General features: G+C 43.6%; 1 protein-coding gene, 1 long non-coding RNA gene and 1 pseudogene across 2 annotated transcripts; 2 read left to right on the forward strand and 1 right to left on the reverse strand.

The window, feature by feature from the left end:
• Nucleotides 1-7348: 7348 nt before the first annotated feature.
• LOC105744133 (actin related protein 2/3 complex inhibitor) lies at nucleotides 7349-96665 on the reverse strand. The gene is made up of 10 exons (XM_058294692.2): nucleotides 96357-96665; nucleotides 95045-95120; nucleotides 92933-93065; nucleotides 88608-88814; nucleotides 88147-88310; nucleotides 79833-79924; nucleotides 78886-78997; nucleotides 62406-62477; nucleotides 13181-13288; nucleotides 7349-11592 (listed from the first exon to the last, which is right to left on the reverse strand). The coding sequence occupies exons 1-10, from the start codon at nucleotides 96446-96448 to the stop codon at nucleotides 11464-11466; spliced, it is 1185 nt and encodes a 394-aa protein (XP_058150675.1). The 5' UTR covers nucleotides 96449-96665; the 3' UTR covers nucleotides 7349-11463.
• Nucleotides 83299-87804, forward strand: LOC131278056 (uncharacterized). The gene is made up of 2 exons (XR_009185217.2): nucleotides 83299-83593; nucleotides 83694-87804. It is a non-coding gene; the product is annotated as an uncharacterized lncRNA (long non-coding RNA).
• Nucleotides 96666-104981: 8316 nt separating the features above from the next.
• On the forward strand, nucleotides 104982-105488 carry LOC101433522 (C-type lectin domain family 12 member B pseudogene; annotated as a pseudogene).
• Nucleotides 105489-144179: the final 38691 nt, after the last annotated feature.

The raw sequence follows: 144179 nt of genomic DNA on the forward strand, positions 1-144179 counted from the left end.
CAGAAGGGCCCAGGGAAATTCCACCGGCGTCCCTTGGCCTGGCGTGGGCCACCATTGTCCCCCACCCCCACCCCCAAAGGCCTCCTAATTGGGCTCCTCTCCTGGAATTATTTTTCTTCCCTCATCATCCATTCTCTGTCCGGAGCCAGGGTGCAAAACTCAAAACCACCACCTTCTCCCCACAGCAAGTACAGCCCACTCGAGGGCTTCCTGCCGTCCTCGGGATAAACACCAGCTCCCCCGCTCACCCCTCAGCTCTCCGTGACCTCCCCAGGCCCCGAGCTCCCGGCTCCTTGGGGATGCTGCACCTGCCAGCGCTCAGCCCGGCCTCCAGGCCTTTGCGTGTCTCCTGTCTCCACCCCCTTCCTCCGTGACAGACCACGATGAAATGAACTAGCTAAATTCCTTCATGAACCAACGCTCTTTCACCCCGGGAACGGCCACGTGTGGGGGCCCCTGTACTTGGTCTATCGCTGCTGCTGCTGCTGTAAGGACTTCGAGGCCTGAGAACATGGCCATCTCTCAGCCTTGTGAGGATGAGGGAGGGGGCGAGGTGGGATGGAGAGAGAATAAGCAGGGCCAAAGGCAAATGTCACAATAATAACGGCAGGACTCCGTGTGCTTCCTGTGGATTCTTTTTTCCTTTTAAACCCATATGATATTTTTAATTGAAGTATAACATGCTGTTGGGGATTGAATCATATCCCCCATAAAACACATGGTCAGCTAGGTCCCAAGCCCTGATCCTGTGGCTGTGGACTCATTTGTAACCAGGACCCTTGAAGATGTGAGTAGGTAGGGTGCGCGCAGGCTGACTGAGGGCGTGCGTTAATCCAACAGGGCTGAAGTTCTCAGGAGGAAAGGAAAGTGGACATGGAGAGAAACCATGGGGAGCAGCCAGAAGCCAGAAGTCGCTGGAACCTGGAAGAGAAAGGAGAAGGCACCATGTGCGTTGTCACGTGACGGAAAAGCCAAGGACCAAGGAGCGTGGGCAGCCAGCCCCAGAATGCCAGCGTCCAGGGAGAAAGCATCGCCTTGCCCAGCCTCCGCTCTGGTTTTCTCTTAGCCTCAAAAACCTCGAGCCGATAAATGCCTATTTGTTTCAGCAATTAGGAAACTCAAACATACCCTGAGAAAAAATGCAAAACCATAAGTGAGGAACCTAAGGAAGCTTCACAAAGTGAACACACAAGTAAAACCAGCATCCAGGTCAAGAAAATGGACATTCCAGCACCCCAGAAATCCCACTGTGCCTCTTTCAGGCTATACCCCTCCAAGAGGGCACCTGCTCCCCTGACCTCTAACACTATAGATTCATTTGGCCTTTTTTTCTTTTTAAGATTTATTTATCCCAGCCCACCCCGCCACCCCGGTTGTCTGCTCTCTGTGTCCATTTGCTGTGTGTTCTTCTGCGTCTGCTTGTCTTCTGTTTGGGCAGCACTGGGAACAGATCCCGGGACCTTCTGGAGTGGGAGAGGTGCTCAATCTCTTATACCACCTCAGCTCCCTGGTCTGCTGTGCCTTGTCTCTCCTCTTTGTCTCTCTTTGTTGCATCTTCTTGCTGCACCAGCTCTCTGCTCAGGCCAACTTGCTGCATGGGCGAGCACTCCTGTGTGGGCCAGCTCTCCACTGGAGCCAGCTTAACGTGCAGGCTATTAGAGGTTTGCAATAATTAACAAGCTGTAGCTCAGTTTCCCCTGATAAGCACTGGGGAAAGGATAACCCCATCCCCCATAAGCCTACATGTCCAAGGCATGACACTTCCCCACAGGTAAATAAAAAAACCACATAGAGATGGGAGTAAAGGGACATGGAAACCTTCCCTACCTACATATCGGAGAGAGATAAAATTCCTACAGAACAAAGGAACGTCTGATCCAGCAGCATTGCAAGAAACCATAACTCCCTAACCCACTATCTTCTAGTCACTATCAGGGAAGGTTTTCACCTCTAGGGCTTCCTATTGGCCCCTGCACTTCACCCTGGCTCTCAACCCCTCCCACCAACATCATTTCCCCGCCTAGGAAAGTTCTGTATAAATTCAAGCTCCCCCCTTCCAAGGCGGGGCTGAAGTCTGTTCTTCAGACCCCCTCCATTGGGAGAGCGTCTCAATAAATTCTTTGTCTACAGTCATATCAGTCTCTGTGTCCCAGGAAGCACCATATTTTCCTCTAACACAGGCCAACTTGCCTTCACCAGGAGGCCCTAGGAATTGAACCCTGGACCTCCCATATGGTAGACAGGAGCCCAATCCCTTGAGCCACAGCTGTTTCCCTGGCCTGTTTTTTTAAAGTTCAAATAAATGAAATTGTACAGTCTATGTTTTGTGCTTTATACCCAACATTATGCTTGTTAGATTTATCCAAGTGGTAGAGGGCAGCTGTCGTTTGTTCTTTCTCATGGCTGTGTAGTATTTCATTGTAGTATATTTATTTATGCATTGTTGTTAGACATTTTGGTCACTTCTGGGTTTTGGTGACTGTGCACGGTGCTGCTAACATTTTTCGTCCATGTCTTTGGTGGACAAGCACACTCACGTGGCATCGCTGAGTCATAACGTAAGCTATGCTACCTCCAGGGGACTCTGCCAGATGATTTCCCGGGTTTCCCACCAGTGTGTACAAGACCTCTGGATTAACTCTTAATCCTCAGAAGCCTCAGCATGCAATGTTGTGGACAGCCGCCCCGTCTTTCCCTCACTGAGGGGAGTCTCCCCACTGTGTGATCCTGGGCGGGGCCAGCCTCCCTCTGCTTTCTGTCCTGTCCCCGGCTTCACCAGTCACAGGCAGCTGTGATTGGAGTTAGCCTCTTCAGGGGAGGCCAATGGGATCTGTGGCCCTGAGAGTCCAGTGCTGACAGAGCCAGCGATGGCTGTGTTCCAACTGGGTTTTTTTCCCCCGCTGCCTGGCTAGTTTGGTTTCAGGCCTTCCCTTGAGTTTGTGAGAATTTCTCCATTGCCTTTTAGGAATTGCTATGTCTGGGTTGATTCTATTGTTTGCAACCAAGAACCCTAATGCAAGGGAACTGTTTTTATAAACCATTTCATAGATGAGGGAACAGAGGCACAGAGAGGTTTAAGTATGTTGCCCAAGGTTACACAGCTGGTGGAGTCAGGACTCAAACCAAGTTTCTACCCATTGCAGGGCTTGGCTGTCTGTATTGTAAAGTGCTTCCTTACACATCATGGAAGGCAGCCGAATGACTTGCCCAGAGCCAGTCAGCATCTGGTCAAGGAGCCAGGCCCTGACTCCCACGCCACAGTACTTGTCTTTAAGCCTAGTGTGTGGAGCTTTGTGCTTGTTGAAAGGGAAAGAGAAGAAACATTCATTCATTCATTCATTCATTAAACAATAATCCAATTTACTGACAGCTTAATATGGGTCAGGCACTGTGCTAGGCACCAGCAAAAAAAAAGTGACGGGAAAAAATAGAGCTGACATCGCATATGTCAGGTGATAGTGCCATGAGGGATAAAGTGGGGTCAGGGTTAGTAATGGAACAGAAGTGGCTCTTTCCGGAAAGCTGGACAGTGACGTTCTCTGCAGGTGACACGTGAGCAGAGACTGAATGAAGTCAGGGAGAAGTTCTGAAGACAGAGGCAGAAGGAACAGCAAGGGCACAGGCCAATGGTGGGAATGAGCTAGGCAAGCTAAGGAGCCACACGGCGGCCAGAGCGGCTGGATGGGGGGAAGGTGGAGGACGGTACAGGATGAGAGAGAGCCAAGCCAGGCCTTGTGTTTCATTCTGAGGTTGGTGGGATGCCTTTGGAGGGTTTTAAGTAAGGCAGTGTTGCGATCTGATGAATAACTTAGAAGGTCCACTCTGGCTGTGGAGTGATGAAATGGAGTAGGAGGAGGCAAGGGGGAGGCAGAGGGGCAGCTTAGGGGCTGGGGTGTGTCCCGGCAGGGGGACAGTGTGGTGAGATGTGGGCTCCAGGATGGCTTATTGTCAAAAAGGGTCTGGGCTTGGTGGGCAAGGAGCCCCCAGGGAGACGGCTTTGGCCTCGGCTAGAGGGAAGAAGGGGGCTGGGATGCCTGGAGCCCCTCTCAGGGCAGAGCTGGGGGCTGCAGACACAAAGGGGCCACCTGTGGGGCCACGGGGGTACCAGAGGCCACGTGGTGGCTGGGAGAGCTGTGTGGCTGGAAGAAAGGGGCTGGCCTGGAGTCTGTGGCTTCTCTGGGGCCGAGGAAGCCCTGTGAGCACCCACCAGGGGTGGGCTGGGCTGGGAATGGGGTGGTCTGCCAGGACCTGGTAAGAAAGGGTTGTCACCCCAAGCACTGGGCCCAGGGAGGGGCCTGACAGGGAGGCCACTTCTGGCTGCCAAGTGTGCCAGATGCAGGGAGTAATGCCAGGTGGTGGCTAGAGTTTGGACCCCAGCATTTCCTTCCAACCCTGTAATATCATTGGGCACTTTACACAGCTGACAGGCTGGCTGGCAGTTCCTGGGACCAAAGCAAGGGCCCACCTAGTGGAGAAGAGTTGGTAGAGGCTGGGAAACTCAGGAGGGGGAGTCTCACAGAAAACACCCGCCAAGGGCCAAGTCCAGCACCGGAACGGGGGCCGCCCCTTTGTGGACTGATGCTGAGAATAGGGTCCAGACACACCTCTCAGCCACATGAAAAAGTTCCAGAAAAGCTGGCTTAGTGGTTGGTGGTTCAACTCCGAGTTTGCCTCAGTCAGGTCCCTTCCCAGCCTGTAAGAGTTGCAACTTTTGGCCCAAGCGGCTCAGGCAGCAAGACTGACAAGGAGCGTGTGGCCTGCAGCCAGCCAGGAAGCTTCTCAGAGGGTTAGATGGGGTCAAGGGAAGAGCATCCAGGGTCAAGTGCTCAGGGTCAAGTCTCTGGTCACAAACAGATAATTGCTTATGGCAGCATCACCCACCAAAGCTGGAAGCAACCCGAGTGGCCATCAAATGAATAAACAAAATGTGGTACATGCGCACAACCAAGTGTTACATGGCTGTGAGAAAGGATGAAGTTATGAGACATGCTGCAGCATGGAAGATCCTCGAACACATGCTCAGTGGAATAAGTAAGGCACACAAAGCCAAAAATTGTATGACGTCACTTATACGAGATGACTGGAAATAGCAAATTCAAATAAAGCAGATTAGAGGTCCCCAGAGGAGGGGGAAGGGGAAGTGTGTTTGTAAAAATTTAAAAACCAAAAACCCCTCTACTCCCAGGCTGCCTAGGAAAGGGATCGTTTGCAGTGGTTCGTGCCTTGGGTTGTCTCTCAGCCTCCAGTTTCACTGCCAGCCCGTGAGGGTAGAGATGGGTGTGAGAAGGCACGGGGTGGAGGCACGCCGCCTCACCAGCAGCACCTGCCGACAGGGCCCTATCTCGGCTCACCCAGCCCTCAAAGGACTGAACTGCAGCTGCCCCGGGACGTGGCAACCTTGAGGGGTTCCCCGTGCAGGGTCCTGGTGGCAAAGCCAGCACATGACAGTTATGTCCCACCCCCCCCCAGCACCCACACTGATTGGCCACTGCCTGAGACAGGCACACTGCTAAACATTTTGAACATCACCTCAGTCTGGAGGGCCAATGGACCCGTCTTTGAAAATTCTAGCTGTACCTCCTTTGGGTCATGGGTTGCCGAGGGACACGCATCCATGCTGAGCAATGCAGAAGGCCACCTTCGGCTGGGCCTCCTGCAGTCAAGGCTGCGTGGGGGAAGTGACAGTGGCTCAAGTGACTGGACTTGCATCTACCACATGGGAGGTCCAGGGTTTGAGTCCCAGGGCCCCCTGGTGAAGGCAAGCTGGCCCAAGGGGAGAGCTGGTGCAGCAAGATGACACAACAGAGGAGAGACAGTAAGAGATGCAGCAGACCAGGGAGCTGACGTGGCACAAGAGATTGGGCACCTCTCCCCCCCTCTGGAAGGTCCCAGGATTGGTTTCTGGTGCCACCTAAAAAGAAGACAAGCAGACACAGAAGAAAACACAGCAAATGGACAGAGAGAGCAGACAATGGGGGGGGGGGGAGGGGAGTGAGAAATAAAAAAAATAAAAAAATAAAAAAAAAAGACTGCATGGGAGGGCACAGGTCACCTTTGTTCCTAAATGCTCTCTGGAGAGCAGAGCCAAACAAAAATTTAAGGTTTGCTCTTAAGAGGGTCCAAAGATGCCCCTTCTCATGGGCAATGTGGAATCCCTGTAGGACCCCTAACTCTCACTTAGGCCTGCTCCACCAGAGGCCCTCACTCCAGCCCCCCTTGACTCCTTCCACTGGGCCTGCTGGCTCCTCTCCCTTCTGACACCCCACCCACACTTCCCTGCCCCAACAGTCACAAGTTTGCTCTTCTGTCTTCAAACCCTTTCATCTTAAGGAAGCTTCACTAACTGTCGACCCCGTTTTCCCTACAGCTTTATCTAGTGGTGGTCCCTAGACATGGACTTGGGCCCTACTGTCCCATCATCCCCTTGCAGCCCCATTCCTTTGGAGCCCATCTTGCTTTTTACTGTCCTCAATTTTTCTTCCCACTTCTGCAAGGATTTGAGTACCAGATCCTGCCATCTCTTATTCCTATCACCATCAAACTTCTCCGAACCTACTGTGTCTACTTCCTCCATTCCCTTTCCTCCCCAACCTACTGCAAGATACTGACAACAGCAGCGAGTGTTCATTGAGCCCTTGAGAGTCTTTACAAAGGATCTCAGTCAATCCTCACAAGAGCTCCCCACGCAGAGGTTAACTGACTTTCCAAAGACCCTGTGGTATGTTGCAGAGCTGGATTTCTGACCCCCACTCTTACACAGGCACCCTGCAGTCTGGATCCTGCCCCCACCACTTAAAATCACCTCTTCAAAGTTCTCTGATTTCTCTGGCTCACTGCAGAGCTTAGCTGGGGAGCTGCATGTATTCTACGTATCCTCCTCCCCTATCCAAAGCCCTCCCTTGCCTTGAAGTGGCTCCACATTCTTTCCCTGCCTACAGGCTGTCCTCAACCCCTCCTCTCATCCCCTTCAACCATCCTCTCTGTAGGATCAACACTCTCATTTCCTCTCTTGCCCACTCACAGGTGGGCTCCCAGTGGACATCTCCCCCGCATCATTAGGCACCTCAAACCTAACGTGCCTACAAATGAACTCTTAATGGTTTCCCTCCCAAACCACGTAATCCTCTCTTGAATAATACCAAGACCAGTCCCCCAGTTACTTGGGCTCCTCCCCTCACCATCAGCTTTGCCTTCCTCCTCCCCTTCAGCCTCCACAGGCCTTTACCAGGTCCCTTCCCACTTCCTGTCCCCAAGGCCTATACCCAATGTGCCTGTGCTGTGTACAGAGCCCCGAAGAGCAGAAGCTGTGGGTTATTGAAAGAATGGGTTGTTGTTTGCCTTAACCATCTACTCATTCAACAGTTATTTATTGAGACATATCAGGTACAGTTCATAGGGGCTAGGATACAGCACTGAACAAATAACATTTCCTGACCTCAAGGAGCCTACATCCTAAAAGGGGGCAACAAACCACCATAAAAAAACACAAACAAATATACAGTATGTCAGAATGCTATAGAAAATGCCAAGGCAGAGTAAGGAGGACAAGGTGGGGGCTGCTATTTTCTATGGGATGGTTTGGTGACAGTAAGGTCCCTCCTTCTTGAAGATGATAGCATGAGTGCAGTGGGCTACGAGGTCAGCCACCAAGGCCAAACAGAACACAACCAACACTTTCAGGAAGCTACATCCTCAGTTTTGGTAATGAAAACCCAGGGACTTTTTAAAAAATCCTTTAACTTAGAAACACTAGTTGCTACCAGGGATGGGATCTGGGTAGCTGGGATGACAGGGTGGGGCCTAAGGTTGAACTACACGTCTTTATTTCCTAGTTAGAGGATTTGAGAGTTGAAAATCAGGATTTTTGCTAGGAAATGACACACCCCTCTGGGTCCTTCTCATACTTAAGTCTCAACCTTGGTTGTTGCTAGTTGGACTTGGACCTCACTCCTGATCTTTATTTCCATGCACCAATCACTGCTGCACCCTATTTGGAAAGCCAAAATGTACCACACTAATGAAAGAAGTTGTCAATGTGGGAGCAGTGGGGGGTGTGGGGTATATGGGAACCTCATATTTTTTAATGTAACATTTTGTGTGATCTATCTTTTTTAAAAAAAAAAAGAAAGAAAGAAAAGCCATGGATAGATGGTCTTAGTGAGGAAACCTAATACTAAAGACTGGTCCACAAGTTAAAGTTTAGCCAGCAGCCTAGTTTTAGCCCCTGGTTAAAGTGCTCCCAGGTTTCTACTTTCCTGATGAAGCTGGGACAAGAGGGTTTTGCTAGCTGGCTCCCAGGGGGTAGGGGGCCAGGGGACAGGCTTTCTGTGACTGGAGCCTAAATAAACAGGGACTTGAGGGAGCCGGGGTATCCTGACCTAACTCGCAATGTGACAAGCGTGGGGCCACGGCGAGGCTTAGAAGGAAGGTAGGCTGTTCAAAGATGGAGTCAGGTAGGGGTGGGAAATGCATGATTACTGTTCTTTAAATATTCCTTGTATCATGAAGTCATTGACCCCAGTCTCCACAAACTCAGGCTGCCAGACAGACCAGATTCCCCCAGCAATGTGAGCACTCTTGTCAGCCGCAGCAGACGGAGGAAGCTTCCTTCCCTCTCTCAACCTCCAGTGCCTAGAACTGAGCTTCAAAGGGCACTTAGAACTTGTGTAATGGGTGCATTTTAGAATTCAGCCAGTGGCAGTGAGGATCAAAAGCACAGTATTCTCTACCACCTTAGGAAATCCTCAGTTTAATCATCAGGGCCAAGGGCTTCCAAAGTAAATTCAAACCTAGTCCCTATTTTCAAAACTTAGATCTCTCAGCACCAAAATCTGTACTCTTCTCCCCAAAAGGCCAACAAAGATTTCTTCTTAACTCATTAAATAAGAGAGATTAAAACCTCAAGTGAATAATGAACAATTATTATGGTCTGTTCAAAAGGATAGGGTTTTCCAAATAAAAAAACCAGGCTAACATTCTGATGCCTTTTTAAGAGGCACGTGAGGGGTGTTGTCTGGATGCCCACTACTGATACCTGGAGAACCAGTCAACGGTTGCTGGTAATCATGGGCAATTTTCTGATAGGCAAAGCATTTGAAATCAGGACTATCCCAGGAAATCCAGGAGACATGGCAGCCGTGAAGTAATGCATGAAGCCACAAAACCACCTCAAGAAAGATGACGTGGTTCTAGCTTTGCGACTCTGGACACAGCACTTAACATCCTGGGCTTTGCTATCTCATCTCCCTCCAGCTCTTACACTCTATGTTGATAGTCACTAGACACTTCAAACACCAAGTCACCTCTTTGAGACTGTTTCCTTATCTATGAAAAAGAGAATGATAAAACTGGGAGAGACAATCTTGAGCAGTTAAAACAAATAATCTTTGGAGTCAGGCAGGCAAGCAAAATCTTAGCCCTGTGTGGCCTTAAGCAAGTTAGGTGACCTCTCTTGAGTCAGTCTTCCTTAATTTGCAAAATAGGGATGATGTCATTTGTAAGGATTAAATGAGATAATGTATGTGGAAGGATCTTGTTCATGCCACCTTACAGTAGGTTCAAAATAAACATTGGTTTCCCTCCTTTGTCCCTACCTCACATTCAGCAAATGAAAGTAAAAGGGATCTGAAACTTTCTGGGACTGTGCTAAAATGTCTGAAAAAAAAATTTAAATCCTCAAAAGAATGAGATCAGGGGTTCTGACATCATATGCCTTCACCTACATTTCCGTCTTTCAACATACGAGGCTGACCTGATCGACACTGCCCCTGCTCTAAAGTCGTCAGAGAGATCCTGGAAGACTGAGGACAAGACACTGTAGGCAGAAATAGGCACAGACCACAGGAAGCACTATTCAAAAGTGGGAAGATGTGGCCCTAGTATTGGTCCTGTTGGGCACTTTCTCAAACCCACACTGAGACAGCAGGCACGAGAGGGCCCTGGGCTGGGACGCTTTGCTGTGAAGGTGCGGTGGGCTCCCTAATCTCCAGGCAGCTCAACGCTGAACTTGAGACTTGGCCTAACTGGCAGGATGGAAGCAAGAGGCCTGAGTCCGAGGGGGCATTTTAGCTCTAAATTAATCACTTTAAGAAAGACTTGTATCACATGTAGATGTTTGCAGGTTTCCAAAGCTCTGGGAGAATCACTTGAGGGGAACAGGGTATACCCACAAGTAGAGCTGAGGGAGGAACCCTTTCCACACTAAGAAAAAGAAGCAGTACAGCTACCAGCCTCAGCCAGCATGCCTCCCATGTCCCCAGCCTTCCCCCTGCCAGGCCCAGAACGGCTCACCCCAGCTCAGGCTATCATGCAACAGAAGTGGGTGCAGATGGCTAGGAGTTTCTTGTAGGGAGGAGACCCATCGTTTGTAACACAACTGAGCCCTCCAAGTCCCCATGAGACTGTTTCTCAAACCAGAGGGATTCATAATTGGGATATGTTCCATATGCTGTCCGCTTTACCTTCTACAGTCATGACGGAGGGAATGCTGGAGAAAGGTCACGGTGTGTGTGCGCGCGCACGCTCTTCCCTACGAGCAGAAATGGGGTGCCATGCACCCATGTTTATGATTTGGATTGCATCCTGTACATAAACACCTGAGAGAACAGAGCTGGGTTTATGCCAGCAAGGGAAAACACATTTCGCAGAAGGTGGTAATCGGAGAACTTGCTTATACAAAAGGATTCTGGGTGTAACAATCCCAGTAGTCAGGGTGTCTGTGATTCTCAAAACCTTAGCCCTGGCTTGCCACTCAGCACCCCCTGCAATATGAAGTCATCTCCTTACGGCACCTAGCCAGCAAAAGGAAACGCATCAGTGCCTCGGAGGCACGTGGAGCTTAGGATGAAGACCGGTCAGAGAGTCGAGGCTGTGCTCAACCCTAGTGGTGGGTTCTCAGAAACAGGGGAGTCGTGCAATACTGTCACCAATTCCTGGGAGCAAGTGCACACAAGAGGAAAGGGTGCAAGCAGCTTGGGCACTCTAATGCCCCCTGAGGAAGCCAGAATGCCCATCTTTGTAGAGGCCATACACATCTGAGAATGGCATGGCTGCACACGTGAGAAGTAAGCACATCCTAGCAGTGTCAGCAAGTAATTCCTTCCCTACTCCATGCCGAACAGTTCCCTGCAAAGGGCTATGGTCCTGAGGCTTAACTTCTAATGCTCAAAAATGGATTCCAGGGGAGCAGGTATAACCCAAGTGGTTGAACACCTGCTTCCCACATACAAGGTCCCAGGTTCGATCCCCAAAATCCCTAAAAACCCAAACAAGCAAGCAAACAAACGAAAAAATAAAACAACCTGGTGTAGCTCAGTGGTTGAGCGCCAGCTTCCCATATATGAGGTCCAGGGTTCAATCCCCAACCCCAGTGCCTCAAAAGGAAAAAAAAAAAAAAGGTTTCCATTTCAGGATTTCCTTGGTTTTGCTTGTTTTAAGAAGTCCAGTTTAGGCCAATTCTAAACCTCAGACAAACTGGGACAGGTTGGGGACTTTGATGTTGAGATCGCCGATGTTGATGTTCCGAGGAATCTCAGGCAAGTTGATGTTTTTCACAGCAGACACAGCCCGGGCAGGGGCTGCTGACAGGCCACCCTGGGGAGAAATGAGAGGTAGGTATGTGACAAATTCTGTCATCTGCTTAATGCTTAAGGGAAACAAGCGAAGGTGACCCGGAAAAAGCCCAAACTAAGAGCACGCAATGCAAGTTTTGATTTATCTTCCTCATTCCTTAGAGGTAGCCAACAATGCAGTCTTTGGATTAAATGCGAATTATATGGGGATCCAACTCTGCTGAATCTGATGCATCCAGTAGTGCCTGGCACATGGTAGTGCTCAATAAATGCTGGCTGAAATCATTTGAGATGGCTTACCAAGTCATGTGAGTACTGGGGCACTTACTGGGTTATGAAACAAAGCAAAACCAGCCAAAGACACTTAAGGACCAGTGCGAAGACACAGGGAAATTCTTAAAAGGAAAAGGAATGTCACAGCTCTAGGGCTACTGCTTGCCAACTAATAATGTGAGATGGAAAAGAGCTGGCTTTGGAAATGTCATATGGCAACAAGATGGAAAGCCATGACACATGGAAGGAGGAGGGCGCCCTTGGACATGGAGGACGGGAAACGAGACACAGAGTAGAAGCGTCCTTGGTCAGTCTCTACCACCCACTTACTCTCAGTGTAAACAGAGAAGCAGAGAAGTTGATGAATCCCTCAAAATCACTTTCCCCTTTATTTACTACTTACAGGGGACTGAATCCAATTCTATTTCTCTCAGCAAGTCTCCATTTCTACTGGTTTCCAAACCCCTTGCCTCTGACTCACTATTCCTGGAAGTTTCCCAGCCTTCATTTCTAAAAGAACTATAGCTGCCACAATAGTTGTGGTCTGGAAAAGTTTCTTCAGCAGGACTGCCAGTCCTCATAGAATTTCTGGTTTTGCAAGATCACGTTCCATTACACAAAGCAATGAAATTCTTTAAGGCACTCAGATAAATGAAGAGGAAACCTGTTCTGCTGATTTTGCCACGTATGAAGGGGTATGCTCGGAAGCTCTGTCCCCAGTAAGGTTGAGGATGGGGATGGCACCCTTAGGGTGATGGGATGGAATTTACTGTGAGCACCTGTATCAAGCTAGAACCATGTGGGGGTGGGTTGGGGTATGTTATTTTCAAACCCAGCCCAAACTCTACTTTAGCTTTTTTTTAAGGCTACCTGGAAACAAGGAAATTGGCAACTCATGGTCTCTCTATTCTCATGAAATACCACGAGAAGTGGATGCTGGGACATCGGACTCACACAGCACATAAACTAGGCAACCACAATGGAATTGGAGAAGGGGATTTGGGATCTCTCCAGGGAAAGAGTGGCTTTGATAGGAGGAATTACAAACCACAAACACGGGTAACCCACCAAGCCAGAAGCTGTCTGCCTTCCCCTGCCATCTGATTTTTTCGGTCACACTTCTAGTCTGAAATTGGGGATTTCAAACTTCATTCCTACTTGTTTTATTTTTAGGGCTGACCCTCAACTCAATCAGTTTTGATTGATTCAAGGAAGAAAGAAGTATACAACATTTCCCAAGGTTCCATGGTGACATATACCAATACAGGTATTCATTCCCTCCCTCTGCCCAGCTCATTCTTTAACCAGCCAAGACAAGAGTATAACTGCTTACTCACTTCTGATTTCTCCAGCCTGTTTTGAGCTTCAATCTGAGCCACAATTTCATTCATGTTTGTTTCCAATACCATCCCACCCATCACCACCTCCTGAAGGATGTAGTGCACCTAAAGGGGAAGTAAAAATAATAAGGGTCAGAAGGGTAGTTAGTGTAGACTTTCCTGCAGCAGCAGAGTGGTCAACATGACACCAGGTCCTGTTCCACAACTCAGTTACCTAATCCCCTGGCCCATCCACCTCACAAGGGATTTCTACAATGTCTCGGGCACATCACAATGATGAAGCTCTTCATCAACGGCAGAGGTGCCAGGCTACACTCAAGCCAGAAAAGTGCTAAGAGCATAGGCTTTGAGGTCAGACAGAACTTGTGCATCAGCTTCCTCCAGGATTATGGTGAGTGCTGCATGAGATAAGATGTGGAAAGCACCTAGCATGGTGCCTGGCACACCATGGGTTGTAAATAACTGATGGTTTTCATTACTAATACGATTATCAGCAAGGCTGAGTGGTATTAACTAAGTCCAGCTATGACAAACAGCTGAAATGGAATGTCTCCCAGGCTCTGTAAAATAGATCCTCCAGGCTGAACTGCTAGAGAGAAGTGATTAGGGCACAACAGAACCCATTCTTCTGCACCTGTCCTCACCCCGTATCTTAAAGCTTAGATTAGGTGTGAGGCTCGCATTTGGGCATTCAGGTCCCATCCAGCTGGTTCTCTAAACAAAGCTGAATCCCAGTATAATTGACTGCTGTGATGGAGTCAAGCACACTCAACCACTGTAGCCCATGGTGGCAGAAAAGGCGCCAGGGAAAGCCCTCAGTTAGTCAAGTCACAGGTGCTCACTGGAGTCTGTAAGGGCTGGTACTTCATATTTCAAATCAAATCATATCATCCTGGGCTTCAAGGTGTGATCAAATTGGGAAGAAAACAAGTACCACCCTGTGTTGTTAACTAAGGGCCAAATTAGCCTAACAGTTCTAAATGTTAGAAAGGGAGAGTGGAAAGTGGCTGTGGCTCAACACAGAGTGTCTGCCTACCATATAGGAGGTCCAGGGTTCAAGCCCAGAGCCTCCTGACCCATGTGGTGAGCTGGCCCATGCTCAGTGCTGCCGCACACGTGCAAGGGTGTGTCCCCTGCGTAGGGGAGGCCCACGCGCAAGGAGTGTGCCCTGCAAGGAGAGTCGCCCCATGCAAAAAAAGCACAGCCAACCCAGGAGTAGCACCACACACATGGAGAGCTGACGCAGCAAGGTGACACAACAAAAGAGACACAGGTTCCCAGTGCTGCCTGACAAGAATGCAAGCGGACACAGGAGAAGTACAGACAGTGAATAGATACAGAGACCAGACCACAGGGGGAAGGGGAGAGAAATTTAAAAAAATAAATCTTAAAAAAAATAAAAATAAAAGGGAGAGTGCTGGCTGGAGAGAACAAGGATAGCTTCATAGAGAGTGGGATGACTGAAGCTAGGCTCTGATGCCACAGAAGCAAGGGAAGGATTTCAGGTGGAAGGTACTAAAGGAAGTAAATCAGCTGGTATTTAGACAGGATGAAAAGCACCTTGATCTGGCTGGAATGTTAAGTTTATGCAAGAAAGAGGCTAAAGATAAGGCCAAGAGGGAGTTTGGATCTAGAGTAGGGTTTCCAACTTGGGCACTACTGACATTTTGGGTCAGATAATTTTGGTGGGGGCTGCCCTGTGCATTAAAGAATGGTTAGTAACATCCCTGCTACCCACTAGATGCCAGTACCACCTTCCCAGTCGTGAAAATAATCGTGTCTCTAGACATTGTCAAATGACTTCAGGGAGGCAAAACTGCCCTGGTTGAGAACCTAGACTCTAGACTGGGAAGGACTTAAGGACCAACATACTCTGCAGGCAATTATGTCAGGAAGAAAGATATGTCTGTGTTTACACGTGTTTGTGCATGTGCATTTTTGGCACATGAAGTTCTCTGGCACTTCAGTTCTCCATATTTTGCCCTTTGTTTTAAATGGAGGGAATACTCTAAGATATGTAACTGGGGATACTTCTAGGGGAGAGAGTATAACAGAAGCAGGTGCCTTCCCTTACATATCCACACTGAGCCTTGTTAATGACATTTGTGCCTACATATACACTGTCATGAGGCACACCTGAATTTTAAACAATATGAATTCTTTCATTATGCATTTGCAAATGGAGAATTAATAGTGCAAATCTCCCATGCAGAAAATTTATACAATGTTAAATAAGACTGGTCTTAAAATTATTCCCTGGGGAACATCACTATTTATACTTCTCCATCAAGAACTGGGCCACTACATCAGTCCTTCCAGTATTTATTCCTTTTGTTTAACCAACCCCTTCTACATAGGGGAAGGTAGCACCTGTTGAGTGTCTACTATGTGCCAAAGAATTTATGGAACTTATTTTTAATCTTAAACATCCACCTGAGGTAGGTAATGCAGACTTCTTTTTATATATGAGTAAACTGACCCACAGAAAGGTCAATAAATTAACCCAAATGCAATGTATTAGCAGCAGAACTGAGCACTGAATTTGGGTCTACCTCATGCTTTCTCAGAATCCCAAACCGTATTTTCTATCCTATTCATCTCTTACTCCTAGAGTCTACATGGAATCTCTTTTTAAAACTGTGGATTAAAAAAACACAAAACTTTAACCATTTTTTAAGTGAACAATTTAGTGGCATTAATTGCATTTACAATATTGTGCTACCAGAACTGCTATCCAGTACCAAAACTTTTTCATCACCCAAAACAGAAACAGAAACTCTGTGCCCAATAAGCAGTAACTTAATTCTCCCCCAACCACCTGTTCCTGGGAACCTCTAATATATTTTCTGCCTCTATGACTTTGTCTATTCTAGTCTTTCATAAATGGTATCATACAATATTTGTCCTTTTGTGTCCAATCTATTTCATTTAGCATGCTTTCGAGGTTCATTCATGGTGTAGCATTTAGCGGACCTTCATTCCTTTTTATGGCTCAATAGTATTCTATCGTATGGATATACCGTACTTTATCTATTCATCGGTTATAGTCATTTGGATTTTTTCCAGCTTTTGGTGATTGTGAACAATGCTGCTATGTGCAGCATCGCTGCTATGGTGTGTAAGTGTCTGTTTAAGTCTGAATTCTTTTTTGTTGTTGTTGATACTGCGGGCCAGGGATTGAATCTGGGGCCTTGCGTGTGGGAAGCCGGTACTGAACTACTGAGTCCCACTGGCTTTCCTGAGTTGGTTTTTCATTTGTTTTGCTTGTTGTTTTTTCAGTTTTTTCAGGAGGTACTGGGAACTAAACCTGGGACCTCCCATGCGGGAAGTGGACGCTCAACCACTTGAGCCACATCCACCCCTGCTTAAATTCTTTCGAGTACATACATAGGAATGCTGCCATGAAGTAGTTAAGATTTCAATAAAATATTTTGCGAAATAAAAAAAGAAAACAATAAAACAGTTGTCTCTATGAAGCAAAAGCTCAAAGCAGAAATGCAAGAGCATATGGTAGAGGTAGGGAGACAACAAGATGAGATATAGAAGTAGAAGAAAACAGAAAGAAGTAGAAGGAAAAAACTCACAGATATGAAGGTGAAACTGGGAGGAGCACAAGGGCAAAGAGACTGCAAAAAACACAGTAAGGAACAAAGAGAGAAAGGTAAAAAGCAAGTAAAATGAAATGGAAATAGAAAATGAGAACTACAAAAGTTAGCACAGGAGATGCAACATATACATAAAAGAAAACTATGACAAAGGAATAGAACATATGTAAAGAGTCATAAAGATTATATAAAGATATAATTCAAGATGTTCCTGAAATAAAAGAGGACTTGAATCTACAGACTGAAATGCCACATTGTATCCCAGGGAAAACTAACCTATAATAGTGAGTGCCAAGATATACCTTTTAGGCAAGATTTCTGGATTTCTGCAACCAGGGAAAAAGAGCAAATAACTTAATATGAGGACAAAAATCCCTGCGCCCCCCCCAGATTGAAATTCAATGTTAGCAGAAAAAGAAGAAATACCTATAAAATTTTCAAGGAGAGAAATTGTGACCCAAGCATTTTATACCCAGCCAGTAACCAAGAATAACAGAATGAGGAATATTGTTAATATAGTTCCCAGATAACTTTCTCTTACATAATCTACAAAAGAAAAAACTCTGCCAGTAGGCATGACTGGAAAAAAATATAGCTAAAGGGCTGGTGGTGAGCACTGAATCTAATTAACTATAGGACTAAGACTAAAGTGGGATCAGGGAGACAAAAGAATATCTACATTACCATATGCCTTGATGATGTAGCTAACAAGAGAAAGGAGGAAGGTGGGAGGGACAATAACACTATTTCATCATCCTCAACAACTAAAAGCCAATGGATATCACTTAAAATAGATAACTTGAGTAAGCCAATGGATATCACTTAAAATAGATAACTCCAGTAATAAAAGATATGGCAATTATGACTTTCATTACGACCATTGTCCTCCAATGTCCAAGCCAACCATCATTTGCTGTAATAAATAAAAGCACTGTTCATTCAATACAGGATCAACAAGATATTTTCTGTTGACTACAGTTCCATGCCATTTTTCTTGCTTAAAACTTACTTATAAAATTCCCAATTACTCTAAAGTAGAGGCAGAACTTACTCTTTAAAGCAGTAAGTACAGAATCTTTCTGGAGTTTAGGATTCCCCCACTTCTTTAGTCTTCTACAATAATCTTACCCACGACTAATTCAACTTCATTTCTTTTTTAAAGTAACTTTCCTTTTGAAAGCATTTCGCATAGCTTTCATAGAAACAACTGTATCTGATTTAATTATATAATTAAAATAACCAGCATAACTGGCATAAATAAGTTTAAAAACATCACAACTGACCCTTGGTAAGCATATGGCTCAACTGATGTGAGTAAGCAAAGCATGGGCAACTAGGGATCAGTTTACCAGCTGCCCGTGTTAATCTGACAAGTCAGTTAAGATCTGTTCCACCGAATATAAAGTAGACCATTGAAAGACCGCTAAAATTTCTCTGAGTGGAGATAGAGGGGACTTAAAAAAATTAGAGGATGCCAAGCATGCGGGTGGGGAGAAGGCAGTCAGGACCCCAAGACTCAATACTAAACTTATGTAATATACTAAAGAACTAGAGATAAAGTCAGATCACAAGGAATGGATCTGCTAAAACAAAGAGGAGTTGATTGATGGGACTCACCTTGAGGATGACAGTAGAACAGGCAAATACCTCAGAGAATGCTAAGAGTTAAAGTACCAAACCAACAAAGAAGCTGCGGTGTGTGTGGGGGTGTGGGGATCTGAAATCTGAGTCATGTTGATGGTACTAAAAATAAGAGGAGAAGAAAACAAAGAAATAAAGGTCCTCGAGAGCCCTAAACTCATCCTAACAGTGTGCAATGAACAAATATGACCTGTCAATTAACAACTCACAGCTTTCTGTTAATTCAGCAACCATCTAAAATAATGACACTAGCAAAATTCATTCAGAAGTATTTTTTGACAAGTTTAAACGAAAGTGCTACTGATTTCTTAGATCTTGGCAAATCCAGGGTAATTTGACCTAGGAATAATCACAACCAGGATGTGTTTTATCTGAACATAAGGATTATCAAGGAAGCCCCAATAAACCAATAGGATATCTTAAGGTAAGGAGAAGGCAATGGAGAAAATACTTTAGCTCTTGAATCCAAAACCTCAACAGTTAAAATGCTGGGTGGAAAGTGATGTTTTCCAAGATCAAGATATAAAAAATCATAGCCACACTTCAGTGAGTAAAAGTTGGTGATTATAGTTCTATCTTATTTAAGTTTTTAAACTCTTCAAAATAGTCAACAGAAGGAAAGATTATCATAGTCAAAATGCCTATCCTCTGAAGACAAGCTAACTTGCTATGAAGGCTCTTTCCTCTCCTCCTCACATGCCTGGACGTTTGAATCCACTTATTTTTCTTTTTTAGGAAGGTGTCACATCATCTTTCTTCCACTGAAAGTAACTGCTTTTGTAACTGGACTTCTGGAAAGTCAATCTGGCCCCACGATTATTTTCTTTCAATGTAAGTTACTCCTTTTTTTTTTTAAAGATTTATTTATTTAATTAATTCCCCCCCCTCCCCTGGTTGTCTGTTCTTGGTGTCTATTTGCTGCGTCTTGTTGCTTTGTCCGCTTCTGTTGTCTTCAGCGGCACGGGAAGTGTGGGAGGCGCCATCCCTGGGCAGGCTGCTCTTTCTTTTCGCGCTGGGCGGCTTTCCTCACGGGTGCACTCCTGGCGCGTGGGGCTCCCCCACGCGGGGGACACCCTTGTGTGGCACGGCACTCCTTGCGCGCATCAGCACTATGCATGGCCAGCTCCACACGGGTCAAGGAGGCCCGGGGTTTGAACCGCGGACCTCCCATATGGTAGACGGACGCCTAACCACTGGGCCAAAGTCCGTTTTCCATAAGTTACTCCTTGAGACCTTCCCCATTTCATTTCCAAGAAGCAACATAATGTCCTGATCAGGACAGGGACTCAGAAGTTTGCACGCTGGGATCCCCCATGAAATTTCGTAAATTTAATGTGACCCAAGTTTACTAATAGATGAAATAGGAAGAACAAATCTGGTATACGCCAAGAATTAACAGTAGTTAAGTACAATTTTGGGACTCCTGGAAGGTGTGACTCCTGTTCTGAAGAGCTTGAATCAGAGGTTCTGAGACCAACAAAGATCTGCTCTGTAAAGATGCAAAGAAACAGGGAAGATAAGACTGGAAGGCATCAGAAGAGAGTTAAACGATGGTCTAACCTGCCAGGACTTCCTGATGGAAAGTATTCTTCCAAATTGAAACAGGGTTTGTAGTACTGCTGACTCTTGAGATTTGCTAATTCTAACCCTCACTGCCTTCTACCATTCTTCATACTGATCCTGTTAAACAGCTCTGTAGATACCACATGGCTTAGTTGTTTTCATTACTTCCAAGGAAGGCCTCCAGAGAGTAAATAGGAAAGAGATTCTTGACAGGATGGGGCTTACCTCATCTTCTAGTCTATGCTAAAGGGTGTGGTAGCTCTTAACAGGTCAAAGGGTGGGAGTAGACTCAGCACTGATAGAGAAGAGAAGATGATATGGGAGTGATTTTGGCCCACAGCCAGTTTCTAATTTCCATAATACCCATTTCAAGAAGAAATGCCGGGAAGCAGATGTGGCTCTACTGATAGAGAGTCCCTCTACCATATGGAGGGTCCAGGGTTCAACCCACAGGGCCTCCTGATCGGTGTGGTAAGCTGGCTCATGCACAGTGCTGCCATGTGCAAGGAGTGCTGTGCCATGCAGGGACACCCCTGCATAGGGGTGCCCCACGCACAAGAAGTGCGACCCGCAAGGAGAGCTGCCCCAAGAAAAAACGCAGCCCTCCCAGGAGTGATGCCACACACACAGAGAGCTGATGCAGCCAGATGACTCAGCAAAAATAGACACAGTTTCCCAGTGCTGCCAGATAATGCAAGTGGACTCAGAAGAATGCACAGCAAATGGACACAGAGAGCAGACAATGGGGGGAAGGGGAGAGAAATAAATAAAATAAATCTTTAAAAAAAAAAAAAAAGAAGAAATGAAAAGGGGAAGAGGGAATAAAAACCCCTTTCAGAGACCTAATACAGCCGCTGCCTTTCTTAATCACACTTTTATCTGAAAGTCCAATGTTTTATAGGTGTCCTAAGACATGCTAAGGACTATCTATCCCCATTTCCTTTATCTCTCTTATGTAAATATTAATATCTGGTAACTAGATTTGACAATTGTAGGCAGAGTGTCCGGTTAATGCAGTGAATGAATAACAGGGGGAACCCAAAGAAGTACCAGCTATACTAGGTTCCACTTTGACTTGCTATCCAGGAGACAGAGAATGCATGAAAGGGATATCATCACTAAGCTATTTTAATGGAAACCTGCAAAAGTTTACTACACTTCCGGGAAGATGGCAGATTAGAAAGACACAGGACTCTCTTCTCCAGAAAAATAGCTAGAAGACAGACTTAAACAGCCTAGAAAGAGATCTAGGGTTTAGGATACCAGGCAAAGGCTGGTCACTGCCCAGAGGAGTGAGAGACAAGGAGGAAAACCTTGACTACAGAACTATGAGTTGAAATCAGTGGTAGCTGCTGCTGGCACCCTCTCCACACTAAAGACACTTCAGAATTCTTGGGCCTCTGGGTGGCTACAGATAAAGGGGGCTCCAGAGATCTACTACCCCAGGAAAAGGAAGAGAGAGGAACACAGCCTAAGGCTTACTCAGCTTCTGATCCACATATTTGGTCTGCTGTGTCCCAGGAGCCCTTCCAGGCTGAGAGCCTTTGTATGCCTTGGGGGCAGGCAAGGGGCTAAAGATATACTACCCTCCCAATCTCCTTCTTTATTAACTGGAACTGACTGTTGAGGACTCAGAGAGAAGTGGAAATATTTCCTAGCCAGGAAATGGGAGGGGGCTGCCAGAGAAGGCAATAGAACTGTCTCCAAGAAAGTTTGAATTACAAGGCTCCTAGCCTCCACACAGAAAGCTCTATCACATTATCTGGTTGGTGTTGCAACAAATACACTTGGGCCAGGCATTGAACCGAGAGCTGCCAAAGAGCGCCATATGCTGGCAGACAAAAAAAGTGCATGTGAGAACATAAGTAGGAGAGGCTTTTCCAGCCTCTAAAGCCTTCCCCGAAGCCCTAGGAAGTAAGTCTACAACCAATTCTGAATCGAGTGCCCAGTTTTGAGCAATAAGCAGGGACAATCCTAACAATCCAGGTCGAGCAGTGGTAACAGTCACCTACTACTAAATCCATACAAAAGAGAAAGAAATCGAGAATCTGAGTAAACTACATCCTAATCAGAGGACTACACATCAGCAAAACATTACAAGCCATACTAAAAAAAACAGAAGACATGACCCAAGGAAAGGAATATATCAAAGCCCCAGAAGAGACACAGGATTTTTGAGAACTAAGAAGCGAGAGGCACACAAATTTCCAAAATCAAATTGAGTTGAAAGACAATATGGTTAAAGAGATAAACAACATTCAGAAGACACTGAACGACTGCAAAGACAACTCTGAAATCCTGAACAGAAAAGTAACAGAACTCATGGGAATGAAGACACAATAGGTGAGATAAAAAAATATGTTAGATCAGGGGACTTGAATCTCTGTACCGCCCACGTGCTGGCTGGGCCCTGAGCCTCAGAAGAGTTGCAACTCCTACTCTCTGGTTCGTTGGACTTACCTAGGTTGGCTAATAAGGAGGTGATGATGGTCAACCACCACATCAGGGAACCGAGAGAGTTTACAACTGCAAACAGAAGAATTGCATCCATCATCCATGTGGAATCTAAGCCCCCTCTTGATCTAAAGGTGGAGTGGATATCACCATGCCAGGGTCCACAAAACAGAGAAATAAAATATGGATTAGAGTGGACTTACTGATATTCTACTATAAAAATATTGTGACTAGTAATAGAAGAAATTGTAGTGCTGAGGTGGAGAAAGTGGCCACAGTAGTTGCTGAGGGCAGGGAGAGGGAAGAAGAGATGTGATGTGGGGACATTTTTGGGACTTGGAGTTGTCCTAAATGATATTGCAGGGTCAGATGCTGGACTTTATTTATCCTGCCATAACCCACTGAATGTACTGGGGGAGAGTGTGAACTACAGAGTAAACTATTATCCAAGTGGTGTAGCAGTGCTCCAAAATAGGTTCACCGAGTGTGATGAGTGTGCCACAATGAAGGGGAAGGTTGTTGGTGTGGGAGGAGTAAGGTGGGGAGGTGGGGGATATACAGGAACCTCTTACATTTTTTTAATGTAACATTTTTTGAGATGTATGTATCTTCAAAAAATACAATTTACAAAATGATGGGGGTGAGGATAGGCAGTGGGTTATATGGGAACCTCTTACATTTTTTAATGTAATGTTCCTTGTGACCTATTAACTTTAATTTTAAAAGTGTTAAATAAAAAAAATAAAACAAAAATTTTTTAAAAATCTGGAATAAAAATAATGAAAAAAATTTAAGGAAAAAAAAAACACATTAGAGGCATACAAGAGCAGACTAGAAATGACAGAAGAAAGAATAAGTGATACCAAAGACAGAACAGCTGAAATTGAAAAGAAAAAAGAATGGAAATATTGTTCAGGGGCTCAGAGAGTTGAATAACAAATGATATATAACAACATACGTGTCATGGAAGTTCCAGTAAGAGAAGAGAAGGGAAAAGGGGCAGAAAGAGTATTTCAGGAGAATTCTTTATCCAGCAAAATTATACTTCAAATATGAAGGTGAATATAAAATATTCACAATCAGAAACTAAGAGAGTTTGCAAAAAAGAATCCATCTTTACAGGAAATATTAAAGGAAGCCTTAGAACCTGAAAGAAAAGGACAGGAGAGAAAGGCTTGGAGGACTGTATGTAAGAAAGAAATAGGAGAAAGGATAACCAAGGGTGAAAAAACAGAAAAAATAAGATATGACATACGAAAATCAAAGAATAAAATTGTGGAAGTAAATAGTGCATTTACAGTAAATCACTGAATATGAATGGATTAAACCCCCAATCAAAAGATATAGGCCAGGAAGTGGATTTGGCTCAAAGGACAGAGTATCCAACTACAACATGGGAGGTTCAGGGTTCAAACCCAGGGCCTCCTGACCTGTGTGATAAGGCCCACATGCAATGCTAACGCGTGCGAGGAATGTCATGCCATGAAGGAGTGTCCCCCATGTAGGGGAGCCCCACGTGCCAGGAGTGCGCCCTGTAAGGAGAGCTGCCCCACACAAAAAAAGTGCAGCCTGCCCAGGAGTGGCGCCACACACACGGAGAGCTGACTCAGCAAGATGATGCAACAAAAAAGAGACACAGATTCCTGGTGCTGCTGACAATACAAGTGGACACAGACGAACACCCAATGAATAGACAGAGAACAGACAACTGGGGGGGGTGGGGCTGGGCAGGGAAGAGGAAAGAAATAAATAAAAAACAAATCTTAAAAAAAAAAAAAAGATAATGGATAAAAAAACATGAGGCATCCATACGCTGCTTACAAGAAACTTACCTTAGACCCAGAGATATAAAACAGCTGAAAGGCTGGAAAAAGATACTCCATGCAAACAGTAAACAAAAAAGACCCAGGGTAGGTATATTAGTATCAGTCAAAACAGTCTTGAAATGCAAAAAAGTTATAAGAGATACAGAAGGCTGCAAAAAGGACTTGGCCCAGTGGTTCGGGCGTCCGTCTACCACATAGGAGGTCCGCGGTTCAAACTCCGGGCCTCCTTGACCCGTGTGGAGCTGGCCCATGCGTAGTACTGATGCGCGCAAGGAGTGCTGCGCCACTCAGGGGTGTCCCCCACGTAGGGGAGCCCCACGTGCAAGGAGTGCACCCATAAGGAGAGCTGCCCAGCGCAAAAGAAAAGTGCAGCCTGCCCAGGAATGGTGCCGCCCACACTTCCCGTGCCGCTGGAGACAACAGAAGCGGACAAAGAAACAAGATGCAACAAATAGACACAGAGAACAGACAACTGCGGGAGGGGGGGATATTAAATAAAATAAATAAATCTTTTAAAAAAAAAAAAAAGAGAGAGATACAGAAGGCCATTATATATTAATAAAATGCTTTCCACCAGGAAAATATAACAGTAATAAATATCTATGCACCTAACCAGGGTGCCCCAAAATACATGAGACCAACTACGGAAAACTGAAGGGAGACACAGACATCTCTACGATAATCATTGCAGACTTCAACACCCCACTGACATCATTAGATGAGCAACTAGACAGAAGATCAACAAGTAAACAGAGAATTTGAACAATATGATAAACGAGTTAGACCTAACAGACATACATAGAACATTGCATCCAAACTCAACAGGTAATAAATTCTTCTCAAGTGCCCATGGATCTTTCTCCAGGATAGACCACATGTTAGGGCACAATGCAGCTCTCAATAAATATAGAAAGACTGAAATTATACAAAGCACCTTATCAGATCATAATGGAATGAAACTGGAAATCAATAACAGATAGGAAAAAAGTAAATTCGCAAAAGTGTGGAGACTGAACAACATACTCCTAAATAATCAGTGGGTCATAGAAGAAATTGCAAGTGAAATCAATAAACATACATATATATATTTTAATCTAGTTGTGGCATCATCTTTTTTTTTTGGTTCGCCACTTTGTCACGCAGGGGCCTATGCCTCACCACACAGGCCTGGGACACCTTTTTTTCTTTCTAACCAAGAGGTCCCGGGGATCAAACCCAGGTCCTCCATATGGTAAATGGGAACTTAATTCCTTGAGACACAGCTGCTTCCCAGTAAATATATTAAGACAAATGAAAATGAGAACACAACTTAAAAAAACTTATGGGATACAGTGAAGTCAGTCTTGGGAGGGAAAATTTGTAGCCTTAAATGCCTATATTAAAAAAGAATAAAGAGCCTAAACTCAAAGATTGAACTGAACAACTAGAGAAACTAGAAAAAGAACAGCAAACCAATCCCAAAGCAAGCAGAAGGAAAGAAATAACAAAAATTAGAGCAGAAATAAATGAAATTGAGAACAAAAACACAATAGAGAAAAATCAACAAAACCAAAAGCTGGTTCTTTGAGAAGATCAATAAAATTGACAAACACCTAGCTAGATTAACAAAGGAAAAAAGAAAGATACAAATAAATACAATCAGAAATGAAAGAGGGGAAGTTACAGCTGACTCCACAGAAATAAAAAGAATCATAAGAGGATATTATGAGAAACCGTATGCCAACAAACTAGACAAACTAAATGAAATGGACAAATTCCTAGAAATGCACAAACACCCTACACTGACACTGAAAAAAAAAATACAAGAACTTAACAAACCAATCACATTTAAAGAGATTGGATCCATCATCAAAAATCTCCCAGCAAAGAAAAGTCCAGAACCAGATGGCTTCACAGGTGGATTCTACCAAGCATTTTGAAAAGAATCAACACCAATCCTGTTTAAACTATTCCAAAAAATTGAAGAGGAGGGAAAATTACCCAACACATTTTATGAAGCCAACGTCACCTTAATACCAAAGCCAGATAAAAATACTATAAAAAAAGAAAATTACAGACAAATCTCTCTAATGCATCTGTAGATGCAAAAAATCGCAACAAAATACTTGCACATTGAATCCAACAGCATATCAAAAGACTTATATAGGGAAGCGGACTTGGGAGGTCCGAGGTTCAAACCCCGGGCCTCCTTGACCCGTGTGGAGCTGGCCCACGCACAGTGCCGATGCACACAAGGAGTGTCGTGCCACACAGGGGTCCCCTGTGTAGGGGAGCCCCATGCGCAAGGAGTGTGCCCTGTAAGGAGAGCCGCCCAGTGCAAAAGAAAGTGCAGCCTACCCAGGAACGGCGCCGCACACACGGAGAGCTGACACAAAAGATGATGCAACAAAAAGAAACACAGTGCCGCTGATAAGGATCACAGTGGTCACAGGAGAACACACAGTGAATGGACACAGAGAGCAGACAACGTGGGGAATAAATAAATAAATCTTAAAAAAAAACAAAAACAAAAAACTTGTACATCATGACCAAGTGGGCTCTATTCCTGGTATGTAAGGTTGGTTCAACATAAGAAAATCAATCAATGTAATACACTATATTAAAAAGGGAAAAAAACACAAGATCATCTCAATTAATGCAGAAAAGGCATTTGATAAAATCCAGCATCCTTTCTTGATAAAAACATTTCAAAAGATAGGAAGACAAGCAAAATTCCTCAATATAAAAGGCATATATGAAAAACCCACAGCCAATATCATATTCGATGCGGAAAGGTTAAAAGTTTTCCCTCCAAGATAGGCAAAAAGACAAGGATGCCCACTGTCACCACTGTTATTCAATATTGTACTGGAAGTTCTAGCTAGGGCAATTAGACAAGAAAAGAAAAAAATAAAGGTATTTAAATGGGAAAAGAGGAAGTAAAATTCACTGATTGCACATGACATGATCCTGTACTTAAAAAAATTCTCAAGTATCCAGAACAAAGCTACTGGAGCTAATAAATGAGTTAACAAAGTGGCAGGATACAAAATCAACACGCAAAAATCAGTAATGTTTTTGTACGCTAATACTGAACAATCTGAGGAGGAAATATGTGGGAAAACTCCATTTACAATAGCAACAAAAAGACTCAAGTACCTAGGAATTAATTTAACCAAAGAGGTAAAGCACCTATTCGCAGAAAACTACAAAACAATGCTAAAAGAAAAGACCTAAACAAATGGAAAGACATTCTGTGTTCATGGATTGGAAGAATAAATATTGTGAAAATGTCAATCTTACCCAAACTGATTTATAGACTCAATACAATACCAATAAAAAATCCCAACAGCTTACTTTACAGAATTAGAAAAGGCAATTACCAAATTCATTTGGAAGGGAAAGTGCACCCCAATAGCCAAAATCATTCTAAGAAAGAAGAATGGGGAAGGGGCTGTGGCTCAATCAGTTGGGCTCCCTTCTACCATATGGGAGGCCCTGGGTTCACATCCCGGGGTCTCCTTGTGAAGGTAGACTCGCCCTCATGCAGCGGAGAGCAGCTGGCCTGCAAGCGCCACGGAGTGCTGCTGTGCCCAAAAGCGCTGTGAGAGCCAACTCAACAAGGTGACGCAACAAAAAAAAAGGGAGATAAGTAAAAAAAAAAAACACAGAAAAGCATGTAGCGAATGGACACAGAGAGCAGACAGCAAGCAAGCCGCAAGGGAGGTGGGGGAAAAAGAAGAGCGACATGGGAGTAATGCCTGACCTTCAAACATATCACACAAAGCTACAGTGGTCAAAACAGCATGGTACTGGCATAAGGATAGACACAGTGATCAATGGAATAGAATTGAGAGTCCAGAAATAAAACCTCATTTAGGGAAGCAGATTTGGCTCAACTGATAGAGTGTCCACCTACCATATGGGAGGCCCAGGGTTCAAACCCAGGGCCTCCTGACCTGTGTGATGAGCTGATCCACACACGGTGTTGGTGCCTGCAAGAAGTGCTGTGCCACCCAGGGGTGTCTCCTGCGTAGGGGAGCCCCACGTGCAAGGAGTGCACCCCCGCAAGGAGAGCTGTCCCGTGTGAAAGAAGTGCAGCCTGCCCAGGACTGGGGCCGCACACATGGAGAGCTGATCCAGCAAGATGATGCAACAAAAAGAGACACAGGTTTCCAGTGCAGCTGACAAGAAAACAAGAGGACACAGAAGAACACACAGTGAATGGACAGAGAGAGCAGACAGGGGGAGGGAGGGAGAAATAAATAAAAAATAAATGTTTAAAAAAAAGCCAGTTGACTGTATAGGTGAGGGTTTTGTTTTTTTTTTTAAGATTTATTTTCTATTTATTTCTCTCACCATTCCCCCGCCCAACGTTGTCTGCTCTCTGTGTGCATTTGTTGTGTGTTCTTCTGTGTTTGCTTGTGTTCTTGTCAGTGGCACCTGGAATCTGTGTCTCTTTTTGTTGCGTCAGCTTGCCACGTCAGCTCTCCGTGTGTGCAGTGCCGCTCCTACGCAGGCTGCACTCCTTTTGCATGGGGCAGCTCTCCTTGCGGGGGTGCACTCCTTGCACATGGGGCTCCCCTACATGGGGGTCACCCCTGTGTGACACGCCACTCCTTGCGCACATCAGCACTCCACATGAGCCAGCTTCACCACCTGGGTCAGGAGGCCCTGGGTTTGAACCTTGGACCTCCCATGTGGTAGGCGGATGCTCTATCCATTGAGCCAAATCCGCTTCCCTCAACTGGTTTTTGACAAACCTACCAAGTTAATGTTAATAGGACAAAACAGTCTTTTCAACAAATGGTGCTGAGAGAACTGGTATCTATAACCAAAAGAATGAAAAGGGGTCCTGATCTCACTCCCTATACAAGAATCAACTCAAAATGGATCAAAGACCTAAATATAAAACCTAGGACCATAAAACTACTAGAAGAAAATGTAGGGAAACATCTTCAAGACCTTGTAGTAGGTGGTGGTTTCTTGGACCTTACACCCAAAGCACACACAACAAAAGAAAAAAATAGATAAATGGAATCTCCTCAAAATTAAACACTTCTGCACCTCACAGGACTTTGTCAAAAGAGTGAAAAGACAGTCAATTCAATGGGAGAAAATATTTGGAAGTCATATATTCAATAAGGGTTTAATATCCAGGATACATAAAGAGATGTTACAATTTAACAATAAAAAGACAAATGATGCAACTAAAAAATGGGCAAAAGACTTGAATAGATATTTGTCCAAAGAAGAAATACAAATGGCAAAAAAAAACCACGAGGAAATGTTCAACATCACTAATGACTAGGGAAATGCAAATCGAAAGTACAATGAGATATTTCATACTTATCAGAATGGCCACTATTAAATAGACAGAGAACTACAAGTGTTGGAGACGATGTGGAGAGACAGGAACTCTTATTCACTGTCGGTGGGAATGCAGAATGGTACAGCCACTGTGGAGGACTGTTTGGCAGTTCCTAAAGAAGCTGAATTTAGACTTGCCATGTGACTCTGCAATACCACTACTGGGTATATACCAAGAAAAATTGAGAGGAGTGACACGAACAGACATCTGAACACTGATGTTTATAGCGGCGTTACTCACAATGCTAAAAGTTGGAAACAACCCAGGTGTCCATCAACCGATGAAAAGGATAAACTGAAGTTTTCACACGATGGAATATTATATAGCTATAAGAAGGAATATTACAACGTAGATGAACTGGATGACATTATGTTGAGTGAAGCAAGCCATGGAAGGACAAATACTGTATGACTGCATAACTATGACTCAAATATATTACATAACATAATGCATGCTTCAAAAATTTTTTACATGTATCCAGTACATTTAATTGAGAAAAGTTATGTTTTTATTTAACTGTGTTTACTTTTGTTTATATTTTCAATTATTAAATGTACAAAAGAAAGTTGGAAAAAATATGCGTATTACATACTCCAATGACTTGTAAAACAGAAGATTCTGGATAGAGTTTAGCTTTTTCTTTGCCCCTCACTGTTAATATCAGTTAATGAATTATGCTATAATGCAGAGACATTTCAGGAACTTTAAGGTATACAAGGTTGGCTGGTTCTAAACAGTTCTGCTGAAGTCAAGAAAGCAGGCAAAAAAAAAAAAATCTGCTTTGTGATGTTCTATTTTTCTCTTTTCCCTGCCTTAATATCTCCTTTACTTGAATCGAATTGCATTTAATGGCTACGGCCTGTGCCAGGGCAATGAGAATAGTGCTGGCTCTCCTATAGGGCTCGTGGATTTTTTGAATAATTTTCCAGTTTTTTTGTATTTATTTCTCGATGGCCAGATATACAAGAATGCTGATTCTAGATAAGTGAGGATGTTAATAGGTGGGGTTAAGTATCAAAATAAGTCACATGGATAATCCATACAGTTCAACAATTTTCATAATAATAAATAAATAAATGAGAAAATTTTTCACCTCTCAATCTCTTCATGTTTACCCTGCTGCATAACTGCTATTTCTGGCTATTCTTGCACATTTTTTTCAAAAGCAGTTTTATGAAGATATATTCACATACCATATATGATCTGTCCAAAATCAGTGGCTTTTAGCATAATCACAATGTTGTGCATTCACCACCACAAAAAATTTTAGAACCATTTCATTACTCCAAAATGCAAAATGCCACACCCCTTAGCCCCACATAACCACTAATCTAATTTCATCTTTTTTTTTTTTTAAGATTTATTTTATTTATTTAATGTTCCCCCCACCCCCGGTTGTCTGTTCTCTGTGTCTATTTGCTGCGTCTTGTTTCTTTGTCCGCTTCAGTTGTCGTCAGCGGCACGGGAAGTGTGGGCGGCGCCATTCCTGGGCAGGCTGCACTTTCTTTCGCACTGGGCGGCTCTCCTTACGGGATGCACTCCTTGCGTGTGGGGCTCCCCTATGCGGGGGACACCCCTGCGTGGCCCGGCACTCCTTGCACGCATCAGCACTGCGCATGGGCCAGCTCCACATGGGTCAAGGAGGCCCAGGGTTTGAACCACGGACCTCCCATGTGGTAGACGGACGCCCTAACTACTGGGCCAAGTCCGTTTTCCCTAATTTCATCTTTATAAACTGACTTATATTTTATATAAATGGAATCATACAATACGTTAACAATATATTTAGTTCATAGTAGTGCAATCATATAGTATTTGTTTTTTGTGTCTGGCTTGCTTCACTCAACATAATGTCACCCAGGTTCATCCATGTTGTCATATGCGTCAAGACTTCTTTTTTTTATACAGCCACACAACATTCCATCGTGTGAACGCATTACAGTTTGTTCATCCTTTCATCTGTTGATGGACACCTGGGTGGTTTCCAACTTTTGACAACTGTGAATAATGTCACTAGGAACATCTGCATGCAGATGTCTGTTTGCATCACTACTCTCAGTTCTTCTGGGTATATACCCAATAGTGGCATTGCAGGGTCACATAGCAAATCTACATTTCAACTTTTTCAGGAACTGCCAAACAGTCCTCCACAGTGGCTATACCATTCTATATTCCCACCAACAGTGAATAAGTACTCCTCCTTGATTTCTTTGTTTCTCTTTCCCTCACATGATCATACACCCTTTCAATGAACAATGAATGAATCTAGTGGAATCTCATCTTAAATCAAGTTTAAATTCTAAATACACTGAGTAAGATGGAAACTACAGTCAAAAATCTCTTAAATTACCTGTGTAATTCAGTATGGTACTATCTTAAAGGACTGCCTTACTAAGTCCAACCCATCTATTTTTTCCTCCAGTTATGGAACAGATTACTGGTTTTTTCCCAGTTGCATACTAGATGAAACACCTGGCTTATTTAGGGAGCATATAGATTGTAAAATTTGTGTTCTATCTTTAAGCATCTGAATCACTCTGAGCACTGCAAGATGTTTATGAGAGGCATGTGAGAGCAGAGGCAAAAAAGAAAACATTCAAATCTTCCATCTCACACTCACTGTGGGCATACACTAATTGAGTAGAATTGTGGGCAGAATCACCCTGTATTTAGTATTTTTTTTCACTTTCTTTTTTGTCAAATGTTTATAGAGTTGAATCTGTTGACGTTTAAGGTGTGTATGATGTGACCCCGCTGTACCTACTAAGCACAAGGTTATGGGTTAGATTCAAGGCATTCACTTATTTTCACCCAAAGAACGTGATCTGTAACAATGTCTATTTTCAAATATGCTCAATATCACAGATGTTAAGAACCTGAAGGAGGAAATGAAGATAAGACATAGACCCTGTCCTCAAAGGGTTTTAAATCAAGTAAGGAAGATAAAACATACAGAATTAACTATAATCAAAGGAAGACTGCAATAAGTGCCAGGACTCTCATACAAAATGCTACGGAGGTTCAGAGCAGGGTGGGCCTTAAAACTAACTGGTAAATGGAGGAAAAGGCATCCAGGCAGAGTGAATGGCAAACTGCCCAGCAACTCAATTATTCTTAATGCTTTACTAATTATTATTATTTTTTAAAAGGGATTGTTCATTCATAGGCTTCACATTTTACACTCTTTGAGGTATGGCTGACTTCGGCACTCAAGTACTCACTACATATTACTTCCCCCTTCGCCTTCTCCTTCTTCCTATTATGAGTCAGAGCTCTCTATGAAGTAATTTTTTAAAAATGTTCTAGCAGGACCTTTTCTCTAGCCTACTGTTTCATCCTCCCTCATCTCCTGCCTGTTTTCAATACTTGTCTTAAATGCTAAGCACAGTTCTAAACATAGAAAAAGTTCCAGGCCTTGTCCTCTTGAATTTCATTATCTCCCTGTTGGTTATCTGCTAACAAAACATGACATGGGGAGCGGCTGTACCTCAAGTGGTTGAGTGCCTGCTTCCTATGTACAAGGTCCCAGGTTAGATTTGAGCAAATGAAACAAACAAAAAAACAACTGTCTCATTGGGGAGTGGATGTATCTCAGTGGCTGAGTGCCTGCTTTCCATTTATGAGGTCCTGGGTTCAATCTCCAATGCCTCCTAAAACACCAACAAGAAAAAAAACGACATGATTCAAATATATCTTCCCAGTTTTAGAATGCTAAAGCAGGAGAGGGCACTAAGGAGAGTGTAGCACAGGGGTGGAGAGTAAAGGCTCCAGAACTGGAGCACCCAGGGTCTGAACTCTGCTTTTGCCACTTACTAAGCTGTGTGATCTTGGAGAAACTGAGGTTTTCTACCTTTAAACCTTAGTTTCTTCATCTGTAAAATGGAAAGAACTGCTGTTCTTACCTCCCAGGCTCATTAAAGGATAAAATAAGATGATGCAGGAAATAAATGAGATATTATATATAAAACACTTAGCTTTTATGTGCCTGACACTTAGTAAAATATTCTCAAACAGAGGGGAGGGTGTCTCTCGAGAGCATGGGTGGCTCCTAACGGGGGACAACAGACTAGTGTGTTAAACGCTCAGTATTGTTGCAAGTATCTAGGAATCCTGCCCTTCAAGCAGTGAAGCATGGTTGTCACTGTGGGCCCTGAGGGGAGGGGGTAAGAATAAAAGAGTTGGAAGAGGGGGTAACTGGGGGGCAACGGTGGTGTTCTACATGATCCTGCAATGATGGATACAGGCCACGTTAAACTTCACCAAAAATTTATAACAATGTATAGTCTAAAATGTAAACCATAATGTATCCAAAAATTTTAGAAGTGTACAGTCTAAAATGTAAACCAAAATGTAAACCATAATGGAACCATGGTTAGTAGCTATGCTTCAATATCTGTACATCAGTTGCAGCAAATATAACATCCACATGTAAAAAGATCATTGCTGGGGAAAGGAGAAAAGGGTTTGATGCTGGGTATATGGGATTCCCCTACATTCTATACGTGACTTTACTATGACCTAAAACTTTTTTGAAGACATGAAAAAAAAAAAAAAAGAATGTAGACACTGAGGAAGAAATGGAAGAGATTGCATTGCCACTGTACATACAGGGCAACATCTATTATAGTAATAAAAAGGCAAAACATCAAAAACAATTTTTATGATATTTTTCAATTTTTTAATACCCCAATTTACTTTTTACTTTATTTAGCTTTTCAAAATTATTATGTATTCTCTTTCTAATCTTTAAACCTATAATTACTATTTCATTTTCTTATTAATTGAATTCGGCAATATATTAGACTTCATTTTTAAGGAAGTTTTGGATCACAGAGGGGTTCAACTATGGCAGTAGAGGAGCACTGATGGGGTGTCATTGATGGGGGATGCATGAGTGTGAGGGAATTCTCCAGGGCATGCATAAAGGGTATACAGACATGTTCGGATGCTCATTGGGTATTGACATAATGGGTAGAGCTGCACATGACAACTGAGGGAGCGCTGAGTCCCCATTCCAGGGAAGTGTCACACTCCCCAATGGAGCAACAGCAATCCTCCAGGTGCAAGGGCAAAGACTAGTGAAGAAAGATGGTCTAATGATGGGCCTGTGATACTGATGACTATGCTCAGGAGCCTGTATGCTTGAAATTTCAACTAGGCCTAGAGCTGCAGGGTTCCTACGAGTTACCTCCTGAGCGCCTCCATTTTGCTCAAATGTGGCCACCCACTAAGCCAAATTCAGCATGTAAATGCAATACCTTCCCCCCTGCATAGGACATGACTCCCAGGGATGAGCCTTCCTGGCACTGAGTGATTACTACCAAGCACCAGCTGGTGATGCAACTAGAAACAGACATTGAATAAAAGGGGAAAACAGTAAAGACAAATGAGTTTAGATGGCTAAGAGACTTCAAAGTGAGTCAGGAGGTCATCAGAGGGGTTGTGCTTACACACATCTCAGCAGGATCTCAGAGACAGACAATGTCTCTGAGGGCTACAGAGACACCCAGGTCCTATGGTCATGAGAGATGGCTCTGGAGTTCAGTGCCTTGCCAGTGGTTCCTATTTTGGAATTTGTGCTCCTGAGTATGGTGGAGATGGACTCAGGTGTGACCTCTCTACACATGCCTCTTCTGTCACTTTTATTGAACCTGTGGTTGGTGCTAGGGTTGGTATATGCTTGGGAGACTTGAATCGCTGAAATGGCTGTGTACCAGCTGGACCCTGAGCGTCAGTAGAGTTGCAGCACCTATTCTCCAGGTGGACTTGTCCAGGTTGGCTAGCAGGGAGGTGGGGATAGTCAACCACCACACCAGGGAACTGAGAGAGTCTACAACTGCAAGCAGGAGAATTCCATCCATCGGCCGTGTGGGATCTAAGCCCCCTCTCGAGTTAGAGGCGGAGTGGACATCGCCATCCCAGGGTCCTCAAGATGGAGGAATAAAATATGGATTACAGCAGACTTACTGGTATTCTACTATAGAATTATTGTGACTCTAGCAATGGAAGAAACTGTATCATTGATGTGGAGACAGTGGCTGCAGGAGTTGCTGAGGGCAGGGAGATGGAAGAAGAGGTGTGATATGGGGGCATTTTCAGGACTTGGAGTTGCAGGGACAGATGCAGGACATTATACATCCTGCCATAACCCACTGAATGGACTGGGAGAGAGTGTAAACTACAATGTAAACTATAATCCATGCTGTGTAGTACTGCTCCAAAATGTATTCATCAAATGCAATGAATGTGTCATACTGATGAAAGAGTTAGGTGATGTGGGAGGAGTGCAGGGGAGTGGGAAGTGTGGGTATGTGGGATCTTGTATTTTTTAAAGTAACATTTTGTATGATCTATGTATCTTTAAAAAAATAAATTTTAAAAATCTATTAATAAAAAAAAAAAACTTGATGAATGCCAGGTAATGCAATTATAATCAGTCATATTGTCCAACCTCCTTCCCAATCTAGGAATCTATTCTTTGACTCTTGTGACAACGGAGATCTTTCACCTCAGTGAAGAGAGCACACTATTATTCCCAAGCTGATCAGTCTACTGTTGAGCAGCAATAATTGTTAGAAAGTTCTTAACTGTATTGCGTACATTCTGTATTGAATCATTCCATTCCCTGACCCTACCTGTGTCCTTAGAACAACAAATAGTAAGTCCCTGCCCTCTAGCCTAGGATTTTGTCTTCCTGCCTAATTTGACCAAATGTTAGGCAATCCAACAAGTGAAGCACAATTTATTTGACTATCAAAGAAAAAAATTCCAAATGCCTTATCTGGATCCATATACTTGTTTCTAAGGAGATGATGTCTATCTCTAGTTCCTGGTTCCTTCTAAAGCACTGCCCGTGAATTAGCCCAAGGCCCTCTTTTTTTACATGCTGGGTCCAAAAACTCACAAAGCTAAAGCATTCCTAAAGACAAACTATATGCATAGGTCGATGGTGCTGGAGCACAAAGTTCAAAGCAAATGGCAATGGGAAGCGGACTTGGCCCAGTGGATAGGGCGTCCGTCTACCACATGGGAGGTCTGCGGTTCAAATCTCGGGCCTCCTTGACCCATGTGGAGATGGCCCACCTGCAGTGCTGATGCGCGCAAGGAGTGCCATGCCACAAGGGTGTCCCCCACGTAGGAGAGCCCCATGCGTAAGGAGTGCGCCCCGTAAGGAGAGCCACCCAGCGCAAAAGAAAGTGCAGCCTGCCAGGAATGGAGCCGCACACACGGAGAGCTGACATAGCAAGATGATGCAACAAAAAGAAACACAGATTCCCATGCCGCTGACAACAACAGAAGCGGACAAAAAGAACATGCAGCAAATGGACACAGAGAACAGACAACTGGGGCAGGGGGTGGGGGAAGGGGAGAGAAATAAAGAAAAAAAATTGTAAAAAACAAAGCAAATGGCAAGAGGTGAGGCTAGAAAGGTATGCTGGGTGAGATGATGGAGGCCTGCGTACACCATGTTAAGGGGCTGCCTTAAGCCTTATCCTTCTGGCAGTGGTCCCCTATCTTTTCTACACTAATAAGAACTCACTTGCCTAACACCTTCCCTCAGTCATTCAATGTCAACATTCATAGGGATTCTGACGAAGGCAGGGGAAAGAGTGAGGCATGTCCCTTCCTTAAGAATCGCTGCTGTGAGGGAGACAGAGCTATTGAATAATGGAAACAAGGAAGTTAGCTGGAACCACAATTTGAATATATCGATAGACAGGGATGAAAAGGATGGATTTAAGGAGGTATAAACTGGAGGCAAAGAGACCAGAAGGACCCAAGTAAAGAGAAGAGCAAGCAAGGTGCCCAGGACAGAGCTGTGGGGCACATGACCTTTTCCCCACTTGCTCTGTAGGCAGGAAAAGGAGAAGCAGTCTTAAAGCCCAAAAGGTCAGGCCCAGCTGGCAGGAATTCTTCTACTCCTTCCCTATGACTCCTATAACCAACATTAAATATGATACTTAAAAGGGTAAATTCAGATCTGGGAATTCTCGAGAACCAAAGGGAGGGATTTATGTAGTGATTGGGCAAAAATGTACACAGCCCCTAGCTTTGACAGTATGGCTTCACTTTGGTAAGCTCTCAGTAGTTAAAGCACAGGAGGATGGGCCTGGGCATCCCTCTGCTGTGCGCTGTTGAAACTATCTCATGGCCTAGACTTAGCCGACTGCAGAAAACAGGTTTTATAATCTGTTCTCTACAGAATGTGAACCTCAATTCTTATCATAAGCAGATGAGGTCACAAAGATTCAATAGTGACCAAGAAGTAAATGTAGTGAATTGATTTCCTTAAGCTCGCAGATCCACCTGCTTTCATACTCATAAATGTGTCCTGAGGCAAACTCTGGGCCGTTGCCTTTACTATGTACACACTCCCTTGGCCTTCTCCAATGGTCCTCCTGCAAGTTAATCACCACAGTTCCTAAGGAAGGAAAAGGGACAATTTATAGGCATCTTATCAGTCTATCTGGCTCCAGCTCAGACTTTGCCTTCAGTGCACTGGAGCCATCTAATTGCTCATCACGCTAGGCAATAAAGCTTATATAGAAACAAGACTGCCTGCACTCTTTAGTGCACTGAGCCCAAACACCCGGGGCAATTAACAGGTAATATACACACTTGGTTATATATACATAATTTTTTTAGGAGGTACCAGAAATTGAACTCAGGACCTTGTACATGGAAAGCAGGTGCTCAACCACTGAGCTAACCCCACTCTCCACTGGGACCACATTTTTGAAAAGTTAATTTCTCCTCACACAGTTGTCCTCACAATCCCTAGTTCCTAGGCGGTGGACTTGGCCCCGTGGTTAGGACGTCCGTCTACCACATGGGAGGTCCGCGGTTCAAACCCCGGGCCTCCTTGACCCGTGTGGAGCTGGCCCATGCGCAGTGCTGATGCACACAAGGAGTGCCCTGCCATGCAGGGGTGACCCCACGCAGGGCAGCCCCACCCGCAAAGAGTGCGCCCCGTAAGGAGAGCTGCCCGGTACAAAAGAAAGTACAGCCTGCTCAGGAACGGTGCCGCACACATGGAGAACTGACACAACAAGATGACGCAACAAAAAGAAACACAGCCTGCGGACCTGCTGCTCGCTCCCGCGGCACCCCTGCAAGCCCGGGGGCAGGAGGGATGCGGTGTCGGGGCGCACGGGGGGCTCCGGGGAGCACTCACCCGCCCTCAGGACCCCCATGTCCCGCCCGCGCAGCAGGTACCAGGACCAGAGAGTGAAACCCAGACTTTGAGGCACTGGGGATCATACTGGGACCTCCCATGTGGAGAGCAGGCATTCAAACATTTAAGCCACATCTGCTCATTCCCTATATTTTTGATGTGACATTTCTGTAACCTAAAGCTTCTTTGAAGATAAAGTGAAAAAAAATAAGATGTTGGGGGAAGATACAGATGAAATTGGTTTCTTCAAAGTGAAGACTTTGATTGGAAAAGAGTGGAATTCAGAGAATTGGGATGGAGATATATGGGATGATGATATTGATGGAGACACTGAAACCCTGAATTCTGCTGAGACTTTACCACATAAGCCTGCCATGGCCTGCCCTGTCCAGATCATACCTTGCCAACCTTGTATCATCCAACCTCCAGCCTGCTCCAGGGAGTCTGAAACAACTTCCAGCCCTGAGGTGGGTACCAGCCAAACTGAAGCCTGCCCAGCCCAGCCTCTGGCCTGCCCCAAGGAGTCTGGACCTCCTCCCAGCACTGAGGCATGTACCAGCCAAAATCCAGCATGCACTGCCTAACCTCCAGTCTGCCCTGAGGAAACTGCCTTCCAACCCCTGCCTGAAAAGATTAATCCTGTCTCACCAGAAGAAAACGCAAGAGAATGCCCTGAGGGCGGCGGACTTGGCCCAGTGGTTAGGGCGTCCGTCTACCACATGGGAGGTCCACGGTTCAAACCCCGGGCCTCCTTGACCTGTGTGGAGCTGGCCCATGCGCAGTGCTAATGCGCGCGAGGAGTGCTGTGCCACGGAGGAGTGTCCCCCGCGTAGGAGAGTCCCCCGCGCAAGGAGTGCACCCTGTAAGGAGAGCCGCCCAGCGTGAAAGAAAGTGCAGCCTGCCCAGGAATGGTGCTGCACACATGGAGAGCTGACACAAGATGATGCAACAAAAAGAAACACAGATTCCTGTGCTGCTGACAACAACAGAAGCAGACAAAGACGACGCAGCAAATAGACACAGAGAACAGACAACGGGGGGGGGGGGGCGGGAATAAATAAATCTTTAAAAAAAAAATAATTTGTAACAAATGTCTCACAACAAAGCAAGGTGTTGGTGGTCAGTTGGTAGATGGGACCCCTGTATGATGTTATGTATGTTTGCTTTGTAAATTCAAACCTTTACTATATGTTAATTGTTTATGTATGGTCATGTGTAAATGATATAAAATAACAATGGGGTGTGTTGGGGGAAAGATACACCAAATGTAAAATACTTTGGCTAGTAGTAATATTTTGAGGATGTGCGTTAATCATTAGTTAAAAATATTTCACAACAATGTGAGGTATTTAGGGTAGTATGAAGTATGAGAGCCCTGTATAATGTTGTTCATGTTTGTTTTGTAAGTTCACAATTATTACTATACTCTTATTGTTTATATATGTATGTTTATATATGAGCGGATATCCTTCTATAAATTTTTTTTAAATGGAAAAAAAAAAAAAAAAAGAAACACAGATTCCCATGCCGCTGACAACAACAGAAGTGGACAAAGACGACGCAGCAAATAGACACAGAGAACAGACAACTGAGATGTGTGTGTGGGGAGGGGAGAGAAATAAATAAATAAATAAATCTTTAAAAAAAAAATCCCTAGTTCCTCTCCCCAGAGACAGTGATCCTTGCCAGTTTCTTCTGTTATTGGAAGAAAAAATTTCTAGAAAATTGTATATAACTTATTAACATATGTATAAATATTCCTTTCTTCCCCTATAAAAAAAGTAGTACACAAAACAGTTCTAAGCTTGTTTTTTCACTTTACGATAGATCTATTTGTCAAAATTAGTACACTGAGCTCCATGTCTTTTTAAAAAATAATTTTACTGAAATGTATTCATAAACCATAAAATCCAAAGTGTACAATTGATAGCATTTAGTATAATCAGAATTATACATTCATCAATCAATATGAGAGCATTTTCATTACTCCAAAAATAGCAAAAAATAAAAAAATAAACCAAAAAAAAAAAAAAAAGACGCTCCAAACAACAAAACTCTACCCTTTAGTAGTCACCTCTCAATCTTGCTATCCTTTCCCCAGCACACATAACTGCTAATCTATATCACTAATTTATTATATCACATCACTAATTTATCTGTATTTTTATTTTGGATAGATGGAGTCAAACAATATGTAGTACCTTCTCTCTAGTTTCCTAAACTTAGCATATTTCCTTTTTTTCTTTAAACCACTGATGGAAGATTATTATTACTATGCACTACTGTCCATAGTCTGCTTTGGTTGTATTTTTGTCCAAATATCAATAGTGACATCTTGTAACATTAACATACATTTGCTATTTCAGAGAAAAACATTCCTATATATGTACTATAACCATACTCACTTTCACATGAGGGTATGCTATGCTAAAAACTGCATGTTTCATTTTCCAGCTTTCCTTCTAGTGATAATACAGGACCTTAGGTTTTCCCTTTCAACCACTATCATAACCATATGTTAGTGCTGCAAATTGCAAACACTATGATGTGCTTCCACCATTTCTATTCATTTCCAAAAAATTTATGAACCTTTTTTTACCAATTCTGCCGGAATTAAACCTCAGACTTCCATTCTCTAACCTCTTTCTATTATCTGGTAACCTATAGGCTGGTTATAAACTCTATGAGTTTACTCATATTCAGTTCATAATAGTGAAATCATATAGTATTCTCGTGTGTCTGGCTTGCTTCACTCAATATAATGTCCTCCAGGTTCACCCACATTGTCATATGCTTCACGACTTCACTTCTTTCAGCTGAATAATATTCTACTGTACATATATACAGCAATTTGTTTATTCATTCATTGGCTGATGGACACCAGGGTTATCTCCACCTTTTGGCAATTATGAATAATATTGCTATGAACTTCATTGTGTAGAAATCTGTTCATGTCACTTCTCTCAGTTCTTCTGGGTGTATACCTAGTAGTGGTAATGCCAGGCCACATGGCGGATCCATATTTCATTTCCTTAGGAACCACCAAACAGTCTTCCACAGTGGCCGTAAAATTCTACATTCCTACCAACAGTGAAAAAGTGTTCCTATCTCTCCAAATCCTCTCCAACACTTGTAGTTCTCTGTCTTTTTAATAGTGGCCATTCTAATAGGTCTGAAATGATACCATGTTGGCTTTGATTTGTATTTCCCTCATAGCTAGTGATATTGAACATTTTTTAAATGTGTTTTCTCACCATTTGTATTTCTTCTTTGAAAAAACATCTATGCAAATCTTTTGCCCATTTTAAAAATCAGGTCGTTTTGTGTTTTCTTTTAGGAGGTATTGGTGATCGAACCCAGGACTTTGTACATGGGAAGCAGGCTGCTCAACCACTGAGCTACATCTACTCCCTTATTTTTTTTAATTGTTGAGTTGTAGTATCTTCTTTATATTGGATGTGTGATTTCCAAATATTTTTTTCCATTGATTTGGTTGCCTTTTCACCCTCTTCACAAAGTCCTTTGAGGTGTAAAAGTGTTTAATTTTTAGAAAGTTCCATTTATCTATTTTTTTCTTTTGTTGCTCGTGCTTTGAGTGTAAGATTTAAGAGACCCCCACCTACCACAAGATCTTGAAGATGTTTCCTTACATTATCTTCTGGGAGGTTTATGTTCCTGGCTTTTATTTTTAAGTCTTTGATCCATTTTGAGTTGATTCTTGTATAGGGAGTGAGATAGGGGTCCTCACTAATTCTTTGGGCTATGGATATCCAGTTCTCCCAAAACCATTTGTTGAAGAGACTATTTTGTCCCAGTAAAGTAGACATGGCAGGCTTGTCAAAAGCAAGTTGACCATAGAGGTGGGGGTCTATTTCTGAACTCTCAATTCTATTCTATGAATCAGTGTGTCTATCTTCTTGCCAATACCATGCTGTTTTATTTACCCCCTCCCACCTTGTTGTTTGCACTATCTGCTTTCTCTGCCTGTTCGTTGTGTGTGCTCTGTGTCTGCTTGTCTTATTTTTAGAAGGCACTGGGACCCGAACTTGGGGCATCCCATGTGGGAGGGAGGTGCCTAATCGCTTAAGCCACCTCTACTCCCTGCTTGTGTGTTTCTCATTGTGTCTCCTCGTTGTGTCATCTTGTTTGCATCATCTTGCTGTGCCAGCCTGTCACGTCACTGTCTTGCTCATTTTCTTTAGGAGACACTGAGAACCAAACCTGAGACCTCCCACATAGTAGGCCAGTGCACAACTGTTTGAGCCATACCCACTTCCCACCATGCTGTTTTGACCACTATAGCTTTGAAATATGTTTCAAGATCAGGGAGTGTGAGTCCTCCTACTTTGCTCTTCTTTTCTAAGGACGATTCTAGCTATTCAGATCCCCCTTCCTTTCCAAATAAATTTGGGAATTGACTTTTCCATTTCTGCAAATTAGGCTGTTAGAATTTTGCTTGGTATTGCATTGAATCTATAAATAGGTTTCGGTAGGATTGACATCTTCACTATATTCAGTCTTTTAATCCATGAATATGGAATGTCTTTCCATTTGTTTAGGTCTTTGTTGATTTCTTTTAGCATTGTTTTACAATTTTCCTAATATAGGTCTTGTACTTCTTTGGTTAAACTGACTAAGTATTTGAGTCTTTTTGTTGCTATTATAAATGGAATTCTCCCCCGGATTTCCTCCTCCAATTGTTCATTACTAGTGTATAGAAACACTACTGATTTCTGCATGTTGATCTTGTATCCTGCCACTTTGCTGAACTCGTTTATTAGCCCTAGTAGCTTTGTGGTAGATATTTCAGAATTTACTTAATATAGGATCATGTCATCTGTGAAAAGCCAGAGTTTTACTTCCTCTATGAAGTTAGTAAGATTGGCCTGCAATTTTCCTTTATCTGGTTTTGGTGTTAGGGTGATGCTGGCTTCATAAAATGTGCTGGGTAGTTTTCCCTCCTCTTGAATTTTCTGGAAGAGTTTAAACAAGACTGGTGTTGATTCTTCTTGACATGCTTGGTAGAATTCATCTGTGAAGTCATTTGGTCCTGGATTTTTCTTTGTTGGGAGGTTTTTGATGACTGATTCAATCTCTTTAAATGTGATTGATTTGTTGAGTTCTTGTATTTTTTGTAGAGTCAATGTAGGTTGGTCGTGCATTTTTATAAATATTTGTCCATTTCATCTAGGTTGTCTAGTTTTTTTGGTATACAGTTTCTCCTAATACCCATTTATGATCCTTTTTATTTCTGTGTGGTCAATCATGTCTCTCCTTTCATTCCTGGTTTTATTTGCATCTTTTCTCTTTTTTTTCTTTGTTAGTCTCGCTAATAGTTTGACAATTTTATTGATGTTCTCAATGAACCAGTTTTTGGTTTTGTTTATTTTCTCTATTTTTTTTGGTTGTTGTTGTTGTTCTCAAGTTCATTTATTTCTGTTCTAATCTTTCTTCCTTTCTGCTTGATTTGAGACTGGTTTGCTGTTCTCTTCCTAATTCTTCCAGGTGTTCAGTTAGGTATTTGAAATGAGCTTTCTTCTTTTTTAATACAGGCATTTAGGGACATAAATTTCACTCTCAAGACTGACTTCACTATATCCCATACTTATTTAATACCCCCCCTCCCCACCCCGAGATACTGTTGTTCATTGTTTTTGCTTGTTGTTTTGTACTCATTGCTCATTGTTTTTTGCTTGTTATCTGCTCTTTTTTTCTTTAGGAGGCACTGGAAACAGAACTGGGGAACTCCCATGTGGAGGTGGGCACTCAACTACTTGAGCCACATCCATTCCCTGCTTGTTTGTGGGGTTTTTCCTACCTTTCCCTTTGAGCCTATTTGTATTCCTGGGTCTAGGGGAGTCTCTTATAGTCAGCTTATGGATGGCTCATGTTCTACTTTTTTTTTTAAAGATGTATTTATTTCTCTCCCTCCCCCGCCCCCATTGTCTGCTCTCTGTGTCCACTCACTGTGTGTTCTGTGCCTGCCTGCACCTTCGGTGGCACTGGGAAACTGTGTCTCTTTTTTGTTGTATCATCTTGCTGCATCAGCTCTCCGTGTATGCGGAGCCACTCCTGGGCAGGCTGCGCTTTTTTCACACGGGGCGGCTCTCCTTGCAGGGAACACTCTTCCCGTGTGGGGTGTCCCCACGTGGCACAGCACTCTTTCTGCATGGCAGGACTTTTCGTGGGTCAGCTCACCACACAGGTCACGAGGCCTTGGATATCAAACCCTGGACCCTCCCATATGGTAGACGGACTCTCTATCAGTTGAGCCACACATTCACTTCCCATGTTTTTTTTTAATCCATTCTGTTAGCCTGTATCTTTTGCTCGAGAAGTTCAACCCATTCTTCACTATTACTATAAATGCATTATTTACTTTCACCATTTTATTCTTTAGCTTTTATATGTCATATCTTAATTTCATTGGTCCATTTACCCTTCTGGTTATCCTTTCAAGCGGTCTTCACTTCTACACTCTCCTCCTACCCTCTCTCTCCTGTCTTTTCCTTTCAGACTGCAAAACTTCCTTCAATAATTTCTGTACAGCCGGATTCCTGTTTATGAACTTTCTTAGTTTCTGTTTATTTGTAAATATTTTAAACTTTCCTTCACATGTGAAGGACACTTTTGCCAGATCAAGAATTCTTGGCTGGAATCTTTCCCTTTCAGTATCTACTTATATTGGGAAGCAGATGTGGCTCAACTGATAGAGCGTCCGCCTACCGTATAGAAGATCCAGGGTTCAGTACCCAGGGCCTCCTGGCCCGCGTGGTGAGCTGACCCATGTGCAGTGCTGTTGCGTGCAAAGGAGTGTGCCCCACAAGGAGAGCCGCCCCATGAAAAAAAAAAGTGCAGCCCGCCCAAGAGGACCACAACACATGGAGAGCTAACACAGCAAGATGACACAACAAAAAGAGACAGATTCCCAGTGCTTCCTGACAAGAATGCAAGCAGACACAGAAGAACAAACAGCAAATGGACACAAACAGTAGATGGGGGCGGGGGAGGGGCGGTAAGGGAAATCAATAAAAATAAAAATTGAAAAAAAAAGTACTTATATCATACCACTGTCTTCTTGCCTCCATGGTTTCTGATGAGAACTCTGTACTAAGTCTTACTGGGTGTCCCTTTTATGGGATGGTTTGCTTTTCCCTTGCTGCTTTCAGAATTTCCTCTTTATCTCTGGTATCTGGCATTCTGAGTAGTATGTCTTAGAGTAGGTCTATTTGGATTTATTCTGGAGTATGTAGCACTTCTTGAACATGTAAATTCATGTCTTTCATGAGAGTTTGGAAGTTTTCGGCCATTATTTCCTCAAATACTTTCTCTGCCCCTTTTCCTTTCTTTTTTTCTTTCTGGAATTCCCATATGTATATTTTGCACTTCAGGCTATCATTCAAATCCCTGAGCCCCTGTTCAATTTTTTCCATTCTCTTCTCTCTTCAATTCCAGCTGTTGTTTTATACATCATTGATTCTTTCTTCTATAATATGATTTTTCAATCTGCTGTTGTATGCTGCTAATGTTTATCTCACCTATTATGTCTTTCATTCCCATAAGTTCTACTATTGTCCTATTCAAGTTTTCAAATCCTTTGTGTTTGTCTAGTGTTTTCTTGATGTCCTTTATCTCTTTAGCCATACTGTCTTTCGACTCCTTGATGTGATTTAGATTTTTATGACCATCATTGCTCAGTTGTCTCAAATCCTGTATCTCATCTGGGGTTTTGATTTGCTCCTCTGCCTAAGCCATATATTCCTTTTTATTAGTATGGCTTGTAATTTTTTTGCTCATGTCTAGGCATCTCATTCTGATAGTGAGTTTACTCTGAAGCTCAGTTTCTGTCTCTTGCATAGGAATTCAGTGGGGGGGTGACTGTGAGTGACCACTGTTCTCTGATTCTTGGTTCAACTTGTTACAGGTCTTTACGACTGCCTCTTTTTAGTAGCTCAAATTGGGGTTTAAGACCCAGTAATGGGTTGCAGACCAGTTTCCAAGGGCCTTAGGGAAGGAGGCTGTAAAGTCCCAAAAAAGTCTCTTATTTACGTTGATAAGTCCTTGCATGCACTTTCCTGGTCTGCTAGCAGATGGCACTCTTTGGTAGACCTAGCTGTTCAAACCCTGGTTGGAATGTGTTTATTCTAACTCCCACCAGGCAGGCAGTGCGGAAACAATGTGAAGGACAATTCTCCCTCAGAGCCAAGTCTCGCTAAATCATACTTTCTCAGAAGCTGCTCTCCTCCGTTGGCCAGCTGTGCCCTCCCTTTTTCGGGGAGGAAATAAATTGTGTTATCAGCAACCAGTTCAAGTCAGTTGGGAGGTGTTTGAGAAGGTAGGATCTCTTTAGTCCCCTACAGGCGTCCAGGGAAAATAATAGCAGAGCCCCACCTGGCCTGGAACTCCGTGACTGTGGGACACAGAAGACCAAATCTGTTGGCCAAAAGCTGAATCAGCTGTAGGCAACATCCCTCTCCCCTTTCCTGCAACCCACTCCAACTGGAGCAGCCAGTCAGGGGCCAGAGGACTCAATGGCGTCTGCTTGGAGGATGGGGCATAGCAGCAGCTTTTACTCACAGACCTTCCCCGTTGAGTCATCTTTCTATGCTCCTCTCTCTTCTGGGTGGTGCCCAGCCTTCCCCTGGTTTCCTAAGCTCTAGAACAGTTTTCCGGACAGTTTCTGCCTATCCTCTGTTTTTTTCTGGGAGAGAAGTGAGTCGTCTAATCCTCCACCATTCCTCCTCTTTCCTGTTAATAGCTACTTACAGACACTTCGCTGTTCCAGCCTGGGCTTATTTATTTTGTGAACAATACCAAAATTCTCCCAGTTATTCATTCACTGAAGAATAGAAACCAAGGTTCTTACAAAGGCCACAAGGACCTATCCAATCCTCTTCCCCACTCTTACCTCTTGTTCACTGCAATCCAGCCATACTAGCTTCAGTGCTGGTCCTCAACTTATCAAACATTCTCATGGTCTTCAGACATGCTGTTCCATCTGCCTGGAATATTCTCTTCCAAAGAGCTGCATATCTCACCTTACTTCCTTCAGGCTTCTGTTCAAGAGCCATCTTATCAGAGAGGCTTTACCTAACTACATTAAATAAAATACCAAACTCTATTTCTTCACATCTTACCCTGCTTTATTTTTTCCCCTGCACATACCACCTAAAATTTATTTTGTCTCTCCCCTACTAAGTGTAAGCTTCATGAAGACAGCAAAGTTTTAACTGTTTCCCCAGCACCTAGACTAGTGGATGAACAAATGAACTCATTAAATATTTGAATAACTGGTATGTGCCAGGTATTATGTTAACCACTGGAATGAGAATGGTGAACAAGACAGCCTGGATCACTACCTTCATAATAATACCTGGTGGGGGGAACAAATAAAAAATAATAGTGAAATACTTATGCTATATAGGCACTGTTCTAAGCACTTTACTTACATTTAATCTTCACATCCACCATCCAAGGTAGGTGCTATCATTATTCCCTTTTCATATATAAGGAACATGAAGCACAGTTCATACATCTCACGAGTGGCAAAGACAGGATTCACACTCAGCCATTCAGCTCCAGAGCCTGTGCTTAACCATGCAAACAAGCAAAAAACAATATATTGTGCTAAATGCAATGGCAAAAGTAGGAAAGGGTGCTGGAATGAAACAAGATACCCAACTTCCAGTCTCCTGGTAGGGAGGGGAGAGTCAGGAAAGGTTTTTTGAAGATTCATTTCCCTGAAGGGTGAGTCATAATTGTTAGTCCGGAATTGCAGGGGCTGGAGACATTTTGGACATTGTGAGTTTGAAGTGAAGTGAGTTTTGGATGTCAATTTAAGAAGTCACCAGCAGAGAGATAACTGAAGTCATGGGGGTTTTATGAGGTTTCCTAAAAAGAAAGCATCTAAAAGAAAAGAGAAGAGAGCCCAAGAGCTGAATAAGTTCAAAAGGCCAGAAAGAATGGCTAGAAAGGCAGAAAAAAATACCAGGTGAATGTGTATCATGGCACCTAGGAATAAAGAATGTTCTAAGAATAAGGATGTATCAAAATCACTCAATGTGATTGTTGGGAAGTGTCCCCTGGATCTAACAACATAGGAAAAGGCTCTCCACAATCTGATCTCCATCCACTGCTTCAAACTTATCTTCTAATAATCTGATACATTTACCCTATACTCTAAGCCAGTCTTAACTTAGGACAGTACCACTCCCACCCAGGAAGGCATTGTGGAACTGTACAGGCAGGTGCCCTACTGGCATTTAACAGAAGAGGCCAGGGATGCTAAATATCAGCAATTCAGTGAAAATCCTATTCCCAGAATGTCAGCAGTGCCTCCACTGGGGACCCTTTGTCAAGTTGGGATGAGTTTACACACAATTCCAAATCCCCTGTGGCCCTCACCCTCAACATTCACAATTCCCCCACCCCTCACACCCTGAACCTTTGTTTCTGCTCTTTCTTCTAGAATTCTGACTTTGGAAGTGGAAATTGACAACTTCTATAAATTGATAGCTATCATAACATGCATATTTTAAAATCCTTAAATTCTGTAGTTCAGTAGAAAAAAACATGGGTTCTGAAGTTTTGGGCTATTCAGCCTCAGCTTCCCCATCCTCATCTGCTACAGAGGGTTAATACCACCTACCTTATAAAAATATATATTGGGAATAAAGTAAAAATTCCAGTGCCTGGAATTTTGCAGCTGCTCAATCAATGTTAATTTTCCTTTCCATGATTCCTCCACTTGATGATTTCTCTACTCAGGAATTAATAGAACCTTTGTTCCTCTTTTTCTCACTTAGCATTGATCTTTACCTTGAACTGCTGATGTTTTCTCCCCCAGCCATTTGACTTAGGGCAGGTCCCACCTGTGGTGCTCAGTCAGTCTTGCATATGCTACACTCAGCACGTCTTGTGGGCAGCACACAGGCCACAGCCCTCAGTCACTGGGCTGCCTGACATGCTCCTGTATCTGGACCCCAGACCCTTAGCCCAAAGAGCAGATGGCCACCATCTACTCCGCCCACTTGCAGGTCATAGCCTAGTGTCAGAAGCAGCTACTTCTGCAAAGTCCCATTTCTTCGTTCTCTACTTATCAAATATCATTATATAAAAAGAGCTTGTGATTAGGTACTATCTTATGCTGCACAAAAATTTTGTTTCATGAACTGCAATATCTAGATATATATATTTGACTAAATGCCATACTTACAAGTTCTAGAAAAAGAAGTACAAGATCAGAACTCCCTAACACAACAGTACTCCTACTACAAAATTAAATTCAACCTACAGCTCCTGTTACATACTTCAAGACAGGATTGTCTCTATGTAACCTAGCTTTCTTTTTGGACTATGAACTTTGTGTCGGTAGGAATTTTTGTCTCTTACATCTTTGTATCCTCATGATATCTAGTAAAATATTCTTCTCACAGTGAATGCTTAATAAACGCTTGTTGTCTAATAATTAGAAGAAAAGAGGTGGCAGACTTGGCCCAGTGGTTAGGGCATCCATCTACCACATGGGAGGTCCGTGGTTCAAACTCTGGGCCTCCATGACCCGTGTGGAGCTGGCCCATGTGCAGCGCTGATGCACGCAAGGAGTGCCGCCCCACGCAGGGGTGTCCCCCGCGTAGGGGAGTCCCACGTGCAAGGAGTGCGCCCCATAAGGAGAGCCGCCCAGCGCGAAAGAAAGTGCAGCCTGCCCAGGAATGGTGCCGCACACATGGAGAGCTGACACAAGATGACGCAACAGAAAGAAACACAGATTCCTGTGCCCCTGACAACAACAGAAGCAGACCAAGAACACACAGCAAATGGACAAAGAGAACAGACAACTGGGGCGGGGGGTGGGGGGAAGGGGAGAGAAATAAAAATAAATCTTAAAAAAAGAGGAAAAAGACAAAAATTCTTGACAATCATTAATTAGTTCTTTACCAAGGTCAGAGCCAAGGTAAGGATAGATGATTTGAGGAAAGCCTCTATAAGGAAGAAACTGCATCACACATATGAAATTAAGTCTGCTAGGAAATTTTAATTTCTTAAGTCACCTAAAATTCATTTGTGGAGTTATGTAAGATATAAACACCAAATATTCTATTAGATAAACAGAAAAGCTGCTACACGAGGTGCCTTTTCCACAGATTCAGCCATGCCTCCTTTCTGTAAAAGCATTTCTCTATTTTTCTGATATTAAAATTTCTAGGTTTACTACTGTACCAGTGATAATGAGTACTATGTCAGCTTTTCCTCTAAAAAAATAAATGAAAAACTGTGGTAGTCACTCATAATATTAGAAAATATTTCAGGTTCTCCCCTGTTTTGGGCATGTGGTAGGATTGCATTTTCCTATCAGCTTAGGTGTTAGCATGTAACTTGCTGTGACCAGTGAACTGTGCATGCAGTAAGGATGTGTCACTTTAAGAGCCAATACAGGGAAGCAGACTTGGCCCAATGGATAGGACATCTGCCTACTACATGGGAGGTCCGTGGTTCAAAATCCGGGCCTCCTTGACCCGTATGAAGCTGGCCCATGCGCAGTGCTGATGCGCACAAGGAGTGTCGTGCCACACGGGTGTTTCCCGCGTAGGGGAGCCCCATGCACAAGGAGTGCACCCCATAAGGAGAGCCGCCCAGCGCGAAAGAAAGTGCAGCCTGCCCAGGAATGGCGCTGCACACATGGAGAGCAAGATGACGCAACAAAAATAGACACAGATTCCTGCTGCTGCTGATAAGGATAGAAGCAGTCACAGAAAAACACACAGCGAATGGACACAGAGAACAGACAACAGTGGGGGCTGCGGGGAGGGAGTTAAAAAAAAAAAAGAGCCAATACGTAAGTGCCCATTTAGAAGCACATGTTAAGGAAGATTTCCACCAAACTGTAGTCCTGAGTGACTACAATGAGCAGACATCCTGCTGACCCACAATGGCCATATAGCAAGATGAGAAGTGAGCCTTGTTATATCCATCGGGATTTTGGAGGTAAGCATTGTCTAGTCTATCTTGACTGATGCAAACATCAAGCCAGGGATCAAGAATTTGTTTCATATCTCAGACTGAACCAATCCTCTTTTGTATCATAAGGGACAATGATAAATAGAATCCAACTGCAATTCCAGCCTTTTAGGGTACTTACAAATTAGCAACCAAAATGACACAGAACAACGTATCTAAGCAATATCATTGGTAATATGTTCTGTTATTTATTACAGTCTTGACAAATGCTAGGTTTTATTTAAAAGGCTGGATATCAAACAGATAGCTTTAAAGGTCAAATCTTGCTGTTTCTATGTACACTGTTATCCTAATTTCCTCAACCACTAATAAGGAAATGATTAAACAAACCAATTTAAAAGGTTCTCTGTAATTTCAAGTGACAGGGAGTCAATAAGACTGTACATTGAGGCAGTGCAAAGTTCAAGTAAAGAAAGTAAGAGTGTGTGTTGTAGCAGGTATTCAATGGAGTTTATAGCAATCTTAGTCTTTTTTTCCCCTTCTTTTAGCAAACTAGAGATCTGAGAAATTTAAGAAATCAATACAGCTAGTCTCTATCAGTCGTCCTGAGGGAAAAAAGATACTCGCCTCCGATAAGTATTCTGCCTCAAAATGCTTACTCACCAATCATCAACAGAGAAGGGCTCTGGATGCAATGGAACACAAGGCCAGCCTCAGTTCCCCTTTTCTCTCTTAGGCACATCCAGAGTGTAGTCAGATATGCCAACTACTAATAGCACCTTTAGCAAGAACTAAAACTGAAGCAGGATTATTTGTATTCTTCAAGGCCAAAATTTCTCTTCCTTCACCACTGAAAACACACCAAATATGTGTCCATCACTGTCCCTCCATTTCTGGAAACTAGCAAACAGAATACCTGCTTCAGCATCACTCGGGTGTGGAGGAGTTAATGAGCTTTGTTATCAGAACTCTGTTCCCAGAAGGGATATCTAACAAACACAATCCATTATTACTGTTTATGCCCTTTCATCTTAGGGCACACCAGTTCATTCCAATTTTGAACCCTCAGCATTTTCCCATTGTAAGAGCCTATATTTAACAGGGATTTAAAATTCCATATTATGAGGTTTTCATGGGCCCAGACCTGCCCAGAAGCATATGTTTCAATTCTGACACGGTCCACTGCAGATTGAAACCTATAAAAAGGCTGCATAAATTCCCTTGACACAGTTATTGAACTGTAACAGCAATGACTAAATCTTGAAAGCCCAGTTGAGTTTCAAATTTGGCTTTGTTGTTGAGACACTAGTAGATCAGAATGTTAGCCTACCCAAATGTTTTGTTTTTTTTTAAAAATAAAAACTCAATTCACCTTAATTAACATCAACACCCAACTCAGTCTGATATTGAGCTGTTTTGGGGGCTTCTGAAAGCAAAAGGAAACCAACTGGGGTTAAGATAAGCTCCAACTGGCACTGTCTGGAGAGTTGAGTATTCCAGAGGCTATAAAATCAAAACTTAATCCAGACTGCAACATGTATTTTTTTTTTTTTTAAGAAGGTACTGGGCATTGAACCTAGGACCCCATACATGGGAAGCAGGCACTCAATCACTGAGCTACACCTGCTCCCCTGAACAGGTTAAATCATAAGCAACCTTGTAAGACTACAGACCTGGCAACTCTTATAATGAACTCACTACCCAACTCAGAAAAAAACATGATCCTGTGAGGGATATAAGGGTGCACACAAAGATAAGAATGGTGGTCTAGGGAAACGGACTTTGGCCCAGTGGTTAGGGCGTCCGTCTACCATATGGGAGGTCCGCGGTTCAAACCCTGGGCCTCCTTGACCCGTGTGGAGCTGGCCCATGCGCAGTGCTGATGAGCGCAAGGAGAGCCGTGCCACGCAAGGGTGTCCCCCGCGTGGGGGAGCCCCACGCGCAAGGAGTGCGCCCCGTAAGGAGAGCCACCCAGCGTGAAAAGAAAGTGCAGCCTGCCCAGGAATGGCGCCACCCACACTTCCTGTGCCGCTGACAACAACAGAAGCGGACAAAGAAACAAGACGCAACAAATAGACACCAAGAACAGACAACCAGGGGAGGGGGGGAAATTAAATAAATAAATAAATCTTTAAAAAAAAAAAAAAAAAAAAGAATGGTGGTCTAATCAAGTACAGAAAACACACAAGCACACTTAAATAAACTAAGGTCATATAAGGAATATTACTATACACCATCCAAAGAGATCACAATAAGCTAGGGTGATGAGGAAAAGCTTTAGGGTGGTAGGATTTGAGCTGAGCTTGAATGACAGGCAGAATTCAGTTATAAAAAGATGTGAAAAGGCAATTCAGAGATGCTGAGGCAGGAATTACAAAGTGAGTAACGGTGGTATATTTAGCTGGAACAGAAGGTATCTGGCAAGAATTAAAATGTAAGTAAGATCCAGAGTTAGGATTGGGACAAACTGTGAAGAACCTTCTAACCCTGGCCAAGAGGTCAAAGCTTGATAACAGAGAACCAAAAAAGGTCTAAGATCAAGGAAGCAGCTAATCTAAGGGGCTCTTTAGGAAAATTAATCTAACTCTAGTAAGCAGAGTCAACAATAAAAGAGACAAAGGTTTTAGAAAACCTGATAATAGATAACTGAAATCAAAATATATAGTAACTCAGGAAGCAGATGTGACTCAACTGATAAGAGCTTCTGCCTACCATATAGGAGGTCCGGGGTTCGATACCCAGGGCCTCCTGGCCTGTGTGGTGAGCTGGCCCACACGGAGTGCAGCTGTGCCCAAGGAGTGCCGCCCCACGCAGGGGTACCCCCCGTGTAGGGGTTCTGCCTCACGCAGGAATGCTCCCCATGCAAGGAGTGCTGTGCCATGCAGGAGTGCAGCCTACCCAAGAGTGGTGCTGCCCACGTGGAAAGCTGATGCAGCAAGATGACGCAACAAAAAGAGACACAGATTCCCAGAGCTACCTAATGAGAACACAAGCAGACAAAGAAGAATGCACAGCAAATGGACACAGAGAGCAGACACAACAGTGGGGGTGGGACAGGGGAAGGGGAGAGAAATAAATAAAATAAACCTTAAAAAAAAAAGAGAGAGAGAGAGATATGGTAACTAAAGGCAGTGCTTTATCCATAATTGGAACTGGGATTAAAAAAAACAAATATATATAGGACATTATTGGGAAAACTAGGGAAATTCTGAATATAAACTATATATTAGAGATCAGTAGCCCATGTTAAATTTCTCAAACATGCTATGCATATTATGTAAGAGAATATCCTGGTCCATTGGAGACCAGGGATGAAAAGTCATGATGTCTGAAACTAACTCTCAAATAGTTCATGAAAAAAAAAAATCTACATAAAAAGAGATGAAAACATGTGTGAAATGTTAATAATTGGTAAATTTAAGAACAAGAGATAGGAAAATGCAAAAGACTTTAGTGACTGAGTAGATGCTGAAGGCAAGGAAGAGCAAGAAAAGGTTGTGAGTGCACATGACAGAGAATGATGGTAGCACCATTGGAAAAGGGAAGTTGAGTGAGGAAACAGTTTTCAGGAGATACAAGCTGAAAATGGCTTTGGATAAGAAGAGCCAAGAAGCAATGAAGTTGCTACAATGACATGTAAAAAGATAGCTGGAAATATAGGAATAAGGTATCAGGACTACAATTATCAATTTGGGAATTACCTGTAAAGACGATAGTTTAAATCAGAGAAATGGATGAGATTTATGACAGAAATATGAGGGAGAGGACAGATGACTGATAACTTACTGTAAAGGGTGGCATGAGATAGGAGAAAACCCAAGACTGTTCTATTCTAGGTCACATAAACAGAAGGTGGAGAAAGGATTAAGAAGGGAGAGATTCACAGAATAATGAACAGTAACAAATAACGCAGAAATAATAAAGAAGGTGATGACTGGGAAATGACCATGGGATTTGAAGATTAGGAAATCATCAGTGGATTCTGGGAAGAAATGAAAATCAGGTTATAAGATTCTAGGAAAGGAAGAGACGAAGCAGAAATGAAAGACTGGTTGTAAATCACGCCCTCATTCAAGAAATTTAGCTTGAATGAACAAAGGAAATGGAATTACAGTTAGAGTTCTGTGCAGTAGAAACACAGAAAAGTAGTATTCTGTGAGACTGGGCAATCTGTGGAGATTTGTATATGAAGAAGAAGGGAAAAATAAAGATAGCTTAAAGAAACTAGTTGAAGAAGCAAGATTATGGTATATGTTGGGGAAAGACATAGGAAGAGAACTTAGCTCTAGAACTGGAATGGAACAAACTTTCCCCAAGACAGGAAGAAAGGAAGAGAAAAGCAGTGATAAAAAGAGAACATTACAAAATTTTAGGAAGCTGAAAAAGAAATCTAAAGTTTAGGAAAAACAAACAAATTGCCAGGGAAGTAAGAAATATCTGGTCTTTACACACACATTTGCTATTTTAGGTATACTGCTCTAGGGTAATGACGTAACTCTCTATAACAATTTTTTTTAAACCACAAAATATATAATTCAGTGCTGTTAATTACACTCAAAATGTTATGGTACCATCACCACATCCACTATCAAAACGTTTTCCATCATCCCAAATAGAAACTCTATACATTTTAATTTTAAGCCTTAACTCCTTATACCCTACCCCCACGCCATCCCCTGGTAGCCAGTATTCTAGATTCTGATTCTTATGAGTTTGCTTATTCTAACTATTTCATATCAGTGAGATCATAAAATATGTGTCCGTTTGTGCCTGCTTATTTCACTCAACATGAGGTCTTCAAGGTTCATCCATGTTGTCAAATACATCAAAACTTCATTCCATTCCATTGGGTATACAATATACTTTGCTTATCCATTCATCAGTTGATGAACATTTGGGCTGCTTCCATCTTTTGACAATTGTGAGAATGCTGCTGCTGTGAACATTAGTGTACAAATAAATGTGTGAGTCCCTGCTTTCCATTCTTTTGAGTATATACCTAGAAGAAGTAGGATTGCTAGGTTATATGATAATTCTATACTTAGCTTTCTGAGGAACTGTCAAACTGTATTCCATAACAGGTGCACCATTCTGCATTCCCCGCAGCAATGAATGAATGTTCCTATTTCTCACATCCTTTCACACTTGCAATTTTCCATTGTTGGTTTTTTCCTTAATCGTATATTAGACATTCTAGTGGGTGTGAAATGGTATCACTGTGGTTTTGCTTTTTGGCTATTTGTATATCTTCTTTGGAGAAATGTCTATTCAAGTCTTTTGTCCATTTTAAAATTGGGTTGTTAATCCTTTTGCCATCGAGTTGAAGGTTTTCTTTATATATTCTGGATATTAAACCCTTATCAGATATACGATTTCAAAATACTATTTCCCATTCTGTAGGTTATCTTTTTACTTTCATTATAAAGTCTATTAAGGCTCAAAAGTTAATTTTGATGAGGTCCCATTTATCAATTTTTTTCTTTTGTTTCTTGTGCTATGGGTGCAAAGTCTAAGAAACCATTGCCTAACACAAGGTTCTGACGGTGCTTGCTTCTCTGTTTTCTTCTGGGAGTTTTATAGCTCTGGTTCTTGTATTTAGGCCTTTGATATATTTTGAGTTGATTTTTGTATATGGTGTGAGGTAGGGGTCCACTTTCATTCTTTTGCGAATAGAGATCCAGTTTTCCCTGCACTGTTTGTTGAAGAGACTATTCTTTCCCAATCAAGTCATCTTCGCCTCATGTGGTGGTTTGGAGCTATATTCCCCTAGAAAAATATGTTGTTAAATTTAATCCACTCCTGTGGGTGTGAACCCATTGTAAATAGGACCTTTCTGATGAGGTTACTTCAGTCATGGTGTGGCCCATCTCAATCAGGATGTGTCTTAATCATTTTACTGGAGTCATTTATAAGTGGAATAAAATTCAGACAGAGAGAGAAAGCCACAGGAAGTAAGAACTGAAGGTAAGTGGAACCTGGAAGACAAGAAGGAGGCTAGGAGAAGCTACCACGTGACAGATGAGCCCCAGACCAAGGATCAATGGCAACCAGCTCCTTGACTGAGCAGCCAAGGAAACTAAAACACACCATGTCAAAATTCAGTTGGGCATAAATGTGAGACTGATGTCCGAACTTATAATTCTATTCCATTGGCTACATGTTGGTTCTTGCGCCAGTACCATGCTGTTTTGATTACTGTGACTTTGTAATAAGTTTTAAGATGGGGTAGTGTAGTTCTCCAACTTTATTCTTCTCTTTAATGATGATGTTGGCTATTTGGGGTCCCTAACCCTTCCATATAAATGTAATGAAGGGCTTCTCCATTTCTGTAAAGAAAGTTTTCAGAATTTTGATTTGGATTGATTTAATCTGTACAACACTTAGGGTAGAAGTGACATCTTAACAATATTTAGTAGTCTAAGCCATGGATATGGAATATCCTTCCATTTATTTAGGTCCTTTAAATTTTCTTTTAGGAATAGTTTTTAGTTTTCTGTGTAGTCCTTTACATCCATGGATAGATTTATTCCTAGATATTTGACTCTTTTAGTTGCTGCTGTAAATGGAATTTTTTTCTTGATTTCCTTTTCAAATTGTTCATTACCAGTACATAGAAACACTACTGATTTTTGGGTGTTGATCCTGTACCCCGCCATTTTGCTGAATTAGTTTATCAGCTCTAGGAGCTTTGTTGTGGAGTTTTCAGGATTTTCTATATGTAGGGTCAGGTTATCTGCAAATAATGAAAGTTTTACTTCATCCTTTCCCATTTGGAGTCTTTTTATTTTTTCTTGGAGAACTTCCAGTACAATGTGAGTAACAGTGGTGACAATGGGCATCCTTGTCTTCTTCCTGATCTTAGAGGGAAAGTTTTCACTCTTTCACCGTTAAGTAGGCTGTTAGTTGTGGGCCCTTCATAGATGCCCTTTGTCACGTTGAGGAAGTTTCCCTCTACTCCTAGGGTTTAAGTGTTTTTATCAAGAAACAGTGCTGAATTTTGTCAAATGCCTTCTCTGCATCAGTTGACATGATATGTGGTTTGTTCCTTTCATTCTGTTAATGTAGGGTATTACATTAATTGATTTTCTTATGTTGAATAACCCTTGCATTACCAGGGATAAATCCCACTTTATCATGGTATAGGATTCTTTTAATTTGCTATTGGATTCGGTTCACTAGTATTTTATTGAGGATTTCGGCATCTATATTCAAAAAGGATATTTCTTTTCTTGTGCATCTTTGTGTTTGGAATGAGGGTGATGCTGGCTTTGTAGAATGAATTAGGGAGTTTTCCCCCCTCTTCAACTTTTTTTTGAGGAGTTTTGAACAGGATTGGTGTTAAGTCTTCTTGGATTGTTTGGTAACGTTCCCCTGTGAAGCCATCCGGTCCTGGGCTTTTCTTTGTTGTGAGGTGTTTTTTTTTCTTTTTTGAGGGACCTGGGCCAGGGATTAAACCCAGGACCTTGTATGTGGGAAGCTGGTGCTCAACTGCTGAGTCTCATGGCTCCCCTGAACTGTTTTTTTGTTTGTTTGTTGTTTGTTTGTTTTTAGGAGGCACTGGGGACCAAACCCAGGACCTCCCCCTTACAAAGCAAGCACTCAACTGCTTGTGCCACATCTACCCCTGTTGGAAGGTTTTTGATCACTGATTCAATCTCTTTCCTAGTAACTGGTTTGTTGAGATCTTCTATTTCTTCTTGTGTCACTGTAGGTAGTTTGTGTGTTTCTAGAAATTTGTCCATTTCATCTAGGTTACTTAATTCGTTGGTATACAGTTGTTCAAAGTATCTTCTTATAGTCCTTTCTATTTCAATGGGTTCAGTAGTAATGTCCCCCTTTTCATTTCTGATTTTAGTTATTTGTTCCCTCTCTCTTTTATTCTCCATCAGTCTAGTGAAAGATTTGTCAATTTTATTGCTCTTTTCAAAGAACCAACTTTTGGTTTCCTTGTTTCTATTATTATCTTATTCTCTATTTTATTTGATTCTGCTCATTTTGGATTTGGTTCACTCTTCTTTTTCTACTTCTTCCAGTTTTGAGGTTAGGTATCTGATTTGAAGTCTTTCTTCCTTTTTATTTTAAGCATTTACAGCTGTAAGTCTCCCTCTCAGTACTGCCTTTGCTGCATCCCATAAGTTTGGTATGTTGTATTTTCATTTTCATTTGCCTCAAGATACTTCCTAATTTCCCTAATAATTTCCTCTTTAATTCATTGGTTGTTTAAAAGTATGTTGTTTAATATCCATGTATTTGTGAATTTTCCTGTTACTGATTTCTAGCTTCATTCCATCATGGTTGGAGAAGATATAATGTATGATTTCAATATTTTTTAGTTTACTGAGACCTAAGATATTGTTTATCCTGGAGAATGATCCATTTGCACTTGAGAAGAATGAATATTCTGTAGTTGTTGGGTGAGGTATTCTCTGTATGTCAGGTAGATGGTTTAGAACATCATTCAAGTTTTCTATTTCCTTACTGGTTTTCTGTTTAGATGTTTTATCCATTATTGAAAGGTGTATTAAAAGTCTCCTTAATGTAGAACCATCTATTTCTCCCTTCAAATATGTCAGCATTTGTTGTTGTTTTTTTAAGGTTAAGTTCCCCTGGTTTTGTTTGTTTTTTAATTATTTCTATTTATTTCTCTCCCCCCCCCCCCTTGCCTGCTCTCTGTGTCCATTCACTGTGTGTTCTTTTGTGTCCGCTTGCATTCTTGGCAGCACCAGGAATTTGTAATTCTTTGTTGCATCATCTTACTGTGTCAGCTCTCCATGTGTGCAGCGCCACTCCTGGGCAGGCTGTGCTTTTTCGTGTGGGGCGGCTCTCCTTGCGAGGTGCACTCCTTGTGCATGGGGCTCCCCTATGCGGAGGACACCCCTGTGTGGCATGGCACTCCTTGCATTCGGCACCACTGAGCATGGGTCAGCTCACCACATGCACCAGGAGGCCCTGGGTTTGAACCCTGGACCTCCTGTATGGTAGGCGGATGCTCTATCAGTTGAGCCACATCTGCTTTCCAGTATCTGCTTCTATATTTTGGGGATCTGCAGTTAGGTACATATATATTTATAATTGTTGTATCTTCTTGTTGAATTGAACCCTTTATCAGTATATAATGACTGTCTTTGTCCCTCATAATAGTTTTTGACTTAAAGTCTAATTTATCTGATATTAGTATAGCCACCTCAGTTCTTTTTCAGTTACTACTTGCATGGTATATTTTTTTCCCATCCTTTCATTTTCTACCTACTTATGTCTTTGAATTTAACATGAATCTTTTATAGACTATGTGACAATCTAGTCACATAAAAGCCTAGGGACTTATGGGAGTTTCTGACCTTGAGGTTGGGAGAGTCTTCAATTCAGAAGGGTGAAATTCAAAGTGATACTACTATTGTCTTAGGGCAGGTCCTTTGCCTATCTAAGTAAAAACATGATTTTCTACTATCAAGAGAAAGTATACCTGAATTAGCAATGCTCTATACAAGGCAAAGATAAATTTGATTTCCCACTAAAAGAAAATCACCTGCTGGAAGGCACTTTCAGAAATTCTGTGAGGAGGATGGAATTTGGACTTCTAGCATCATCATTTTTCAAAAACCTTATGAGATATGGACAGCCATTTCCTGGTGTCATGTGAACAGGTAAAAATAATTTTAAACTATAAAAAAGAAGTTTGCAGCAACAGCAAATACTTCATAGAACTTATCTGAAGATAAGACATTCAAAGGAGAACAGCATTTTAATGACCTTTCATTTCCTTTTAAAGCAATGATAATATAACAGTTGGGACCAGAATTACTTTACTGCTTTAGTGAGCATCATCACAGATATTTAAAAAACATTAGAATGATATGGAGAAAAAACCCATGATTACTTTGGGAGATGGAGAAAAAACTTAAGATAAATTTTAACATTCTTTCATAATGAAAAACTCTTAGCAAGTAGGATGAGGAGGAATTTCTGTAACTTAATAAAGAATATTTATTTAAAAACCTATAGCTGGCACTTCAACAGATTGTCTTGGGTCTAAGCAGTTCGTGCATCTCTTCATTGGTAAGGCTATGCACACAGTGTTCTATGCTAAATCTCACAGTGTTCCCTAATAAAAAGAGAGCAATGAGGGGGGTGCAGGGAGATTCTCTCCAGCAGAGACTGGCCCCAACACACCGCTCATGGTGAGAAAGAATGGGGAAACTGTGCCTGCTTTTTTCTTGCTTGGAAATTTCCCCTTTTCCCAGTGGTGGCCCCAGTAAAGCCTATTCCTTAAACTACACTCTGAGATGCAAGATTCATCTAAGTCTGGTAAGCAACAGGTATCCACACAGGAATCCATTTAATAATCAGCATAAAACAATTTATATCACCTTTGGCTGGCAGCCAGTTATTCTAGTGACTCAGCACCCTATACTAAGATTTCTGAGAACAGATGCACCATGATAGAGGCCCAGTAATAATCTTGTTTACATTAAAATTGATATCAGATCTTACTAAAAGAAAAACCAAAGACTACTAAATTTAACTTATAAAGTAAAACCAGTTCTGTTCTCAGAGTGAAAAAAGAATAAACAAAAAACATGAAGGTGTTGAAATGACTAAAGATGTCCTAGACTCTTAGTTTTCAGTACTTGTGGTCTGGGATAGAATGTACCTTATCCATATGGAAGATCAAATCCAACTCACAAACATTTTCAAAACATTTATCCAGGGTCTCCACAAAAACCTAGGAAATAGAAAGAAGAGAAAGAATGTATTACATATTCACATCTCCATGAATGTTACATTTGAAAGTAAAGGAGTCAGTCGTGAAATGACTTACCTTATGATAAATCTAAGAAAAAAAACAACAAAAAGTTTATCTTCTATCTTTTGTCTCCAGCATTACCTAATCACCTTAACTATCCCAATTTGGGAGAACAAAATTTCTAGGATAGGGAAACCTTCTTTAGGATAGCAACATAATTACCAGAAACCTGTGTCTTTCTTTCCCTTTTATTAAATGCTAATTTACACAAAAGAATAACTAATTATAATATCAAATACTCCTGCCCTGTTTAATATAGCAGAGTGAGATACTTCAGGGTTCCATTCTCCCCACAGCTTTGAACAAGCAGCAAGAACTGGCAGAAACACCTTTGGCAAAGCTCCAGTAAACAGTTAATGGATTGCAGTAACAGGGTGAATGCTAATCAAGAAAAAGACTACTTAAAAGCAGTAGGGGGAAGCGGACTTGGCCCAATGGATAGGGCATCCGTCTACCACATGGGAGGTCTGTGGTTCAAACCCCAGGCCCCGTTGACCCGTGTGCAGCTGGCCCATGCACAGTGCTGATGCGCGCAAGGAGTGCCCTGCCACGCAGGGGTGTCCCCCGCATAGGGGAGCCCCATGCGCAAGAAGTGCACCCCATAAGGAGAGCCGCCCAGGGCGAAAGAAAGTGCAGCCTGTCCAAGAATGGGGCCGCACACACGGAGAGCTGACACAAGATGACGCAACAAAAAGAAACACAGATTCCCGGTACCGCTGATAAGGATAAAAGCAGTCACAGAAGAACACACAGCGAATGGACACAGGGAGTAGACAAGTGGGGAGGTGGGGGAGAAGGGAGAGAAAAAAATAAAAAACATTTAAAAAAAAAAAAAGCAGTAGGATCTTGTGGCACCCTGGCTGGCCCCTCCCCTACCCCTCATCGGCTCAGTCTGGAGCCAGCCCACATTCCCAGTACATGAATCCCCGGTCCCAGTGCCAGAGGGAGTAGAGAAAAATGCTTGTGCACATACTAGCAGCATGTATTTTTGGCCCAATCTATCTGATAGTGACCTAAGGGACTCACCATCCCAGAACCATCGCACAAAACACTGTGGGAAAGCAGACAAGTCGTGCTACCTGAGACTGGTTTCCAAAACGGGACATTCAGAACCATGTAAAAGGGGGAATTCCCAGGTCCACACACCAGCATGTGCAGAAATGATCAATGAGGCCCTTATACTCTGTCCTGGAGTTGTTCTCTAAACTCGCTGTGTGGATAATCCCTGAAGGACAGCACTTGCACAATTCAATCCGAAAAAACTGGGAAACGTGTTTTCTTATTTTCCTTTTTTTTTTTTTCCGTTGTTGTTAGCTCCTGGCAATCAAAGGAAGCTCTGTCATAATACTACTTGGATGCAAGCTTAAAGGACACTTCAGAGTCTAAATTCCAGAGATAACATATCAAATTGTCCAGGTTTCAACCAAAAGTTATAAACATATAAAGAAACAGGATGTGATGGCCCAGGGAAAGGGTAAGATTAAAGTATAATATTAGAAACCATCAATGACAAAGACCAGACTAGGAACATACTAGACAAAGACTTTTTAAAATGGTCCTAAAAATGCTCAAAGAAATAAGGAAAATATGGACAAAGGACTAAAAGAAATCAGGAAAATGACAGATGTTATCAATAGAGAATATCAATAGAGAGATGGAAATTACGAAAAGCAACCAGAGAGAGATAAAAACCACAGAAACAGAAGTTTAAAATTTCCTAGAGGGGTCCGGTCCAACAGCAGATTGGAGCTGGAAGAATAAAGAATCTGTGAACTTGAAGATAAGACAACTGAAATCATTCCTGTGGGTTTGGACTCTTGTAAATAGGGCCTTTTGATGCGGTTACTACAACTGCAGTGTGGCCCAGCTGAAACAGAACAGGTCTTTTTTTTTTTTTTTTTTAAAAAAAGATTTATTTATTTAATTTCCCCCCGTCCCCTGGTTGTCTGTTCTTGGTGTCTATTTGCTGCGTCTTGTTTCTTTGTCTGCTTCTGTTGTCATCAGCGGCACGGGAAGTGTGGGTGGCGCCATTCCTGGGCAGGCTGCACTTTCTTTTTCACGCTGGGCGGCTTTCCTCACGGGCGCGCGCGGGGCTCCCGCACGCAGGGGACACCCTTGCGTGGCACGGCACTCCTTGCGCGCATCAGCACTGCGCATGGCCAGCTCCACACGGGTCAAGGAGGCCCGGGGTTTGAACCGCGGACCTCCCATATGGTAGACAGACGCCCGGGGTTTGAACCGCGGACCTCCCATATGGTAGACAGACGCCCTAACCACTGGGCCAAAGTCCGTTTCCCCAGAACAGGTCTTAATCCTATTACTGAAGACCTTATAAGGAAGGTAGCAGAGAGAGAGGCCACAGGAGCAGTCAGAAGCTGGAAGTCAACGGAACCCAGAAGAAAAAAGAGAAGCCAGGAATGGCTGCCATGTGCATTATACAATAGAAAAGCCAAGGACCAAAATGCCAATCTTCTAGAAGTCCATGTCTTTGGGCTTCTCCTAGCCTCAAAACTGTGAGCCAATAAACCCGCATTGTTCAAGCCAACCCACTGCATGGCATTTGCTTCAGCAATTAGAAAACTACAACAGACACCACCAAGCATACCAATATACACATTGTGGGAGTTTTAAAAAAAGAAAGAGGAAGGGCCAGAGAGAATATTCGAAGAAATAATAGCTGAAAGCTTCCCAAATTTAACATAAATATACACATCCAAGATGCTTGGGGAGCAGATGTAGCTCAGCAAGCAGTGGAGCATGTGTTTCCCACATACGAGGTCTCAGTTTCAATCCCCAGTACATTCTAAAAAAAAAAAAAAAACGTTGAAAGCAAATGACTGCCAATCAAGAATTCTATATCTAGCAAAACTGTCTTTCAAAAATGAGGAAGAAATTAAGAATTACCAGATAAACAAAAGCTGGGAGAGTTCATCATACCACTAGACCAGTCCTATAAGCGATGCTGAAGACAATTCGGCAGTTTGAAAGGAATGAACTGTAGATAATAGAACGAAGCCACATGAAGAAATAAGGATCTCCAAGGAGGGTAACGTAGGTAAATATAAATGCCAGTACTATTGTATTTTTGGTTTGTAACTCCACTTTTTACTTACTATATGATCTAAACAGCAATTGTATAATATATATATTGATAAATCAGTGGTTTTGGACTCATAATGTATAAACGTGTAATTTGTGACAAAAACTACATAAAGGTGGAGGGATGGAGGGGTAAAGGAACATAGTTTGCATATTTTTTTAAGTTGGTATCAGAGCAAATAAGACCATTATAGATTTAGAATGTTATATTTAAGCCCTGTGGTAACTATAAAGATATTGTGAAAATATATGAGCTCATAGAGACAGAAATTAGAGTACAGGTGGCCAGAGGCAGGGGACAAGGGGAATGGGGAGCTAATGCATAAGTATAGGTTCTCTGTTTGGAGAAATGGGGAAGTTTTAGGAATGGAACATGAAAATACTGCAATATTGTGAACATGAAAAATATCACTAAATGTTATGCTCGGAATGGGGTGAAATGAAAAAAGTTTATGTTACATATATGTTTCCACAATTAAAAAAAACAAGTGAACAACTTAAGAGACAATGACAATTAAATGGAATACATGATCCAGGATGGGATCTAGCAAGGGAAAAGAAAAGGCTCAAAGGGGTATTAGGCCATAGGAAAAAACTGGAATAGAGACTGTAAGCTGCATATCAATGATAAATTTCTTGAATTTGAAAACTACACTTAGGTTGATTACATAAGTGAATATCTTCATTTTTAGGAAATGTACATGCCAGCATTAAGTGTTTAAAGTGCATGATATGTATACAATCTACACTCAAATGTTCAGAAAATGGATTGATAAATAGACAAGTCAAACAAAGATGGATGGATCAATGGATGGATGATATACAAATGTAGCAAAATGTTAAAATCAGTGATTTGGGTATCTGGAAGATTCAAGGTATGTTGGATTTGCTTTATTTTTCTAACCATCCTGTAGGTTTGAAAGTACTTCAAAATAAAAAGCCAGAAGGAAAATACCAACTACTTACAAATATCACATTCTTTCCCTAAGCCTTGATGTACACACATACAATTTTTTTAAAATCAATGCTAACATAGTTTTAGTCTGCTCATTTTAATTAACATCAACCTCAAAACACCTTTCCATGAATCAGTTTACTTTTGTGTGTGGGGGCGGGGGAGTGGGGCCAGGGAATGAACCTGGGGACCTCATAAGTGGGAAGCTGGCACTAAACCACTAAGCCACATCAGCTCCCTGAGTTTTTTTTTTTTAATTTGCTTGTTGCTTATTTTTGTTTTTAGGAGGCACCAGGAACTGAACCCGGGACCTTCCATGTAGGAAGCAGGCATTCAACTGCTTGAGCCACATCCACTCCTCTCAATTTACCATTTTTTAAAAATAAGTATTTCTCCCCACTCCCTTCTTGTTTGCACTTGCTGCGTCTGTTCATCTTCCTTGTTTCTTTATGAGGCACTGGGAGCTGAACCTGGGATTTCTGATGTGGGACGGCGGTGTCTAATCACTTGAGCCACCTCTGCTCCCTGCTTTATTGGATCTCTCATGTTTTCCCTTCCTGCATCTCTTGTTGCCTCAGCTTGCCATGCCTGCCTGTTGCGTCAGTCCACTATCTTACTTAGGAGGCACTGTGAACCTCTGCTCCCTGCTTTGTTGGGTCTCTCATTATATTTTTTCTTTTTGTGTCTCTTGTGTCAGTTTGCTGAGCCTGCCCATCACACCAGCTCACTGTCTTCTTCTTTAGTAGGCACCAGGATCTGAACAGCAACCTCCCATCTGGTAGGCAGGAGCCACATCTGCTTCCCTCAATTTACTTAACTATAAATACATGCCAAAAAATACATACAAGAATTTCACAGCACCTGTGTGGAGCTGGCCCATGCGCAGTGCTGATGCGCGCAAGGAGTACCATGCTATGCAGGGGTGTCCCCCGCGTAGGGGAGCCCTACACGCAAGGAATGTGCCCCATAGGGAGAGCCGCCCAGCGCAAAAGAAAGTGCAGCCTGCCCAAGAATGGCGCTGCACACATGGAGAGCTGACACAACAAGATGACTCAACAAAAAGAAACACAGATTCCCATGCCGCTGACAACAACAGAAGTGGACAAAGAAGAAGATAAAGCAAAAAGACAGAGAACAGACAACCGGGACGGGGGGGAAGGGGAAATAAATAAATCTTAAAAAAAAACATTTCACAGCAGCACTACCCATAACTTAACATTTTTAATGGTGACTGAATATTTCACTGTACTGACAATACAATTAAATATGGGTACATTTTCAGTGACTGTGTTGGCCACTTGATAAGCCCTTATAATCTGGCAACTCAAGTTCTTCAGTACTGGGAAATTTTATCAATTTATTTTGTTGAGAATTTTCTCCCCTTCATGTCCCTAATCTCTCTGAAGCTGCTCATATTCAGGTATTGGACCTCCTGCATTGGTCTTCTGATTTTCTTTTCTCTTACATTTTACACCTCTGTTCCATTTGGGGAGATTTCCTCAACTTGCTCTTTTAATACTTCAATTACTTGAATCAAGGTTTTTCTCTCAGGTTTTCAATTTCTAAGAGATGTTTTTGTTCTCTGAGTATTTTTCGTTTGTTTAGCCCCTGTTTTGTTAGTCTTCTTTTATTTCACTGTGAGTTAATGATAGAAGTTTTTTGCTTTTAAATATTTATTTTTAATTTATTTCTCTCTCCTTCCCCTGCCCCCTCCATTGTCTGCTCTCTGTGTTCATTCGCTGTGTATTCTTCTGTGTTCACTTGCATTCTTGTCAGCGGCACCGGGAATCTGTCTCTTTTGATGCGTCATCTTGCTGCATCAGCTCTCCGTGTGTGCAGCGCCACTCCTGGGTAGGCTGCACTTTTTTCGCATGGGGCGGCTCTCCTTGAGGGACACACTCCTTGCACTTGGGGCTCCCCTATGCGGGGGGACACCCCTGCATGGCACAGCACTCCTTGCGCGCATCAGCATTGCGCGTGGGCCAGCTCACCACACAGGTCGGGAGGCCCTAGGTTTGAACCCTGGACCTCCCATATGGTAGGCGGGTGCTCTATCTGTTGAGCCAAATCTGCTTCGGCTTTTGCAGATGTCTGATAATTCTTGCTTTTTAATTCACAAGAATCAAAGGCTGATTGGAAGGTCACTGCATTAAGATTATTGGGGAAGTCCCTCCCAAGACAGTCTTATTTATTCCCCCTTGGATCGATCAGATTCCCCTGAAAAGTCTTACAATCTCCTGCCTGGAGAGTGTAACACTGGCTGCTAAACATCTGGGCGCTGAGTGGGGAAACGATTGAAAAGTTAGTATTCAATTTTCAGAATGCAGATATTCATTTAATCCCCCTGACTTGCGCCATCAATTATGCCAAGTTCTTAAAACCAGAGATGCATTCTTTTACCTTCTGCAGAAGATAAACATCTAGTCTTGTGCTAGAAGAGGCACCACTGCATAGAGAAGATGAACTGGGTAAAGGATTTAGGGATTTAACTGCTTCTCAGACAGCTTTCACTATCTGCTCCCCCTGCCACACCCCAGTGCCAACTCTCTGCCTTTCGAGGGTTCTGTTCAATATATAAGGTTGGCTGTCAGCTTCCTCTTGCTGCCTTGGCTTTGCTAATCAAGTACTAGGCATCCACATTCTTTGGTGCTTTCAAATTTTCATTGCTATCATCTTCTCTCCTGTTCTCGTTGTCCTTGTATGTGTGTTTAATTCATTTTCTTTAGTTCTAAAGGAAGAAAATGAGCTCAGAAGTGCATGTGTAATCTTCTGTCTCAATCCGCATACTCTTGAGTTATTTTTTATTTATTCCACCCCCATCTGCTCTCTGTGTCCACTCCGTATGTGTTATTCTCTGTCTGCTTGTATTCTCATTAGGCAGCTCCAGGAACCAATCCTGGGACCTTCCGGAGTGGGAGATAGGCGATCATTCTCTTGTGCCACCTCAGCTTCCTGATCTGCTACATCTCTTATTGTCTCTTCTGTGTCTCTTTTTGTTACATCATCTTGTTGTGTCAACTCTGCGCCTGGGTCAGCATTCCTGCACGGGGCAGTACTCTGCACAGGCCACCACTCCACTTGGGCCAGCTCACCACACGGGCCAGCTTGCCTTCACCAGGAGGCCCTGGGTATCAAACCCTGGATCTCCTATATGGTAGACAGGAGCCCAATTGCTTGAGCCACATCTGCTTCCCTCAGCAGAGTTTTATAAATGAATGATGACTGAATCTTACAGAAAATAAAATGCAAACGTAATACTCTGCCAAAAAAAATTGGAAAAGGAACAATAATGATTGATTTGCCTTACTAGATATCAAAATTTAAAGCACAACTTTGGTAATTAAAATAGTGTAATAAATAGCAAGATAGGAATAAAAGTATAGATCAGTGGGACAAAATATAAAATGTGGAAACACAAGAAAACAGGTTTTGATAAAGATGGTATTTAAATCAATGGGCAAAAATGATTAACCTTTAGGGGGGGAAGTAAAGGTAGTTATCTATTTCAATGCAGATATAAAAATACTTCACAGGTATGAATGACCTATATGTAAAAAGCAAACTATCCTGGAGAGGATGTAAAGAAATAGGTACACTCCCTCACTGCTGGTGGAATGTAAAATGTAGCAGTCTCTGTGGAATACAGTTTGGCAGTTCCTAAGGAAGCTAAATATAGAACTGTCATATGACATCGCAATTCTTCCACTAGGAATATATCCAGAAGAACTGAAAACTGTGACATGAACGAACATTTGCACACTGATGCTCAGAGCAGCATTATTCACAATTGCCAAAAGATGGAAACAACCCAAGTGTCCATTAACTAATGAATGGATAAACAAATGGAATATTACGTTGCTATAAGAAATGAAATTGGGAAACATATGATAACATGGATGAACCTAAAGACATTATGTTAAGAAAAAGACCAGACACAAAAGGGCAAATAGTGCATGGTCTCTCTAATATGAACTAAATATGAAGAATAAACACATGGAAATAAAACCTAGAGTATAGGTTATTAGGGGATAAGACGAGGGCTGAGAAGGTATACTAATGCTTAATGTATGTAGAAGTCTTAATGACTGTAAAAGTGCAGAAATGGACAGGGTTGATGGTTACATATTGTAGTCGGCAGAACTCACAGCTGGTTTATAAATGAGATAGTAGCTAAAAAGGGTAGTCTAAGGATTTAAATGTCAACCAAAGAAAACTAGAGAATAATCTAGGAACTTATTGTTAGAAACTTTAAAATAAGAATGTATTTATGTACTACTTGTGTAATTTCAAAAACCCAAAACAAAATAATATACTTGATATTCCAGAAATAGGTCCAAATTTATACAGAAATTTAAGTTAAACTAAGGTAGCAAAACAATAGGAGAATGAATAATTTAAAACTTTTACTGCAGAAACTGGCTGGTGATATGGAAAAAAAAATTCAATGCCATCTCAGCATATATTGAAATAAATTTGATTTGTGCTAAAAATCTTACTAGCATACGTATTTGTTAATTGGAAGCAAATGATTTAGAATCTTGTCCCCACCATCATAAGAGGATAAACTTATGACCAGTGAAGATGTAGAGGAGATAAGCCTCAAGTGGATAGTTTCAATTATACTGAATGCAAATAATGAATAAACAGTGTAAACGAACAAATTAAGACTTACAAGAAAGGTAATGGAATGGTAAAGAAATATTTTTAAAAAATAATAATGAATAAAAGCTTAATAACCTAAAACTTAATAAAACCGTGAGATATTAGGGTCTTTTTTAAAAGAAGAAATTAACACATGGAGAAAAATGCTTTGTTTCTCGACTGGAAAGACAGTACCATAAAAATATTTAGTTTATGACCTTATTCACTTCTAATTGTAAATCCAACAGAGACTTTGGGAACTTTACATAATTATTCAAGAAAGTATAGAGATGAATAGTTATGGATATCAGAGGATATACTGAAAAAGAGCTGTACCTAAAGGTTCTACTATGTATGTTAAATTCTAACCCTTTGGTAACCTCAAGGAAAAGAGATGAAAAATACATCCAGGTAGAAATGAGTAGGCACTCGACATGGTACAATACAAGATAAAAGTAGGCTTTAATGGAAATGAGGGACAAAAAAGGTATAAGGCTTATAAAGGCTATTAAGTAGCAAAATGGCAGAAGACCTGTATCATCAATAGTGACTTTAAATGTCCATGGATTAAATTCTCCAGTCAAAAGGCAGATTGGCAAAATGGATTAAAAAAAAAAAAGCACAGCCCAACTATATATTATGCTGTCTGCAAGAAAGTCACTTTAAAGTCAACGATACAAGCAGGTTAACAGTGAAAGGACAGAAAAAAATATACCATGCAAGAAGCAACCAAAAGAGAAGAGGGGTGGCTATACTAATATCAGATAAAATAGACATTAAGTGTCAGAAACAGTTACAATGGCCAAAGATGGTCAGTACATACTTACATGGGGACAATTCAAAAGGAAGATATAATAATTATAAATATATATGCACCTAACAGCAAAGCCCCAAAATATATGAAACAAATACTGACAGATTTGAAGAGAGAAACTGACAGTTCCACATTAATAGTAGGGGACTTTAACATAACACTCTCAATAATGGACAGAACATCTAGTTAGAAGAAAAATAAGGAGGTACATGATGTGAATGATGCATGAAACCAACTAGACCTAACAGACATACATAGAACACCACATCCAAAGAAAACAGAATTCATATTCTTTTTGACTGCGCATGGATCATTCTCCAGGATAAAGTCATATGTTGGGTCACAAAATACGTCTCAATAAATTAACAAATATTGAAAACATACAATGTACATTATCCAACCACAATGGAATGAAGCTAGAAATCAATAACAGAGAGATAAAAAAAAAAAAATTAAAGGAAAAAAAACAGAAACAGAGGGAGAAAGGGCAAGATTCACAAATATGTGGAAATTAAACAGTATACTCTTAAATAACCAATGATTTAAAGAGAAAATCAGAAGCCAAAGTAGGAAATATCTTGAGGCGAATAAAATGAAAATACAGGGAAATGTCATAGCACTAAATGCTTACATTAAAAAAGAAGAAAGACTGTACACATCAGAGACCTAACCTCAACACTGGAAGAACTAGAAAAAGAACAAACTAAACCCAAAGCAAGTATAAGGAAGAAAATAACAAAAGATTAGAGCAAAGATAAATGAAATAGGAAACCAAAAACAACAGAAAATCAACAAAACCAAAAGCTGGCTCTTTGAAAAGATCAACAAAATCATCAAACCTTTACCTACAGGACAAAGAGAAAAAGAGAACACAAGTAATGAAAATCAGATTTGAAACGGGGGACATTATTACCAACCCTGCTGAAATAAAAAGGACTCTACATAGATACTATGAAATATATGCCAATAAATCAAATAACCTAAATGAAATAGACAAATTCTTAGAAACACACAAACATTGTCCCAAGAAATAGAAGTGAAGTGGGTGTAGCTCAGTGGCTGAGTGCCTGCTTCGCATGTACGAGGTCCCAGGTTCAATCCCTGGTACTTCCTTACATAAATATGTAAGCTACCAAATAAATAAATAAATATATATATATATATTTATATAAAGACATATATATTGTTTATGCATATATAGATATATAAAAATAAATAAAAGATAAATAAATAAAATTTATATGCATAAAAGATCTCAACAAACCAAGTATTAGGAAAGAGATTGAATCAGTCATCAATAACCTCTCAAAAGGGAAGTGGATGTGGCTCAAGTGATTGAGGTCCTGCCCACAGAGAGGTTCTTGGTTTGGTTCCCAGTGTCTCCTAAAGAAGACAGTGAGCTGAGGCAATGGGAAGGCCTGGCAAGCTGATGCAACAAGATGACACAACAAGAGACATGGGGAGGAAAACAATGACACAAAACAAAGCCGAGAGTGGCAGTGGCTCAAGCGACTGGGCACCTTCCTCCCACATCAGAGGTCCTAGGTTTGGCTCCTGGTGCCTCCCAAAGAAACGAGGAGGAGGAACAGATACAGCAAATGCAAAACAATAAGCAGTGAGGAGAAATCAATAAAATAAATCTTAAAAAAAAACAACAGGAGGTGGATTTGGCCCAACAGATAGGGCATCCATCTACCACATGGGAGATCCAAGGTTCAAAAACCCAGGGCCTCCTGACCCGTGTGGTGAACCAGCCCCCGCGCAGTGCTGATGTGCATAAAGAGTGCCGTGCCACGCAGGGGCGTCCCCTGCCTAGGGGAGCCCCACACGCAAGGAGTGCACCCCATAAGGAGAGCCGCCCAGCGCATAACAAGTGCAGCCTGCCCAGGAATGGCACCGCCCACACGGAGAGCTGATGCAGCAAGATGACACAACAAAACAAGACAGATTCTAGGTGCCACTGACACAAGCAGACACAGAACACACACAGCAAATGGACAGACACAAGAGAGCAGGGGGAGAGAAATAAATTTTAAAAAATAACTTTAAAAAACAAACAAACAAAGAACAACAACCTCTCAACAAAGAAAAGCCAAGGACCAGATGGTTTCACAGGGGGAATTCTACCAAACATTCCAAAAAGACTTAAATCCAATTTTGCTCAAATTCTTCCAAACACAACACTGTGAATGCAATTAACAGCAATGAAATATACATATCTGAATAAGATTAAAAGGGGAAATTCAGATTGTATATATAGTAAAATAATAAAAATTTTTTTTAATCCATGGACCTACACTACAAAAACAGTGAAGCCTAAGTTAAACCATTGCCTTTAATAGTATAATTATAAAAATGTGCTATCATCATTTTTAACAAATGTTCCACACCAATGCAAAGCTTTGGGGTGGGCTGGTAAATGAGAATCTTGTATTTTATGAATGTTCTGTAAACCCACAACTTCTCTAATAAAGGAAGGAAAAAAAAATGTCTGAGGAGGGATGCAAGGAGGGAAGGGATGCATTGAGGGGCTTTTAAGGTACTTGTTGTTTCTTAACTGGGATGATAGGTTATTCTTTAGAATGCATATCCAAGTTTTGTATATTTTTACTGCATACACATTTCATAATAAAAAATAATTTCTAAAACAATAATCTCACCGGGATTCTGATTGGGTTTTCACTAATTAAGAGAGTAATCTGTAGAGTACTGACATTTTTATAAGCCTTCTCAACAGGAAAAAGAGTATGTTAATTTGCTCTTTTCTCATATTTTCAGCCAAGTTTTTAAAGTTTTCTTCTTATTCTTAGAATTGTGCACATTTTTTGTTTATTCCTAGGTGAAAGGGACCCTTTTAATAATACATTTTCTACCTTATTGTTTGTAAGGGAAAACTATTCATTTTTATATGTTAAACTTGTATCTAGTCACCTTATTGAACTATATTATTATTTCCAATTGTTTTTCAGCTGATTGTCTTGGATTTTCTAAACTCATTTCATTTGCAACCATTATATATTTGGAAGCTTAGTAAAGCCAATCCCCATTACTGCCATTTTCCTCAAAATACAGTTTTGCAATTCTTGCCTATTCATTTTTCCTGATAAATTTTCCTAAGTTCTATAAGCTATTTTGAAGGTATTATATCTGGTTTACCATTAAATTTATTCATTATTACCTTTGGATTACTGTCATCTTTGCTTGACTCTTACTAACAGGGAAGGGCTTGTATTTCCATTTGTTCCAAGTGTTTATTTTTTTCCCTTTAAGATTTTGCTGTTTTAATTTTGAAATATTAAATAACCTTTGGCACTACTGTAACTAAGATTTAACTATGAATTTCCTGTTTTCACATAAATAGGAAATTCCACTTTGATGAATTTATCTTGTATTCTGTCATTTTAACTCTTATCCATTACTTGTAATAATCTTTTGTTTTTTTAAGTTGTCTAGGTTTATAATCAGGTCATCTTACAAACAGTGATAACTTATCTATATTTTCATTACATTACTTTATTACTTGTCATTCATTACAATGTTCCTTAAACAGCAAGAAGTACTCGTTTTCAGGAATGCCTCTAGAATTGAGGTAACACTGGCTCTTGTTTACCTCTAGTAAACTAGGAGACTTGGGAAGAGAGGAAGTAGGATATTTTTCACTGTATACCCTTGAGGTACCTTTTGAATTATGAATCACATAAATGTTTTACCTATTCATGAATAGGTTTACAGTTTAGGCTAATCAAATAAAAATGCTTCCTATTTCTTTTAGGAATATAATTTGGATAATTATTTCTCTTGGCATCTTCTGATGCAATTATATTAGATTCCACTATTCTTCCAGCTGAAAGAATTTTTCATGGTTAAATGAATTTGTATTCTTGGAATAAATACTATTTGGATGCAATGAGTAATTTTTCTAATATGTGGCATTCCCAAAAGAGAATTAATTTTAGGGCTAGAAAAGAACAAAAATGTCTTTACAGATTAAAACTAATAAACACAAGCAAAAACCAAAATATAAAACAACAGCAACAAAAAACCCACAGGGAAGCAGATGTGGCTCAAGTGACAGAGCTTCCGCCTACCATATTGGAGGACCTGGGTTTGATCCCTGGGGCCTCCAGTGAAAAAGAAGAAGAAAAAGCGTGCCCGCATGGTGAGCCAGTGCCCACGTGGTAAACCAAATGCCTGCGTGGTGAGCGCGAGTGCCCGTGGGGTGAGCACAAGTGCCCGCATGGTGATTCAGTGCCCATGCAAGTGCCCGCACAGTGAACCACTGCCCGTGCAAGTGAGTCATGCAGCAAGATGATGACTCAAAAAAAGAGAGATGAACAGTCAAGGTGAAGCATAACAGAAACCAGGAACTGAGGTGGCACAATTAACAGGGAACCTCTCTCCACATCAGGAGTCTCCAGGATCGAATCCCAGTGAATCCTAGGGGAGAGAAAATGAGAAGACAACACAGACAGTAAAAACAGCAGGGTGGGGGGAGGGGAAAGGGGAAAAAATAAACAAATAAAATAAATCTTAAAAAACAACAACAAAAATCCACAAAAACCCTTGAGGCAAGAAAAGCGTAAATTATTTAGGCAAATATTTGAGTAACTATTTCCTTCTTGGAGTACTCTTGTGTTTTTGGATCACAACCAATTAACTCCATAATATATTTAAGTACTTTAATTTTTATGCCCTAAATTTAAAAATAACTTATGTAACATAGAAGCTTTATTGTACTTCAACTTTTTTTTCCATTTGTACTGTGAGTTCATTTGGGAGTCAGCTGTATATTTTTTTCCTTTCTTATTTCATCCTATTTTATTATTTAAGTGTTTCTAAGTAGACTTAGTTTGGCATTTATTTTTTGCAGTCAAGTATTTCAAATATAATGGTAATATAATATGCCATTCCCTAAAACACTTCAATCTTTTCTATTTCTGACTTTTATTCTCTTTAATTAGGACAAGTATTTTTTTTATTATCTTTTCAAAGATCAAACCTCTCAGTTCCTAGTTTTACATTTTATTTCTCTGATCTCCTCAAATCTAAAACACACTAAATATTTCATAAATGCCCAGTAAACTACACAGCTACATTTCTTTTTTTTTGTTAATATAGATCTCTGAAGTTCATTTTCCTAAGAACTGCATTCCAACTTTGCTTCCTATTTATTTTTTGTTTGCTGCATCCCAATTTTAAATTACAGCTGTACTTCCTTTATTTTTCAAATACAATTATAATACTATGTATATTTCTACAGCATTCTGTAGTTTACAATATTATAAAGTACACTATCCATTTAAATTCTATAACGTATAATTTTCAGATGCTGGATTCATGACTCAGACTCAGGTTTTCTGATTCTAGATCCTGAGCTCTTTCTATTAAGCCAAATTGACACTCAATATCCAATCAGACTCAGATATTAAGAAAGTATTTAAAAATTATCCTAAAAGGAGATGTGGCTCAAGCAGTTTAGTGCCTGCTTCCCACATGGAAGGTCCCGGATTTAGTTTCTGGTGCTTCTGAAAAGAAAAAAAAAATCAATAAAAATGATCCCAGAGAGGAATCTTTTTTAGATGTTTTCATTATTCATTTGTTTGTATTTTTATGTATTACCATGGAATACATTGGATGAAGACTTAAGTTAATCGTCGTAAATTCTTTCCTGAATGTGAATGGGTACAAATACACATATAAAAGACATAAAATTTAAAAACTGCTATGTCCAAGCAGAACAAGTTTTTATAAAATATTCTGGTATATCTGAAATAAAAATACAGTAAAAATTTCCATCTATTTGTATCTATGTGTATTAAGTTTAACTTCTTTAATTTTATATTAACAAAACAAAAAGGGAAGTGGATGTTGCTCAAGTGATTGGGCTCCCATCTACCATAAGGCAAGCAGCCTGAGCAGAGAGCCAGCCCATACTGAGTGCTGGCCTGTGCAGTGAGCCAGCCCGTGCAGCAAGCTGGCCCAAACAGAGAGTTTGTGCAGTAAGATGACACAACAGAAAAGAAACACAGAGGAGAGACAATAAGAGCCGTAGCAGACCAGGGAGATGAGGTGGTACAAGAGATTGAGAGCCTCTTTCCCACTCCAGAAGGTCCCAGGATCGGTTCCCAGTGCCACCTAAAGAGAAGACAAGCAGACAAAGAAGAACACACAGCAAAAGGACACAGAGAGCAGCAATGTGTGTGGGGGGGGCGGGAATAAATAAATCTTTAAAAACAAAAACAAATATAGTTATAAGCATTTAAAGTTTATATTTTGTAGCTAGAGTTCCCTTTTTCATAATGGTTGTTTATTCTCAATGTAAGCATCTATTTGAGTTATTTCTACCTATGTGGCTTGTTCAAGAATCTCATGTATAAAATGACAAAATTGCACTAACATAATGGTTCCCAAGTAGGGTCCCTGCCCATCTCACGTTCCATGAAGGTAAGGAAAATAATATGTAATTTCTAATTTTCAAAAGGCCTAAACTAATTCATGTTTACGTACATCAAGATTATACAGATAAAAACGTCAACCTTCTTTGCTTTTTAGACTAGAATTACAAGTGAAAACATAAAGTATGAATTTTTTAATATAATTTCATTTGATAGTTGAAGAAAAATTCAAAACAAAACCAATGGCTGGGTAGAAACCAATAATACACTTGAGTGTTTGCGTGTTGCTCAGGAGCTTTCTCAGAGCACCATCTGGTGGACATCTGGCAACTTTTACCAATATCAGTAAAGAGACCGACAAGAGGATCTACAGGTTGGAAATGCAATAATCCAGTGCAAACTCTCTAAAGTAACTATACATACCTGGATGAGGTCCAGGATTCCAAGTTCACTTTCTGATGAATCCACACAAAATACAAAGTAGAGGGTAGCATAATGTCGGTATATCAGTTTGTAGTCAGAGCCACCAATTAAACTGTGGAAGACAAGAAACATTTAAATGCCTATATCCTAATGAAACACATCAAAGAAACACCCTGAACCAAGAAATGGGAAAGGCCCAAGAAAAAGGAAGGACAGGTCAAAAACAAGAAGCAGGGGAAGCAGATATGCCCCAACTGATAGAGCATGCGCCTACCACATAGGTTCAAACCCAGGGCCTCCTGACCCATGTGGTGAGCTGGCCCATGCACAGTGCTGATGCACGCAAGGAGCGCCGTGCCACACAGGGGGGTCCCCTGCATAAGGGAGCCCCACGTGCAAGGAGTGCGCCCTGGAAGGAGAGCTGCCCAGCATGAAAAAAAGTGCAGCCTGCCCAGGAGTGGCGCGGCACACAACGAAGAGCTGACGCAGCAAGATGACGCAACAAAAAGAGACACGGATTCCCGGTGCCACTGACAAGAATGTAAGCGGACACAGAAGAATACAGAGTGAATGCACACAGACAGCAGACAACGGGGTGGGGGGGATAGAAATAAATAAAATAAATCTTAAAAAAAAAAAAAAAAAGCAGGACATTTCTACCAGATGAATGGCAACCAAGTTTGGCAGAGGTGCTTAAAGCCACTTTTCCTCATGTTCTCTCCTACCTATCTTCCCAAGGACCAAACATCTGAATTAATAATATGTGAAGCACAATAATTCAGCAGCTTCTGAAAAAAAATTGGGTCCCTTACTAAGCAGAGCATGCTAAGACCAGTTCAAGTTGCATTAGGTACCCACATGATACCTGAGTACTACCTGAAAAAGCACTGATGATGGTCAACCCAAAAGTTGACACTGCGGGGAGAAAACTGAAGCTGACAGTTTACCTTCCACCCTCCAAGAAATTACAGATGTTGTCATCCCGTTTGAGGACAAGATGGAATGTTTCTCGAACAATCTGCTGTTGAATTTCTTCTGGCTATAGAACAAAAGAAGAAAAGTGGATCAGTGGGCAAGTCTGAAAAATGATATCCCATGGATGGGGATATAGAGGGAGAGAAGCGCTCCCCAGCTGGGAAGAATCTGAAGATTTAGCACCAGTTTTCAGAAGAGATAAAAATGATGAGTAAAGAAAAAATAGAGTGAATCTAGAGGGAAAATGGACAACAAGGCTCTGCTATAGAAATTAAGATTGGATGTATTTATCTCAATATCCAAGACATTAACCATTACCACCCTGACAGGTAAACTAATATTTTGTTATCATTAATAAATACGGAAGGGAGAACTGATAAACTCTCATAAAAAGTCAAAGAATAGCTATAAGGTCTGGTCCTGAAATAGTCTGCCTTTCCCTGGAAAACATCTAAGCCAGGTAAATAATGCCTGTCAACAGACCTAATACTTTAAGGAAGTCGAGAGCTAATCAAGAACATGTTTTTTAAAAACTGAAATTCCTTTTGCACTGGTGCTACAGATACTACATAGATGCAGTGTTACCAACAAAGTACTATGGATAAAGGTAAAAGAGTTCTGTATACAGACTAGAATTTTCTGTATAATCACAGAGCTACAAATAAAATTTCTTTTTTCACTTACCATTCACTGACTAAACATGAGAAAGCTCAACTGTAACGGACTCTCTTGATAACTTACATTTGATTCCTACTTATACATATGAGTTTCATAAAAGTAGGCTAGAAAGGATGATGGGACAGAGAAACCATTCATTTAGAAAGGAACGAAAGCTCTAGACCAGTGCTTTACAAAATTTAATGTGCAATTAATCACTTGGGCACCTTGTTAAATGCAGATTCTAATTTAGTAAGTCTGGTGTAGGGCCTGAGACTGCATTTCTAAGAAGTTCCCTAGTAATGTCAACGCTGCTGGTTTGGGGACCACACTTAAGAGCAGCAAAACTTATGAAAATCTTCACACTGTGAAGAGTCAGAAAGTAGATTCAAGCAATTTTAATCCCATCCTTTGCACAGCGTTGAATTTAGGTTTGGAATTAGTTATTCCATTCCAAATAAAAAGGAAAATATCTTTATGAAGAAATTACTTTTCATAACTTTGACTATATACATTGGTATAAAGTGGCTCTCATTATTTACAGAATGAATGAATGAAAACTTGCTAATCACTGGAAACTGTAAATTGAGGTAAGTCAATCACTATTTTATAGGTTTCCATTTAAAGCACACACAAAGCTCACAGATGCCAGGGCACTGTAAAGGATTAAATCTGTGTACTCAAATACAAAACATGCTAAGCATCAGCACTTTTCTAAACTGGGAAAAACATGTTTCAAAATAAAAGCTTTTTATATGACAGTAGAGGAAAGCGGCATGAAATGGTGAGATTCCCTAATTTCTCATTCAACCAAATGGCAAACTATCAATTCTTACATGCTTCCGTTATTTTAATAATCCCTCACATCTTTTAGTACTCTACAGTTTCCAAAGTAATATTGACTCATCTGGTTCTTATAAAAATCCTAAGATCTCCAGAGAAGATACACAAATGGCCAATAACCACATGAAAAGATGCTCAACATCATTAGTCATTAGGGAAATGCAAGTCAAAAGTATAATGAGATACCACTTTAAACCTACTAAAATGCCTTTAATCAAAAAGACATAATAAATGTTGATGAGGAGGTGGAGAATTGGAACCCTTATATATAGTTGACAGAATGTAAAATGGTGCATCAGCTTTGGAAAATAGTTTGGTAGTTCCTCAAAATGTTATATATAGAATTACCATATGACCCAGCACTTCTACTACTAGGTATATTCCGAAGAAAAATAAAAACATAGTCCACACAAAAACTTGTATGCAATTGTTCATAGCAGCATTATTCACAATAGTCAAAAAGTAGAAACATCAACCAATCAATTGATAAGTAAAATCTGATATAGCCATACAATGGAATATTATTCGGCAATAAAAAGGAATAAAGAACTAATACACACTACAACATGATGACCCTTGAAAACATTATGTTAAGAACTCTGTCACAAAAAAACCACGTATTGTATGATTCCATTTATATGAAATGTCCAACATAGCAAAATCTATGGAGACAGAGGTAAATCAGTGGCTGCCCAAAGATGGGGGAGTTGAAAGGGAAATCAGGAGTGATGGCTAGGTATGGGGTTTCTTTTGGGGGTGATGAAAATGATAGTGGTGAGGCTGCAAAACCCACTAAATTGTACACTTTAAATAGGTGAACGGAATGGTATTTACATAATTCAAGAAAGATGTTTTAAAAAATTCACACACAAAAATGCAAATAAAGCTTGAGTATTTACACTGAATGCTCATATTTTTACCTCGATGCAATTTATTTAATAAAATGTAATCTAGTTTTTAAAAATCCTACCAAAAACGTAAAACTATTATTACACCTCTATTTGACCGGAGAGGAAACAGTCTGAAAGAGATTTATTGACTTGCCAACATACACGGGACTAGAAAAGATGGAGCCCAGGCCTGGACATAGGTTTTCCGACTCTTTCCCCTCTTCCAGTTCACCAATACCCTTGTGTAACATTTAGAAACCTAACGAAGAAATAAAATGTTGGGGGGCGGGAAGCAAATAATGACGTTTGCGGTTTTCCAGAGGAACGTTTTTGGAAAATTCAAATTCACATGATCATTTACTGAACCCTCACGCGGCAGCATTTGTAACTTCTCGTCACTTTCCCATTTTTTAACTGACTTTCTTCAACACTACATGGTGAAGGGTATCTAGACCCTCTGTCTAAAACAAAAACATGAAGAAGTGGAATGTGCTTCCTTCTCGCAAAACTGCATTCACAACCATCAAAAGTAAAATTACTTTCATCATTCAAGTTCCAAATGAGGCACACCACCCCTCCCCACGTCGTTTATACCTGGTGCCCTAAGACCCGAGAGAAAGAGCCACAAAATAGAACAGAAATGCGGGAGCACAGGAAGGGGTCAGAGAGCGAGCGGGAGCTGCGTGGCGTGGCGCAGAAGGCCTGGCACCGCCCATCTGGGGAGTGTGAAGTCACGCACGGTGCAAGAGCCCGAGGCGGTCAGCGGTGCCTGCCGGAGCCGTAAGGGTCAAAAGCGAGGGAAGAGGGCACGGGAGTCTCGGAGGGGCGTGGCGAAACCGGACCGCACTCACGAAACGCTGGTAGAAGCGGACCAGCCGAGGCTTCCCGTGGTTGTTGAAAACCAGAATCGCCTGAATCATCTTCCCGGGCGAGCCACGCTCCTCTCGGCACTGGCCGTTTCCAGAAAGCACCACCTTCCGCCACAGTGCGGCCACTTCCGGTCGGTGCGCGGCGGAGAGCCGCTCGCGGAAACCCGGCCCCGGCTTGCAGGGGCCGAGGGCCTGAGGGTCCGGCCTCCGCCCGCGCCCTGGAAGCTGCTCCCAGGACGGCCAAGTGCGAATACCGAGCCGGGGAACTCGGTTCCTCGGCCATCGTCGGTTGGCCCAGTCAGGGCCTGTACAGGACGCGAACTTGGGTCTGGGCCCCTCGTCCAGACCTACCGCTTGCCCCCCAAAACCCTGGGAGTCGGAAAAGCAGATCCAGAAGCAGCCCAGCTTCCAGTCCAAGAAGAAGCGGCAAACGCTTGACTTTCTCACCTTAAACCTAATTATGCCTCCAACTAGGTAACGCTCGCAGAACGTTCTGCGGTGTGGAGTGTTCAGTTAATTTAGCCATTTCCAGGTTGGAAAATATTTAGGTCGTTTTTATTTTTTCCTATTACAGACGATGCTGCAGCGGATTACACATAGCTGTCTCCTCACGCAAATGGGCTGATGTTTCTCCATGGTAGGTAGTGAATGGTGGAATTAAGGGATCTTTCCTGCAATTCCAGTTTGAAAGGGACTGGAGATCCCGGATTGGCAAATTTTGTTTTTTAATACCCATTGTGGGTGAGGTGTAGGGAAATGAGCACTTTGCTTCACTGCGGATGGAGCTGCAAACTGAAATCACCTATCCAGAGGAAGGTTTGACAAAATGTATCAAAAGTCTTTAAAATGTAAATAACATTAGGCCCAGAATTTCCAGTTCTAGAATTAATAAAATTATGGTAGTTGTGAGACAATATTTAGCCTCAAGAATGCACAACTCAAGAACAGATAACTCAGCAGTGTTACTGCAGGGAAAAATGGGAAGCAAACTGATTTTTCCAAAATGAGAAATTGGTTAAATGCATTGTTCCACAGGCATATGAGAAATAGTATTGGTTATGAAAATTAGGTGAAAGATTTGTGCAAAGTTTGATTGGAAGTAGCTATAAAACAAATCGTGACTGAATCTGGTGGAATATCAGCATCACCAAGCATTCAGCACAGGCCTCTGGAACCACACTGCCTGGGTTCAAATCCTGGCTCTGTTGACAGCCCGGGGGCTTTGTGCCAGTTCACTCACCTGTAAAACTGGCATAATAGCAGTTTCCTTAACTGTGAAACGGTGAAAATGATTCTTACGTAGCTCAGACAGTTGTTGTAAGCATAAAGGAGTTAATAATTGTAAGCACTGGGAGCAGCACATGGGACATAATTCAGTATACATAAATGATTGGAAATATCTTTTGAGTCATGGGATTAAAGATTTTTCTTTTTTTCTTTTCTAAAATACATATGTATTTCTCTTGTAAAGCCATATTAATTTAAAAATACCCAAAGACAATTTGACCTGAAACTTGACAAAATGTTTAAATATTGAGGATGAATATCAAAGAAAATTCTAAAGCAGAATTACAAGGGGGAACTAGCTCTACCAAAGATTAAAACCTACTATGATAATTCAAGTTGTAATGATAGGGAGATTTCCTGAAATGCAATGGGTAATTTAGGTATAAAATAGTTTTAACAAGTCATGTAGGGGAGACATGAGAACTTGACAATGAAAGGAATTCAGTAAATATTGTTCGGAAAACTGGTTAGCAATTTTAAAATAAGCAATTTAGGTACCTCACTTCTTACCTTCCCACAAACTAAAGGCAGGATGGATTAAAGAGTTAAGCATAAAACCAGATAATAACCAAAATGGCAAAAAAATAAACCCTGAATATCTAACATCTGAAAAGAGATATATATAAGCCTAGAAACAATTAAAAATCACAAATGGCCAAGACATATATCTATATAAAGATTTTAATTTATGTTTGTAAAAACAATTTTTAAAAATGGAAAACAGCTGTTAAAATATGATAAATGGTTACATTTAAAATATAAGTAAGTTAGATAAACCAAAAAGAAAAGACCTCTAATACATAAATGGACAAAGGAACTGAGTGACAAGAGTAATCCATCTTGGGAAAAAAACATGAAAAATGTTTAAGTACACTAGTAATGGGTGAAAAGGCAAATTAAAATATCATTCTCACTTAAATATTTTTCAGAAAATGCTTTTCTACCTAATTCTGGCAAGGATAGGGTGAAAATGTCCTCTTCTACCTTGCTGTTGAAATTTATAATTTAGAACAGCCTTTTGAGAAAACAATTTAGCAATATAACAAGAACTTTACAAAAAATTCCTAGATTCCCAGTAATTTGACTCGTGGGAATCTGTCCATAAAGAAATCACCCAAAAATATAATGGGGGTGGCAGAACTACATCATTTACACTTCTGAAACATATTAGCTCCAAATAGTAATCAAATATCCAAAAATTGGATAATGACAAAGCTATTAAGTTGTATTCAATCTGAAAAATGATCATCATGAAGATTATGTAGCAATATGGAAGATGATTATGTAACATTAACTGAAAAAGTTAATATCAAATTTTATGCGTATGCATAGCATTAAGATTATAATGACTATGTACAGAAATTGCATGCAAAAAACAAACACCAAAAATATTATAAACATAACTGAGTGAAACTGTGGTCTTTCTCCCCCTTTAACTAGATTTTCCAAGGGCATTGCTATTTATGGAGCATAGTTTAATCCCTCAAAAATATTTCCTTACAATGAAGTTGAGAGGATTTGCTTGGGATCCATTTGGGGATACAAAATAACCCATTTCCATCCTTAGGCCCAGGGATGGGAGCTGAGCTGGACCCTAAAGGAAAAATAAAAATTCAAGTAGCCAGAGGAGGGAAGGAATTTCCTGGCCAGAAAAGAGTGTCGACAAAGCAGGGAGCCAGTGGAGAAGTTAAAAACTGGCAACTCTAAGGGGAAGCCGAAAGGAGACATAGAGGCTCAAAACAGGAGAGCAGAGGCTGCACCATGGGAACATTGAGGAAAGGAGGAAAATAAGCCCTGACCGAGAGGCCCCTTAGATAGGTGGGGTTTGGTGGGAAGGAGCAGATGCCATGTGCGTGGGTATGGGTGTGAGTGTGTGTAATGAAGACAGGAAACATGAGAACAGAAGCAGTTAACTTCTCCCTGAGCCACTCTGCATTCCGCTGAGGGACCGTCCCCAGTTCTCACCAAGTCTGCTTCATCTCTGCATCCAGAAAGAAGCCTGCAAGCCAATCAAAGGCTGTCGTTGAGATGTCCAGGAAGGTTAGACTCACACCTGGGAAGGGAGGCTCCGTGAGCAACAACTTGGTCTCGGATTTGATTTTAGCAGAGCTTGGTCAAAGGGTATTGCAAGGCAGTTGTAGGGAAGAGCCAGGCAAGGCTGGGCAGACTGCGTTCTTGCGCTCCAGGGTGCAAGTCGATGGAAGAAATTCTCAGCGGTGCTATGGAAGGCGCTGGTGGGCCCCCACGGTGCTCCCTCTCCCACTAACCTCAGTCGTCCTAGAAAAATCCAAAGGGATAAAGAAACGTGAACAGAGAACATTTCCTAAAAGTCTTAAGCAAGTCATGGGACAACAAGGATGCGGTCAGTCAGTACTGGAGGGGTCCATGGTCGCCATCTTGATTTCACCTCATCCGAGCTGCTCTGGGGAGCCAGCCCAGCAGCTCTCAGCTGTGTTCACTCCAATACTCGCTTGAAGAACAAAGGGAAAGCAGACCTCTACGCTCCCAGCCCCTGGCAAGAGCCACCTTCGTCACCCAGATGAACAGCCCACTTTTTGTGACTTCTTTGTTCTCAATTTTCAATCTGGGGCCTTTTGAAGTCAATCCAAAGCTTCCGATGAAGTATATTTCAGAAAAACAAATTGATTGTGAACAGGATACGGCCTAAGGATCAACGAGGGGGCTGGGCAAAAACTAATAAGGACCAAGTCAGCCACTTTCCAGACTTTTCAGGCAGGAAGAGCATACCAAAGGAGAAAAGAACAAACAGTCCATGTGGCTGATGTATTTACTTGAAGTAAACATGTTTTGAGAGACTTAATGACCGTCGCCACTTCCCTGCTGTAGCAGTTTGGCATCATTTATGAATTCCAAAGAGAGATACTGGATTATGTTTGTGAACTGGTCTGTTCCTCTGGGCATATTAGATTATATTGGATTCAGAGGTTTCACTTTTACTTGATGAAATAATGATTAAGGGTAGAGAAAACTACACGGCAGAGCAGAGGCGTCAGTTAGAGTTTTGATGTGGAGCCTGGGGAAATAAAGACACAGAGAAGGAGGACACGAGAGTTTTGATCCTGGAGCCCAGGAAGTAAATACACAGAGAAGCAGATACGTGAGGAAGGAGAAATCTCCATTAAACACAGCAGAGGCCCCGGGAACAGAGACGAGCCTTTGCCTGATACTCTACAGTTGGCCTTGTAGAGAGAGCAGAGCAGCCCATAGAGAAACGAGCCCCGGGAGAGAGGAACCCAGGAAGCCTGAACCCTGGCAGACGTCGGCAGCCACCTTGCTCTAACACGTGGCAAAAGACTTTGGTGAGGGAAGTAACTTAGGCTTTATGGCCTGGTAACTGTGGGCTTCTACCCCAAATAAATACCCTCTATAAAATCCAACAGATTCCTGGTATTTTTCATAGCACCCCTTTGGCTGACTAACTCACCTGGCCCCCCTTCTTTCCATCCCCTTGGCTTTATGGATCTTTGGGGCTTCCATGGTAGACCTACACGTTCGGACCCACCAGCAAGAAAGATCCCAGGTTGTCACCCTTCGTACCTTGGGGAATTTTCCTGACGGCTAACACACACTCAGGAATTCCACAGGGGAGCCTGCCCCTAAAGCTGAGGGCTGACATTTATCCAACTGTCTCCCCGCAGCGTATCCACCCAACCACAACTGGCACGCACAAAACTCCCACCAAGAGAGAGACCTGCGCCAACCCAGATCCCTCGACCTACCCACTCCTGGTCCTCTGCCCCGTCCCCCTGCTCGCGGGTCTCTGCTACAGCCCCCATGGAAGACTTCTGGGCCATGATGTTGTCTGTCCAGGATGCCCCCGTCTTTCCATCACCAGCGAAATTACACTTGGTCACTGTTCCAGCCTCAAGTTTGGCCAAGGAATCTGCAAGAAGGAAAGAAGTTGAATGGCCTCTCTCCCCATAGCAGAAACAGGCTGTTTCTGCTCAGGGAGCCCATAGAGCTGGGTAAGCCGCTGTTCTCTGCAGGCCTGCGTGGGGGTCAGTGAGGATCCAGGTGGGACCCTGGAGCACTAGATGGGAGAGGCCACCCACAAACCATGGGATTGGGGGACCCCCGGGCTAAGGGACAGAGTGTCAAGGCTAAGGGACACCAGTGGTCAAGGGGCTTAGGAATCAATCTCAAGGGGTCGTGTTCCCACAGGGGCCAGGCCTGGACTCACCCAGGAAGGGGCCGTCACCCCGAGTTTTCAGCCGCAGCCCGGCCCCCAGTTCGAGGTCCATCTCCTCCATCTTGGACTCGGGCACCCAGAACGCCACCGTCTGGTCGGGAGCGAGGCCCTCTGTCAGCGCCAGCAGCTCTGGCTTATTGACCAGCCGCGTCAGTGCCTCGGACGTGAGCCTGTCGGGGTCCCCCTGGGCCTCCACCTCTGCAGGCACACAGCACGAGAGGGTTACTGCCGACCTCACCAGAAGCCCCTGGAGGGCCTTTGCTGAGTGAGGGGGAGGGGGGCTTTACACCCATTTCCTCTTTGAACTCTCACAGTCACCTGGAAGGCAGATGATGAGTATCAATTCTGTGAGAACTCATCAGGAAGGCCATAGCAGGCTGCCTGGTGTGAATCTGCACTCTACTGCTTAGTAGCTGTGTGACCTTGGCCAAGTTACTTAGCATCCCTCTGCCTAAAAAAATAGGGATAAAAATGGTACCAACCTGACAGGACTGACATCAGATGTAAATGAAATAATGCACAGAAAGCACTTAGCACAGGGCCTAGCACAGAGTAAACCCTCAGTGAGTATTAATATGTTTTATTATTCCTATTTTACAAAGAAAGCCAATGCTTAAGAGAGGTGAAGCAACCTGCCCAAGGTCACACAGCCAACCAGTAGAGGAGGCAGGATTCAAACCCACCACACAACCCTGCCTTTTCACTGAGATCCTGGCAGCCAGGCAGTGCTCTCTCGAGACTCACGGGGTCACCCTGGCCGGGAGGGTCTGCTGGAACCAGGAATAGACTGGGATGGTGCCCATACTCCACTGGTCTGCTCACGTGGCCCTGGCCGAGCTCATCGGCTCGGGGAGGAACCCAGCGTCGCACCTGTGTCATGTGAAGCTGTATGGACTCCAGAAAAACACGTCCTTAAAGTGAATCCATTCCTGCGGGTGTGGACCCACTGTAAGAGACTCTTTTGGTGAGTAGGCTCTGAAGATGCGACCCACCTCATAAGGGTGGGTCTTAATCTTCTTATTGGAGTCCTTTTTACCCAGGATGAATAGGGGGAGAAAAAGGGAAAGTCACGGAAGCAAGAAGCTGAAAGCAGCAGAACCCGGAAGAGAAGAGAGGCCGGCAGACGACCCCACGTGCCTTGCCACGCGGTAGAGGAAGACGGGATCACCGACGGCCTGCCTTCATGAAGAAAGCCTCAACCTGGTGATGCCTTGACCTGGACATTTTTCTCAGCCTCAAAACTGTAAGTCTGAATGCTAATAAATTCCCATGGATAAAGCCAGCCCAGGGAAGCAGGTGTGGCTCAAGCAATTGAACTCCCATTTACCATATGGAGGACCCAGGTTCGATCCCCGGGACCTCCTGGTTAAAAAAAAAAAAAAAAGAAAGAAAGAAAATAGGCATCCCAGACCTGCGTGGAGAGGCACAGGCCCCCCGCATGGCAATGCACCAAAAAGACGATGATGCAACCAGATAGGAAAAGAAAAAAGAAAAAAAAATCCAGGAAGCAGATTTGGCTCAACTGATACAGCGTCCGCCTACCACATGGGAGGTCCAGGGTTCAAACCCAGGGCCTCCTGACCCGTGTGGTGAGCTGGCCCACGTGCAGTGCTAATGCATGCAAGAAGTGCCATGCCATGCTGGAGTGTCCCCCGTGTAGGGGAGCCCCACGCGCAAGGAGTGTGCCCCACAAGGAGAGCCACCCTGTGCAAAAAATGCACAGCTTGCCCAGGAGTGATGCCGCACACACAGAGAGCTGGTACAGCAAGATGACGCACCAAAAGGAGACACAGATTCCCAGTGCCACTGACAAGAATGCAAGTGGACACAGAAGAACACACAGCAAATGGACAGAGAGAGCAGACAATGGGGGCGGGAGGGAGAAATAAATGAATAAATCTTAAAAAAAATCAGCCCAACGGAGCAGACATAGCTCAAGTGGTTGAGCATCTACTTCCCACGTACAAGGCCCTGGGTTCAATCCCCAGTACCTCCCAAAAGAAAAAAAAACCCAGCCCATTTTATGGTCTCTTCTTTAGCAAACGAAACACCTTCCCACCCCAAGAGGCCTGAATCTCCAGACCTCGTTGGAGGCTGGAGATGGGGGGCTCTGACTGTCCAGTTAAGGCTCCTAGAGTGAGAAAATGAGGCCCAGCTTCACAGGGCCCCAAGACCACACGAAGGGACACGTGGCCACACCGCACAGAGCGTCCCTGAAGCCACCCAACAGGTGGCCTTCCCCACGCCAACGCCAGGTAGCCGCCTCCGCCGGAGATCATCCCAGCCACTCAGACCAGACCACGGCTGGAACGCGGGTAAGCCAAGCTCTGCCGGGGACACCTTCTGGGATTCCCCAGACCGGGAGTCCTTACAGAGGAGTTCCAAACTGCTCTTCTCCTCAAACCCGTCCTGCCTCCTACTTAGATAACAGAAGCCCCGAGGCGGGGCCCTCTTAGGGCCTGCGACCACCCGCGCACCCATCAGCACCCACAGGCTGCCCTCCCCTGCCCCGTTCCCGGGCGGCCTCTGCGCCCTGCCTCGTCTGGACTCCATGCTGCGCCCCCTCCTTCCTCCCCGGGGACCCATCCCTCCTTCCTCACCCCTGCATCTGTCCTGACGCCTTCCTGCCTTCCAGCTTCAACGCCCCCCACTCCAGACCCTGACCCCCCGACGACAGTCACCAGTCAGCGCCTACCTGCTAAGCCCACTGCATGCTCCGCTCTCCCCGGGCCTCGCAAGGCACCTGAGCCCACCGCCACCTCCTCGCTCCTGTCACCCGGGCTTCACTGGGTTCCAGAGACGACACCCCCCCCCCCCCGCCACTGACCTCACAGACTCCTTCCCCTGTCCACCTCTCACTGTTGCTGCTCCCCACGATGGCCCCCGCACCCACTTCTTTGCTCCCCTGGGTAAGCTGGGTCACGCCACAGCTCCGGGGCTCTCAGTATGCTGATCACTCCCCAGGTGCTGCCAGCCTCGTTCCCTCCTGCCTTCCAGGTCCACCTGCAAGTGCTCAGTGGGCATCGACCTCTGCCCGAGGGGCCACTGGCCATTCTAACCCAGTGATCCCAAAGCAACCCTCCTCCCCAACCCTGCTCCTCTTATCCTCCATCCCTTCACACCCGGCACCCCGGCCCACGCCCTGGAGTCGCTCTCGGCCCCTCGCTCCTTCTCCTCTCACACCTCCTCCAACGGAGGCCTTTCTCCCTCTTCTAGCTTTGCATTAGGGAAACACAAATCAAAACCACAACGACAGACCACCTCGTGCCCACTGGGATGGCTATCATTTAAAAACACACGGAAAAAACCAAAGTAGTGTTGGCAAGAATACGGAGAAATGCGAACATTGGCATATCCTCGGTGGGAAGGTAAAATGGTGCCGCTGCCATGGAAAACAGTTTGGTGGTTCCTCAGAAAGTTAAGTGGACAATGATCATGTGACCTGGCAATCCCACTACTAGGGACGTACACAAAAGAACTGAAAGCAGGGACTAGACCAGATACTTTCACGCTAATGTTCACAGTGGCATTATTCACAATTGCCAAAAAATGGAAGCAACACAAGTGTCCATCAGCCGATGAATGGAGAAACAAAACGTGCTATTTATATACAATGGGATACTCTTTGGCCTAAAAAGGAATGAAGTTCTGATACATACTATTACATGGATGAGCCTTGAAAAGTTTATGCTCAGTGAAATAAGCCAGCCCCGAAATGACAGATAGTGGAAGATTTCCCTTATATGAAATACCCAGAATACACAAATACATAAAGGTAGCAAGTCGATTATAGGTTACTAGGAACTGGGGTGGGGCAAGAGGCGGGGAGGGAATGGGGAATTATTGTTTAGTGGGTACAGAGCTCTGTTTTGGGTGATGAAAAAGTTTTAGAAATGGAAGATGGTGATGACAGCACAATACTGCATGTGTAATTAAGATCACTGAATGGTATACATGACGGGTTAAAGTGGGACAAGTCATGTATGTTGCCACAATAAAAAATTTTTAAAAAAACAAACCCTGGAGGCCACCAGGGGTGCGGCCGGGCTCTGCACAAAGGCAGTTAGAGCCCGGAGCCCGGCTCACGCGCAATCCTGCTGGGCGGCAGGAGACGGCAGCAGCTGAGGCAGCGGGGCTCCTGGCACTGGGGCGGGACAGCGGGAAACCTCTGGGGGAACGGGGAGTCCAGCCAGGGGGCCCCTCGGGCTCAGGCTCCAAGGCCGACCACGCTGGGAAGCAGCCTGCCAGGGCCAAGGCGCTCGGGAGCCACAGGCGGGCCAGGCCGGCAGGAGGCTGGGGGCGCGGGGGACACCTACTGTAGGACGACATGAGGAAGCCCGTGTTCACCTTCCGGGTGGTGCTGAAGTTGGGCTCGATTTCATTGCCTTTGGGGTCAAACTTGCGGCGATGGATGCGCCTGGGCTGGATATACAAAACGTAGTAGCGCTCCTGGGGCCAGGCAGAGAGAGAGAGAGAATGAGGGGGCCGCCTCCACTGGGCTCTGGCTGCAGCCCTCCCCCCAGAACCCCACCTCCGTGCCAAAAGACGTTCGAGCCGGGCAGATGCTCCCATTCATACATCCACGTGTTCAGGAGAGCACCCACCACACATAAGGAGCCACGCTACAAGCCGATAACAGGTGGGGTACAGAGCCTGACCCCAAGCCCCCACACAGCCAGACATAAGCCATAAACCATGCACCAAGGACCCCAAATACCCTAAAGCAGGAGGGCAAGAAGCCAGGGCATCATGAAAAGGACACTGAGAAGGAGCCCGGGGTCAGAGTGGCCACTCAGTCCCTGCCAACAGATGTGTGGCCTGAGATAAATCCCTCCAGCCTTCCTGAGCCTCAGCAGCCCCTGCAACACGGGGACAGAGTGATGTGTCTACTTGCAGTGTTGTAAGGATTCAGTGGCATGTAATAGAGGAACAAACAAGGAGTAAAGCAAGAAGTGTGTCGCCAATGCTACGGGCCACTGTTGTCATAAAAACAGGGCCAATGGAATGCTCCAGAGATGGAGCTTTGGGGGGCAGCCAGAAGGCAGGAGGGCAGGAAGGGGTCATATAAGGACCGGCTGGAGTTCTGAGGCTCTGTGGGGAGTGGGCGTGGAAAGGGGAGGGGGGAGACGGCCAAATGGGAGCCCGTCGGGCCTCAGCCCTGCCTGCCTGGCTGTGAGCAGGAGGTGGCGGCCGAGCTTGCAGGCCAGCGGCTGGGAGGGCTACCAATGCTGCCCTCGGGAACAAGGACCTCAGCGGAGGCACGTCTGGAGAAGGGCTGGGGAGATGGCCCCGGCCTGTCGGAGAGCAGGCCGACCCCAGCAGGAGGACCCTGCCTCAGAATTGGGGTCCTGCTGGGCACTCCTGGACAGGCAGGCGGGGAGGCGGGGGCCATCTGGATGGGTGTGCCCACCCTGCAGACTCGTGTGCTAGGGAGGGGAGGGTGCAGCAAAGCATCTCCTGGCATCAAAATCCTGGTGAGCTGGGAGTGGAAGCCGTTCCCGTGGGGTGTAGGAGAGGAAAGGGGGTTCCATGTGGCCCCAGGCCACTCGGGAGGCGCTTGGTGAGCTTGGTTTTAGACACCAAGGAGACTGGATTGTCGGTTGATGTGGGGAGGAGGAGTGTTTGAAAGGGGGGTGGGAATTCAGAACTAGTGCTCAGGAAGCAGGTGCAGGCCAGCATGGATGGTGGGTGCCGTGGGTGCCGGGGCGGGGTGCGGTCAAGGGCGCGGCCCCCGGAGGCTGAGAGAGCGAGCCCAGGAGTGTCAGCGATGTGCACTTCACCTTCAAGCTGGCAGCCAGGGCCCAGGATACAGCACCCCCCACCCCCATCACCACTGCTCCCCGACCTGTGCACCCATGGAGGTCCAGGTCCACGCAGGTGACCTGCCTTACAAAAACCCAACACTCCAAATAACTCAATTCCCAAAAACCCGAAGTGCTCACCACTTCCCAGGAAGAGACCTGGCACTCAAAACGGGAAAAGCGGCCGCTGGCCCCGCACCGCTAACTCACCCTGAATCTGTCCGTCAACTCGGGACAGTGGGCACCACCAGGCCAGGGTCAGGGTCAGGGCCCTGGGCCCGCTAATCCTGTTCCATCAGCAGGACCTCATCAAAGGGTCTCCCAGACCAGGCAGCAGCGAGGACCTTCGTCCCCAACACCCACCTCATCCTCTTCTGCTCTCAACTCTCCCAACCGGGGCCCCACACTCGCTCTTTGGGTTCGGGGGTCCCCATCTTCTCAGCTATGACGCAGGCCCTCCCACCTGTCCACTGCCCCGCTCGGCAGGGGGTTTGGCTGCTGGTCTCCCCTCCTCCCTCCCACCCTCCCTGTGAGCTCCTCAGGGCACTGGTGGACCCTGGAGACGCCTCTGCAGGGCGAGCCCTGGGAAGCCAGGGCCTGCAGCTGCCCCCCAGGAGGCAGCCTCACCTTCCTGCCGCAGGCGTCCGAGATGCTGTGCCGGGACACGTCCACCAGCTCTCCCTCCAGCAGGACGCCCTTTCCCCTGGGCACGAGGGAGAAAGCAGGGGTCAGCCAGTTCCCCTGGCCCCCGCCCGCGGGCCCAGGCCAGGGTGTGGCCTGGAGCAGAAGCAAGTCCCACGGGCCTCTCCCAGGCACGCCCTGAGCAGGCCCCTGGCCGAGCCTCCCGGCTTCCATTCCTCCCAGGGTCCCAGAGGCTGGGCGCTGGGCGCTGTCCCGAGGGCAGGAGGGGCCTCGTGGGGCTGCTCTAAGGCCAGGCTGCAGGGAGGGCCCTGGGAGCTGGCGCAGCCGGAGCCTCGGCCTTGAACGGGGACAGCAACCACCGCCGCGCTCTGCTTCTCCGATGATGCCACAAGACCGCGCGGGTGAAGTTTTGCAAGCGATCGCACACTTACTACGCACAAGATTTTACTTTTATTTGATTAGATTTGAGAGGGGGGCTAAGCTGCTTCACTTTCCACCCGTTTGCAAGCCCTTCTTCTTCCTAGTCTCATTCCTACACACACAGTCAACAACCTGGCGAGGAAACGGTTGCCCCCCTTTAGAGCTGGAGAAACCCGGGCTCAGGAGCTCTGTGACCTCGAGGGGGCAGGTGGGTCATCTGCAAACCCCAGCCTCTGGATTCTCGTTTTCCTGGGAGCAGAGCCTGGGGGCCGCCTTGTTTTGGAACCACAGTAAGGGAGAGGGGTGGGGTGCGAATTAAAAACCTCACTCTGCCTTCCTTAGCCCGATTCAACGCCCCCCTCCAGCTCCCACCCCCCCTCCCCCGCACACAATCCTCCAGGGTTGGTCACTGCCAATGGGAAGGTTCAAGGTTCTTTTTAAGCTCCGGGACGGCAGGGCCCGCGCCCCCAGCCAGCCTTCGCGACCGGCTCCAGGCAGGCCGGGCCCGCTCCCACCCCGCCGCCAGCTCCCCCGCGCGGCTCGGGTCCCCCGCCTGGGGGCCGCCGCCCCGGAGCCCGGGACAGGCTGTGCAAAGCCCGGGAGGCGAGGGCGCGGCCGGGGTTGACGGTCACCGGGCCGAGGCAGCGCGCAAGGCCCGCCTTTTGGGCCCAGGCGAAGGGCTGGGACCCTCCCCGAGGGCTACCGGGGAGCGGCGGGCAGTTTCAGGCCGGGCGCCCGCGGGGAGGGGTGCGCTGAGGCCGGGGACGCGGCTTCGGCCAAGCCAGCCCGGCCCCCAATCCCCGGTTCAAGGGTGGGGGGTGGGGGAGAGCCCCGCGCCCCCAGGCCCCCCGGGGTGCGGGGGCGCGGCGGAGCCTACCCCTGGTGCGCCGCGGGGTCCCAGGCCCCCGGCAGCCGCGCGCTCCGCACCGGCTTGTTGCGGAGGGCGCCGTCCTGGTAGATGCGGCTCATGATCGCGGGCGGCCGGGCCGGGGAGGCGCCTCGAGGCCAAGCCGAGCCCGCGCGGCCCAGCCCCGGGATCCGGGAACGGCTCGGCCAGGCGCGGCCCGGGGCGTTCCCGGGCGGGGTTTCAAGGGACCCAGCCCCTTCCCTGCCGGCCGCGCGGCGCGCCGAGGGCGGGGGCCTCGGGGCTTCCCACCGCGCGTCCTTCTCTTTCCTCGCTCTCGTCGTTATTGGAGGGAGACCCGTACTCAACACACGCAGAAAGGGGAAGTTGAGGCTCCTTCCCTTAGGATCCGCTCCGGAAGGACGGGTTTCGGGGTAGCAGGAGTGCAGAGCGGGGAGCAGCCTTCGGAGACGACGGGGAAGTCAGCCTAGAAGCTGCTCGTTGTGCCCCGCCTGTGGCCCCACAGTGGCTGAGGGAGGAGTTCCCAAGATGTGACGGAGGAGCCTGAGCTTGAGAGTCAGATCGACGACATACTGAGGTCTGAATTCCAGCTGTGTGAGCTTGGCCAAGTCCCCAACCTCTCTGAGCCCAGCGCGTCCTCCTCCTTAAAATGCGGGTACTATCAGAGGGATCGTAAAGATCATTAAGCTCACCATCCGATCTTGGCACTGCCCTCCCCTTACTTCCTGCGCGGTTCCCAGACCCTCCCCGGTCCCCCGGTACCTTTCACACAGGTATATCATACGCTGTAGGCTAATTCTCCAAGCCTGGTGCGGGAGTCAGGCCGGGTCTCTTGAGATTGTTGGGGAATCTTGATTCTTTGCTTTGGCTCCTTTGTGGCAGGCTCTGGGCCGGCGGGACCCATTCAGGTGGGCCCTCTGGGGAGATCATTAGAGGAGGACGTGGCCAGGCAGGTACCTGGAAGCCAGGATGAGCTGTCAGTGGTGGAAGAAGCACCTGCGCCCCTGCCCGGCCCTGGACAGCCACATTATGACATTTGTGGGCCCTAAGGCCCTTTTACCTTCACCAGCCCCTTCCCCTACTTTATTTTTAAGGGCTCAGTAGCCACAGTGGCTGGCACCTGCCGTTTTGGACAGCACAGATACAGAACACTGTCATCATTGCAGAAGGTCCTGCAGTAAATCCTTTCTTAGGATCCTTTTATTGGGTTCTGGATCTTCCCCTCATTGGCACAACTGACCAACAGGCACCAGCCAGGCAGGGGGACTTAAAGGAACAAGAAACATTTTCTAAAAGATTTTTGATATTTATTTCCTAAAAAGCATCAGTCTTCATGGGGAAAAAAAACAGAGCTTTGTTGAACTTCTTACACCTATTTAGCAGTTTATTAATGTCTCTTTATAAAATTATAGACCGCAAGGGGCAATATCTCCTCTGGGGAGACAGTATGGAGTAATTTTAGATTAATGTCATTCAGCTTTTGAATTCTACAACCAGCTCCCCTTGCTCTGATTTCATCACCAACAAACTTTCTTTTAAAATTTTGTGGTTTTTTTTAGATGATGTTTTGGGAAGCGGACTTGGCCCAGTGGATAGGGCGTCCACCTACCACATGGGAGGTCCGCGGTTCAAATCCCGGGCCTCCTGACCCATGTGGTGAGCTGGCCCGTGCGCAGTGCTGATGCGCGCAAGGAGTGCCGTGTCACACAGGGGTGTCCCCAGCATAGGGGAGCCCCACTTGCAAGGAGTGCGCCCGGTAAGGAGAGCCGCCCAGCACGAAAGAAAGTGCAGCCTGCCCAGGAGTGGTGCTGCACACACGGAGAGCTGACGCAGCAAGATGATGCAACAAAAAGAAACACAGGTTCCCATGCTGCAGACAACAACAGAAGCGGACAAAAAGAAGAACATGCAGCGAATGGACACAGAGAACAGACAACCGGGGCGGGGGAAAAGGAGAGAGAAATAAATAAAATAAGTCTTTAAAAAAAATAAAAAATAAAAAATAAAGTGATGTTTGGGGGAGCAGATGTGACTCAGGCAGTTGAGGTCCCAGGTTCAGTCTCCAGTGCCTCCTAAAAACAACAACAACAACAAATAAATAAATAAATAAAGCGGAGGCAAATGCCTCCTTGAAAAAAACAAACAAAAAATCCAACTCAGGGGCTCAGATGTGGCTCAGTGTTTGAGCACCAGCTTCACACATACGAGATCCGGGTTCAATCCCCAGTCCCAGTACCTGAAAAAAAAAATTTGGGGCAGAAGCAGATTTATAGCTAAAGAAGCCTAAGCTTAGCGCCCCTCATTTCTATGGGCCCCTTTTAAGGACAGGATTAGAGAGACCTAATAGCATGCTCACATTCACATGGGCGTATGCTTTCGTAAAATTGCCGTAGGTAAGGCAGGTTTGGTTTTTTTTTTAATTTTTTAAAAAGATTTATTTTATTTATTTCTCTCCCCTTCCCCCCAGTTGTCTGCTCTCTGTGTCCATTGGCTGTGTGTTGTTCTGCATCCCCTTGCATTGTCAGGCGGCACCAGGAAACTCTTTTTTGTTGCATCACCTTGCTGTGTCAACTCTCCATGTATGCAGGACACAACTCCTGGGCAGGCTGCGCTTTTTTCACGCGGGGTGGCTCTCCTTGCAGGGTGAACTCTTTGTGCATGGGGCTTCCCTATGCAGGGGTACCTCTGCATGTCACGGCACTCCTGGTGCTCAGGAGAATGTGGGCCAGCTCACCACACGGGTCAGGAGGCCCTGGGGATCAAATCCTGGACCCTCCATATGGTTGGCGGACACTCTATCAGTTGAGCCACATCTGCTTCCCTTTTTTAACATTTTTTAACATTTTTTTAGAGATTTGTTTTTTTATTTCTCCCCGCCCCACCCCACCCCCACTGTTGTCTGCTCCACTGTTGGCTGCTCTCTGTGTCCATTCACTGTGTGTTCTTCTGTGTCTGCTTTATTTTCATTAGGCGGCTCTGGGAACCGATCCTGGGACCTTCTGGAGTGGGAGAGGCGATCATTCTCTTGCCCCACCTCGGCTCCCTGGTCTGCTGCGTCTCATGTTCTCTCTCCTCTGTGTCTCTTTTTGTTGCGTCATCTTGCTGCTCCAGCTCTCCACATGGGCCAGCACTCCCACACAGGGCAGCACTCCTGCGTGGGCCAGCTCTCTGCGTGGGCCAGCTGGCCTTCACCAGGAGGCCCTGGGCATCGAACCCCGGACCTTTTATATGGTAGACGGGAGCCCAACTGCTTGAACCACTTTCGTATCCCAGGGTTTTTTTTTTTTATTCTTTACTAAACCTTTATTCAGTGGTGAATTTACATAAAATGCAGCACTACAAATGACACTAGAAACAGATGAAATGAGGAAAAACTTGCCAGTGATTTAACTCACGCTGAAAAACATTACTGTTGCAATTATCTGTATTGAATGTCTAACAAGATGAAAATATTGTGAACATTATTATTTTTAAACCCACCACAAAAGTAGGAAGATATCATTACTAATATTTAGTTTTAAAATGGATACAAAAGACTGTGTTTCGGCTTTAAACTGAAAAATTCTTCAGTTAAAAAATCTGAAGAAATTTCAGTTCCCCGTGCTCCCAAATGTCCACTTGTGATGTATGTGAAGATGTGAATGATGCTGGTCTCATTAGCTATGCCTAGTATTATCATTATTATTATGAGCTAAGATAGTCCGAACATTTGGAAAAATCTTTTCTTTATAAGAAGAAATCTTATATAGACTCACTACAGATGACTTTTTAAAATTTATTGAAGTCTATCACTCATACATAAACATACATAAGCAATAACTGTGTAGTGATAGTTGTGAACTTACAAAACAAACACACGTAACGTCATACAGGGCTCTCACACCTCACCCCACCACCAATACCTAGCATTGGTGTGAAACATTTTTGACTAATGACTAGAGAACGTTCTCAAAGTATTACTACTAGCCAAAGTATCTTACATGTGGTGTAGTTCCCCCCAACCCACCCTATTAATATTTTTTTATCATTTATATATGAACATACATAAACAGTAAGTGTATTGTAAAAGTTGTGAAGGTACAAAGCAGACATGCATACCGTCATACAGGGGTCCCATACAGCAACCCACCACCAACACTTTGCATTCTTGTGACCTATTGTTACAAATTATGAAAGAATATCGTCAGAATCTTACTAACTATAGTCCTTGTATTCCATTTTGTGTATTTTTCCCCAATCTACCCTATTATTTTTTAGATATATTTTTATGACAGAAGTTGTAAACTTGCGTAACAATCATGCACATGTGCAGAATTCCCATACAATACTCCTTTATCAACTCACCACACCATGGTGGAACATTTGTTACAGATTATGAGATAAAATCATCAGATTATTACCAGGTCCATAGCATATATTTGGCTCACTTTTTCCATCCTCTCTCTTTATCAGCAGAGTACATCTTTGGCATAGATCCGTGAATATTATATTATTTCTGTTAACCACAGTCCATAGGTCACTCCAGTTGTATTTTTCCCATGCTTGTCCATTTTCCCACCACCATGCAATAGTGATGCACATCTGTTCCAGCTCACAAAGGACACTCATGCATCTGTGACATCAACCACATTTTCCTCCACCTCTGGGTTTACTGTGTTACTCAGTCCCTAGATTATTCTCTAGCATTCTGTCAATTGGCATTTACATCCCTAGACTACCCTTTACAGCCACATTCCCATTTATAAATCAGCTGTTTCTCATTATCATGTGTTACCATCAACTCTACATTTCCACACTTTTACAGTAAAGTTAATTAAAACTTCTATATACATTAAATATCAGTAGCCCATCTCAGTCCTCCTCTTATGTCCTTTAAGAATCCACAACCTACCACCAGGTCTTAAAGATATTTTCCTACATTTTGTTCTAGAAGTTCTAGAAGCTTTATAGTTCTTGCTTTTATATTTAGGTTTTTCTTCCATTTTGAATTAATTTTTGTATAAGGTGTGAGATAGGGGTTCTCTTTCCTTCTTTTAGCTATGAATAGCCAGTTCTTTCAGCACCATTTGTTGAATAAACTGTTCTGCCCAAGCTGGGTGGGTTTGACAGGCTTATCAAAAATCTCTTGACCCTAGATGTGAGGGTCTGTTTCTGAACCATCAATTCAGTTCCATTGGTATATATGCCTGTCTCTCTGCTAATACCATGCTTTTTTTTACCACTGTAGCTAGGTAATATGATTTAAAGTCTGGAAGTGAGCGTTCTCCAACTTCGCTTTTTCTTTTTAAGATGTTTCTGGCTATTCAGGACCACTTACCCTTCCAAATAAATTTGATAATCATGCTTTACATTTATTTTTAAAATGCTGGTGGAATTTTTATCAGCATTGCATTGAATCTGTACATCAATTTGAGTAGAATTGACATCTTAATGATATTTAGTCTTCAAATCCATGAGCATGAAATGTGCTTTCAATTAATTAGGTTTTTAAATTTCTTTTAACAATGAGTTGTTTTCTGAGTACAAGTGCTTTACATCATTGGTTAAGTTTATTCCTAAATATTTGGATTTTATCTGTCATTTTACTTTCACCACTCTTTTTGACACTTTTAGATACTTTTACTGATATAACCTTCATTTCTGGACTCTCTTCCAAGCTCCTGTCTTTTCAGGCTCTAACATACCCTTTAGTATTTCCTGCAAAGCTGGTCTCTTGGTTACAAACTCTCCCAGTTTCTGTTTATCTGTGAATATTCTAAACTTGCCCTCATTTCTGAAAAACAATCTTGCCAGATATAAGATTCCTGGCTGGAAATTTTTCTCCTGCAGTATCTTAAATATATCATACTATTGTCAACTTGCCTCCATGGTTTCTGATGAGAAATCGGGATTAATCTTATTGGATATCCCTTATATGGTATGCATTGCTTTTCTTTTGCTGCTCTCAGAATTCTTTCTTTGTCTTTAGTGTTTGACATTCCGATTAGTATGTGTCTCAGAGTTGGTCTATTCAGATTATTTGGATGGGAGTGTGCTGTGCTTCTTGGACATGGATACCTGTGTCCTTCAGTAGGGTTGGGAAATTATCTTACCATTATTTCTTCAAATATTCCTTCTGCCCCTTTTCCCTTCTCTTCTCGGACACCCATGACTCATATGTTTGCACGTCTCTTGCTGTCATTTAGTTCCCTGAGACCTTGTTCAGTTTTTTCCATTCTTTTCTTCATCTGCTCTTTTTCATGTTCACTTTCAGAGGCCATTTCTTCAAGCTCACCAATCCTTTCTTCTACCTCCTCAAATCTGCTATGATATGATTCCATTGTATTTTTAATTTCGTTTATTGTACCTTTCATTCCCATAGATCTGCTATTTTTGTACATTTTCTTTCAAAGTCTTCTTTGTGCTTATCCAATGTCTTCATTTTTTGTTGTTTTTTTAAGATTTATTTCTCTCTCCTTCTCCACCCCCCCCCCCCCCCCCGCTATTGTCTGTTCTCCTGTGTCCACTTGCATTCTCATCAGACAGCACGGGAATCTGTGTCTTTTTTTTTTGTTGCATCATCTTGCTGCATCAGCTCTCCATTTGTGCATGGGATACATATAGTTTGGGTTGAATGGACTAGATTTATGTGGTTCATAGATTTTTCCACCTATATTAAGTTTTCACCAGCTGGAGGCTTCCAGCAATTCCACCTACCCTCTGTGCTGCCTCAACTGGTGTTGGACACAAAGGAGTAGGGTCAGAGGTCATACCACCATAGAAACTGCCCACAGTGCCCAACACCGAGACCATGTGGGTAGTGGAGAAGGAACGAGGTGTGAAACTTCAGGAGCCAGAAGGTTGGTATGCATAAAATTCTAGGTAGACATGGAAAACTGTAAGCAGAGGATTTGGTTCTCATTGACCCTGGTCAAAATGAAAGTTCTCTCAGGAATGTTCCTGCTAAAGCTGTGTATATAATAATAAACAAACCAACTTCATTTTTCTCTTTTGATGGGCATTAGGCAAAATAGACTTTATCAGGATTCCTGGGCTTTGTTGGGCAGAAATGCGCAGCAGTAAAACACACGGAGAGTGCATTTGTGTGTGGTATCTTAGATTTTATGTCCCAGATCACATGTTAACATATCTGACGCATCTCGTCCTGACGAGGTCTGATGGCTCCAGAGCAAATAGCGTGCACAAATTGCCACCAAAGCAGGGAAATAGCCGGAAGAAAACATGCATGATGAACACAAAAGATGCAAAACAAAGGAAGCACTCAAAAGCAAATTCGTATCATAAAATAAGATGCCAGAACAAGGACTTGAGCCATACATCACATGATATCAATAAATGCAAATAGGGTATGACTCGTTTTGAAAGAAAATCTATGGCAGACCTTTAATTCAGACATCTCTCAAGGCCACGTCCACGTCAGAGCCTTTTGGCCTCACATGTCCCCAGGGCCTTTGGCTACTTTTTGTCTAGCCTCCGCTGGGGTGACCAACTCTTCTTGGGCCTCAACCAGCTTCACACAGAAGCAGTTCCCCACACTGTACCAATTGCGTCGTAAGACAGCTGGTCTCAAGGAGTGGCCCTTGGAAAAAGAGTGTCAGTACAGGATTCTAAAACTGGATTCTCACTTTTCAGGTAGCAATACAGACCCATTGCTGTCACTAAGTGGCTGGTGATAACTCTTGGTATGAAGCTGCATCAAAATTACTAAAATTGTTGACATTGCCACGTGACACGAGTCAGGGACATAAGCCACAGAACCCCAAGGACTGCTGGCAGCCAATGTCATAATGCTACATGGGAAGTGGACTTGGCCCAATGGATAGGGCATCCACTTACCACATGGGAGGTTCGCAGTTCAAACCCTGGGCCTCCTTGACCTGTGTGGAGCTGACCTGTGTGCAGTGCTGCTGCACACAAGAAGTGCCCTGCAATGCAGGGGTGTCTCCCGTGTAGGGGAGCCCCATGATCAAGGAGTGTGCCCCGAAAGGAGAGCCGCCCAGCGCGAAAGAAAGTGCAGCCTGCCCAAGAGTGGCACCGCACACACGGAGAGCTGACACAACAAGATGACGCAACAAAAAGAAACACAGATTCCCGATGCCACTGATAAGGATAGAAGCAGTCACAGAAGAACACACAGCAAATGGACACAGAGAGCAGACAACTGGGGGAGGGGGGGGTGAAAAAAAAAAAGAAAATGCATTTAAAAAAAAAAAGGAATGCTACAGAGTTTGGGGAGAAAGCATCGCCTTACTAACATCTTGATTTTAGACTTCTCCTAGCCTTAAAACCATTTATGTCTGCAGATGAATTGAATCATACTATGTCCAGATAATCAGGAATGGAAGACAAGAAGAAAGGAATCCATGGAAAGCAGAACAATTGGGAGACAAATTATTACCTCACAGAGCTGGCTTTTGGGGTATCCAGCCCCATCTCCCATAAGGCACCAGACCTCTCTGAGTCTGCAAACTCTTTGCCTGATACTGCTGATTGGGCTGGTGAACTTAGGGATAATGTTTTTGCCGACATGTAATGAAGTTAATTCAGTTTCAGAGAAATTGAGTCAACTTCAGAAAATCATCCATCAGCAGCAGGATGACTTATCCCAAGCAGCTAGACAACTACTGGAACATTCCCATGGAGGAGGAATTTCTCAAATTACAGATATCCAATCTACTGAAGAGGCAGGGACAAATGGCCATCAGACTCTGCCAAGAGCTAATCATTCACAACTCAGACCACAGATGTCATCTGTGACTTGGCCTTGACCAAAACAGCTGCTGTTATTTTACAACTGATGAGGAGAAAACCTGGATTGGGTAGAAAGGATTGCGTAAGAACTCCACCCTGGTGAAGACAGACAGCTTGGAAGTCAAGGGTTTTCTTAAATCACAGCCATCACCCAAGTTTCCTTTCTTCTGGCTGGGATTTTCATGAGACCCATCTGGTGGAAGTTGGTTGTAGGAGGATGGCTCCGTTCCCTCTCCATCCTTACTTAATAATAAAGAACATGCTCAGATCAATGGATTCAAAGAATGTGCTTGTTTTCAAAAAGGAAATATTTATATTTCCTACTGCAGTGCTGAAATTTTTGGGATTTGCAAGTAAACAGTTACATTAGTGAGGACTGAATATTTGGATTAATTTGCTCCTTCCAAATGCACCGAGAAGTAAAAGACTTGTGATTAAGCCCACATGAGGAAGGAGAAAGCTGCAGTACTAGGGCCAAAAAGCAGATTGTAAAATGATGGTGTGAAAAGTAGTGTCCAAACAAAAGCCTGCACACAAATGTTTATAGCAGATTTATTCATAATTCCCAAAATTGGAAGCAATCAAGATGTCCTTCCATAGGTGAATGGATAAACAAACCGTGGTACATCATACTGTTTTAGTTTCCTTTGGCTGCTCAAGCAAATATGCAATGGGCTGGCTTAAACAATGGGAATTTATTAGCTCACAGTTTTGAGGCTAAGAGAAAGTCCAAATTAAGGCATCATCAAGGCAATGCTTTCTTCCCAAAGACCAGTGTTCTGGGCTGGCTGCCGTTGATCCTTGGTCCTGGACTCTTCTATCACATGGCAATGCACATGGCGGCCTCTCTTCCAGGATCCACTGATGTTCAGCTTCGGGCTGCTCCCTCTGTGGCTTTCTTTCCCTAAGTCTGAGTTTCATTCTGCTTGTAAAGGACTCCAGTAATAGGATTAAGACCCATCCTGCCCGAGGTGGCCACACCTTAACTGAGTAGCTTCATGGAAAAGTCCTACTTACAGTGGGCTCACGTCCACAGGAATGGACTAAGTTTAAGAACATGGTTTTCTGGGGTACATCCAGCTCCAAACTGCCACATCTACAATGGATTATTATTCAGTGATAAACAGAAATGAGCTATCAAGGCATGAAAAAGCATGGAAGAACCTTAAATGCATATTACTAAGTGAAGAAACCAGTCTGAAAAGGCCACATACTGTTAGATGTAAAAAGATCAGTGGATGCTGGGAGTTTGGGGAAAGGGAATGGGATGAAGAGATGGAGCACAGGGCAATTTTAGGACAGTGGAACTAGTTTGTATGATATCATGGGCATATAACTTTATGCATTTGTCAAAATACATAGAACTCTATACATAGTAAAGAGGTCTGAGTAAAAAGAGTAAAAAGTTTTAATATAAACTATGGATTTTAGTTAATAATAATGTCTCAATATTGTTTACCAATTATATCAAATGTACCCCACTAATGCATGATGGGTCACAATAGGGGAAACGGGGGAGAGAAGAGGAATATATGGGAGCTCTCTACTGTCTACACAATTTTCTATAAACCTGAAAAATAAAGTAAAAATTTTTTTAATTAAATTTTATTAAATTAACCTGTGGTTAATTGCAGTGAGATGCTGGTCACAGGTGAAGTGGGGTTGGGAAATGGAGTGCCCCTGGCATTTGGTTAGTATGGGGGCAATGATAATTATCAGAAATGTGGGGTTGAAATTTTAAAAATAAATAAAAACTATGGGAAAAATGGTAAATACAATAGAAATAGGAGACTTTAAGCAGCCTAATACACATAAAGTACACAAAAATTACAATAATACCTTAGTAAATTATCTTGCTATAGATATGCTCTGCTTTTAAAATTCAAACTTTATTTCGAATTTAATAATAAAATAACAGACAAAAGGCAGCTCAACAAATTATGGAAGACTTACTCCTAAAAATTTCTATCCAGGCACTTTTGGCTCATCTAATTCCAACAGCAAACTCAATTGTTCCTCCAGTGTCAGAAAGAAACACAAATGAGCACAAAATGCTTGATCATATTCATATCTCACAAAACGCAAGCCCATATTTTTTTCACCTTTAGCATTAATATAGTACCTTCGCTTTTGCTACAAACACATTACAATATGGTTATTAACTATAGTCCATAGATTACATTAATCATAGTTTCCCATGTTTTACCACATTCTGTTCTTTTTCTGGATAATGTTAAGTATTTACCTGATTTTAATTTTTCTCTCCAAAGCTCATATTTTGAATTTTAATTCTAGTATTCTTCTGTTTCCAATTCACAATTTTCTATCTGCTTTTAACTTCCTGAATGTCTTCTTTGGCTCTTCTTACACTGATTTTGTTGTTCTTTGTTAATTTCCTAAGTTGAATCCTAAATCCGTTTATTTTCATTCTTCCTGGTCAGTCATGTCAGTTTATAAGGTTGTAAATTTTCCTTCCAGCCCCCTCCCAAACCCTAAACCTCTCAGCTCTACCACACTCTTACTGCCCTTGAGAGAATGAGTCAAAGGTTCCCACCACTGAGAGCCCCAGACTTTTGTCCTCTCATATTTTGGGGAATACAGCTTCTTGAGGCTCTAAAAGGCACTTGACACTTTGCCTCCCCATAGTATGTTCCTCAAGGTAGTTAGAGTTCCGGAAAATAAAATCTAAGAAGGCAGACTCTGTGGCCCCTCCCCATGGGGTCTTATATAAGGCCCCAGAAAACGATAAAGGTCCCATTGCAAAAAACAAAGAAGAGAAATGTACTTCAAGAAAGGATGTCAGGATAATTAAATCCCAAATAGAGCGAAGATAAAAATAAAGCCCCCAAAATACTAGAAGAAAAAGCTTAATGAGCTCAGTGTGGGGATGGCTTTTCTAAATAAAACTCAGCCATAAAACAAAAGACTGACAAATCTGGCTCCATAAATTTAGACTTTCTGCACTGACATGTCAATGGCATGAAAATAGAGGAGGGGGTACAAAGAGCACTGATTTGCAAAAGGCTTCTAAACATGCTCAAAATGCTTACCCTCATTAATAAAGAAATGCAAATTAAAACCACGGAGTGAGGTTGAGCATCTTTTCAATGGTTTACAAGCCGTTTCTAATTCTTTTTTCTCTGAAAACCAGCTTTTCCTTTGGCCCGTTCCCTCTCCTCACCCCCCAGTTCAGTAAAGATGAGAACATTTGCTAAGACAGGTTTGGTGGCAGCATGGATAGACAGACAACGTGTTTATGTTGCTGGGGAAAACAGGAGTGTGAATTGGTGCAGTTTTTTGAAGGTAAACCTGATGTGTATTAAAATTACAGACACACGTGCCTTTGCCCAGCAACTCTATTTCTAGAAATAGAAATATTTGTGGGAATATATTCCTGCATATATTACATGACATGTATGTGAGCGTTGATTGAAATAGCAAAATATTAGAAACAACCTGAAAATCAATTCATGGGGGACTAGTTAAATAAGTTACGATATATCAATTCAAAAGAAATAATATGCAGCCATAACAAGAATGAAGCATATGTGTAAACAACACACATGTGCGTGCACGCAATATCCAACTATTTCACTTACTGCTGTGTGACCAGCAGTCACGCATTCAACAATATTAATTGACTACTTCTGCCATGCCAGGACCCATCCCAGATACTAGAGATATTGAAGTGAACAAAACAGATCTGGGCACCGGCCATTTTATCCAGGTCGTGCAACCGTTCTTGCAAGATCGTTAATGAAATTCTTTTGTCCTCCAGCCCAAAATTGGAAAAATAGATCCAGCCCAAGCTATCATGACACTTACATCCTGGTAGAGGAGAAAGGCAAAGAACAAATAGAACAACCCAGAAATGAGATCATTTCAGATAGAGGCAGGTGCTATGAAGGAACGGCAACAAAGAGCTGTGAGAGTGAGAGATCGGGTGGGATGGGGCTCTTTTGGAACAGGTGGTCTGGGAAGACTGCTCTAAGAGGTGCCATGTGACGTGAGGCAGTGGGGCCGGCAAGCACCAAGGCCCCTAGGCAGGAACGAGCGGAAGGATCTGGAGCCCAAGGTTGGCCTGAGCCCTTGGAGTGTAGCGGGGAGAGCAGTACCCATGACCTCTGAGTGGGCAGGGCTCCCAATTCATATTTTATTTTCTAGCAACATGCCTCATTGCTTCCGTGTGTGCTTGTTTATAGACACAATGCTTCTGGAAGGAGAAACAAGAAACTGGTGATGGTGGCTGCCTCAGGGGCGCTGGGGCAGGAGGGTGGAAAGAGACTTCTGTTTCACAGTGTATCTTTTGATACTGTTTGATATTTTTACTGTGTATGTGAATTACTTTCCCAACTAAAAACTAGTTATTTTTTTTTTAATGTGAAAAGAGCTTAATATTCAATCTCAGTGTTAATCAAAGAAATGCAAATTAAAACAAGGAAATAAGATTCTTTCAGTAAGGACTTAAAAATTCTTAATGCCCATGCTTGCTGAGGCTATGAGAAATATGGAGTCATATATTTTTTATGCCTTATTTGTGGAAATGAGAATTGGTAAACCTTTCCTGAGGATCATTGAACTGTTTCGATATCAAAAGTCATGGCTATTTTAGTATATCCTTGCCTCAACCATTCCACATCATGAATTTCCCCAAGGGAAAGACTCAGGGGCAGGTGCAAAGATGAAGTAACAAGGATATTCATCCCAGCATGCTAATAATAGGGAAATTATAGGAACAATTTAAATTCTGACAATAGTCATTCATTTAAATAAACAATAGTAACAATAGATACCCATACAATGGAATTCTGAGATTATATTTTAAATGCTATTAAAATTTAATGATATGCAAAAACGTTATCAATTTATTATTAGGTGGAAAATCAAGTTATGAAAGGCACTGTTCCATACTCCATTTTAATACAAATATGTACATATATATATATATGAGAAAAAACGTTAACAAGAGTTAACAAGTCATAGAGGATTTATAATATCTTCTTTTTAGTTAGAGTGCATTTTTAAAATGGTTTTTACTTTTTGGATCTCCAGGGCATGTAATTAGATAGATTGTAATTTTTAGCTAAGAGCATACTCTATCATGGTTTAGCCCATGCACAGTCTCTTTTTTCTTTTTTTAAGGATTTATTTTTTATTTCTCTCCCCTCCTCTGCCCCCTCCCCCCAGTTGTCTGTTCTGTGTCCATTTGCTGTGTGTTCTTCTGTGTCCGCTTGCATTCTTGTCAGCAGCACCAGGAATCTGTGTCTCTTTTGGTTGCGTCTTCCTGCATCAGCTCTCCGTGTGTGCGGTGCCATTCCTGGGCGGGCTGCACTTTTTTTACACAGGGCAGCTCTCCTTGAGGGGCGCACTCCTTGCATGTGGGGGTCCCCTACATGAGGGACACCCCTGCGTGGCTCGGCACTCCTTGCGCGCATCAGCACTTCGCATGGGCCAGCTCCACATGGGTCAAGGAGGCCTGAACCCTGGACCTCCCATGTGGTAGACGGACGCCCTAACCACTGGGCCAAGTCCGCTTCCTGCACAGTCTCTTTCCTTTTCCTCACTCTGACTCATTTATGTGTGTGTATGTACTGAGAGAGAGAAGGATAAAGGACTCCTGGGCACAGCTTCATTGTACCCATACGGCCTCCTACACGGTGACAGGAAAACAGGCCCAACAATCTGACTTGGCTCAAAACTAGAGAAACCTCTTCCCTGGAAAGGTTGTGCCTGGCCTTCCAGATCCTTAAGGGTGCCCCGGAGGAGGTTCTTCAGTGGGGCCCGCAGAAAGCAGAACGACAGCGGAAGTGGGGCCCGGGTCTGCTTAACAACAGTCTTCTCTCTCGGGGGCCCTGGTTAGCATCTGCCATGGACCTCCTTTTTCCAAAGCTCCCCTAGGGATCCTGCCAGCACCCAGGCTTGAGAACGGTTCTCCGTGGGGTGACACGGACGCAGTGCGGCCGGGATTTCTCGTGCCCTCCATCCCCTGGGGGCAGTCTACTGAGTTCCACAGCTGAGGTTCCAGAGCCCCCAGGGTGCTTCTCAAGGGCGGGGGAGTCAGGCTGGGGGCTTGGGGCTGACCGCAAGGGAGGCTTCGGGAGGCTGTGGCCTTTTTGTGGGCGTTCTCCCTGGATTAGGAGGCCCGTCATTTCAGAGGTCAAGGTTTCTCCCTTCCAAAGTAAAAAAAAAAAAAAATTCCCCAGCAGGGCTCCCACCTGGCTGAACATTGGGACTCCCTGGGGGGCTCTTAAAACTTCCGGTGCTTGGACCCCACCTCCAGAGATTCACATTTAATCTGGGCAGGTCACATTTAATCCCAGGCGTTTCTAGTGCACAAAGCGCAGAGCTGGAAGCACAGAGCTATCCCAACCCTTCAGCAGGTCAGATCCCAAACAGGAATTGGCGGAGAAGAGAGGTATGTGCCGCGGAGCGAGCAGGGGCTGACCTTGGGGGTCTGGAGCCTAGGTGTCCGGTGCCCAGCTGCGGTGGCCCCAGCAAAGCGCTGGGGTCGGGGCACGACGGGAGAAGCACCTTCCAGATGGGTGACTCCTGGGTGGACCCCGCAATCCCTCTTCTCCCAAATATCCTAAAGGAAAGAGCCCTTGAGGCGGAGGCGGAGGCGGAGGGAGAGGCGGAGCTGGAGCTTGGTTTATAAAAGCCAAGTGCAGGGCTGGAAGCTTCTCCATCTCTAAAGGTCTGCGGCAGGAGGTTGAAGGAGGGGAATGGGCCATCAGATTTCTGTTTTAGGAAGCTCAGTCGGGCAGGATGGATGGAAGGGAGCCAGAGTGGGGGGAGGGAGAAGAGCTGGGCACGAGATGGGGGTGGCCTCGGCCAGGGGGGTTGGGGTGGCAAAGGAGGGGTCAGTGGATGTGAGCCTGGGTGTCACCCCTGTGAGTTTGGGGCCGGGCCAGGGGGGCGTGCAGGCGTGCTGCCCCCAGGGGTTCCCCGTGAGCCTGGAAGACCGGCACCCTCGGCCCCATCCCTGATCTGTATAAGGCCTCTGAGACCCAATGGCCGGTGTTGGACGCAGACACACATGCACAGGGGAGGATGCCATGTGGGACGGAGGCAGAGATGGCGAGGCCAAGGGCGGCCAGCGCGCTCCGAAGCTGGGAAAGAGGCTCGAAACAGAGACGTCCTCAGAACCTCCGCAGGGACCGACCCTGCCAGCTCCTTGACTGTGGGCGTCTGGCCTCCAGAACTGCAAGAGAGAGGAGCTCTCTGTGGTTTGAAGCCACCCAGCGTGTGATCATTTGTTACAGCTGCCCTAGCAAACGAAGGACCTGTACCCTTTTGCGATTCTTTTCCCTCAACCTGGCCTTGAATGAATTTTCCTCCCGCACTCGTTCTTCTAAGTGTATCTGTTCAAGAACGACCAGCGCCTCGCCAGCCTTCAGGCTTAGGGCGCAGCCCTGCTTCCCCCCTTTCAAGAGGGTCTCGGTCTCTGGACTTCCCAGGCAGGCCCCTGCCCGGCAGGAACCCCCAGGCTCCGGCACATCTGAGGAACTCGGAACGCTACCCGACTGTCTGAAGCAGGGATACCTAGGGGACCCCACCAATTGCCAGGCTCATTGTCCCCTGAATATTGGGCAGGGATCTCTCCCACCTGGTCGCCCAGAGCAGCCCACCCAGGGCGTCCAGAGCACCTGGGGTCTCCCTGCTTTGAGCAACGGATTCACCCACTTTTCCCTGGAAGGGAAGCCTCTGCCCTGGGCACAGGCTGTCAAGGGGTGGCCGTGGTGTCCCAGGTGCCCGAGACTCCCGGTGTGGTGTTACAGGGTTTGTTTTGATTCCCCCACTGCCATCTGCAAGACGCTGAGTTTCAGAAAATGAATTTCCTCCTCTTCAAGGTTTGCGATGCTTTTGTGCGGACGGTAAGGAAAACCCTTTGACGGACTTGTCGGATCTCCCGCCACGTCCCCTGCTCTGCCCGCTGGACACAGTTCTGCCCCAGCAGTCAGGCCGGCTGCCTGCATGGGTATCTGGTCGCATTTTGATCATATTTAAATCTTATTTGTCTCGTGTGTCCCATGGAGGAGTAAATTAGCTCTAAGGATTAGAAAGCCGGAACTGCCGGAGGACCCTCCTGAGAGCCGCCAGCACGGCTGTCTGTCCCAATGAGAAATTCCTCACTGACGTGTTCATAAAGAAATGGCTGATGCTAACTGGCGACTTTGGGGAACAATCTTGGAGAAACTCTACCTCTATATTTCGGCTTTGAGAGCTGGTTTCATAGATTTTTCTTGTTGTCTTTCCCCCACAATCAGTCAAACTGGATACTGAGGAACTGGGCAAGTGACCATTTCCTGCGCTCTCTCTGGGAGGGTCAGGCACATACTGTTTGCAGTTGGGTTAGGCTGATTTGAGAAGAGCAAGGGGCTTCAGACATCCATTTGCGACATCCACTATTACAAGATTTTGTTTTAAAATTTAATATTTATTCCTTTTTTTCAGATCTCTATGCTTATTGCTGAAAATCTGGAAAATATAGAGAAGTATAAAGAATTAAAATCACCCATACTCCTCCATTTAGAACCACTACTGTTAACATTTTGGTGAATTTACTCCAGTCTTATTTTTTATACATATCTGAGATCTTGCAGTATATACCCACTTATATGCTGATTTCCACTTACTGTATTCTTAAAATTATTCGTAAACATAATTTTAATAGCTGCGTAAAATTCTATTTTATCACATATGTAAAAACTGGTTTAACTATTTCCCTATTGCAGTACATTAAGTTGTTTCCAAGCTTTCATTTTTATAAATATAACAAGGTCTCAAAATATAACTCTATCTGGGATGTGAACATAAATGTACCTCTTCTCTTTTTTTTTCCGGTTTTCCGAAGCCCTATTTGCAAGTTCGTGTAGGGAGAAAAGGTTACCTTTTAAACTTAGTCCTAGCTCATAATCCTTAGAGGCAAGGCGCAGGCTCTCTAAAAAATACGATGCGTCTTCCAGCTACCGTCCAACTTGGCAAGCGGGGAGAGGACGCGCAAGGGACGTGGCTTTGGAGATGTCCTGGGCAGGGCCGGCCGGCGGCTATGTCCGTGGCTTTGCTCAGGCTTCTTTTCCAACCACGGTGACCCTTGCGTCAACTTCCCGGCCCACCCCCGGCTCCAGCAGGATCCCATTCACCCCGAGGGGGCGCCGCAGACCACCCCGAGGGGGCGCCGGCGAGCCGGAGCCGCGGGCCCTGCCTGCACCTGCCCTCGCCGCGCCTTCCCTTGGCGTGGCTGTGCCGCGGGCTGTTCTCGGCCTTTGCTGCGTCCTCCTCCCGGGGCTCCAGGTAGGAAGAGAAGGTAGAGCCTCCCCCCGCACGACATCGAGGTTTCTGAGGATCTAACGTGGGTCGCGGCTCTGCCCGACTGGCTCTCCGGCTCCTTCCTTGCCTTCAGACCCCCACTTGCCCCCGAGGCTGGAACAGGCCGGCTTCGGCCCTCTTCCCCCCACCCCCCCACCCCCGGTGTGGGGTAGCGGCCCCTGCCTTCTCGAGCAGGAAGGGTGAGCTCCCCTCGGAGAGGATTCACCAGGCTGAACCCTCTGGGTTTGGTTGTTGACAAACTAAAGGGAAGGGTGTGCCTAGGACCAAAAGAAATTTCAGAGGATGTCTGAAGACAAACACCCTTTTTGCAAGGCTAATGTCTTGCTGCAGAATTCTATTTTGAATGCCAGACGCTGGAGAGTAATTCTTTCCTTCTCTCATTCTTTCTCTAATTTTTAATTTCATTGAAACTAATGCCATCAGTCGTAAGATGCACCGTTATTTTCCGTACCCCCAAGAAAGAAAAACACGCTGCCGGTTAAATTATGAGCAACGCTTTCTTATCATTTAGAATTCTGGTTTATACGTGAAAGAAGTTTTTCAAAACAATTCTTTTTAGTCTTATTTAGACATTCGTTTCCATCATATATCACTCTTGTGCGCATGTGAAAAGGAAGATATAAGCGAAATAAGTTGGAAGGCATTCTTTTTTTTCAAAAGACTTATTTTTTTATTTATTTCTCTCCCCTTGCCCTCCCCCCCTCCAGTTGTCTGCTCTCTGTGTCCATTCGCTGTGTGTTCTTCTGCATGCACTTGCATTCTTGTCAGCGGCACCAGGACTCTGTGTCTCTTTTTTGTTGCGTCATCTTGCTGCATCAGCTCTCGGTGTGTGCAGCACCACTCCTGGGCGGGCTGCACTTTTTTCGCATGGGGTAGCTGTCTTTATGGGGCGCACTCCTCACACATGGGGCTTCCCTAGTGGGGGACACCCCTGTGTGGCACAGCACTCCTTGCGTGTATCAGCACTGCACGTGGGCCAACTCATCACACAGGTCAGGAGGTCCTGGCTTTGAACCCTGGGCCTCCCATGTGGTAGGTGGACACTCTATCAGTTGAGCCAAATACGCTTCCTGGAACACAATCTTAAAATGTCTTTACACACAGCAACTGCTGCTTTTGAACCCCTTTTCAACTCAGACTTGTTAATGACTGTGTTTTTCCACACAGTGTTGTTTGTGCCATCGAGACTGTTGGTGGGGCAGCATCTCTCCACAGTGCTCCGCCACAGTCGCTGGGATTTTCTTCACAACGTTCTGAACGTTTTCATGATGCACCTAACAACAGGTCTTCAGACCAAGTTTACATATGTGCAGTGACAGCTGTCATGACTGCTGCTGGCCATCAGCTCCTGTGAGCCAGCATTGATTGTAGGTCTTAAGAATGATGAATTATGGTGACTCTTAATACCTCCCCTTCTCCCACCTCCTCTTCCACCTCCAGGCAGGTGGATGCTTCCAGCCAAGCTGGGAGGAGGCTGGGTCCTTGGACAGTCTATTTGATACTTTCCGAGATATTAATCCTATTAAAAATAGTGCTGGAAAAGGTATCTTTGAGTATAAAACTTGGACTACAATTCTGTTACTTGTTCAGATAGATTCCTAGAGGAGGATTTGGATAACTTAAAAATAAGGGTGACTGAGGAGCAGGGGTAGGAATGGGGAGTCACTGCTTAATGGGGAGAGTTTCTGTTTGGGGCGATGGAAACGCTGTGGTAGTGGATGGTGGGGGTGGCGGCGCAGCACTGTGGGTGTCATCAGCACCACCGAAGATGATGCTTGAAAGTGGTTAAAATGGGAAATGTGATGTTGTCTCTATGTCATAATAGATTTTTTTAAAGGTTGACTATTCTTTTCAGGAATATGAATCATAGTTATTGATTGACGGGAGGTCCGCCCCCACACACACTGTAGCGCACTGGAAAACAAGGAGAGCTTGTCCGTGTGTCAGAAATGATCAGGAAGCGTGAAAGATTGAAGGAGGAAGCCACAGCACCAAGCACATGCAAGAGAAGCCTGCTATCAAAGTCAAGAGGTGCTCAGGGGCTTTCGGCTCAGAAACGGTAGGCAGAAGGAGCAGACGCAAGCTCTGGGGCAGCAGGAAGGGTGGTTGGCTGCGGGGTCGCAGGGGGAGGTCTTGGGTAGAAGACAACCCAAGCACCTGCATTCTGGAGCAGGAAGCGAGGCACCTGAGCGCAAAAAGTCAGACAATGCCCTTGAAGGCCCCCGAGACCTAGAAACCAAAAGGAGCTTCCTGACCAAAATATAAGCAACTGCTTCATCCCACCCCGCAGAGTGCCCAGTCCGCCTCCTCAATAACTGGGCTCAGGATGGAGCAAACAGTTACTGTGCTCACACTCAGGCCACGTTTGTTAGGAATGTTTTCAGCCGCAAGTAATAGCAAATGTGACTAATAGTGGCTCCAGCCAAAAAGACGTTTCATTAAATCCCATCACATCCCAAGATGTCCAGAGGTAGGTATTTTCCGAATTGATGCTGCCGATTCAATGAAGCTGTTAAGAAAACAGATTCTTTCTGCCTTCGTATTTGGCCACCCTTAGGATGTAGCTGCTTCATGGTCACGAGATAGCTGCTGCACTCCAAATATCACATCTATGTTAAAGAAAGGAGGCAGAGGAAAGCATCCTTGTGGTTTCCTCACAAAAGTGTCCCTTTTATCATAAAGGAAACGCTTTCCTGGAAAATCCTCTGTAGACTTCCACTTATATCTTCTTGGCCAGAACTTTGTCACACGCCAGCCCTAGGTGGTAGGGACTCTGGAAAGAGAGGGATTAGGATTACAATGGATTTAAAACAATCATGATTTGTCATCTGAGTTGACTGAGCACGTGACTGCCCAAACAAAAATCAGGGTTCTGTTAACAAGCAAGAAGTGAGGGGTCGCTGCGAGCAGCCCATTAACATAGTATTCTGTGAACACTTCAGGAACACTCAAACACAGGCGATCACACATCCAATAGTCAAAAATTATTTGAGGAAAAATGATACCTTGAAACAGAAATAAAATAAATAAATAAATAAATAAATAAATTAAAAAAAAAAAAAAAAAAAGAAACAGAAATAATGACCAACCCACAGAAGATTCAACAAGACTTTAGATTAATTATATATAATACTTTCAGGAAGACATAAGTGAATTTTGCACCCAAAACTAATAACCATTAATTGGAGATTTTAGCTAATAGACAATTGGATGTTTTTAAAAAAAACAAAAAAGAACTCAAAGCAGAGTGGACACGGTTGAAATGCAAATCATTGAGCAGAATAAGACAACCAAAGAAGGAAAATATCGCCCACACCTGGAGACAGTGTGGTAACATTTCCCAACACCACAGATAAAAGAAAAATCCTTAAGAGAAGAAAAACAGGTCAACTGAAAAGGGACAAAAAGTTAGATTAACATTAGCCTTTCTTGGGTCAGCAGTGGATAATGGAAAAGTTGGAGAGGGAAAAAACATTATGAACCTAGAATTCCATCCCCATCTCTACTACCAGTCAAATGGGAGGATGAAACATCTATTTCAGACCTTCCAGGTCTAAGAATTATTACTCAAGGATGTACTCCAACAAGAGAAAAACAGGATTCTGTGGCAGGCAGACACTAAGCCTGTCCCCAGTGACCCCTGCCTCCTAATGTTCTCACCCTGTGTAATCCTTTCCCTTGGCACGTGGGTGGGACCTGTGGCTTGCTCGTAATAAGCAGAATACAGCAAAAGATTCTGACTTCCATTTTGCTAGCAGATTTTCTCCTTTACTCTGAGGAAGCCTGCTGGCATGTGAGCTACCCCAGGGAGAGACACATTTGGCAGGAAAGTGAGGGAGGCCTCTGGTCAAGTGCCAGCTAAGACCCGCAGCGCTCAGTCCAACAGCCCTGCCCCAGTCAAACCTTCTTATGAGACGCCACCCCTGGCTGACACTTTAATGACATCCTCGTGAGAGACCCTCAAGCAGGGGTCCCAGTTAAGCCCAGATTCCTGACCCTCAGAAACCGTGAAACTATAAATGTCGTTTTTTTTAAGCTTCTAAATGTGTGCAAATTTGTTAAGTAGCAATAAAAACACCAAGGCAAAATTCCAGGTGAAAATGAGGGCTAGAAGAAGTAGAGGGAGGCAGAGACCAGTACAAATGTTTAAGTTCAAGAAGGTGTTGATTAAAAAAACCTCAGGAATGAAAATCTCTGATTATCGCAACATGGGCGATGAGCAGAGAGGGAGAAAGGAAGGAGACAAGAAAAAGAGGACAGCCTGTGTTCTTTCTCTCTGTGGGTGTCCAGATAAGGAGGGAGGGTAGGAGAGAGCAAGAAAGGGGGAAGAAACCAACTGGGCCTCCCTCTTAGGCCGGCTGAGAAGGGCTGGTCTCCTCTTTGGCAACCCAGGCTGCCAGTCAATCACTCCATGTCCTGCCTCTTCTCAGGTATCAGAATGGGGAAACGGAGAAGAAAAGAAACAATGGCCACCAGCAACCAGCCAGTTTCCTTCTTGGTGGCTCCCCATTCCCACCAGTCACCCCACAGCCCACCTCTGCAGCTACCTGGGTGAAAAAAGGGAGAAGAGAAAGGCAAGAAAAGAAAAAACAACCGGGCTCTCAGGCCACTGGCCATGGACTTGGCTTCTTCTCATTGACTGCCTGTGCCCACCAACAATCACGCCAGGGCCTGTCTCCCCACAGGTGCCCAGGTGAGGAAAGGGAGAAGGGGAGAAAACACCTCCCTCTCAAGCTTCTGTTGTCTGGCGAGGTTCCTACTCTTCTCGTGCCAGTCCAGGCACCCCTGCACTGCCCCAATCACCCCGCAGTCTGCTGCTTGCCTGGGGTCCGGCTAGGCACCTGGTCATTTGGCTGGATTGTTGTGCATCCGCTTTCTCCCTTGGCGACCCATGCCTGCCAGTCATTCAGCCCATGGCTGGGCACTCCCACATTCGTCTAGTCACCCCACAGCTTGCTGCCCTCCTAGGCACCTCAACGCTGCCCTGATCACCCCACAGCCATCTGCTTACCCAGTGTCTGTGCACCCAGTCCCTGGCCAGCTCGCCCTGCACTTCCCTTCTCCTTCAGTACCTCGCTGGGCACTTTGAGGCCAGCCTGATCGTTCCATGGTTCATCACTCTGCCACCCACTGCCTGCAATCACCCCTGTGGCCCTGTGGCTTCCCCTATGTCCCACAGCCTGCAGGTTCTGGAGGAGGAGGGAAACCTGCTGTTCCCTACTCCACCATCTTGGATCTCCTTTCTCTGCGGTCTTGGAAGTCCTAGAATGTTTATCACTGGGCGAGTGTGTCTTGTATTTAGCAGTTCACTGAGTGAAACAAAGGCCCAGAGAGTTCCCATTTGCAAGAATCAAGTCTTTTTTTTTTTTTTTTTTAAATAATCAAGCCTGGAATAGATTTCAAAATCTACAAGACCCATACACAATGCCATTCCCAAGGACCAGTTTCTGGAAATCTAGTCCTGGACATTCATATTGGACAAATTTTGATCCAGAGCATGCCTGTATGGACACCTCTCAAGTAATTTCATGCATAATTTTAAAAGACTGCTGAATGTTTTCTTACTAAAATTGGGGCTGCTAGAAGTATATCTGTTCTCAACACCAGACTTCATATTTTATGTAATATATTTATTTATTTATTAAAGATTTATTTCTCCCTCAAAAAAGAGGAATAGGTCTCTTGTCTTATTTGAAGATATGGTATAGATTCCAGTTAAGCTCTGGAGATCGATACGTAAATATAAAATTTAATAAATTATTAAATACAATTTTTAGGGTAGGGAGCTTCCTGAAAACCTCTAACATTAGAGCAAAAAAAAAATTTAAGGCATGTACACACAAAGAAGTGGAAAATGGTAGAGAGAATGATAGCAAAGCAATTTTGGAAGATGGGAAATAGATGAATAAGTGGGAAATGACGCAGTAGACCCAAGAAAACTGAGTCCTGTACCGGATTGATTGGAGAGACCTCACTGAACACCCAGCGCATTTCTTGAAAATTCACTGAGAAGCACAAATTACCAAAACTGGCACAAAAAGAAATAATCTGAATATCCCTGTGTCTATTAAAGAAATTGAATTTGTAATTTTTAAAAACGCCTTCACACACTATGCATATACACACAGGCACCATTCTTACGGGAAATTTATACTATGCCCGTGTTTGTATCGGAAAAGAAGAAATCTCTAAAATCAATCTTCCACCTTAGGTAACTAGAAAAAATAAGAGCAAATTAAACTCAAAGTAAGTAGAGGGAAGGAAATAAGAAGATAAGAGGAAAAATCAATAAAATAGGAAACGGATAAACATTAGAGAAAATCAATGAAGCCAAAAGCTGGTTCTCTGAAAAGATCTACATAATCGACAAACGTCCTGCTAGACCGATCAAGAAAAAGGAGAGAAGAGACAAATTGTCAATACATTTTGATTTAAGTTTGTTTGACTGTTATGCTAAGCAGTCACATAATTCTGGAGTTAAAGCTATGTAAAATAAGATCATTTCAGAGAACTATCGTTCCTACCCCATCCTTTCCTCCTTGTTTCATTCTTCTGTAAATAATCCCTTTATTTTATGCTTTATTCTTCTATTTTTTCACATAAAAAACACGTGTATATTGAAAGTGTTTGTATCATTGTTTTAAGGAATGGGTCTCTCATGGAGTGGTTTAGTGATATTCTTGTGAATATGATCTTCTATTCAAATATAATTAATATATTCAAACCAAAACCCTTTTTTTTTTTTTGCATGTTCAAAATCAAATTCAGGAGTGTGGTTTTCCCGTTCAGTAGAATAATGCATCTGGTTACATTCAGTAAATATCCATGGAGAATAGCTAAAGTGTTGAGCCTACTCAGCATACAGAGCCTGCCAGCTTGTTTTGGCAGTAGATTGATCGATAAGGTATCTGGCCACCAGAATTAGGTTTCTGTCCAGGTTGTTTTTCCAAATTCTATTTTGCATTCCGAAAGTCTTGCTGAAACAAAACAAAACAGAAAAAAAAAAAAAACCAATCAAGAAAAGCCCTGCTGGTTCTGAGTCTGCAGATTCCCCCACTATTTAGATTCCACCGAGGGACAAGTGTATCCTGACTCGAGGGGAGGGGGCTTTCAAGTCTTTTGTTGACAGTGTCTAAATGTATTGCCCATTTTTGTCTATGAAATGATGAGCCTTCACTAAAAATCTTGCTTAAAACTGTAATTACTTGTTTGTTTTATCCTCAGATAAAATATAATTCCAGCACTGATAATATGACTGGTGAATGCATAATGAAATTTATTATTATAGTTGTCTTCGGTTGCCATATGGTGAATATATCCCCCCGATGACAGAGTTATTTGCAATAATTCTGCATTCTGCTGGGGTTATAGAAACACTTGTATAGTTTGATCCAATTATTTACATTTATTTTCAAATTGACGGTGTAACAACTTACAATTGAAACTTGGTAGAGGCTCTCAGCTATTAGTACTTACTTGGTAGGTGTGTTTAGTTGCTGAAACATAAGGAGATCTCCTTTACCCATTTCCTTTATGAGATGGGTAGAAAGCATGAGCCATCATGTAGAAGGGTTAAGTCCAAGAGTTTGGCTCAGTCTCTCACTGTGGCAAAGTACATGTAGCATGAGTTCTTGTTAGACCATCTTCATTTATCTTTACATTTCCTTTTTCTCATTTCTGAACTTTAATAAGGGCTATTTTGTTTTTAGTCCTAATCTCCATATATGTATATACAATCACATATATGAAGCATAGTATATTAAACTTTGTAAAAGAATGTGGTTATGACAGAAATAAAAAAAGGAATAGTTCAGAAAAGGAGAAAAGATAAAATAAGTTTATTCTCTCTATATAATGTGTACATATACACATATGATAAAGATTTTTAAAGCAAACCATGTTAAATTGGGATCTTATTTAGAGCTTTAAAAACCTCAATTAAAAACATAATTGGGAAACGGACTTTGGCCCAGTGGTTAGGGCGTCCGTCTACCATATGGGAGGTCCGCGGTTCAAACCCCGGGCCTCCTTGACCCGTGTGGAGCTGGCCATGCGCAGTGCTGATGCGCGCAAGGAGTGCCGTGCCACGCAAGGGTGTCCCCCGCGTGGGGGAGCCCCACGCGCAAGGAGTGCGCCCGTGAGGAGAGCCGCCCAGTGTGAAAAGAAAGAGCAGCCTGCCCAGGAATGGCGCCGCCCACACTTCCCGTGCCGCTGACGACAACAGAAGCGGACAAAGAAACAAGACGCAGCAAATAGACACCAAGAACAGACAACCAGGGGAGGGGGGGAAGTTAAATAAAAATAAAATAATAAAATAATAAAATAAAAATAAAAACATAATTAAATTATATGGGAAAATTCTAAGATCAATATAGAGCACAGTTATCTTACTAGCAACTAATAACAGGTTGAGCTTGAGGGAAAGAAAGTGTGTTTTGCAACTAGATAAAAATATAGAGTTAGCTCACACTGGGATTGTGCTGTGGCCAGGCATCCTTCTTTCTTTTCTTTTAGGCTCAAATATCTTAGAAGTGATTTTCTGTATATAGGTATAGATGATTTTCATTGTTGGTATTATTCTAACACAATACCAGTTATTTTAAAAAGAAAAGGAGCCTTAATCTAACCTCAGGGACACATTAGGAAGCAGATTTATGTGTGATAATTTTATATGAGTAATAAAGGTGGGAATATAGAGAAATGCACACTTTTGAGGTGTAGACAAAATTCCTTTTACTTTTTAGATTTTATAGTTAAATACAGAACCCAGTTGTTGTTGTTTTTATTTAACATATACTTTTTTAAAAAAAGATTGATTGATTGATTTCTCTCCCCTTCCCCCCCCTCCAGCCCCCCCCCCCCAGTCGTCTGTTCTCTGTGTCTATTTGCTGGGTCGTCTTCTTTATCTGCTTCTGTTGTTGTCAGCGGCACAGGAATCTGTGTTTCTTTTTGTTGTATCATCTTGCTGTGTCAGCTCTCCGTGTGTGCGGCGCCATTCCTGGACAGGCTGCACTTTCTTTCGTGCTGGGTGGCTCTCCTTACGGGGCGCACTCCTTGCGTGTGGGGCTCCCCTACATGGGGGACACCCCTTGCGGGCATCAGCACTGCGCATGGGCCAGCTCCACACGGGTCAAGGAGGCCCGGGGTTTGAACCGCGGACCTCCCATGTGGTAGACGGATGCCCTAACCACTGGGCCAAGTCTGCCGCCAAGGAACATTCTTATGCTTGTACAATTAACAGTCATCTGTTGTCTGAAATAGGGTTCACAGTGTTATACAGTCCTATGTTTTACCTTTACTTTTTGTTCCAGTAACATATACAACCTGAAATTTCCCCTCTCAATCCCATTCGCACATATAATTCAGTGCTGTTAATGGCACTCCCCATAGCGTGACAGTATATTGGACACAGAAGGGAACGTTCTAGCAGGAAGAGGCAACTGGCGCTGCCGCAGGAGAGGAGACAGTGGCTGGCGAGAAGTCCTTGGTTAGCGAGAGGGCCCGGGACACCGGGTACACTGAGCAAGCTGGCCCCGCGTGGGAGCAAGGACGCGCGTCCACTGTTGGGGACAGAGGCAGGTGGGCTGGTGACTGCGGTGGTGGGAGCTGGGGGAAGCGCCTTCATCGAGCTTCTGTGATCTCCAGGAAGCAGGAAGCCTGTCCTCAGGTGAGTGTGCACTGGGGAGAGGTGGTGCTGGAGGGGTGAGGACGGAGAAGGTGTGGAAGGGCCCTCCTGGCGGGGGAACTAGGCTTGAGGTTTGCTGAGGAGGAGGGGGCACAGGCCCTTTGGAGATGTTGGTTCACAAATGAAAAGCGAGGCCGTTCAGCAGCGGCAGGTGCTCAGCGGTCACGGGCAACTACAGAGCAAGCGGATGGCGGGATTTAACCTGGATGAGGGTTTTGCTGAGAGCATCGAGAGTACAGGGGAGTGATTCTAATCACGGCTGGCGGAAGCTAAGCTGCCTACAGGGGTAGGTGGGTGTGCGGGAGCTGACGAGGGAATGGGTGCTAGACAATGAGAAATTGGGGATCAGGGGAGGGTCTGGTGGGAGCAGGAGAGTGAGCTGAAAACACGGGGGAGGTGCTCAGGGAGGGCAGCGCCTAAGAATCAATCTTTTGGAAGTAAAAGATGGCAACAAGGGCTAGGCTACAGCCAGAGGAGAGAGTGGCTAAGTGGGGGTGAAGGACGAGAGGACTGAAGTGAGCCAGTGCCGAGGAGCTGGCACGTTGGCTGTTTTATCTACATGATATCGAAGCCGCCAGGAATGAGCACGCGAGGAAGGGGTTGAGAGAGAGATGGTGTGCCAGGCAGGTGCCCAAGCTTGTAAGGACTGAAGAGAAGTGAGCCTGAAGATGGCAGGTGAAGCCAAAGGAGCAGGGTGTCATGGGCTTCAGAAGAGCGGGGTGGGTTTTTGTTTTTTTGGTTTGTTTGGTTTTTTTAGTTTTTTTTTTTTCCTTCCTCTCCCCACCCTCTACCCTGCTGTTTTTACTGTCTGTGTCCATTCTCTGTGTGATCTTCTGTATCTATTTCTCTTTCCGTCTTCTCACCTTTCTCTCCCAGGATTCATTGGGATTCCATCCTGGAGACCTCTGATGTGAAGAGAGGTTCCCTCTCAATTGTGCCACCTCAGTTCCTGGTCTCTGCTGTGCTTCTCCTTGACTCTCCCCTTCGTCTCTTTTGTTGTGTCATCATCTTGCTGCGTGACTCACTTGCGTGGGCACAGGCTCACCAGGCAGCCACTTGGCTCACCACGTGGGCAGTGGCTCGCTGCCTGGGCACTCACGCGGGCACTGGCTCGCTGCGCAGGCACGCTTTCTCTTCTTTTTTCACCAGGAGGCCCCAGGGATTGAACCGGGTCCTCCTGTGTGGTAGGAGGAGACCCTGTCCCTTGAGCCACATCCGCTTCCCGGTGTTTTTGTTCTTGATTTTGTTGTTGACTTGGGTGGGGAGGTGAGTGGGACCCAGGGCTGGAGGCAGCAGAGAGGAGTAGGGGCTCCACCCCACCCTCAGACCAGGGGAAGGGGCAGGGCTGCAGGTCTCGTCCTTGTGGAGATGTGCCTGCACGGGGTGCCCACAGGAGGACCCGGGGAGGCTGAAATCCAGTCCGCGTCCCCCCGCTAGCCCTGTGCCATGGGGCTTTGTTAAGCCGGGGGGGGGGGGGTGCCTTTTTCTAATATACCCCAAAGCCCTCTAGTGTCTAGCAGGTAGCCCTGGGCTCAAGGGGGTGAGAGAAAAAGCCATGGCACTTGTGAGGGCTGCCACAGAAGCAGCATTCCCAGGGAGAGGAGAGCAGGGTGCTTTTAGAGCAAAAAGGTGAAGGTGAAGGATCATTCAGAGAAAAAGTCGACAATGGGGTGGCGGGGGTAGTTAGTGATGAGAGACCCTGACTTCCAGAAGGCATGGTGGAGGCGCTCGGGGTAAAAGCTAGCAGAAGAAAACATAGAAGAATAGCTTTATGATCTTGGGAAAGGAAGGACCTTTTAAACAAGATTTTAAAAAATGTATAAGAAACAAAAAAAAATTTTTTTTTTAATGCATAAGAGGAAAAAAACCGAGTGGATGTGACCATTTAAAGGTTTGAGTTCAGGGAGTGGGTGTGGCTCAGGCTGTTGGGCATTCGCTTCTCATGTGGGAGGTCCCAGGTTCAATTCCCGGTGCCTCCTGGAGAAGGCGAGCAAATAACGAGCAGACAGAGGAGAGAACCATCTGGGGGAGTGGTGGATAAATAAAGAAAAATAAAGTAAATAAGTAAATCTGAAGATTTGAGTTCAAGAGTTCCATAGACGAGGTGAGCAGACTAGTGACAGTCAGGGAGAAGCAAAGCCAAGAAGAGATACATAGCTGCAACACCCAAGAACTTCTGCAGATCAGCAAGAAGAGAGGAAAGGCAATTTTAAAAAATGGGCACAGGGTTTGATGATTACTCACTGGAGGGGAAGCACACCTGGTAGGAGGCGTACGCAGGGATGTCTGAGCTCACGAATCAAGTCAAAACCACTGATACTACTTTCCAAAAATCAGGAGGTCAGATGTTTCCAAGTGCCAGCAAATAGGGGCGGATAAAGAACCCCTGTGCCCTGCTGGTGTGAATGAGAAGTGGCGCCGCCATCTGGAGAACAGGCTGACAGAAGCTGGTGAAATTACGATCACACCCTCCTTACGACACAGCAACCCCTCTCTTGAGAATACACCCCCCAATCTCCACTTCCCGCGAAACTGTCTTGCAAAGGTTGGTAAGGTTTGCAACGACCATGTGTGTCATAACAAGGACATGGAAAGGATGAGGGAAATGTGAAGCATATTTCAAGCTGCACAACACCCAGAAAAAATGGTATAGATTTCATGAAGCAACAGGGTGAGATCGCAGAGACTTAAATGTTGAGCAAAAATAAAGTAAAAGATAGACTGTGACTTATAGCACACTGTCAATTATGTACATTTTAAAGCATGTGCAGAAGCTAGGACTTCATATGTTTTCAAAATACACATATCTAAATAAACATAGGTGGTGGCTTAGAAGGGTATATGTTTAATACACTAGAGGGGGCACCTACAGAGAAGAGAGGAATAGAAGCGAAAACAACGTAAAAAAATTAAAAAGAGACCTTGCACAGGTCAGTTGAGGAAGAAAATCTCCGTTTTGTGCAGCTGAAATAAAACAAATATATAGATTGAGGGTATCTGGTCTGTTCTACTATTGTTCCAGCTAGCTACTGCTACGTAACAAACCACCCCGGAGTTTAGCATCTTAAAAAAGCAGCCCTTTATTAGAGCTCACGCTGTGTGGCTCAGGGATACGGCAAGGCTGAGTCTTCTGCTTGCCCCGGGCATTGACGAGAGTCGTGGGTGGTACTCGGCTGGCCTGGGCTGCGGGGTCCACCACGCTGTCTCCTCACCCCTAGCACCTCAGCAAGGGCGCTGGAAGGTGGGGCTCGGCTCCGCCTCTCTCCCTCTCGTGTGGTCTCCGGGTCCTTCCCCATGCTCTTCCCAGCAGGGTGGCCAGGTGCTTCACATGGCAGCTCAGGGCCCCAGGAGTGAATGATTCCAGAGAACGAGGTGGAACCTGCAAAGCTCTTTCTGACCTGGCCTCGAAGTCCTGCAACTCCACTGTCGCCCCAACCTATTGGTTCCAAGCAATTCATCGTGACAGCCCAGATTCAACGGGCAGGAAGACAAACGGTGTGAAAAAGGAGAGGCCCCAAAGAAAAATAAATAAGAAGGAAGGAAGGAGGGAAGGAGGGACGGAGGGAGGGAGGGACGGAGGGAGGGAGGCCTGGTCCACTGAGGTATCCTCCATGGAGACGTGCTACAACAAATGTGAACTAATTCCCAATATATGTTGCTCTGTGAGAAAAAGCAAGGCACAGAGAGTGTGCAGAGTATGACACGTTAGTGTACAAAGAAGAAAAAATATATGTGTGCCCATGTTTATGCACAGACTCTCTCAAATGGCCACACAAGTGCTAATAAAATGATTGCCTCTAGGGTAGGAAAATGGATGTCTGGCCAACCTGGTTGGGAGGGCCAGTTAACTTTTCTGTGTATCCTTCGTTAACCTGGGAATTTTGCATATTCCTAGGCCTTAGTATATAGTTTTAAAAATTAATTTAATCACATATATAAACATCCTAAATACCAAAAAAAAGGATTGGTTAAATGAATTATGGCCATCTATATAATGTGAAATACTATGAAATTGTTAAAAATGCATTTACAGATTTCTGTTTCTGATTATGTGTCCCACTGCAGACATAGGGAAAAGCTGAACGAAATGTCCTAACTATTTACCTGAAGGCACTGGAGAGCTAACAAGGCAGTGGCGAATTAGCAAGCCAGGATCTAGAGATGGACGCGCAGGACGTGAAGCCAGTCATTGCGGTCATTTTTCTCCCAGGGGTGTTTGCAGCATCTGACAAGTTGAGAGACACTTTTGTCAGCATCAAGGGTTTAAGTGAATAATCACAAGTAAATATAAATTTATTAAATGCTGAAAATTAAAATACATATATTTTGCTAGACAGAGGGATGAAACAACTGATGATATTGAAACATATATAATTGTAAAAAATAAAGATACAGAAAGGTTGAAAGTAAAAAGACAGAAAGATATACTAACCAAAAGAAAGCTGGTGTGGCTATGCTGATATCACACAAATTGGATTTTTAGGCCAGAGCATTTGTAAAGATAAAGAGAACCATTTCATAACGATTCAGAGGTCAATCCATGAGAAAGAGATAACAGCCCTAAAATGTTATACACTTAGTAACATAGCCTGAAAATAAGTAAAGCAAAAATTAACAGAAGTAAAAAGAAATAGACAAATCCACAATCATGGGAGATTGTAACACTTATCTTTCAGTAATAGAAAAAGGTTAAAAGTCAATAAGGATTCAAAGTATTGGAAGATTATTAACAAACAACTTAATTGACATGTATAGGACACTGCATCCAACAACCACAGAATACATATTAGTATCTTTTCCAAGTACAAATGGATCATTTACTAAAATGGGTGATACGCTGGGCTACAAAGCAAGTCTCAACAAAGAACATGGACTGCTTTCTGACCACAGTGAAATTACGCTAGAAACCATTTACAAAAGATAGCTAGAAAACCCCCAAATATGTGAACATTAAACAACATACTTCTAAATAACCCAAGAATCAAAGAAGGAATCACAATTTAAAAAATTTTTTTAAATATTTTGAGCTGAAGGATAATGAAAATATATCAAAACTTTGAGTGAGGAGTAGATGTGACTCAAACTGTCAAACACCTGCTTCCCACACGGGAGGTCCCATGTTTGGTGCCTGGTACCTCCTAAAAAACATAAAAACAAACAACAAGCAAACAAATGAAAAAACGATCTCAGGGGAGCCGATGTGGCTCGGTGAGTGCTGGCTTCCCACATACAAGGTCCGGGTTCAATATCTGGACCCAATACCTCAAAATTAAAAAATATATAGTTTAATTGTGAGATGCAGCCAAAACTGTGATTAGAATGAAATTTATAGCTTTAAATCATTAATTTCAGAAGGGGGGTGGTTTCTAAAAATCAATTACTCAGTGTATTAGTTTGCCACAGGGCTGCTGATGCAAAATACTGGAAATGTGTTGGCTTTTATAAAGGGTATTCATTTGGGGTAAAAGCTTACGGTTCTGAGGCCATGAAATGTTCGAATCAAGGTATCAACAGAGAGGCTCTCTCATTGGTTCTGCCATGTGGCAAAGAAAGATGGCTGCTGATCTCTGGCCGGGTACCTGCCTTCCTCTCCGAATCTGCCATCTCCGCAGCTCAGCTCTGGGAAACCAGGCATAAGGCTTGTCCCAGGCCTCCTCTCTCCAAATCTTGGGGCTTCTCTATTTTCCTGCAGTTCTCTCAGGATAAAAAAAAAATGGCAGCTTCCTCTCTCTCTCTCTCTCTCTTTTTCTCTGTTTCTCTCTCTCTCTCTCTCTGTTTCTCTCTCTCTCCTTCTCTCTCTCTCTCTGTCTCTGTCTCTGTCTCTGTCTCTCTCTCTCCTTTTATATCAGACTCAGCAAGAAGGTGGAGATTCAACCTGAATCACGCCTCACTCCTGACTGACGTAGTCCAATCAAAAGAGTCTCACACCCCCACAGGAATGGATACGTTCAAAAACAAAGTCTTTTTCCTTTTGGGATTCATAAAAGAATTTCAGACCATCCCACTCAAGTATCTACCACAAAAAGTCGAAAAGAACAACAGATAAAACCCAAAGGGGGTGGGGGCCAAAGAAAGAATAAAAGAGAATAAAGATAAGAACAAAAATTAATACAGTAAAAAACACATCTTGTTTTTTTATTTTAAAAATTACTGAAGTATCTCATTCATACATGAACATACGTAAACAATAAGTGTATAATGAAAGTCGTGAACCTTCAGAACAAACATGCAGAACATCATACAGGACTCCCCCACCTCAGTCCCCCACCAACGCCTTGCATTGTTGTGAAACATTTGCAACAAATTATAAAAGAGCATCCTTAAAGTATTACTACTCGCTATAGTCATATCTTACATTTAGTGAATTTTTCCCCAACCCACCCGATTATTATTATTATTTATTTATTAGGAGGTACCAGCGATTGAACCCAGGACCTCGTACATGGGAAGCAGGCACTCAACTACACGAGCTACATCCACTCCCCACACAATTGTTTTTGTTGTTGTTCATAAACCATATAATTTATCTGAAGTGTACAATCAACGGCATGTGGTATAATCACAGACTTGTGCATTCATCATTTCAATCAATATTAGTGTTTCATTACTCCAAAAAAAAGGAAACAACAACAAAAAACAAGCCACAGTCATACCTATATTTTAGCTCTACTAATTACAAATCCAGTGATGTGTTTTCACAATTTCTATTCACTCACAAACAACTTTTTACCAATTCTGCACAGATTAAACCGCAGCAGTCCATTCTCTAACCGCATTCTTTTCTCTGGTGAGTGATAGTCTAGCTATTAACTCCAAGAGATTGTTCATTATATTTAGTTCCTAATAGTGAAATTACACTCTATTTGTCCTTTTCTGTCTGCCTGGCTTGCTTCACTCAACATCATGTCCTCCAGGTTCATCCACGTTGTCATATGCTTTACAACTTCATTTCTTTTTACAGCTGAGTAATATACCATCATTTGTATATACCACAATTTGTTCATCCATTTATCAGTTGATGGACACCAGGGTCCATAGCAAGATTTATGGATATAAAGTTAATATACAAAAACATTTGTTTATGTACTAGTAGAAAAAAATTACAAAATATCAATTGTCCTCAAATTTATCTGTAAATTCAACACACAAAAAAACTAATAATTTTTTTCAAAATGTGATGAGTTGGGGGGAGACAGCAAGATGGCGGTGGAATAAGGAGCTCCTAGAGTCAGTTCCTGCTACAGAGCAGGTAGAAACCACCCAGAGCTCTCTGGAGCTAGCTGAAGCACCTGTTAGGGGGCTCCAGGAGGCCAGAAGAGCACCCCGCCAAATCCTTGGGGGAGTGGAAGGAGGAGACTTCAGAGAAGACTCATAAGTAGAGGCTCCACGCCCCAGAGGCCGGGGCGCATCCTTCACTGGAGGCACAAGCCGCCTCGGGAGCTGTTCTGTGGCTGGAATTGAAAGCTCCACTTCCCCAAAGCAAGGGAGGAAGAGACGGCTGGGCACCAACTTCAGCTACTGAAGAGTAAATTTGGTGGGCTAAAGTATAATCCTGAGAACAGCTAAAGTTTGAGCCTGTCCAAGTCAGAAAGAGGCTGGGAGCCGCCATCTTAACTCCATGCCTGGCATGAGGGGAAGCGGGGAGGACTGAGCATCCCAGTGCTGGTGGGGACTGGCTTCTTTCCATCCAGGTCAGATTGCAGGTCTAGCCTGGGCCCCAGCCCCACCTCCAGCAGGGAGGAAGCTGCGGGGACCTGTGCCAGCCTCTCCGGCAAATTACGGGCCAAGCCGCGGAGGCCGGTGATTGTCCTACTCTGGTGTTGCAAGCCACCCCAGAAGCTGCTCTGTGACCGGAATTGGAAGCTCCATTTCCCAGAAACAGGGGAGGAGGAGACGGTTGGCTGCCGATTTCAGCTACTGATTCGTAGACTCGGATGGCTAAGGAATAACCTAGGAACAGCTGGGGTGTGAATTTGTCCAAGTTGGTAAAAGGCCAGTGGCCACCATTTTGACTCCATACCCAGTCTGAGGGGAAGCGTGGCTGACCAAATATCACAGTGATGGTAGGAACCGGTATCTTTCACCCAGATCAGCCTGCAGCCCTAGCCTAGGCTGCAGTCCCACCTCTGGCAGGGAGGAGGTTGACTAGCTCAGCACCAGTCTATCCGGGTAACTGAGGGCACTTTTGGCTGGCACAAACTGAATAATTAGAAGTCTACTGGGGCAACTGCAAATCATCTTGGACCTGCACTGCAGCTCCATCCCCGCCCCAGGCAGGGGAGAAAGGGGCGTGAAGCTTTATCAGTCTCTCTGGGCAACTACAGTCTAGGCCTGCACGCCTTGGATTATTCCACACAACTGTGACTCTGTCCCTAACTCTGGGAAAGGAGAAAATTGGGAGAAGCTTCATCCATCCCTGGGGCAATGAGCACAGCTTGAGCCTGCACAGTTTATAGCACCAACTATGTCCTTGGCTTCTACTATACAACTAGCAAGGGAGAAAGGGCAGGAAGCCCTAAACTAAAGAGAAAAACTGCACCCAGAATAAATAATAATCCTGATGCCAAGACACCAACCAAAAATAACAATCCACACCAAGAAACAGGAAGATATGGCCCAGTTAAAGGAATAAGATAAGCCTCCAGATGACATAAAGGAATTGAGACAGCTAATCATAGATGTTCAAACAAATCTCCTGAATAAATTCAATGAGATGGCTAAAGAGATTAAGGATATTAAGAAGACACTGGATGAGCACAAAAAGAATTTGAAAACATGCATAGAAAAATAGCAGATCTTATGGGAATGAAAGACACAATAAATGAAATTTAAAAAACATTGGAATCATATAATTGGAATCATATATGGAATCATATAACAGCAGATTTGAGGAGGCAGAAGAAAGGATTGGTGAGCTTGAAAAAATGGCCTCTGAAAGTGAACATACAAAAGAACAGATGAAGGGAAGTGGACTTGGCCCAGTGGTTAGGGCGTCCATCTACCACATGGAAGGCCCTTGGTTCAAACCCCGGGCCTCCCTGACCCGTGTGGAGCTGGCCCATGCACAGTGCTGATGCGCGCAAGGAGTGCCCTGCCACCCAGGGGTGTCCCCTGTGTAGGGGAGCCCCATGCACAAGGAGTGTGCCCCATAAGGAGAGCCACCCAGTGCAGCCTGCCCAAGAATGGCGCCCACACACGGAGAGCTGACACAGCAAAATGACGCAACAGAGAGACACAGATTCCCGTGCCACTGACAACAACAGAAGTGGACAGAAGAAGAACACACAGCAAATAGACACAGAGAACAGACAACTGGGGCAGGGGGGAAGGGGAGAGAAACAAACAAAAAATAAATCTTTTTTTTTAAAAAAAAGAACAGATGAAGAAGAGAACGGAAAAAATTGAACCAGGTCTCAGGGAATGAAACAACAGCCAGAGATGTACAAACATATGTGTCATGGGTGTTCCAGAAGGAGAAGAGAAGGGAAGAGGGGCAGAAGGAATATTTAAAGAAATAATGTTAGAAAATTTCCCAACCCTATTGAAAGACATGGATATCCATGTCCAAGAAACACAACATACTCCCATCCGAAAAAATCCAAATAGACCAACTCTGAGACACATACTAATCAGAATGTCAAATGCCAAAGACAAAGAGAGAATTCTGAGAATAGCAAGAGAAAAGCAATGCACAACATATAAGGGATACCCAATAAGATTAAGCGCTGATTTCTCACCAGAAACCATGGAGGCAAGAAGACAGTGGTCTGATCTATTTAAGATACTATTAGAGAAAAACTCCAGCCAAGAATTTTATATCCAGCAAGACTGTCTTTCAAAAATGAGGGAATGATTAGAATATTCACAAATAAACAGAAACTGAGAGAATTTCTAAGCAAGAGCCCAGATTTTCAGGAAATACTAAAGGGTATGCTAGAGCCTGAACAGAAAAGACAGGAGAGAGAGGCCTGGACTAGAGTCTAGAAATGAAGATTATATCAATAAAAGTAACTAAACGTGTCAAAAGAGCGGTGAAAATAAAATATGACAGATAAAACTCAAGTAGTCAGGAATAAACTTAATCAATGATGTAAAGCACTTGTATTCAGAAAAATGCAACCCAATGTTAAAAGAAATGAAAAAGTCCTAAATAACTGGAAGAACATTCCATGCTCATGGATTGGAAGACTAAATATCATTAAGATGTCAATTCTACTCAAATCGATATACAGATTCAATGCAACCCTGATAAAAATTCCACCAGCATTTTTTTAAAAAATTGAAAACACAATTAGCAAATTTATTTAGAAGGGTAAGGAGTCCTGAATAGCCAGAAACATCATGAAAGGAAAAGCAAACCCTCATCTCTGGACTTTAAATCATACTACCAAGCTATAGTGGTAAAAACAGCGTGGTACTGGCATAAAGACAGATACATAGACAAATGGAACCAAATTGATGGCTCAGAAACAGACCCTCACATGTATGGTCAAGTGATTTTTGACTAGCCTGTCAAAGCCACACAGCTCAGGCAGAACAGTCTATTCATCAAAATGGTGCTGAAAGAACTGGATATCTGTAGCCAAAAGAAGGAAAGAACCTTTAGCTCACACCTTATCCAAAAATTAACTCAAAATGGATAAAAAAACTAAAAATAAAAGCAAGAACCATAAAACTTCTAGAAGAAATAGAAAATATCTTTAAGGCCTGGTGGTAGGTGGTGGAATCTTTTTTTTTTTTTTTAAGATTTATTTTTATTTATTTCTCACCCCTTCCCGCCTCCCCTGCCCCTGTTGTCTGCTGTCTGTGTCCATTCGCTGTGTGTTCTGTGTCCGCTTGCATTCTTGTCAGCAGCACTGGGAATCTGTATCTCTTTTGTTTTGCTGCGTCATCTTGCTGCATCAGCTCTCCATGCGTGCAGTGCCACTTCTGGGAAGGCTGCGCTTTTTTCGCACAGGGCAGCTCTCCTTGAGGGATGCACTCCTTGCAGGTGGGGTTCCCCTACAGACACCCCTGTGTGGCACAGCACTCCTTGTGTGCATCAGCACTGTGCTTGTGCCAGCTCCCAACACAGATCAGGAGGTCCTGGGTTTGAACCGTGGACCTCCTATGTGGTAAGCAGATGCTCTATCAGTTGAGCCAAATCCGCTTCCCAGTGGTGGATTCTTAATGGAGATTAGATAAGGACTGAGGTGGACTACTGATGTTGAATGTATGTAGAAGTTTTAATTAGCTTTACTGTAAAAGTGTGGAAATGTATAGAATGGATGGTAAAAATAGTAATAGTAGCTTATAAATAGGGATGTGGCTGAAAATGGTAGTTCAGGGATATAAATGCCAATTGACAGAATGTTAGAGAATAATCTAGGAACTTAATAGCACAGTAAACCAAGAGGTGGATGAGAATTGTGGTTGATGGTACAGATGCAAGAGTGTCCTTTGTGAGCTACAGCAAATGTATATCACTATTGCAGGGTGTTGGGAATGCATGGGGAAAATACAACTGGAATGACCTATGGACTGTGGCTAGCAGTAATAATATAATATTCTTGCATCTATGCCAAAGATGTACTGTGTTGATAATGAGGCAGCACGGAAATGTGAGCCAAATGTATACTATGGACATGGTAACAATCAGATGATATTATCTTATCTGTAACAAATGTTCCACCACAGAGTGGTGTGTTGATAGAGGGATGTTGTTTGAGAATTCTGCGTATGTGCATGATTGCTTTATAAGTTTACAACTTCTGTAATAAAGAATATATCTGAAAAATAATAATAAGGTGTGTTGGGGGGAAAACACACCAAATATTAGATAAGAACTATAATTAGTAGTAAGATTTTGACAATATTCTTTTGTAATTTGTAACAAACATCTCATGACAATGCAAGGTGATGGTGGAGGGTTGATGTATGAGACCCCTGTATGATGTTATGCATGTTTGCTTTGTAAGTTCACAACTTTTACTCTACTCTTAATTGTTTATGTATGCTCACATATAAATGACAAAGATAATAATAATAGGGAGGGTTGGGGGAAAATACTTTGTTTAGTAGTAATATTTTGACAATGCTCTTTAATCATTAGTTAAAATCATTAGTTGGTGGTAGGGTGAGTTATGAGAGTCCTGTATGATGTTTTGTAAGTTCACAACTATTACTATACACATTGTTTATGTGTGTTTGTGTGTGGGTGATATATTTCAATAAATTAATTTTTTAAAATGTGATGAGTTGATTTTAATTTTTACATGAAAATGAAAAGTACAAAGAATAGTCAGCTTTGAAGAAAAACAAAGTTGAGGCACTTATAATATCAGTTATCAAGACTTACTATAGGGAAGAGGATATGGCTCAAGCAATTGGGTGCCCGCCTACCACATGGGAGGTCCTGGGTTAAATTCCCAGTGCCTCCTAAAGAGAAGATCAGCAGAGAGTGAGTGCAAACAATGGAGGGCAGAGAAATAAATACATTTAAAAAGCAAATATTTTTTAAAAGACTTAAAAAAATAAATAAAACTTTAAGAACTTATTATAGGTGGTATTTAGCACAAGAAAAAATAGACTGATGGAACAGAATAAAGAATCCAGAAACAGGCAGACAGATACATGGTCACTTGATTTATAATGAAGGTTACACTGCAGAGCAGTGGAGAAAAGATGGCCTTCTCAATAAATGGTACTGGGTCCATTAGATTAACTACACAGGAAAAAACAAGGAAACTTAATCCTTATCTTACACAAAACACAAAAACCTATTTCCAGTGGGTTATAGATCTAAGTGTAGAAGGCAAGTCACTCAGTACACGTGACTATCGAGCACTAGAAATATGGCTCATCTGATTGGAGATGTGACAGGGAATTTCTAAGACTTAGTACAAAAGAATATGGAAGATCTCAATAATTTTATATTGAGTTCATGCATATTTAAAATGTTTCAAGGGAAACAGATGTGGCTCAGGCGATTGGGCTCCCACCTATCACATGGGAGGTTGCTGGTTCGGATCTCAGTGCCTCCTAAAGAAGACAGCGAGCTGGTGCAACAGGCAGGCATGGCGAGCTGACAAAACAAAAGACACAAGAAGAAAAAACATAATGAGAGCTACAACAAAGCAGGGAGAAGAGGTTCCTGGCACCTCCTAAATAAGACAGCAAGCTGATGCAACAGACAGGCACAGCTAGCTGATATAAGATGATGCAACAAGAGACGTGAGAAGGAAAAAACCTAATGTGAGATACAACAAAGCAGGGAGAAGTAGTGGCTCAAGTGATTAGGTACTTCCCTCCCACATCAGAGGTCCAGGGTTTGGCTCCCGGTGCCTCCTAAAGAAACAAGGAAGACAGACAGACACAACAAGGGAAAACAACAAGAGGGTGGGAGAAATAACCAAATAAAATAAATACAGTGTTTTTTGTTTTTAAAGATTTATTTATTTATTTAATTTCCCCCCCTCCCCCGGTTGTCTGTTCTCTGTGTCTTTTTGCTGCGTCTTGTTTCTTTGTCCTCTTCTGTTGTCGTCAGCGGCACGGGAAGTGTGGGCGGCGCCATTCCTGGGCAGGCTGCACTTTCTTTCGCGCTGGGCTGCTCTCCTTACGGGCGCACTCCTTGCGCGTGGGGTTCCCCTACGCGGGGGACACCCTGCGTGGCAGGGTACTCCTTGCGTGCATCAGCACTGCGCATGGGCCAGCTCCACACGGGTCAAGGAGGCCCGGGGTTTGAACCGCGGACCTCCCATATGGTAGACGGACACCCTAACCACTGGGCCAAGTCCGTTTCCCAATACAATGTTTTGATATATTGGGTTAAGTAAAATATGTTATTAAAATTAATTTACCTGTTTCTTTTTTTAAATGTGTTTATAGAAAATTTCAAATTACATATGTAACTCACATTCGTGGCTTGAATTATATTTCGATTGGACAGTGGCTATGTACTAGAAGATAGCATAGGAAAATGTTCATAACCTTGGATTAAGCAAAGATTTCTTAGACAGGACACAGAAAGACTAACTATAAAGGAAAAGATTAGTAAACTGGGCTTCATTAATACGAACAACTTGTTATCAAAAAATTCCATTAAATAAATAAAGACAAAAAAAAATTCCATTAAGAGAGTGAAAAGCATCAAAATGAAAAACTTTTGTGCTCCAAATGACACCCACGAGAAAGTGAAAAGACAGCACACGGAATGGGAGAAAAATTTTCCAAATCATGTATCTGATGAGGGACTTGCACTTAGAATATGTAAAGAACAGTTATAACTCAATAATAAAAAGACAAGTAACACAATGTAAAAATGGGCAAATTCTTTGCACATACATTTTTCCAAAAAAATGTATACAAATGGCCAATTAGACATGAAAAGATGCTCAACAGCATTAACCATCAGAGAAATTTAGATACCACTTCACACTCTCTAAGAAGGCTATAATAAAAAAAGTAATAATAAAACCAATAACAAAAAGTGTTGGTGAGGATGTGAAGAAAATGGAACCCTCATTTGTTTCTGGAAGGAATATAAAATGGTACAGGTACTTTGTAAAACAATTTGGAAGTTCCTCAAAAGGTTAAATAGGGAATTACCCTGTGACCCAGTAATTCCACACCTAGGTACATAACTAAGAGAAATTTCAGAATATAGCCCCACAAAAACTTATACATGAATGTTCATAGCAGCATTGTTTATAATAGTCAAAGAGTGGAAACAACCCAAATTTCGACCAATTGATGAATGGATCATTAAAAAGCAGCATATCTATATGGAGGACTATTACTCAGCCATGAAAAGGAATGAAGTTCTGATCCATGTGACAACAACATGAATGAACCGTGAAACCACCATACTAAGTGACAGAAGCCAGTCGTAAAAGAGCACGTATTGTATGATTCCATTTACGTGAAATGCCTCAAACAGGCAAATCTATAGAGACAGAAAGTAGATTCGTGATTGCCAGGAGCTGGATGATGGCAGATTGGGGGGTCTCTGTTAATGAGTAGAGATTTCTTTTTTGGGGTGATAAACATGTTCTAGAATCGATCCTAGTGATGGGTGCACACCTCTGTGAATAACTAAAAGCCAGAGTTGTGCACTTTAAATGGGTGAATTGCATGGTATGTGGATTATGTTTTAGTAAAGCTGGGAGGAGTTGAAGGCCAACCACAGAATGGGAGAAGCTATTGGCAATACCTATAATCGAAAAAGCACTCACATCCAGAAAATATAAACAACTTCTACATGTCAATTAGAAAAAAAATTAGGACAGCCCAATAAAAGAGAGAACAGGTATTCCACAAAAGAAATATCCAAATGGTCAGCAAATCCATGGAAAGTGCCAGCATCAGTAGTCATGATGGAAATGTGTATTAAAACCACAACAAGGTAAGTGGATTTGGCTCACCTGATAGAGCGTCCGCCTATCACATGGGAGGTCCAGGGTTCATACCCAGGGACGGCCTCCTGACCCGTGTGGAGCTGGCCCACTCGCAGTGCTGATGCACGCAAGGAGTGCTGTGCCACACAGGGGTGTCCCCTGAGTAGGGGAGCCCCACACACAAGGAGTGTGCCCCATAAGGAGAGCCACCCAGTGTGAGAAAAGTGCAACCTACCCAGGAGGGGTGCCACACACATGGAGAGCTGACACAGCAGGATGATGCAACAAAAAAGAGACACAGATTCCTGGTGCCGCTGACAAGAATGCAAGCAGACACAGAAGAACACACAGCAAATAGACAAAGAGCAGACAACTGGGGGGGAGGGGGGAAGGGGAGAGAAATAAATAAAAAATAAATCTTAAAAAACAACAACAAAAAAACTACAACAAGACACCACTACCTACCTATCAAAATGACTAAAATGAAAAATGACTGATAATACCAAGAGTTATCAAGCTCGTGGAGCAGCCAGAATTCTCACACCCAGCTGGCAGGAGGGTTTGGTCGCCTTGGAAAACTGTTGGTGGTATCTATGAAACTGTCTGTCTGTAAGCCCTCTGATTCAGCCAGTCCCCTCCCAGGTACACAACCAATAGAAATGCGTACGTGTCACACTAAAAACAAAGAACAATACGGCAGCAATATTCATGACAGTTCAAAACTGGAAACAGTCCAAATGTCTATCAAAAGTAGAATTTTCTTTAAAATTATGGTATTGTCATGTAACAGAATAGTGCTGTATACAGCACTAAAGATGAATGAACTACTGCTACTTGCAACATGGAGGACTGCACTAGTCAATTAATTAATGATTAAATAGATCATATCATTCCATGTGTACAAAATTTAAAAATTAGGCAAACAAGGATGTGTTAGGAGAGCACTTACTTGTGTGGGGGAGGACGTAGTGATTGGGAGAGGGTATAGGATGGATTTCCTGGGAGATGACAATGTTGTATTTCTCAGCTTGTGTAGGGGTTACCTGGACGTTCGCTTTGTGATAAATCATTGAGCTAAACATCTGTTGTTGTTTTTTTAAGTTCTTAGTTGGATCTTTATTCCTTTGTTGTTTTCATTTCTTTTTTCTTGTTTTCCACAGTGAGGTAAGCGATATAATTTCATCCTCTATAGAGGGTTTGCAATTGTCCTCATTTGCCCTAGGCTGAAGAACTTTCTGGGCATGGGTATTTCAGTGATAAAACCAGGAAAGTCCTGGACACACAAGAACCATTTGGTTCCCCTTCCTCCATCTCACCGACTCAGTTTTTTTACAGCATTGTGCTTATACTTTACTCCTTCCAGTTTGGATCCTGATTGTCTTATGTTTAGAATTATTTTCCCCTAATTTTTCCTTACCTCAATGTAAACATGTCTGCTTTGTGTACTATTCTGCATGCATGCTATATATCATGAAATTTTAAAATATTACGAAGCTCTTTATACGGCCCGATCTTAATTTTACATTATAAATACGTATTACACATATCCACATAAATTAAGTGATCTGGAGTGATACGCAGCAAGGTAAAAATGGTAGCTATCCTTGGACAAGACCACAAATGATTTTTGTTTGTGTCTGTGTATTTTCTACTCTTTCTGTAATAAGACTTTATTGCTTTTCTAATAAGAAATAAATTCATTTTGTAGTGCTGACCCAGGAATAAACCAACAGATCAATAGGACAGAACAGAAAACTGAGAAAGAGTTTCAATAGACATAAGAATTTGGGGTATGATTAAGGGGGGCTTTCAAATCAATGGGGAAAGATGGAGAGTGCAGTACATTTCATTGGTGCAACTGGACCAGTTTGGAAGATAAAATTGAACGCCAAAGCAGACAAAAATGACAGTGCATGCTGGCATGGTTGCAGTGTGACTACTACCTTGTCATCACGTTAAAATCTGTAGATAATGCAACCCTGTGGCATCGTGGTGTAGGAGGAAATGGTCCCACCCAGCCAGATGTCCAGTCTATAGCCAGAAGCCATTGTAAACTAGCTAGGGCATAGTGGTAAAGAAGACAGATTTTTTTTTTAGAATGGACTGCCTGCATTCAGATCCAATTCTACATCTGCTATAGCTGTGTGACCTTCCACAGGTTATTTAATGGCTCTGTGCCTCAGTTTTGTCATGTGAAAATACTAATGTACTAAAATGGTCTAAGAGTGTCCAACTTCCAGGGCTGCTGGGGTGAGGACATGTAGATGTGCCCTATGAGCTGGGCCTGGCACCCCACTACAGAGGTGTCAGTTGTTTCCGTCCTCACAGAGGAGTCCAGGAGACCCAGAAAGCCCTTGCCCAGGCAGAGCTCCCCCCAGCCAGGCCGGTCATGCCAGCACCTCTCCTGAGAGGGAACAGGAAACTGGGGACACTGCATTCGGACCCCCCTGGCCTGTCATCACCCAGCGGTGCTGGCCGAGACCTGCAACCTGCGCGCTAATTGCAGCAAAACAGAATTGTCGTCAAATGCATAGGGCAGAAGCGCGGAGCACACGTTCTGTGCCGGTTCCCACCCCAGGCCTCTGGCATCGGGCGCTTGCCCAGCTAATAAAGAAATGGTGCTTCGGTCTCCACCCAGAGCTGACATCGAAAGATGCCCTTGGTAAGTTGTTAAATGAAAAGGCAAGCTGCATTTCGTACAATTGTTTAAAATATATATGAAAACGCATTTTTAAAGTCTAGAAGGAGATATACCAGACTTCAAGGTGGTGGGTGGGGATTTTTCCAGAGATGGGGAGGGGAGGGGGCATGCGTACGCTCATACTTCCACTCTTTGTTGTAGTCCCATTAGTGCTATTTGAAGTTTTCATAGCAAGCGCGTGTTCTTTTGCAACTAAAAAAGATAAACATTTTCTTTCAACAGATGTCAAATCATGGGAAAAGGTACAAAACACATGGTAAACAAAGGGTTAAAGCAATGTATATGTGTGTGTGTGTTTTTGAATGAAGCAATGTCTATATGTGTGTGTTGTTTTGAATGAAAAAAAATAGTTGAATAGAATAAAAGCAACCGTAGTTGTCCCTAAGGGATAGTTTAATGGGATTTTTAAATTTTCTTCTTTATCCTTTTCTACATTTTCCAAATATTTAGTAATAAAAGTGCATAACACCTTTCTAGTCAGAAAAATATGATTTTTAAATTATGGGGAACTATGACAATAAAAAAGAGGATTAAAAAGAAGATCTGAAAGGAAACTAGGAAGCTTAAGAGGTTTGAAAGGATCACATTTTAAAAGGAAAAATAATTGAGAACAGTAGAAATCAGCATGCTAAGATATACTAAAATAATACAAAAGAACAAGCTAAGGCCTTAAAAGTTAATAGCCAGAAAAGTTTAAAGGAAACACACTAAATGCAGACAAGCGGTACCCTTCTCCAGGTCTTGCAGGTGGGAAACCCCGCCGAGGCCCAGGGGCAGCCTGCGAGCCAGGGAGCCCCCTGGCCTTTTGGGGGCAGCCAGTGCCTCACCTTCGGGGCTCCTGGCGTTTGTCTAACAGGCCCGGGACCGCAAGCCCCTGGAGGGCCGGGGCTGGGCCGCGGCTGCGTGAGTCCTGCTAGGGCCTTCTGGGAAGACCAGGCACAGCTTGGCTGTTGTGCCTGTTGTTGTGCCTCACCACCATGAGGCCCTCCAGAAGCCACGCCGCAGGTGGTTAACAAACGACTGGAGCGGAGGAGATCATGAGGGGCAGCCCCTCTCCAGCCAGAGTTCCAGCCCACCTGGCTCTCAGTGGCCGCCTCTCTGTCCTTCCAGTATCCCTCAGCCCTCAGGGAAAGAAAGCCCCAAGTTGCCCTGTGGTAGCCCCAGGCCAGCCAGGGAGACCCATTGTGCAGGCACAGAAGAGTTCTCTGAGACTGGCAGTGAGCCCTTAGCAGGCCCCCTCCTCCGTAGACCCCGGACCACAGCCCCCCAGCCCGAGCAGCATCCGCTGAGCCTGTCTGCACCCCAGAGCCCTCACTGGGGTTTTTCGAAGGGGATGCTTTTATGGTCACCTGTTAATTTTTGGATGATGTCCACCCAAGTTACAAATTAGCCCTTAAACTTACAGCTATGGGCAGCCCAGACCTGGCTTTGCTGGTAAGATCCATGGAGGTTTTTGGGGGCAAGTGCTTCTCAAACTGTGCCGTGCATGTGACTCATGGGGGGGTCTTGTGAAAATGCAGACTCCGATTCCGTGGGCAGGGAGGGGCTTGCGAGTCTGCGTTTCTAACGGGCTGGTGGCTGATGCCAACGCTGCTGGTCCAGGGACCACACTTTGAGCCATGAAATCATTAAACTGAAGAGGACTCCAGAGGCCAGGTTTTCCTGCTTCCCAGAGGACAGGCGACACCTTCAGCATCTGTGATGGGGAACAATGCCTGTCACTAACAAGGTGCTAAGTAGATGTTAGGTGGCCCGAAATGAAATTATTTCCAGGAAGAGAACCTCTTGTGGTGGAGGCAGCTCTCCCATGGTTAGAAATCTCCTTCTCTTGACCCAGCACAGCCTCCCAGAAATTGCCTCCCACTGGCCTCGGTGCATTCCTTGGCACATCGCTCACCAGGCGCCGAGGCGCAGGGCGGAGGCTGAGCAAAGTGTTGGCAACCTGCAAAACAACAACGAGCAAACTAAATAAGTTTGACTCCAAAAAATCAGAA

This window comes from Dasypus novemcinctus, chromosome 3, assembly GCF_030445035.2.
Source record: "Dasypus novemcinctus isolate mDasNov1 chromosome 3, mDasNov1.1.hap2, whole genome shotgun sequence".
NCBI lineage: Eukaryota > Metazoa > Chordata > Mammalia > Cingulata > Dasypodidae > Dasypus > Dasypus novemcinctus.

Coding starts and splice junctions, on each gene's coding strand:
- LOC105744133 (XM_058294692.2), bottom strand. CDS start 96,448: ATGAGCCGCATCTACCAGGACGGCGCCCTCCGCAACAAGCCGGTGCGG. Junction 13,289..62,405: donor TGATCTTCCATATGGATAAG/GTACATTCTATC, acceptor CTTCCCCTTTAG/GTGCACTACATCCTTCAGGA. Junction 11,593..13,180: donor ACAGGCTGGAGAAATCAGAA/GTGAGTAAGCAG, acceptor ATTTCTCCCCAG/GGTGGCCTGTCAGCAGCCCC.